General features: G+C 44.8%; 2 long non-coding RNA genes across 2 annotated transcripts; one reads left to right on the top strand and one right to left on the bottom strand.

Moving 5' to 3' along the window:
* Positions 1-52,389: 52,389 nt before the first annotated feature.
* Positions 52,390-71,499, bottom strand: LOC121832400 (uncharacterized). Its single transcript, XR_006076060.2, has 3 exons — positions 70,516-71,499; positions 64,047-64,138; positions 52,390-52,745 (listed from the first exon to the last, which is right to left on the bottom strand). It is a non-coding gene; the product is annotated as an uncharacterized LOC121832400 (long non-coding RNA).
* On the top strand, positions 70,999-81,330 carry LOC102909112 (uncharacterized). The gene is made up of 2 exons (XR_013045732.1): positions 70,999-71,503; positions 77,810-81,330. It is a non-coding gene; the product is annotated as an uncharacterized LOC102909112 (long non-coding RNA).
* Positions 81,331-144,179: the final 62,849 nt, after the last annotated feature.

Genomic DNA, 144,179 nt, shown 5'->3' on the forward strand with positions numbered 1-144,179 from the left:
GACAGCATGGTCTGGAAGGCTGCCCCAGTACCACTTTTCTGAGTTATAACCTTCCCCCAAAGACCTTGGTCCTTCTCCTTGGCAAGTTAAGCTAAAGACCACGTGTATCTCCATTGTTACTATTTCCTTCAGAATAACTTTTGCGAAGTTGTACTCTTCAAGTTAAAAGGCATGCTGCATACTTGTGGACACTGTTCACATCCAGCTCAGATCATTTTTGGAGCCTGAATGGGGGAAGGAGGGAAGAACAAGGAGGGAGGGGGAGAATGATGCTGGCTTCCATTGTTCTGGGTTGCTTTAAGAAGAGAAAGTAAGCAGCTGCCCACTGATGTACTAACCAAGTCACCTAGCAATGCCAGGCAGAAAATCAGGTGAGCTCAGAACATTGAGCACAGGGAAACCGGGCAGAAACGGACCCAGGGTCTCAGAACCCTGTGAGTTCTGCGAAGCCTCTGGTGAATTGACTGCCCTGAAATTAAATCCTTCACTCTCACTCCATTCCCCTGTAGCAGGAGAGTATTCTTAAGGGCTTTCAAACTTTTTTTCTGGCACGAACTGTGTAATTCTTCTCCTACTTTTTTTTTTAAATTAAAAAAAAAATGGAGGAGAGTGAAGACTGAGCAATACGATCTTCCCAGAGATAGGAAGCCAGGACACAAGGGCTCTTTGTTCCCACCCCTGAAGCCCCAGGACTTATGTCAAAGCCAGAAGCCACGCTGAAATGAAATCGGTGCAGGCATTATTCTGCCTCATTTACATCTGGCCTGTTTGCCTTCTGACCTGCGCGGAGGAGAGCGCCATTATGTACAAAATGCAAATGCAAGAAATAGAAATAATAGGGAAATAGAAATAATAGGTCCGATTAGAGAACAGGACCAGACGATTTCCTTAATTCCATGTTCATGATTTTGAGCAGTGTTCCAGCAAATTCTGAGCCTCTGCTCATTGTCTCTTACAATTTGAATCACGGCTTCTGTTGGCTTCTCTTTTTCCCAGTTTTCAGTTCAACCTACACATCCCCCAAGTATTAACTTCCGCCGATGCTGAGTTGCTCTGATTGCAGGAAGAGGGGTCTCAGAAATCCACAAGAGATGTGCAGCCCTCTTGGGCACAGGTAGAGCTATTTTTGTGAGCCCCTGCAGCGTCTGGGCTGATGAAGAGAGTTTTACAAATAAATAAGGAGCCTTTCCGGTACCTCTAGGTTGCTAACTGCTGACCTCCACCTTCCCCACACTGTCTTTGGGGCTGTGTATTTCTCAACTCCAATTTGTAACTCACAATGCTTTTTGCATAAAAGTTCACCAGCTCTTTTTTCTCATGCTTAATTTACTTTTATGTCAACCCTCCCCTTGAGTGGAACTTTTTTTTTTGTCTACATTGTATCTACTTTTCTTAATTTGTAGTCCCCACCTCTTGAGAACACAACACTCAACCTCTGGGCAAAGCTATAGAACAGACAACCTATGCAGAAACGAAAGCTACACAAAATCTCAGCAATGAACTGGTGTCTTACCATCCCAGGACCTGACCCCAGGCAAACAATGGATCACCTGGTTGGAGACACAAGTGAAATTAGATTTGAGGGAAATTTAAAAGGGCCTCTTGGAATTCTTGTTTTTTCTGGATATTTACCAGGAATGATGTAACCTTGGGGAGCCCCCCAGCTCCATCCAGGCTGCCCATGGACCCTGCATGAAACATCACACTCCTGGAACTGTTAGCAAGGTCTCCAGAAAGAAGAGGGGACTCAAAAAATCGGGCCAATAATCTTCTGCTCCACACTGTCTTAAATATGAGCTCCCAGCCATTCTGAGCTTTTGAGATGAAAAAAAAAATTGCAGAATAAAATTAAAAAGCAAACAACAAAGCTAGTGCCTTGGAGAACCCACAATCTAGACTGCTCAACACCCCCACTTCATGCCCCTGGGGAAGGCGTCGGTCTTGAACTCGTTGTGAAATCTTCAAACACATAATAAGAATTAATCACCATCCCCTCTCTATTTTAACAGCTGCCGACTACCTCCCTGGCCCACCGCAGCTGCGCTGCGGTCCTCTCTCCCTTTGCTGACATCATAATCCCATTACAGCTGGGAACTTGCACACATAAAATGCAGATTTAAGCTTATTTTGAAATAACTTATACTTGTTAATTGTTTCAATCTATATCACAAGCAGGAACTTGCAGCTCTCATCTGGCGGTTGGGGCCTTCATGCCAGCAAGCGGGAGAGCTCGCTGCTTCCTTGCCTGGGTTATCAATGGACCCCCAATTGCACAGCCAGACCAGGCAGCTTCCAAGCTGCGGACACACTTGTGGACCGAACTCATCCAGAAGTGGCATCTGTCCATCTGCTCCCTGCTCATCTCTCTCCCCAGATGGGCCCCCCTGCTGGGTGGCAGGCAGCGAGCATGCCCGGAAATCAGGTGAGCTGCGAAAGGCACTGCACAGATGCAGAGGTCACTCTGGACCTGGCTGGCTCCAGTTCCCCGAGAGGACCTCCCAGCACTGTTTTCTTGGCTTGCAAGTCAAGTGGGAGAAATTGATTTCCTGGTTTGGTGGGTGTGCTCTTTCAGCGAGACACTCCTCTGACCGACCCCACTCTGTCCTCTGTTTGACCATCATTTTCACATAAGTTCATGCGTGGCCCGAAGCTCGACACAGGAATTTCCTCAGACTGCAGGGATGGAAATTAATAAACCCAAGGACAACCAATTTTCATGCCTGAATGTGTGTGTCAAGCTCACTTTCGAAGGGTGCTGTAGCTTGTTGCTTCTCAGCTCTGTACTATCCAGTGGGCGGGGCTCCTGCGGTTAAGTCAATAACAGATAATTATTTTGTCTTTCTGGAAATTACTGTAACATGCGTAGAAGAACCAGGACGAGATGTCCCTAATCTACTGCATTTCATGTTAGAAAGTGACTTAGCTTTTTTCTTTTTATTAGCCCATGATTACAGTCAGGACCCTCTCCAATAATTTCCAGTAGAAACCAGACCCACTGACACCTTAAATTACAAAGAAGAGACCTGCTTATATTTTGAAATGGTTCTAAATGGATTGGATTTTTTTTTTTTTTTTTTTTTTTTTTTTTTTTTAGGTTGAAAGGCTGTCTTCCTCCGGTGTTTTTAATCTAATGGTTTTGGCGGCCCCATCTGCTGTTCGTTAGTGGAAGTGTCTAGTTAAGAAATAGGAAAGATCTGTGCTGTTCGCCCCCATGCCGGCCCTCTGCCCCCTTACTCTCTGTAGCCTTATGGGCTTTACAGCACAGTCCTTCTTCGGAGGTGAGTTGTCCTGAGGATGACTAAAACCACAGGAAGCTCTGGCAAGGCTCTGGAGACCAAGGAACTCTGGAGTTTCGGGCCTGCCAAGTCAGTAGTGTCAATCATCAAAACTTGAAGGGTGCCAAGGAGTAGGCGGTTGGTTCACTCTTTGCTGGCTCAGCAGAATGAGCTCCTGAGCCCAGGAGGATGTCTTTGTCTGGGTTTAAGGAGTGAAAGTTGATGCTCACCCACCCCCACCAGTCACAGGAAGGTAGACATTAACAAACCTTCCTGGGCTGCCCCCCCCCCAAAGAGGCAATCAGACCCTCAGATTGATGTTTCCATCCCTCCCTAGGGTGAAGACTCTTGAAGGGTGAGCCCCATAAGCCCTCAGGTTTCCCTCTATTGGCACCATTCATCACCACCTGCTGCTGCCCTGTAGATTTTCCAGTGGCACAATGCAGTGCCAGGCCCATCATGCCTCTGGTCAAAGAATATAGTGTCCCAGTTTGGCCAGCAACGGAGTCAGGATCATTCAACCTAAAGGCCAAGTGTCACGTTCATTGGCAATATTTTAATGGACCTGGTTTGGGTAGACATCCCTCGGACGGTCTGCATCTGGCTGTCCTGTTCCCAGCCTCTCTTGTCCGGTTCTTAGGACAGAGCTGCCATTTACCAAGCAGTGGACATTCCTGGCCATGATAGACTCTGGACATGTTGTGTGCTTCATGCAGAGCTGCAATCCTGCTTCTAAAGTCAACCAGCAGGGCAATTGCAGCTCCTGAGCTGGAAGCCAGTTGATACACTAGAAGTATAAATATTGAGGATCCCGAATGAAAGGGCACCCCTTCCCCTCCCAGAACCCAGCATGAGGTTTGCTGTCCCAACACCTTAGCTCAGATCTGCCTTCCCTAAGCCTGGTGGTTAAAGGCAGGGGACTCTTGAGTTCACACTATCCGTGCTTAGAGTGGGAATGTACTTTGGACACACCGAGGGCTGAAGGAATCAGGACTAAGAAGGCTCACTGCTGAGACTTGTCTAGAAGGAAGCCCTGCGTGCTGAAGAAGGCTAGTAAACTTGGTCTGCACACATGCAAGTGCACACTCACATCCACACATATCAACTTACAAATATACACTCAGCTGGATGAGCCTTAATGAAATAAGCTGCTGTTTTCTTGGGACTACAGAAACACTTCAGGGTCTTGTATTTGAAGTAGAGTGAACCTCGAATTTGCTATGGTCTGTACTTCGCTCGTGGGCAGTGGATTTCCCAGGCCCCTCAGGCCCAAGTTCCTACCCCGGCAGCATGTTCCTTCATCCAGTCAGTAAACAAGCAGTCCCTGCGGCACCTGCACAAATGCCAGTGCATGCATCTGCCATTAAGGGAGCCTGTTAGGGGAGGAGGCATGTCCCTATCCCAGTGTCCTCTGCCTCCCTATCTGGGACTGGGGACTCACGTGGCCACAGAAGCAGGTCTTGGATTCTCCTGGTGTGCATTCTGCTTGCATCCATCTGTGTTTGGTGTCTTGCCTTGAGGTCTCCATTGATGTCACTGATTTCATTTCCCACTTAAGCAAACTATAATCCTTAGTAAGTCCCACAGAAGGTACAGGGCACACTTTTGGGCTGTCACAGCCTGGTGACTGGAGCAGCCTCAGGGGTAAGACCAGGCAGACAGTGAGCACGTGGGGCCCCACAGCCAGCTGGTACTGTCATTGGGAAATGGCTAACTCAGAAGTCTTCTGTGACATGTGGACTGTCCATCCATACAGGGACCCTTGTGACCACTATCTAATACTAAAGTTTCCAGACACACTTTTCTGGACATGGGAACCATCAAAGCAGTTTAAGAGACACCTGGTTCTCTTTGCTTAAGTGAAACTTCTTTTTGAGACCTTCATTTAATACAGAAATTAATTATCCCGAATATCATAACCTGAGTCACATTTTCCAAAAGAACGAAGTGACATTCTACTTAATAATGACACCTGAACTTCACATCTGGGGTTGAGAATTAGAAAAAAAGGAGGAAATTAAGAAAGGGAGGCATAAAGTGGGAAAGGAGAAAAGAAGGACAAGTGAGCCAAGGCGATGCACGGCAAATAAATTAATGATTTTATATTTCATTTCTTCTGTGTGTAGCATTTTTAGCCACAGTTATCGGTTCTCAACGGTGGAACGCACCTTACTGAAATCTATTATAAGGTCGTGGAATAACTACCATGCCTAAATTGTTGCCCATATGTTCTTCATGCTACAGCTAAGGATGTTGATGCACAGTTGGTAAGACAAGGTGGTTAAAAATTCTGATGAAACCAGACTGTTCAGCAGTCCCTGTTTTGGGGCCTGGAGTCAGGATCCCAAATATGTGTTATTAACCTGCATTCGCACTGAGAACCCTTAGCTGCTGGTCCACCTGCAGCATCCCCAGGAAGGCTTCAGGATAGTGGTTCTCTTATCCTCTGGTACCTTCTTAGTTTGTGCCACAAGCTGTCTCTTCTTTTAGAGGGTTCATACCCTTAGGTACATTCCTGGGGATCTCTGAACCAATTTCCTCACTCACAAATGATATTGGTAAACATCTTCCATAAATAAAGCCTTCATGGATGCCCATTAGGCTATTTTGAGAATCTATATTTTGAGATATTCTTCATGGGTGTAATAACTTTATTTTAATTTGATGAGAAGTATAATTACAGAGACCATTTTAATAAGTGTTACTTCCCACTAATGATCTAAAAAGTTCAGGTTTAGTGAGATTTTATATAAAAAATATAAATAGAAGTGTGTATTCATTTTGGCATAATTCTTTTTGAAACTGTGAATATAATTGAAGTGAGCACTGGATCAGTCAGTGACCTGTCACTTTAGTGTGTTTCTCCAACGAAAATAGACTAATATAGCAACAGGAAAAAAAATCACCTGCTATAGAGTGGGGGAAGTCTATGATACTGGCCATGATTCATGGTGTTAAGTAGACTTAATTACCAACCATGCAGGACATCTTAGAATGAACTCCAGAAACAGACCCAGAGGTGAGGGCCTAGGGTCCACTCTGAGGGAATTATAAACCTAGATATGGGCCAGTGACACAGTGCCAGGGATGAAGATGGTTGTCACTAAGTCTGCTAACCTGAGTGTGAACCCCAGAACCCACATGGTGGAAGGGGAGAACCAGTTCCTGCAAGTTGTCCTCTGACCTCTACACACACGCTGTGGCACATGCATACTCCCCATGCAAGTAAATTAATTAATTAATTTAAAATGGAACACAGGCATCTACATGGCAAAGACCTTTAAAGATGTTCTTCCTACTCTTTCCTTCCCCGACAAGTGGTTGGATTTTTGGTAGCCTTATGTGCTGAGTTTCACAAACTTCCAGGTAGTTGGTGAAAGAGGGGGGAAGTGAGACATGATAATTCCAGTTGGTGTCAGAAAACCACCAAGATATCGAGTTGGATCCAAGGTGGTGCTGAGGTCCTTCCCACATGGGTAAACCAAGACACCCTTCATTCTTTCCTTCTTCTGAGCATGTGCTCAGAACAGCGTCCTAAGCTTGAGAATGAGATCCCAAAGGGACCTAGAAATCCAGCACCTCACCCCAACCCCATCTCTGTTTAATGTGAAAAGACCTTACCCTGCTCTCAAAGAGCCTGTAGTTGAAATTTTGTTCAACTGGATTTTAAGGAAGGATGAAAATGGGTTCTTTCTTTGAATCTCCTTTTCTTCTAACACAGCATTTCTCAAACCTGTGGGTTGTAACCCCCTTGGGGGACTAATGACCCTTTCACAGGGGTCACCTAAGACCATTGGAAAAACACAGATATTTATATTACGATTCATAACAGTAGTAAAATTATAGTTATGAAGTAGCAATGGAAATGATTTTATGGTTGGGGGGTCACCACAGCATGAGGGACTATATTGAAGGGCCGCAGCATTAGAGAGGTTGAGAACCACTGGTCTATCAAGATAAAGTGATTGATAGCAGGTAAAACTGTTTACAGGGAAGACAGCTAAAAGATCAACTCTTTTTTAAAATACAGTTTCTAAGTTTTCTTTAAGAAACTGCAATCTCTATTGGAGAAGGAATAAAAGCCTCTGCATAAGAAGGGCAAATAAACAAGGACAGTTTTGTGCAGATTTGGATTAAGTCAGGCTCCTTGTCAGCAATGGGGGCAGGCCTGGCCATCAGTGAGCTCGTTCCCACAGCCGCAGACAACAGCCAGGCCTCTGGACTCGAGTTGGTCTTGACCAGGTGAAGAGAGCAAGCAAGGAGTGCTCCACCGAGTGTTAGTCAGCCCTGCCTGAGGAAGAGCCCATGAAGCTGCTGTCTTCTTTCTCCTTGAGTAAAATAAAGAGGAGACTTTGGAGGCCCCACGAAGATCAGGAACGTAGGTTCCATGGCCAACACTGTAGGGTTTCTCAGCTGCTGTCTGATCTACAGCCCCAGGATAGTTCCTAAGATATAGGTCATGGGCTTCCAGCCTCCTATAGACTTCTAGAGCTTCTCCAAGACACAACAGACAGCCTGCTCACAGCCCGGCCTCCTAGGAAGAGAGATGTTCATAACTTTCTTGGGTATCATCCCAGGTTGTACATCATGTCACCTTTTCCATGATTATTGAATCGAAAGAGACCATCATGTGGGACTTAACTGACCCAAAGCAGAAGGGAAGTCCTGATTTGCCCTACCGACAATCTGCATATTGATGAGCTAAGAAATCTGTTTCCTGCTTATTGCTGGTGACTTCAACGAAGGGATCCAGCATTGTCAATCTCTTCTGGAGACTTGAACATTCATTCACCAGAAGATAATGCAATAACAGTTGATTTGAACCTCTTATCCAATGATGACTTTTCATTTGATGAGTTGATCAAATACTTTGGGGACTATCTTCTATCTTTTGCCAAACTGAAGTATTCAAGAATTCCCAACACCAATTCTCTGGAGAGCCCAAGTGGTGAGAGTACCCTCCAGTGGTTCTAACCACCACATACATCTGAGCTAGCCTGTGGAAATCTCACATACTGCATCTGTCAATCTATGCAGCCTTTCTATACAGGCATCAATCTACATGTGTTTACACACACACACACACACACACACTTGCTCATACCAGTCATACAACACTCTTGCCTACACAGGAACAAGTGTGTGTACATGGCACTTAAAGAGACCATCTGACAGAATTTACTTTCTTTTTAATATTTTTGAAGTCTGCTTTATGATCCTGTTGACCTGCTATTAGTGGAAGCTTAGCTTTCAGCAAAGGTAATTAAATTATAAAATCACCACTGCAATCATCAAACCACTCATAAAGTAAGAAATGAAAAAAAAAAACTGAAATAAAAATCTTGCAGGCTTCTCTTGTAATATTGCTCCCTGATGTTAATTACATTTAAATGGGCAAGTACTATTTTGGTATCATTCATACGCCTCCAAAAGTACTTTCCAGTTTATCATACCTGTCAACCTCAGCGCATCACAGGCTAATACTTTATTAAGAAAAAAATCATTAGGGAGCCGCTGATCCCATTTAAGTACATTGGGCAGAATGTAAGACTAATTAAAAAGCATATTTTTACATTATTAATTTCTGAGTTTCACACTTAATGAATGTGAGATGACAGGGCTACTATTTTTACATTCTGGCACTCTGGGCTTTCCAGTCTGGGGAATTAAATTCGGGGGTTTTTGCAAAGATGTTGCTTGGGAGAATTGTTTTCAAGGAAATCTAAGTTTTTGTAGCTGTGCCTTTTCCTGGGAAATTACACTAAAGCGCATAACAGCCACTTAAAAAGACTAGTTAAATAGATGTTATTTTTTTCATCATACAGCTATAAAAGTATTTTAGATGAGGTGTAAAATATGGTTTTTAAATGATATTATGATTTGCAAACACTAAAAAATAATTGCAGTGCAGTTGAGAGAGAGAAAACATCTAATCTTTATTGTGTAAGACAATGTGATAAAATATTTTACAGCCAAAAGCTCATTTTACATCTGGAAAATTGTGTAAACTGATGAAGGAAAAAAAAATCTCATTAAAACTAAAGGTTATTTTTTTTAATATTCTCAGAACAAAGCGACACATTACAACTGCATTTTTCTTCTCTCTCATATTTATTAAATCAGACAAGTGCCTAACATTTGATATAAATAAGAGCATAAAATGACAAGACGGTGTAGACCGACAGAGATGGATTGTGTCAGGATGCAGAAGAGTCACGTTAAGAACAACCGTGGGTGTTCTGTGGGCTTGTTAGCTATATTCAGTTGCACGGATACGTTATTAAGTATTAGGTGTTACATTACTTAAAACTTCGCTCGGTGTACACTGGGCTGTCCATTCCTGCCAGTCCCCTGCATACACAGCCTGTTTTTATAGGGCTATGCAAGGGGGAGGAGAGGGAGGGCAAAAAAAAATCCTTTCTTTTTTTTTTTCCATTTCTTTTTCAAATGTTCTTACAATTACCTCTCTGTATTTTTATTGTCTTTTTACAAACCACAAAACTCACACTGGAGGCGAAGCTTAACCGCTGAGGCTTTCCTCCTGTAAATATTAGGAAATTACATTTGTACAAACTGCGGGGCTTTGTAAATGGGGGCTGGAGAGCCTCCAACACAAATTAATCAGGATAAAGTTGCCCTGTGTTGAACATGACCATAGTTTATTTTCTTAAAGTATTAATTTGTCAACAGCTTTCCTGCCTCGGCGTGGCTCATTTGGCGGGCAGAGAAGGAAGACACAGATGTGGCCGGCAAGAACTGCGTTTTTCACCTTGCGGTTTTTAGGAACTGACCACAGTTAATCAAAACAAAAGTGTGCTTAATTTTTCAGTATGATTGTCCATATAAACTCTGAATATCACATGACAAAAATTCGAATAGCCACATAGGTAGATGCCCCCTTTTAAGGGAAAAGAAACCCATTGAATTTCATGTTGAATAATTGATGTTTCCTTGCATTTTTAAAAAAAGGATTTCCAAAAGAAATGCTTTCAGATTCTGAGTCTCTAATTTTCTGTTTCTTTACCCCCTACCCCAGTCCTCAGAGTGGCGTGCACAGCCCTGTGTCTTTTGGGTCCCCAACACATTGTGGTATGTTTAATTATAACCGCAATCTCCTTAAAATATTTGTTCCTTGCTCGGCTTTTGGAATGCAGAAGTGTGTGTAACGACCTCCATTTTTCAGATTTGCCAAAACAAATTAAGGAAAATGCTTGGCTCGCCCCTTGCCAAATGTTTACTGCCTTTCCAGGAAAGCAAATCTTATTTGTAACGTATATTAAACCTGAAGTAAATAATGCATCCTGTCGGAGGCAAGAACACATTTTGCCACTACCAACAGTGACCAGTTTTGCTTTTGATAAAAATAGATCGGATAAAGGGTTTCTTCGCTTAAGGAGTTCATCTCTGTGTGGCTAGGCTTCTCATGAACCTGAGGTGCTTATCTGAAAGAACAGCCAAGCACAATAAACTAAGCCCCGCTGAACCACTTAGAAAAGTATTTCTCCAAACAAAACAAAACAAAAACAAAAATCAAACAAACAAAAAATCCAAGCCCCCCACCACCAAAAATAACAACAAAAAACACCCCAAGCAGCCTATCACCAGGTCTCAAAGCTAATACAAATGAAGTCTTTAAAATCCCACTTTCATTTTTTTCTCACCCAGGCATTATAATAATGGACCCATTTTAGGAGGCTCTCTCCGCTCCTCCCTCTGCTCTAAGCACAAGGGCAGAAGCAACAGGGCCTCCTCTGGAGCCAGCCTGGTAAGAGTGAGGGGCAGAGGTCTCCTTCTGCCCCTTCACCTAGCCAGTGCAAATCATTTTTTTTCCACACGTCACCACACCTCCTGAGCGCAGATCAACTTTAAGGCGGTTTAATAAGAGCCAATTCTGAGCACCCGTATTAGCCGGCTTTCCCAGCCTCTCAGGCCTTTCTGGGTTGTTTACATTAACATACATCTTCAAATATTATTGACACTCACCTTGTTTTATTAGTTTGCATTTACCTCCTTCACCATCCTATTATTCAAGATTTCCGTTGTTGCCAAGTATTAATCAATGTATGATGCTGTGCAGTTGGGCAAACTGTAGGCAGCCGAGCGCCCCTAGGGTTACCACAGCCAAGAAGGAGAAAAGTGTTTTAGACATGCACACAACATGTGGTTTACTGTTATCATTAAATGAGGTGAACTGGGACCCTATACATATGGATTCTGAATTGCATAAATTTTGATTGATATCATTTGAAGACCAAGGCTCTGAAAGGCAAGATTTTGTGAAAGACGATACACAGACCAGCTATTACCACATACATTCATACCAGGAGAAGTATCTGAAATGAACGAGGCAGCTGGCTTTTAAATAGCTAAAACATAACATCAGTACTTATTTTGAATAATGAAAAAAGAGGTAAAACATGTTGACCCCTGCCTGACAGGAACATGGCCCAAGAGTCGGGCTGGCCCCTGGGGGCAGGCTCTACTATCCAGTAGCTGCCAAACCTTGCTTTCTCGCTCTCCTGCCCCCTCACCACCCCCTTCCTTCCTTCGCCCTCTTCTCTTTTTCTCAAAAGTAAAAGAAAAAAAAGTAAATATTTTTTTGAACATTAAGCCACTATGGACAAGGCAGCCAGAGAAAGAATTTTCGAAAATTCAGGAAACACTTGAGAGGTAAAGCCAACATCCTGAGACAGAAGACAGGCCAGCTTTTGACACCAGGTCGGACCTGAGAGAGGCCTAAAACCTCCAGCCAGGAAGTGCGTGCCCGGGGTCAGGGCCCCTGAGAGAGTACAGCTCACCAGTTTCCACGCACCACCGACACCAACAGGCCTCGTCATGGGAAATTGGTTGAAAATGTGCTGACCCACATAAAACTTTTATTAGAATCCGACAGCAGGAGGTACTTCCAGGGACTCACAGACTGGGAGAGTTGGGGAGCAAGTGAGTAGCCGGGCCCAGGGGTCCCTCTTGGTGGCCCTGTTGTCCCTTTGCGACTGGGTGCACCTGGGGCCTAGGAACTGCCAGGCGCTCTTGGAAGCTGCAAGCCACAGTCCCCAGCGCCCTCATGCTGTGCCACTGTGCCAGGACTGGGGTGCTAAGCCCGGAACCCCAATACCACTGGGCCTGAGGGCAGCAGTACAAGCCCGGATTCCTGCTGAGCTCCTGAGCCGGCAGACTTTCTGAAAGGGAAAAGGGACATAAATCAGGAAATTAAAAAAAAAAAGTTTCTGCACATTTTCAAAACCCACGTTGCGTTCTCTGAGGTCCTTTTCATTTTAACCAAATCAGGGGGAACTTGTCCTCACAGCGGCGAGGCAGATGGAACGATAAATCACAGGCGCCGTTGACTGCCTGCAGTGAAGTCTCCGCAGCTGTCACTTTTTGTCTCTTTGGTTTTAGCTGACATGGTTTGAGGTCCACTGTGAACCGATCTGGACTTTTTTTTTTTTAATATTTTTTTTATAATCATATCCATCAAAACGACCAGTGGCCACCAGCCCTCCGCAGCCATCTATCCAGTGGCACCTGCCCCCGCCCAGCCCAGTGCCACCCTGCTCTTAGGTGAGGCTGGGGGGGGAGGGGTGCACCTCGTTCTCGTGGATTTTCTTCTTCTTCTTTTGGCCTCCAGCTACAGCTGTGATTTTTCTGAGCAGTCTTGGCTCCTGTTATTAAAGTTGCATCGGGATAGAAGCGAGCAAAGCAGCTAACAGCCGCTGCGCACCCGAGCTGGGAAGCCCGGCAGCCTGGTTCGTGTTGTTGTGTTTTTAAGTGCGCGCGGAGGCGCGGGCAGAAGCTCGGAGTTTCCAACTCGTTGCTTATTTTGCAGAGTAAACAAGCAAATGTTATGTGCATAACCTTAGCTGTCTCGCTAAAGGTCAGAGCGCCCCTGCTCATTTTCCCGGCTGCCTTTTGGGGGCACTCTGATGCCGGGGATTTCCTTGGGTGTTGGGGAAACAACGCGAGCCAGCTCGGCTAACAAAGACTCATTTTACAAAGCTGCAAAACAAAAACATTGATTACATTTGAACCCGAGTGAGCAAGTTTGCTTCCGTGTACGAAACACACACCCACGCAGGAGCGCAAAACGGCCGGTGGCTGGAGCCCAAGGGCCAAGGGGCAGCCGGAAGATCCCCTTGGAGAATATTCCCTTGGGCCAGCCTCTAAGACTGTGGTCCTGAACCAATCAGGGTATCCTGGCTGTGCAAGTTGCCTTTCAGAAGCCGGTTTCAAGTTTCCCTGAACGTTGCATTTTCTTCCAAGGCCCACTTCACTTCAAAGTCTGTGAGAGTGCTCTCATTTAAGCCTTGATAATTTCACAATTGTACACTGGCAATACCAAACCAAACTGAACAAAAACAACCAGTATGTGGGCACAGGGAGTTTAGCTCAGAGATACACAATTAATAACAACAACAACAACAACAAAAAGACTGCTTTAAAAAAAAATCCCCAGTTAGGTCAGGTTAAATTTATTATATTCTTTTATAGCTGAACTCTATGGTTTTGACGTGAGGTGACGGCTGAAATGTACCAGAGACCTTTGGAATTTCAATACTATATATTACCAAGAGGAAGGAACTACGGTTCTGCAATCAGAAGCTAGGTGCTGGCCTTAATATGTTCAAGGAAAAATAATGTTAATTTTTGTGGAATTATTATTCTACTTTTTTTTTTTTAAAGCATGGAGTGAGTTCCCGGAAGGGCAGGGTCTGTAGCATACCTGCCAGACATGGACACTGGCTCTGTCAGAAAATTTCAGATCGCTACAATAAGATGACAGAAGCATGGGGCTCCTGTTCTCAAGTGAAACCATTTAGGTGGGCTAATGCGCTGCTCGGGATGTCTGAAGACTGTTTTCTTTGTGTAACTTTTCAGCTGGGTGTGTTTGGGCATACAGGTCTCATGTCCACCAGAAGTGAACCTGAAATTTAGGCCAGGGTGTCAAGGGCCATCTCTCTGCTCAAAGGTTCAGTTCCAAATGGGGAGACTTTTTTTTTCCTCAGTAACATTGTTCCATGTTGAGAGGCACAGGTTTGTCTTTCAGGATCTCCTATTCAGCTCAGACATTGGAAAGAAAACAGATTGAATACAGAATCCATCTGGGAAACAGTGTCCAGCTGCAAGTGCCTTGTGCTACATCAGGTGTCTGCAGAGGGTTCTGGAAGCCTCTACCTTCCGAACCATCAGAATTAAGAGTGTCCCTAAGGTCTGCTCGGGGTCCAGCCTCGAGCTCGGCGTTGCTTTCCGAAGCCGTGTGACCATGGTACTGACCCAGAAACGTACCACCAGGCTGCTGCTGTCACTCAGCAGGGCACGGGTACCACTCTCTATAACATTGTGGGTGTGCTGCCTTCCAAAGGTTCTGCTAGCTCCTGGCTAAACAAGCTGCGTGATTTCAGGAGACTGCAGTTGTGTTTGGACACCAGTGGAGAAAAGGCAACAGCAAAACCTGGGGGAAAAGAAAACACACACACACACACACACACACACACACACACACACACACACACACACACATACACACACACACCACAAAAAAGCCAAACAGAAAAAGGAGATGCGAACCTTTATCAGTGAAGACTGCAGTTCTCTGTGTTTGCTAGTTTGGAATGAATGGAAATCTGGCAGAAGTGGCTAGTTACCAAAATACAGCAAAACTCTTGAAAGGCAGGTGTTTGGAGCCCCAGAATGTGTGTGTATATGACTACAAGAAATTAATTTCCTATTCCTGGGGAAAGGCAAAACATCCTTTCCTTTTTCTCCCCTTTGTGTGTGTGTGTGTGTGTTATTTTTTTTCTCTCAGAGTAGAATATTATTTGGCACACAGAGTTGATGAAAGGAGAGCAGGTCTCAAATTCTGCCCTAACCATGGAGCCACAGAACCTTCCAGCTGCGTCCCCAGCAGACCCTGCGAACTCAGTGGCAATTAAGGAGTCTGCTCCTTGGTTTGCATGACATATTTTTCAAATCATGCAAACTGCTAAGAGAGAAACCAAATACCTTTGTAAGCCAGTGTTCCTGGTGCTGGTCTCTCTTCCACCCCCAAGTCTTCATCCTAGGAGGGGAGAGGCTGGTGTTAGGCAGGGATGACCTGAGCAGAGTCCTGGATGGCATCATTGAGGAATCAATCTATTGCACCGTTGGGGTATTCCTATTTTTAGGTTGATTCCGTCTCCTCCTGTAAGAGTCCTGGTGCAGCCTAAATATCTCTAGGCTTGACTTTTGCTGCATATGCCACCTTGCTGGTGGGACTCTTACCTGATCCTTTTGGCCAGCATGTGGAGGGCTATAGCAGGCTGGCCTGGTATGGGCACCATACTCAGATATTCAAATGGACTTGCAAAAATGCCTTGATGTTGTTGGTAACTTGTTTTTATTTTAAGTGCTAAATTAACAAGAGGAAAAAGGAAGCATTATTTAAATGTTTACACTTATGTTAACCAAGACAGAAAAGGGACACATTTTTCGTATTTTGGGTTTTTGAAGGAACAAAAGGGGGCAAAAATCCTGGTACTGTGTTTCGTTGGGCTTCTCATATCACGTAAATCACTCACCATTTACTAAGCGTCACCCCCCCCCCCCGAGGCATGCTTCCAGAAGCAGTACCCAGAAATGGAAAGGAGCTTAATAAATAAGCCAGGATGAGAAACTAAGATACGCAGGCAGGATCAGCCTGCCATGTTGCAGGTGACAGGCAAGAGGGCTATCTGTCCCCATCCTGGAGCCACAGCCCGGCTCCGTGGATGCTTTGGGTGCCTTCTGGTGGCCTTTTGAGAGTCTCTCACAGTGTGTCCTCTGTTTCTGCTGTCAGTAGTCAAGTCCTTGTCAATGGAGTTTGCTAAAGAGAGTATCCACAGAAGAAAGGTGGGTCTGCACAGTCGTCTTTCTTTAGACGGAGCAAGTGAGTCCATCCTCAGACCTGCCCCCTTGTCTGAACACTCTTCTTCTCATGAAGTTCAAGGTCTGTCATGAAGAAGAGAAATAACCGGACATGGAGGCAGCTGGACTTTCTCTTAGCAACATTTGACTATCTTAAAATAGTGTGGCTGTGAGCAAAATAAAAACATGTCATGTGCCCAGGTGACATTTTGTAGCAAACAAGCAAACCACAACCCAGGAAGGGTTGTATTTTATGCCCACAAAAACCTGACAGTTTTCTCTGTAAAGAAAACATGACACTTTTCCAAATATCAGAGGAGGCAGCCGCTGCTCTTGGGATTCCTGTCCTGTCACTGAACTGGAAGGTCGCAGTGCAGCTTCATGCTTTCCATGGCTTCAGGATGTGGTGGTGGAGGGTTTGCTCATAAATGCTGCAGGCTAAGGGAAATCTTTCCCTTCATCTCTGAAGGAAAGTGACAGGAGGAAAAAGGTCCTATGCCGACAGCAGTAACCTCTAGGTTTAAAGACTTGACCCCAAGCAATGGCCAGGAAAGCCCTCCACGGTAATGTGTACATTAGGCTGCCCCTAATGTACAAGGGAAATGCAAGCATTCCCACCCACCCAGACTCTGTGGTGGCAGGAGGGATGATTACTATGTTTCAAAAAAATCATAATCATGTCTGGGCAACCATTGGACCCCATGTATGTCTGTCCCTGCTCCGTGCTAGGGTGCTCAAATGCTGTTTCTTGACTGCATCCTTCAGATAGGAATTGAACCCCAATCTTCTACACGTTGTTGTGCGAAAGACCTTGCTGTTTAAAAAACAACAAAACAAAACAAAACAACAAAAGCAAAACTCTGTAGAAATGCTTTGAGCTATCTTAAGGTGTTTGTGGTTATACTGTCATTTGAGAAATTTGCATGCCAGGAGGGGACCGCCACGGTCCTGTGTGAGTGGCGGATGTTGTTGGACCAGGTGGCTGTGGCTGGTGCAGGTGGCCGGTGTACATCCTGGGAGGGGAGGGGGAGGGGAGGAAATGAGGCAGAGTTACTAAGAATCCACGCCTGACAATGAAGGCACAGTTTGCGTTCCTTTCACAGTGAGCAGACATGACTTTGAACCCTGGTAAATGTGGATGCCCTGTTTTTATCTGGTCTCAGCTGTGTTGCTGAAATTAAAAAAAAAAAAATTCTTTCAACCAGTGTCTTTTAAGAGTGGGGTTCCATTTTAATTAGGAGAAAGGCAAAAATGTCACTTGCCATGCCAGTACGTAATTCTTTGAACTAAAGTAAAACAACCTGCTGCCTACGACTAGGAACAAAATAAAATATAATAATAATAAAAAAAACCCAGGCTTGAAAGAGAACAGGGTTGAAACTGACTTGCTCTCCGCACCCCCCCCATACACCCCTGCCTGGGCTCCCGAGTCCTCCCCAGCCCTCCCCACACCATGGACTGTAGGTTAGACACTTCCTGTTGCCCCTTTTATAAGCAATAAGAATTTAATAACTGAAGGCAACTCCATAGCAATATTTATATGGGTCAAGTGGCTTAAAAGTATGCAATAAATGTAAAGTTACGAACCACATTGCCCCTTTTTAAATAATGCAACGAGCGTGGAGATATTGTGTTTCATATTCTGGAAAAAAGGTGTTTCGGACTAGGCTCTCAGCATACAGCAGGCATGAAAAGTTATACCGAGCCCATAACAAAGTCACTGCCTGCTTAATACAGTGTGTTATGTCGAACTCCTCATCCTAATCTCAGCCCACAGCAAGACGGTCCCAGATGGCACCAACAAAACCTTAGCTTTCTCATTAGCAATCAGCAAATTCTCCTGGTGTCTGCGAGTTTCAAATCAAGGCAAGTGCCTCGACTCCTCGTGTGAAGCCCAGTAGGATAATAGAAATAATGTTGTCTAATCAGTGGCGAACACTTGAGAGCCCCCATTCATAATGGGCTGGAGGGAACTTGGTGAGTTTGCAGCTTTCACAAGTACCAGGAGCCCTGGGAATCCCAGGGGTACACCGGTGGTAGGAGGAGGAAGCTGAGGCCACACAGCCCCCAACACAGGAGGTCCCCAGTCCCCCCGACACCCTCCGGGGAGCTCACGGGAGGCTGGCTTCTTGGTTGTTGGAAATTAGGAAGTTAGATTGCCCGAGATTTGCTTGGCAAGTCTGAGCAAGGCAAGGAACCTTGGGCGGTGCTCCACTGTGGGCTTGGCTTGCAGGGCTGGTTGCAGGGCTGACTTTGTTTCAATGTGGTTGGTGGCTCACCGTGGAAGGTACCACCGCACAAGCTCTGCGAGGAAACAGATGAAGTCAGAGGAGTCCTGCAGGACAGCTGTGGGTGGTACCTGCTCCCGGTCTGGATTCCAGGGTTGTAGCTCAGTGTCAGCATGCCTCAGTCCTCTTCTGCTATGCACGTCTTTGGGGTCAACAGGAAGCCAGGAATTATAATAGTCACTGATAGAGGCCACTCTCCCAAGTTCAAGACCCTTCCAGATGCGTGCCTGAGGGTCCCTGTGTCTGAGATGTGAGCATTCATCTTCCCCCTTGTGTGCTGTTGCTCCTCACCTGGCCCACACCTGTGCTGTGCCTGAGCCTACTCCTGCATACTTCTATACAGGATATGCATATATCCCTCCGACTGTGTGCCACATACCTAACCTCAATGATCTTCCATCTTTGCCAAAGAAGAGGAGGCCCGGCTTGGAAGACATTTCCTTTCAATGAAACAATAAAAACAACCACATCCAAGTTTTGCTATAACAAGCAACATCAGTGGGAACACACTTCTCTAGAACCGGGTGCTGTGTTTTCTCCAGCAGGCCCTATGCAGAGGAGCCCCCCCCCCCCCCCCGCCCCTCAGGACCTAACCACAGATAGCAGCTTGGGAAATGGAGCAGAGAAATCCAGGGGGGGGTTAGGAGGTTTTCTGAGGGAAGCCCCCTCCACTTACCCCTCTTCAGGCCCAGAAGGTGGCTAACCAACCATACACATATGTTTACCTAGTGTGACCTGGGCACCCTTGCTGTGTTTGCCACGAGGGGCTAACCTGGGGTCTCTGGCTTAGGTTTTGAAATAGGATATCATTCCCAGGCCCCTATGTTCGTGCTTTGGGTCTTCTTCTCCAGGTCAGCATGAGGGTTATCTCTGCGTGGACTAGACACTTGCTAGGCTGCACTGCCAGTTCTCTTGGTGACTTGTCCTCAGTGAGCCATCTTTCCCTGGGAAGAGGGAGAGAGACAGAGAGACAGAGAGACAGAGACAGAGAGAGACAGAGACAGAGAGAGACAGGGAGACAGAGAGAGAGAGAGAGAGAGAGAGAGAGAGAGAGAGAGAGAGAGAGAGAGAGAGAGAGCGCATGCTAAGCATGCTAGGTGGAGAAGCAGCATGAGCCTGATGTAATTAAGAGGGTGTCAGTGTTGACAAAGGTGTCACTTGCTCAGTGTCCATGTCCTTCTAACACGTCACTATTCTGTGTCTGTGGATCATCTGGGGACAGTCTCAGACAGTGGATTGTCTCCATCTGTGCCCAGTGTGTGTACATATTGCCAACTTCTTCACAGTCACAGGACGAAGGAGAGAGGGAAGGAGGGAGGGAGGGAGGCAGGGAGTAGGTTCTTCATCAAGGTCTTCATTTAAAGCCAGACCTGATGGTTCAGGTTTGTAACCCCAGCTACTGGGGAATCAGGAGGATGGCAAGTTCAAGGCCTTCCTAGCTACAGAGTGAGTTCAACAACACCCTAGAAAATTTATTTTATTTGAGCCTGTCTTAAGAGCAAAAGATAAAAAGAGGGCTTGGGGTGCAGCTCAGTTGTGGGGCATTTACCTACTAGCATGTCTGAGGCCCTGGATTCAATCCCCAGCAACAAACACATAAACACACACACACACACACACACACACACACACACACACACGCACGCACGCACGCACGCACGCACGCACGCACTCACGCACACGCACATGCACACGCACACTATATGCAATCCTTTTTCTTAACTGCTTTGGAATAATTTCCATTTGTTCTTAAACAACCGCTCTGCACTTGGCCACTTTTTTAAATAGGAGTCTGTGAAACAGAATAAAAACCCTGCATTTAGTTTTAAACTGCCACCCCCTTTTTTAGGTGTGCGCATGCAGGGGATACTTGAACTTGACATGTTTCTCTAGGCAGAAATGTTCTCTGAGCTGCAGGGGGATGGAAGGATCAGTGAGGCAGGAACTAGAAGCTTCTCTGGTCGTAGTGCCTCTCCCTTCCCATCACCTCACTGGCTAATCAAGACCCACGAGGTCTGCAATGGAGCAAAGAGGTCCTCTTAAGTTATCTGGTTTTTTTTTTTTTTTTTTTTTTTTTTTTTTTTTTTTTTTTTTCAGAGAAAAGCCCTCTGGAGCCCTCTGCTCATGACCTGCCATCGTGTGTGTGTGTGTGTGTGTGTGTGTGTGTGTGTGTGTGTGAGCACTCTGCTGTTGGATGCATCACATGCTTTCCCATGCACCCCGAACTGCTCTAGGCAGGACAAGGTAGTTGTCTAAGGGTAGGAAGTGAATGGTGCAGACGACATCATTGGAAGCTCCTCATACCGGTTAGGGTGCTAGAGGCATAGCTTTTTCTGGGCTTTGGGAGTGACACTCTCAGCCTTGCTTTTGTCTCACAGAAACCGTAGTGTGTCTCTCTTGTTTGTATTTGGCTGAACGACAACATGGGACCCACGTGGGATTAGGAAGGCAGCTTGCTGGGTGGCAGCTGGGAGCATCTCGGAGCTGCCCGTCTGCAGATGTTGCTGAGAGGATAGGGCCTACAGAAGGGGGACATCTGTCCTCAGCACTCCCCGCCCACCTGGAACAAGAGCTTAAATAGGGCAGAGTGCCCTTGCCTGCCCCGTCGTGTCCCCCCCCCTCCCCGCCGCGCCCAGTTCTTCTGCCTTCTCCTCGTCAGATCCTGAGTAGGGCACACCTTTTTTTCTGAGAACCAGTGTCCTCCCAGGGAAAATGTAGACAGTGATGAGTCTCATCTGATGGGTTAGTAGAAAGATGAAATGGGCTAAGGCATGCAGAGGACTCCAACAGACCCTATGCATGGGTAACCTCTGATAAATGCTTGCTCTTAGGCCAGGGTTGGCAAGGCTTTCTGTAGAGGGTTAAGTGGTGTTTTCAGCTTTGTAGGCACTTGATCTCTGCTCTTAACTACTCAGTGCTGCCACTTTAATGATATGAGAGTGAGTGAGTGTGGTGTGTTTCAATAAAACTTTATTTATACAAACAAGAAGGGAGCCAGAGTTCCTAAAGACTTACCTGCTGACTCCCGGTTGAGTAACTTGTTCCTGTTGAACACTCTAACTGCCTTAACACAGACTTATCAACTGCTTTGTCCATGGACCGCCCTGACCTCACATAAATCCTGCTGCCAAGGAGATTTTAATTACCCCCCAAGAAAACAGCATTCCATTGATCTTAAAACAGGTTCATGTCATGGATTCAGTATTTTTGTTTGTTTTTGTTTTTGAGATGAGGGCTTGCCATGTGTAGCCCTTATGTAGACTAAGCTGGCTTTGAACTCATTGAGGTCCACCTTCCTTTGCCTCCCAAGTGCTGGGACTGATTCCACCATGCCCCCATCCATTCAGCACTATATCACATTGTGAACACAGAGTCCTGTTACTGCAGATAAAACAAGTTTGCATGAGGGCAGCTATCACATATACACTTTTGTCCAGTGAATACAGGCTGTGCTGGTTCTCCATTGAGGTTTGCATTCATGTATTCATTCATTCATTCATTCATTCACTCATTCAACAATCGTTTATGAATCAGGCACAAAGGACACAGAACTAGTTTCTTGCCCTGGCCAGTGGGACTCAGCCTGGTAAGGAAGAAAGTGCAGCTCCTGGCTTAGTAAACAAAGGTTTTCACTGAGTACCCACTGTGTACCAGGCACTTGGTATACATCAGAGCCAACCATGAAAAACACAAGCCCTATATCTGTCCTCAACACCTGCTATTGTTTGATGAGAAATGCCTTCCCTCCTCACAGGCTGGTGTGTTTGAGTCCCTAGCCGGGTGCTGGCTTAGAAGACTGTAGACCATTTAGAGGATGCAGCTTCCAGGGAGGAAGTAAATAAATGACTGTGCACAGAACATGAGGTTTTACCACCCAGCCCTACTTCCTGTCTATTCTCTATTTCCTGTCTATGAACACATGACCAGATGCCTCAAGTTCCTGCCACCATGATTTCCTAGCCATAATGAACTGTGTCATCCAGAACTTGGAGCCAAAAGAGACCTCCCCTTGGGCACCCTGGCAGGGGGATCGGGATCTGTCCCTGGTCTACGGGCAGGCTTCTGGGAATCCGGTGCCTGAGGTGTGATGCCTTGCACAGCCTTGGTACAGTGGGAAGGGGCTTGGACCTGCCTAGGCTCAATGTGCTGGGCTCTGCTGACTCCCCATGGGAGACCTCGATTTGGGGGATGTGGGGATATGGGGTGGCTTTGGAAAGAGGGCTGGGGGTGGGAGGAGGGAGGAGAGGGGATCTGTGGATGGTATGTGGAGTGAGTAGAAAATTTCTTAATAAAGAAAAATGAAAAAAAAAAAAGAGAGAGAGAGATCTCCCCTTCCTTAAGTTGCTTCTTTGTCCTGTGTTTGGTTACGATGGTGGGAAGAGTAGCGAAGACATCCGGCCTTTCCCCTGGGACAGTGGCGCTATGGTGAGCAGTTCTCTCTGACTCCTGCATCCGTCCGCCCCTGTGAGGCTCGGAGCCCCCTTTCCCCTTCCCCATGGGGACATGGTGGGCTCTTTCTTGCTCCTGTGCTTCATATGGACTGTGCTGTCTTTGTTCTCACTGCCACACTTGGTTCCGGGAGCGTTCATGGGTGAGGACCTCCACTGCTCCTCTGCTTCTTAGGGTTCCAGGATGCCTCGGGTCGTCCACTTTCCCAAGAGGTCCTCACAGAAAGCTGTCGTAGGCAGAAGCCCATTGCGGAAGATGTTTAGTGCAGGAAGGAAGGTGTGGGGCAAGCCCAGCGCAGCTAGTTCTGCTTACACGCCTCTCCTCACTGCCCCTCCCTGAGGCCCTGGTAGAACTCTGGTGGAATTAGCTTGGCTTTTCCCAGTCCCTCTCATAGATGGATCGCAGTCAGAAGGACGGACACATAGGCCTTTTATCCTGTGGTGGAGGTTGAATGGGACATCAGTCAGCAGTCACACCTGGCTTCACTCACGCTCCGCAATCATGGCTATCAAGCTGGGGTCTGGCATGCCACTCAAGATGACTGAATGCAATGGCCGTGTTTCATCTCCCTGGGCCTTGGTCCTGTCTCCCGAAACGTAGAAAGCTCTACCTGTCTGAGGGCAGGGAATTGGAGCAATGTGTCCCTGTGCACTTTTCCAGCCAGTGAGTCTATAAAAAGACACATGCACAGTATCTCCTCAGACATTCCCTTAATCCAATCTACAGAATGCTTTCAACTTTCTCCTTTCAACATGACTGTTATCATCCTGACACAAAACAGGCATGGAAGGAAAATGCTGTGTTCAGTCCTGAGCAGAGAACTCTATTGATGCAGGGGAGGATGGTGGTGGTAGTGGGGGTGAATCTTAGGAAGAAAATTTGGTCTGTTGAAGGTCTGCGCCTGGACAAGATGGGAGAGATTAACGACCAAGAGCAAAGTTGCTGCTTGGGACACAAGAGGGAAGCCGCTGTGAGTGTGGCAGGTGGAGCCTCGGGCTGGTATTCAGGCCACAGGGCTGCTGGAGCCAGGCCTGGTCTGCCTGGCTGGAGGACCTGAACTGCCGCAGTGTGTCAGCTAAAAGAGGAGAGAGAGCCGAAGCAGAGAGGGCCTGAAGCAGAGGGGAGCGGAGACCCTGTTCTTTGAAGGGAGACACACACAGAAGCGAGAGCAGAGGAAAGCAGTGGGAGTAGGGAGGGGACCTTTGCTGTTCAGGTGCATAGAGAAGTTTAAGGAGAAGGAAAACAGCCTCACAAGGGGGCAAAGATCAAGTTCAAAAGCCCATTAATGACTCACGTTTGTCAACTTCTCAGCTCAAGGGTTTAAAGACAAGTTGACAGAGCGACATGCCATCAGAGCTTTCAAAATATTATAGTAGAGTGAGTGCAGGCAGAGCTCAGTCACTAATGTACTTGCCATGCTAAGCTGAGAATCTGTGTTCCTTCCTCAGAACCCACGTAACAAAGCCAGGTGTGGTGGCATGACCCTGTAATCCCAGTGGGGGGGGGGGGGACACAGCCTTGCTTACTTGGCAAATGCCAGGCCAGTAAGAGACCCTACCTGATGAAATGAAGTGGATGGTGCCTAAGGAATGGCAAGGCTGACCTCTAATCTTCACATGCACACGCACGTGCACAAGACATGTATTCATGTGTATCCGCTATGCATACCCAGGCACCTCCATCCTTCCAGGCTCCCATCTCCCAGCTTCTCAGTGTCTTCATCGTTTCAAGACAGTTTGACACACTAGTGTGTGCAGTTCAGGGCTTTCAAGGTACCAAATGCCTTCTCTTCTTGCCTAGGACACCAGTTTGAAAAAAGTATGTCTATGAGCTAAGCCTGGGAAGCCTGGTAGTGTGTAACTAGCTAGCTGTGAGTTCAAACAAGATGTATAGCCTTTGAGGCTGTAGCCTTTTGAGTTATACCTTTATATTTTAGGTTTTTTAATTTTTTTTTTCACTAGGACCAAAGTAAGATCGCTAGCAGCACACTGCAATGTGGGGACATTTGTTCTTGACTTCATAAAATGTCCCTTTGGGGGCTAAAAGAGTTTTCAAAACCTTGACCCAGAAGACCTTGCCTATTGACCCTGGCTTCTCACTGAGTGAATGGTGGAATGAGACTGTACCCAAGACCGAAAGCAGCTGAGGAAGCCCTGGGAATGTGGCTGCTCTTTGCTTCTCTTCTTCCTTATCCTCTTCTCATCTGTGAGTCAGAACCTCAGTTAGGGTAGACAGTGGTAGTTCTGGGACATCAAGAAATGTCACTGTAGCAAAAGGTCCCACCACAGAGTCTCAGACTAGGGGGCTCTGTTGCCTCTGACTTCAGAACAGCTACAGCAGAGAGAGGAAATGTCACTCAGTGGGGGCAGGGGGCATTTCTGAGAATGCTTTTGAGCTGGTCTGGGGTGGCTGTAATTGTTTATGGCAGAAGGGGTAGCCTGGTGGATGCTCTCTATGTCCCGATAATGTAGGGCTGAAATATGACAGGTAAGGTTTGTAACACCTAAGAAACTAATGTTTCAATCCTTCTAACCCCATAAAAACTGGAGTCGAAAGAGCTCTCTCCATGAGGAGTTGTAAAAGCAGCCAATGCATGGGATGTACCTGTCCTGTATCTTGTGAAACGGTGTGATCAGAACTCCAGACATCAGTTATGTCCCTCTCTGTTTAAGAGCATCACCAGGCCCTCATGGTTACAGAAGGTCCTGGGAGGAGGAAACCTGTCCACACTGGAGAAATGGTGGCTTCACCAAGGGGACACACCGCCCTCAGCCCAGCTTCCTCTTGTCTGGGGCCCTTATTCATATTTGGGCAATGAGTTTGGTACGGCAAACAGGACAGGGCTCAGCGCACGGGCCTGCTCACGGAAGTCCCCACATAAAAACACACAGGCCCCTCATTACCTGGGTGGGGAAGTCCCAGCTGTCACTCTCCACCAGGCCTGCAGTCTTAAAACTAACCTTCCTGTCACCTCGGCTTGTCTCCCTCACTTGTCCTATTATGCAGAACCAAGCTGAGTCATTGTTTCAAGCAGGGGTGACATGTTAATGGCTTAATAATAGTATAATCTCAAATAATAATATGCTGTCACCCTGTGTGAAGCGCAATGTTTACAGGAGACGTGGTAATGTATGATGACAGTAATTTGAATAAAAATGAATTTACTGCTCTTGTCTCATTTGCAGTAAATTTTCACATCTTTCATGCACAACTGGTGCTCTCTGACCTCTCTCTTCCCTGCTCGGAGGAGGGGAGGCGACTGGCAGCAGCGTTAAAGTGAAAGGCAGGCAGAGAAATCAGAGGCCTGCAGCTAACAACCTGTCTCTAGAAAGGAGCTTCGAGAAGCTTCTAGAAGAATCTCTCTTGGCTTGCTGGAAGTGCCAGGTGGGGAGCAGAAGGTGGAACTGTAGATTGGCAGTTAAAGAATGTGTGGGGCTGTCTGCAGTAGGCCCGGCTGGTTTCTTGGAAGGTTCCTCTCTACAGGATTGTTCCAGGAACTTTGGATCTTGCAGCTTCTAAGGGAATCCTTCACCTGAAACTACAGCTTCATCCATGCCCCACCGCCCAGGAGGCTCCTTTCACCTCCACCCCAGGCAGAGCCAAACTGTAGAGGGGTCTAAAGATCTTGGGCAGTCTGTGAATACCTGGGGTCTGAGCTCCTGGACAACATTTGCAGAGGCTTACCATGGGTCTCCTGGGCTGCTCAGGATTGCCGCATTCTTCGTGGTGAAAAATTAATATGTGAGTAATTGGTCTCAAATGAAGCTGGGAGTAAATGATGTTGAGTGGAGAGAGGAGAAAGTTATGACATCCAGCTGACATGCTGGAACTGGATGTAATTTGATGGAATGAGGACAACAAATTGGAATTTGCTGGGCCTTTCACGGTGACAAGGATAATGTTCCAAGCTTTAGACATGCACCGGGGACAGGCTGACAAGGATGAGCTTTGTGGTCCTGGTGGTTAAAGCTGGGCGGGGCTGAGTACACAAGGGATCCTGGTCTCCCTGCTTCTCCAGCATGAGGCACACAGAGGAACCCTACACAAGGCCCTCCAGGAGCTGAATAAAAAGCAAGAAGAATTCCGCTGCCACACACTCAAAAGGGACATCAAAGGTTGGTGCTCTGTAGGGGAGCTGGGTTAATTTGTTAGCTCTGAGATCACATGAGGACATTAACGTGTCACTTAAGATCCTTACAGTGAGCTAGCAGCAAGCACTAAGAACCATTCTGTGAACAGAAGAAAGGAAGTTTCTTGACCTCTAAGATGGACAAGTGGAGAGACAATGTATTGATCTGAAAGGAGCTAGGAAGCCTTCTCAAAGTTGTCCAGACAAGCAGTATAGCCATTTCCTGTTCCTGGATTACCGCAAGATGACCCAACTAGCAGAGACCAGTCTGCCAATGTACCCTCAAAGAAGTCCACTAGTCCACTTCTGCCTCCCACTGCCCACCCCCCAGATCCTGTGGTTCTTTTACAGACAAAGCCGTGGACCATCAGACATGCAGAAACACAACTTTGAATCCCAATGGTACCCTCTGCCCTGGCCCAGTTGCCAAAGAAGGATAACTTCTGTGTTTACACGGACAGGAAACATCTGTAAGAAACCCCACTTGAGTGTTGCTGAACATGCCACTGTTGAAATCACAGTTGGTTCCGACCACCACCTGGGGATCAGAAATAGTTCAAGTCTTTGTCTTCTGTTACCTTTCTTCTGGAAACTCCATAGAAGAGGGCAAGGTTCTACCCCCTATAATAAATTAGTTGAGCATAAGTAACTATTTTTATTTTTTAATAATAGTATTTATTAATTCCTTGAGAATTTCATACAGTGTAACTTGATCATATTCAGCTGCTCATACAACTCTCAGATCCATCCTCACTTGCCCATAAAATTTCATGTTCCCTTTAAAAAATGTAAAACTCACAAGTCTAATTTGTGTTTCCCAAATACTCTTGGGTGTGGGGCTTGCACTAAGAAATGGTTTACCCACTAAAGGTCTCAAACTTAAATATAACCTATTCTCCCTCTCCCTGTAACCATCAAATGTCTACAACTTCTCACTAGGGGTGGGATTTCATGTCCACTTCCTATGTTCTATGCTGGGATTCTTTCTAGGTTGGTCTTGCACAGGACTTATGCATGCTGTCAAAATCACTGTGGGTTCACACGTACAACTGCCCTGTTGTGTCTGGGAAACACTTTGTTTGTAGTTATCCACTACCTCCAGCTCTTACAACCTTTCTGCCCCTTTTTCCTTGAAGCTCCCTGAGCCTTGGTGGGAAGGGTGTGATATAGATGTCCTATTTAGGGCTGAGCATCCCTCAGTCTCTGACTCTCTGCAGATTGACTAGCAATGGTCATAGCATTCAATGAAACAGCATTGAAACTACTGATGAGTTGTTGCTATACCTATTGTTAGTGTAGCTCTCAACCCTCATCAGAAAAGCTCCCTCTTGACATAACTATTTTTGAATAAAAGGTAAAAATAAAGTTTACCAAGAACATGTCTGTCCCCTCATGGAAGCAGGCAAGGTTTAGACTTTTCTGTTCATCAGTAGTCATTGCTGTGAAAACATACTTGAAACCACCAACTTAAAGGAGGGGAGGTTGGCATTGGTTCATGGTCTCAGAGGATTCAGTCCATGGTCAGCTGACTCCATTGCTTTGGGAAGAATACTGTGATGGCAGAAGTGTAGGATGTAGACAAGTGACTCATCTCATGGTAGCTAGGAAGCAGAGAGAACAGGAATCAAGAGAAGACCATTGAGCTATGAGATCATCAATGTACTGATCTATTGATGAAGTTTTCCTACTGGTGATCCAATCATATCTTCAGATAGCTCTGCTAGCTGGGGACCAAGCCTTGGACACATGAACTGGTACACAGGGAATTTCATATTCAAGCCTTACCAGGTACTTTGCACATGACTTTGTTAGCCTGGTGCTACAGCCAGCTTTGTATGTTGAAGTATGTCTGGAGTGGTTTCATCCAAGCCTACCAAGTCCTCCCCCTTATTCAGAGTCCTAATGGTGAATTTCTCCTTAATTCTGGAGTGCTGTCCTCTCTTGTCCTCTCGGGATCATTTCTCTTTCTTGTCTGACTCCTCTTATCCCTGTGGACAACCATTCCCCACGTTCTCTCCCTGCTTTCAGAGTTCATCCAGTCCTGCCATCTGGGTGGCCTGAGTGTGACGGTGTCTGTCTCTGTCTCTCCTCTGTAAAGTGACTCTCCTCTTGTGGATGAGCATGCTAAAAGGAAAGAGTATGTGACAATGGAAGGTCACACCCCTTTCTCTTAGTGTTCCAGGTGGCATCTCTAGCTTGCCAGCATTCATCTCACTGCCACTCAATTCTTGGGGTGGCTTCAGGGACTCCACTTAAGGAATTGCTTCTCTTTCATTTTACTCGAATGGAATGGGGTAGATGAGGACCTTACTGGGTATTGAGGAGATCTCTGGGATTAGCTGATCCTGGGGACCTGGAAGACTCCCCATCTTCAGCTCTCCACCCAGTAACTCTTGAAAAGCACTACCCTTCCTTTCTACCTCATACACTTTTCTTAGTCTGACTCGCAATGTCAATACCCATATCTCAGAACACAGAAGATGGATGTATTTCCAGAATAAGCTCTCTGCTCCATGCAAAATTATGAAAAGGGAGAGCTGGTGGGGACACAGTTAAGTCCTATGCTCCTGTGGATGGGAGCCTTGTCAACCATGGGACCTTTCTGCAGAGTGGAAAGGCATGGGCATGTCTATAGGGCAGGATTGGGGAACTCATCTGAGTGTTTCCTCAAGGTAACTACAATTAGGCCTTCTGCTCTTTGCTTCCTGACATTTAGAAAAAGCTAATAGCTCAATTCCTTTACAAAAATGGGAGCTGCCTTTTCTCTATTGGGATGATCATGCAGCTCCTGTCTTGGTGTTCATTCATGGTAAGAAGCCTACATATTGGTTTGGGTATGTTGAACCACTGCTACATGTTAGGAATGAAGCCAATTTGATCTTGATGAATTTTGTTTTGAAATCTGATTTTGTATTTGGTTTGCAGGTATTTTATTGGGCATGTCCCTGTCTGTGTTCAACGGGGGATTTGGTCTGTATTTTTCTTTTTTGGCTGTTGTGTTTTTCATCTAATGTTGGTATCAGCAATACTGCTTCAATCCCATTGTTCGCTATAGATCTTTTAAAATTACTTATCCAATCTTGGTTTAATTTTGGTAGGTAGCTTCTAGAAATTTATTGGTTCCTTCAAGGTTTGGGGGTTTATTAAAATATGTATTTTAAAGATATGACATTATGATTTTAGGAATTCCATTTGTATCTGTCCTTATGCCTTCCTTTTCATCTCTAATTTTAATAATTTGTATCTTTTTTCTCTATTGTTTAATTTGGCTAAGTATTTGTCAGTTTGGGTCATCTTTTCATAGAACCAACTCTTTATTTCATTGATTCTTTGTATTGCTGTTGTTTCTAATTTCATTAATTTGTGCTCTGATCTTAATGATTTCCCCCTATCTATTGAGCTGGGGTTTGTTTTGTTTTTGTCTTTTCAGTCTTGAGATAAATCCTGTCCATCTTCACTTCTGGCTCTGTTAGTGTAGGTAGAAGAATCAACTCTTCTGTTAGGACTAACTTCATTTTCTCTTATAGATTGGGGTTTGTTGTGTTTTCATCAACATTCAATCCTAGGAATTTAAACTATTTCTTTTTCAGCTTCTTTGGTGACCCATTCATCCCTCACTAGTGTGTTCTTTAATCTCCATTATTCTGTGTAGTTTCTCTTGGTGTTATTTCTAGATTTATCCCATCATGGTCACATGGAATGGAGAAAGTTGCTTTAGTTTTTCAGTATTTGTTGAGACTTCTTTGTATCCTCTTCAGTCTATTGGAGAGAAACATCATGGGCTGCTAAGAAGAATGTATATTCTGTTCTTTTGTAGAGAATGTTCTGTAGATGACTGTTAGGTCCATTTGACTTATGATGTCCCCTAAGTCCAATATTTTACTGTTTCAGTCCACGAGACTTGTCTACTCGTAAGAGTGGGGTATTAAATTCATCTACTTTGAATATGTTGGGGTCATCTCTGTCTTTGTATCTAGCACTATTTATGAAATTGAATGTCCTTGTGCCTGATGCATATATGCTTAGGCTTATGATGTCCTGTCGATGGGTTATTCCCCCTAGTTATTATGTAGTGACAACTTTATACCTTCTGACTAGCTTTTGGTTTGAGGTCCATTTGATCAGATACTAGAATATCAGTACCTGCTTGCCTCCTGGTTCCATTTGCTTGAAATATTCTTTTCCATCCTTCCAAGCTAAGGTGCTGTCTCTCTTTCGAAGATGGGGTGTGTTTCTTAGAAGCCGTAAAAAGATGGATAAGCTTTTCTTAGCCAGTCTGCTAGTCTATGTCTTTTGATTGTGGAGTTGAGACCATTAATGTTCAGAATTATTAATGAAAAGTATGAATTGACCACTGTTACTTTGTTGGTTTTGTAGTGTTTCCATAGGCCTCATTTGCTTAGCACCCTGAGTACTGACTGTTTCTTCCTTAAAGTGCCAGTTGTAGCTCTGACCCCAAGTGACTCTGTATTTGGAGACATGAGGTAACTAACTTTGTTAAATGAGTTCAGCAGAGTGGGTCTTTCATGGTATGATTAATATTCTCATAAGAGGAGGCGGTGAGAGGGGTGGATGAGATGGCTCAATTGGTAAAGGGCTTTCTGTACATACATGAGGCCCAGAGTTCAGATCCCCAAAAGCCAGGCTTAGGTGGTGTGTTCCGTAATTCCAGAATGAGGAAGGAAGAGATGGGCAGATTCTGGAGCTTGATGGCAACTCAGTTTTGCCAAATAAGAGAGCTTCAGGTTCAGGGAGAGACCCTGTCTCAAAAAAAAAAAATGTGAAGAGGGATGAAGGAAGATACCATATGTCAATCTCCGGTCTCTGAATGCATGTACACAACACACACCCATGCACACACACATGCACACACACACACACACACACACACACACACACACACACACGCACACACACCTCTAACACATATGCATCAATACACTTGCAAATACAGAAAAGAAAGAGGAACTGAGGCACAGACACATGGAGGGACAGTCCCATGAAGACCTAGAGAGATGAGACCTTCTGTTCACTAGCCGTAGAGAGGTTTCTGAAGAAGTTGTGTCAAAGCCTTGATTTGGAGTGCTTGACTCTAGAATCAGAAAGAAGTTTGGTTGGTCAGGCAAGCTGCTCTGTTCAGGTGCCTTTTTGTGGCCACTCGAGCAGACCCACCTGCTTGTGTGGTCTTGAGTACTGTGCTAGGCATCTCTGAGCATCAGAGAATTTATCTGTACAACTGGAGTTTAGATCCTTCTGTCCCTTGTATCTTATGCATCTGAAACTACTCTGCAAAACACTCAGCCACTTTTCAGTAGATTCTTAAGAAAATAGCAGAGTCACCCTGCCCGGAGGAGGGAGGCAGTCAGGGATCACAGCCTCCCTTCACAGGCTCTGAGTCACTGACAGGAGGTCTCCAGTGGCCTCCAGCAGAACAGAAAAATGTAGCTTCTCTCTAGAAGAGTTGTAACTTATTTTTCCACATCCTACTTCTAAACCCATGTATCACCAGGGTTTCCAGCTAACACCTGCACAGATATGTATTGTTTGTGTTTAGCATAGATAGCAGTTTTTATAGCATAGATGCATTGAATACTGAATCATGATGGGGTACTGGCTTGGGGTTATTTAACGCTCATTCTGAATTTCTTATTTTCTAAAGGACATAGACACTGAACAGGATCCCTCTGCTAATGCATTCTGGACTTCTTCATTACAATGTTTTGAGTGGCACCTAAATAAATTTCATTTGCACTCACATGACTGCTTGTCAAAACTCTGTTGATAATTTTATTATTGTAATATACTTTCTTCCTTAATTATTTAGTTCCAGTAAAGTAGAGAATATTAATTTTTATGGAAATTACCTGCCCTAGCAAACCTAAGCCACAAGCCTGCTCTTATTTCCATATGTGTACTTTGAGAAGTATTTTAATAAATCAACCCAGAAACCTGTCATCATGGATTCTTCTGGGACATTCAATACTCCTGCTCATCTCGACTTTTTACATGTGAGATAGAATGGAGAAGAGTACAGCCTAATGATTTGGGAATTTGCCAGGAAATATCTGGAAGTAGAGCCATGCAGAATCAGCGACACACTCCTATCACACACACATGTGCGTGCACACACACACACACCTTGGTGGATCCACTCTGAGGGACAGAATAAGTTGTGCAGTGGAGCTTCTAAATGCTAAAGTTCTGATGCCATTAGTGAAAGTGACCTTGAACTTGGGCCTGCCGGCTGGCTGATCCATTTCAGCCAGCGCTTTGGTAAATTAGCTGCACCAGCTCTTCACCTCTGCCCATTCCTGCTTATGTACTCTATTTGATCATAAACAAATGTGAGCACTGCGGTTGGAGCCTGGTCTTGGGGGAATATTGACCCAGGCTATAAAATACCACAAAATTAATACAGCTGCTCACTGGTGAGGAACCCGGTCTAAGATGCCCTGGGCAGGGCAGAGTAGGATCTCTCTCCCTCTACCTGCGGCCAAGCGAGGCCATCTCGTTCCTTCACTGGGGAGATTTCTTACCCTTTTGTGGTAGCTCTGTGTTGTAGAAGCCTGGTGGAATGGGGCTCACATGCAAGCGAAGCAGGATGTGTCTCTAGGACCCCACTAGGAGCCAGGAATCGGAACACGTGCATGTGTGCCTCAAAAGCACATGCATCCCAACCCTTCTTCTACCTGAGCAGACAAGTAGAGGAGGGGAAAAGTCTCAGAGCCCAAGGCTTCCCTCGCCTCTCCTTCGGCCCCTGAAGTCATGAAAAACGAGGGGTACAAATGACCCACACAGTGATGGTAATGGACCAGGCAAGAAAAGTCACCTGGGAGCTCCCTGTGCCTCCTCCTTTGGTGGCAGGGGTGCTACCACCTGTCCCTCTCCTGGCCCTTGCTTGCCTTTTCATGTTCTGCTTTCCACTGCAATCCCAGGGGCTCAGAGGACGGTGTTCAGGGCTGGACAAGGTGTTACCCACTGGGAGCTTGTGTGAAATTGTGCTGGGAGGCTGGGCAGCTGCATGAGTCTAGGGGTCCCAAGTCCATCAGAATGGCTCTTGGGGTTCACTCTGCAACGGTGTCCAGGCACGACAGGCCTGAGATGGCAGAGCAGTCAGAGCCTCCATCTCCCCCACAGGCGAGACACACTCACCCAGGGCTGGGCTTTCGCCTGCAAGATTAAAGGCAAATTCCTACTTTAAAAATAAAGCCAAGCTGTGTTTTGCACCTTTTGACACTTATTAACTTAGGTCATTAAAAAGGAGGCTAATTAAAAATGAAGTAAAACAAAAGAGTCATTTGTCTAGTGTGAAGCCGGCCGGCTCTTCCTGTGCAGGCTCCCAGCCCTGGGGATGGAGCACCCCTCCCCTTCTCCCCTCCCTCTCCTGACTGCTCCCTACTCAGCTGAGGCCGTGGGCTGCCTCATTATGCACCTCGTAAAGGAGAGAAATCATTGTTCTCAAAATTAGCCGAAGCCAGAATTTACATTCCCTGGAAATTTTGGTTTCTTCATTGTCCTTGGAGATTTTTTTTTTCCCCGGCTGCAGTTAAAGTAAGCGGAGTTCGATAACCGCTTAGTACTTCATTAGGGCCTATCTGAGCACGCCGGTCCCCTCTAAGTGATATTCTACAGGCACTGGCAGAGGTCACTTCTGCTTTGAGAGGACAGTCTGGCCCTTCGTGGCCAAATGGCCGAAGAGGAAGACACAGTAGCAAAGTCAATACTTGAGAACTGAGAAGGTTGTGGGTAGAGATAGCCCCTCTTCCAGACACAGGCTGACTTCACTAAAGGCAAGAGTCTTTCTCTAACTAAGCTAGAGACAGGGAGAGATGTACTCATGGACCTGAAAGCCTGCTCATTTGCCACCCCAAGAAGTTACATGACCTGTCCTGATTCAGTGGGAGGTCCGGGGCTTCTCTAGCTCTTGTCTCAGCTTGGAACCCCCCCCCCCCCCCCCCCCCCCCGGCAAGGACTCCAATCTGGCCTTTCTCGAGCATTCCTGGCGCTTTTGTAGCAAGCAGTGCCAGGTCTGGGAGGGTTCCAGGTCTGGCTGGTAGCTGGTAACTCCCCATTCTCCAGTTTGGAGGTGTGTCTGATGGCAATGTTGAGGCTCTGGGGAAGTTACCCAGTGGATGCTCTCTGCACCTTTCTCTGTATGCTTTTATCTAGCAGGGCAGGCACGTTGATTTTTTGATCAAGTCACCCTGAGAAATCCAGTAGTGAACACATTAGAAAAGCCATTCAAAGCCTGTGTTGCTCCATTAAAACCCATGGCACCGGGCCGTGCCAGGGGAAGCGGGACACAGTGCACCTAGGGCCATCCAGAGAAGGCTGTGGCTCTTGGTCAGGAGACAGAAGTGTTGGACTGAGGAGCAGATGGAGAGGGGCAGACAGATAGGGTAGTCATGATGTCCGCCAGATTTCTGTAGACTACTCCAGGAACACTCTGTGCTTTTGAAGGGAAGTGTTAATGTTGGCTATGAGCTTAGCTTCTGTGGATAGTGACTTCGGTTTGTGCTGGAATCTGGCTGCCACCGCACTGTCCTGCAGGAAGCAACCCTGTCCAACGAATCACTTCTTGGTTAAGGAATATAATAAACACACCAGGTCAGGCTCCAGCTTGCCAAGGGCATGGGTATAACACTCTCCCTTCCCCAGTGCTTTAGGGCCACCTAGGACACCAAGAGCAACTACTTTCTTATAGTAGCCCATTTAAACAGCGACCCTTCATATCTGTCGGAACACTCACGTTGACTACAGATAATAACATGTTACTGTCATTGACATCTTTGGAGACAGGCACCGCCAACCGGTGGGGATTCAGCAAAGGCGCCACATCCACTCCTCCTCGGTAGAACTCTGGGAGTAATTCCACAGATGTAGAGGCCACCGTTTGTTTTCTCTGCATGTGGGTTTTCTCCAGCGCCATAAACACGCTACAATTCAGTCCTGCTCACAGAGATCCCCCCATTCTGCGTTGGTCCCCCCGAAGCTGCCGAGATGGCGCCACCTTTTACAGGTGGCAGAGAGGATGCGGAGAGACCCTGAAGTGTCAAGTCGCAGCAATCATCTTCAACTCCCAAATTGTCCTGAAAGGAGAGAGCCTATGGATTTGTCTTCGGCTGTTTGGCCAAACTGGGGCACAGATGGGATAATGACTTTTACAAACAGCATTTTGATGAGAGGAGGGGAGAAAGAATCATATGTAAAATGCACAAAGGCTGCATAAACACACTGATGCCTGCAGCTGGAACAAACTAAAAAGATGTTTAATAATTTAGAACCAAGCAGGCAGGGCCTGTGCAGCTGTTGTGTGCAGGGGACCATGAAAGTCTTCCATTTGACAGCTGGCCCCATCTTTCCCCAGTTGCTACGTGAAGAAGAGAATGCAGATCTGGGATTAGCCAATCCCCGTTACCCTTGCCCATCTGCCACCAAGACCCCCAGCTCTGCCTCCCTCGCAGAGAGGCATACACATAAAGAAGGCCAGCCTTTGCAAGCATATGCAGGCGTCGCTATTAGCCGTCAGGGCCGCCGATCCCAGGATCTGTTGACAAGCCGCCAGTACATGGCTGCTGTCGTTTTTGCTGGAGGGCACATTTTGCATTTCACACATTTGCAGAAATACAAAATGCTGTTGGGTGCAAACAATTCAGGGCCTAATTGGCTGAATTACTTCAATGTTACCTCGTGTCCCCCACCTGATTAACATAGCTCAGCTGGGAGGGCCCGGGAAGGAGGCGGAGAAGGATTTGGAGGGCAGGTGAAGCTGTGTTTGCCCAGGAAAGCGAGATCCTTAGCGAAGTCCCAGCTGAGCTTGGCCTGTGCCAAGCAGATAGTGGAGCTCAGGAGGGCTGCCCGGCTGCATTCTTCCACAGCAAGCCGGTGGGAGTGAGGCTGGGGAGAGGAACAAAACTGTTTGGGGGCACAGAGGAGGCAGGCTGTCATGAAGGAGTAGCAGGAGCACGGTCCTTTTTGTGAGATGTCCAGGGTTGAGTCACCTCATGGCTCCCCAGGTGGGCACATCACAGGGCAGTCAGCCCGGGCCTGCTGGCTCCAGTGCCAGGATCGTGTTGCCAGCACAAAGACCAGCCTGAGAACACTGCAGCCCACTTCGTTCCTTGCTGTCTCCCCCTCCCCTACCAGGCTCACACACCTGATTAGGCTAAAAAAGGAAAACTTCCCCCAATTTGTTTGACTTACTTAAAAATCGAAGACCCTGCTAATTATACCAAAATGTCATAGTGACATAAACTACAGCGGAGATAGCGATCATTATTAGGGGATATTCTGCAATTGTATCCTATTATTAATAAGGACAATTATAATTTTTTTTGTATGCAAAATAATTTGGGGAGCTTGGAAAGAATGTAAAAAAAAAACAATGAAGCTGAAATAGGTGATACTTTTCCCAAAGAAAAACTTTCGACAGTAATTGTACTTTGGGTCTTTTCAATAAATTATATTATATCTTGGAGTGTTTCCTCCACCCAGTGATTGTAGGGAAACAGAGCCATTGATCCACCAGGTTGATCAAATTAAGTATATAGAGGAGAGGGAGGCCTCCATCGAGATGGCCCCACTCATTCTTATCTGTCCAGACATACTGTATCTGCCTTCTAATCCCAAGCTGCCCTGCTGTGGGGAATTATTGTGGTGAGGGCTCTTTTCCTTGATCTGGGAAAGGGCCTGGCCACCTCCAGCCAGAAAAGACTCTCAGCCACTGATGAGCTGCCTCCTTGCCAATTTGTGTGCCTTTATCTGCAGTCTTGACAGACCCATGGATTTCTCACCTGCCAACACCTAGTACTGACTCCTGACTCAAATGCTTTTCTACTCTTTATGGAGGAATTCCTTCTTCGTGTCTTACCTTTGGAGGCAAATGGCTCAAGCAGAGCTGAATTGCAGGCTTCAGCCTGTGCCATTAGGATGACATGTGGGAACCTCATGCAGAACAGTCAGCTTGCTCCTAGAAGCTGCACACTTGGAGCCTGGAAGCAACAGTGTGATATCTGAATGTGGGACTTGGCAGTTCACTGGGCCGGTGTTCAACCAAGTATTTGTTAAGCAATGTGCTGTGCAGGTGGGATTCAGAGTGGGAGCCAGGGACACAAGGATGTGGGGTACCTGGAACACATAGGCACAGTGCCAATGCAGCCACTGTCCACAAAGGGCGGGCACTGCAAGGGTTGCTGTAGGAAGATGGCTTACAAGTGAGGGTCTGAGGGCTGGGATTTCGCACATACTGGGATGACTGGCAAAGAATAATCCTGGAGGTTGGCATCCAGCTCAGTCTGCTCCTGGGCACATGGCAACACAATTGCATTTCTTCTAGATGGTTCTGGCTCCAATTTTGCACTCTTTTCATCTGTGTCTCTGTCTACCTCCTAGCTACTTCTCTGTTGGACTGAATTCATCTTATTTATGTATGGAATTCATCTTCTTCATGTAATGAGTGTCAGGAAACCCCTTCTTCTTCTCTCTGAGTGCTGGCTCAGGCAGGTCATGACTGCCGTGAGTGAATCTGTCACTTGATCATGGGCGTCATCTGCTTCTAGGAGCACACAGGACTATCTATGATGCTGGTTTTGGAGAAGTTAAAGGATGGAAATACTGTGTAGCCTCCATGAAGTACATCTAGGTTCACACTGACCCATGTGGCCACGACCATCAGGGTCTGGACAGCTAACACCAAAGAACTGTAGACTACGTTTGCACAAGCCGATTTCCTGAACAGGATTCCCCACCCCCACTTCCTTGCCCCCTGTCTCCTGATCTTGCTATGGTTTTGGTTCTGCTTGGATTTACAATTATATTTCAGATATGATGTTCACCTAAGCAGTGGCTCGGACAGAAGAAATGATCTGAAGTTAGGAGTGGAACTCCTTCTGGAGCTCTTGCTGCCTCTTCCTCCCCAAGGTACATACAGGAAGGGACATCGCTCTCCCTAGTAGGGGGACCTGCAGCAAGGTGCGGTACAGGCTGCTGCAGCTGCTCCTCTGGGCCTCCGTGGCTCTGGGAAGAACCTCACCCGGCTCTGCTTTCATTCTGTGGAAACGTCATTCATGCAGGAAAGGACATCTAAGTCAGTTGCAAAGGGAAGCTCAAGGGGAGAGAAGAAAGAAAAAGGGTTGTGTTTGTCCAACAAGGAGAGAAATGAACACAGAGCGGAGAAAGCAATGGCATCAGTCGCCTCTTCACACAGTCTTCTGCTTATTCACCCAGCAAACACATACTCAGGGGCAGAAGAGAGGCTTCAGTGGTTAAGAGCTCTTCCAAAGGACCCGAGTTCAGTTCCCAGCGACCACGTCAGGAGGTTCACAACCATCTGTAACACCAGTTCCACCCCCACATAGACATGGCATGCAGACACACATTCATCCTCAAAAGGAGTATCTTCTTTCAAAAAAGAAATACCATTTAGCATCGTGTGTGTGTGTGTGTGTGTGTGTGTGAATATCTGCCAATGCACAGGCTGAGGCTTTTGCATATTGGGCTTCTCAATTAGCATGTGCCATGTTTACATGCAGACATGCTTTGTTTCCTCAGGCCTGTCACCGTCTCCTCCCTGCCCTTGCAGGGGAGCAGCCATGAGCATGCTGATCTGTTCTTCTTCAGCAGCCTGGTGAGTGCCGCTCAGCACATCACATGTTCGTAGTGACTGCATCTGCACTGCTTTTTAGTCAGGCACAAAGTGGGCGGGTGTTCAGAGAGGCCCAGGTCAGGGTCAGGCTCTCTGTGGCCCACTCCGGTCCTTCACCCGGCCTCCTCTGTCTGGCTTATCTTACCCTTCTGAATAGAATTGGGGCATATAGACAAAGAGCCAGGCTGGTGCTGAGGTGACCTTTGACCTCAGGAACTTTCTCTGAGCATGTCCCCAAGATCTTCTTCTGTCTCTTTAATGGAGCAATGAGTAGGGACTCGGGTGAACTGGTCTAATGTGGAGTTCTCTTCTGTGATCCTAATTAGCACCCTACCTGCCCGGTTAACCTGAGGCCTGGGCCAACCCTGAGCAGAGAAGATAGGTAGTGGATGCCTAGTCCTCCATGATCAGAAAGGCCTGGTTCTGGATCCCTGGCTCTCCTAGACCTCTAAGATCTCATTCATTATCCCAAAAATGAACCCATGCGAAGGGAAACAGGTGTGTTTTAGGTTGTAGAAAAGGAAGAAACAGAGAAAAAGATGTCGAGGAGAGGGCAGTTTCTAAAGAAATAGGAAATGTAAAGGGGGAAAAGTGAGGTAGAGTCATTGGAAGGCCCTGTCAGGTGGCTGGAGAGGCCCCGTGCCTTGGCAATGGGGTTGTGAAGCAGTGTGGAGACAGTAGGCTGGCAGGCATCTGCTGCAGCCAGAGAGGTAGTCTTTGAGGTCTCCAAGAGAAGGGCCCGAGGACAGGAAACCAGGATCACCACTGGCATGCTGCTTAGTATGTTTTGACCTAGAGGGAAAACCCTCCAGTCAAGCAGTGCACACGATGTCAGCCTGGCTCCACATGGTAGCCAGCATAGTGGGAGCGAGCATACTTGAAGTTTCAAGAAATGGCTGCAAGTCCCATGAAAGCTTGGCATGGCCCCCCACCTTTTCCCATCACAGTATTTACAGCTGGGCATAGTGAATTGCTGCTGTATCGATTGGAGCAGCCCTCCGAGATGTCCTCACTGTGATAGAGGACAGTGTTACTGCCTGGCTGGGTCATCTCTCCATTTGGGTTGAAATATAAACTGTGAGGATTTCTGAGTGGTGGCAGGTCTGAGCACTGATGACACTCATGGTCTCAGCTGGACTGGGTTGCTGTGAGCCCATCTTGAAGTGGGTGGCAGGCCGAAGGGATGTGGATGAGAGGCACAGTCCTGTCTTGTCTTGATGCGAGTGGAATTCCCGGGGCTCAGCTGCAACTTGGTTTAAGTTGGGCTACTTCCCCTTGCAGAAAGTGGTCTCCAGAATGTTGGGATATGGTTATTTGATAAGACCCTGGGTCTGATTTTCTGGGCAAAGGCTTATTCACCATCTTCCTACTTATAGATTGTAGGGTTGCGGACGAAGTCCGAGAAACACACATGGGCTTGTCAGCTTCACCTGGATAACCACCTCTTCCATTGTTCATGCTTGCTAATCAGTCACCTACAACAGGCGCTCCTGGGCCTCTGGCATCTGCACGAAGCAGTTTATGTTTTAGATATCCAAGTGAGCTGAACAATGACTGTTTCTTGGGCTATAAGATTAAAATGAGAAAGAAAGAACAAGGAAAGATGGGTTTCTTACGCCCATGCAACTGTGCTTTCACTAATAAATGATATAACATAGTTGTGACTGTACATGTATCTATAGACTATATGTAAACATACCTTGCGTGCATGTGCGTAAATGTGTGTGGGATGGGGGCTCATGCAAGTGCTAGGGGTGTATTAAAAAATTCCCAAATGCTTCCTGAATCTCATATATAACAGTTACATTTTTTTTCCTCAGGCTTTGGAGGAGGGAAAAAAATGTGAGAGAAAATGAAATCCAGATCTGTAATTCCTAACAGGAGAAATGTGATCCTTTTCAATGTTTAAGTAATATTTCCTGTAAAACATAGGAGGCCATCTGCAAAGCTGTTTCCATACACATTTCCAAGTGGTGAGGGCGATGGTGGGAGACAGAGGCAGCGCCAAGCCCACCCTGGGAAGCGGATAGCTGAGGCTTCAGGAAGCTGTGTGGTGATTTGGCAAAATGTCGGAGCTTCTGCTCAGTTTTAATTTGTTTAATTTACTCCCATTTTGCATACCAGGAGAGGGACCAAGGTAGCCAGAGAAGAAGCCTAAAAAGTCTCTCTGCATTAACCTCTTTTCAGAATGAGACACTGGAGGGAAACCCACAAGGAGCCCATTTGGTCTTTGGGAGACTGTGACAAGGACCATGCCTGAGAGTCTCTGGGGCTGTGCAGCCAGGGGGCAGCCATCCGGGTTGGCATCACCAATGTGGGTCCTTCATGGCTCTTTAAAACTGGGACAAAATTTTATCTTATTGTTCATCTCCAGGGTCACTGTATGTATGAATCAGTTTCAATAAATGTTAGAGCCCCTGTGAAAGGTCTTCGTTTCTCCCAGATTGCTAATCTGAATAATTGCGTTACACACATCATTCCTCTGGAAATTTGTTCAGTTTTGCTTATTTTAAGAATAGTAATCTATAGCTCCTAGACCCTGTTTCCATTTTAATTCCAGCCTTGATCGATTCCTTTCTTAGAGAGTTAAATTTTCATGTTGATACAGGATCGCTTTAAAGGACTGTCGTGTATTCCACAGAGTTATACTAACACATACCTATGGTTTGGTTTTGTTTTTTCCTCTCAAGATCTTAGGTAAAGTTTTGACAGATCTGATATGGGGACCAATCCACAGCTGGCTGTAATTTGTTTTTTAATGAGCAGCAGGAAGTTATTTGGATTGCACATTTAAAATAGAACCTTAGACATGGTGCATGGTGCTTGAAAACGTCTCCCAAGTGGACACAGCCACAAATGTGTCTTTGATGCTCATATCGGACTTCTCATTCGAAAACCATGTTTATGTAAAGCACCACAACACACAGTCCCTTCCCGGGGGTGCCAGCTCCCCTTACTTAGGTATTTTTTTCCCCATTTACTTCTCCACCCGCCTTTTAGCCTTTTATCTCCCCTGAATTTTTATTATGTTTTCTCCCCTGCACACATAGTCAGGACTAGGATGAGTCACAAGGTTTAGGATAATTCACTCCGGGATTAGAAAGGCTCCTCATCTCCAACAGACCCTTTCGGCCACCCTCTGATAGACACAGAATGCCATCTTTGCCTGATGCTATGCTATGAGTGTCCATATCAGAGCTTAACTTCTTCCCCACAGCATACCCTTAGCAGCTGAGAAGTGTGAAAATCAAGAGGGTGTTGAGCTGGTAGAAACTCAAGTGTAAATTTACTGGAGGGCTCATGCATGCTGGAGAGAGAGCTGTTTAACACTTTCTGGCAATAAAAATGGTGACACTTCACTGCTCAAAGAAGTACCCTCTGACATTTGTTTTTAGAAGCAGACACCCTGATTTCCAACACCTAGACGAACAGCCTTCTCCCTCAGGGTCTGTCTCCGGCAAACTGTGTGGGAGGGCATCCACTGGACAGAGCTTTGTCGAGCTCTCCCTTAGAGATCCATGCACAGAGCAGGAGGGATGCAGGGAGCACGTAGAGAGGGACAGGAGGTGCTACTTAGCTTTCTGCATCATCTCCAAACAAGTTCGTACGGAAGAGCCGTTCTGCACAGGTCAGCTGTGATGAAGGGGGCTGGAGGGAGGGCAGGGAGCTTTGAACACAACTATCATTGTGGAGCAGGCAGATGTAATTCCAAAGGAGGTATAATTTTAAAAGATTACAATTCAGCTGATAACAGACAAAAGGTGTGTCTTTACCTGAGAGGGTCTCCACTCTATTACCTGCCTTCCCCAACTGTAGGGCCCCTTTACTGTGGCCTGTGCCCTCCATCCACTGGATCTCTGCCTGTATGACATCCCATTTCCCCTCCTTAGAACAGCACCCAAAACCTAACCCTTCACATGAGATGCCTGAAACACCCAATAAAAAGAGTTCCTCTGACCCAGAAAGATGCAATCCAGACATCATTTTGTTGTTGTTTTTTTTTAAAGAGCCTTTTATGACATGAGAAAAAGACACTGAAGTGTGTCTGTGAGTTTTTCTTACATTGGCTGATGACCTGAACTTAGGAGACACTCAGTGAGTGTTTCTGATGTGGTCATGACTAAATCCAGTGATCCCCCTGTGCCTCACTGAATCTTTCTCCTACTATAATCCTCCAGGGATAGGCTGCAGAACAACCATCAGGAAAAATTAATTCACAGGTTCCCTTTTTTTTTTTTCTCTCTCTCTTTAAAAATACATGCAGAAAAGGCTAGAAATAAAATGATAATCTGAACTCTACTCCTTGGACTTCATTCTGTGGGCCCTTAAGGAAAAGAGCCAGATGTGGCACTCGCTGGAAGGGTGCATTCTTGCTCCCCAGTAAGTATGGAGTGAGTTTAATTGGCTGGCACCCTAAGTGTCACCAAGTGAGCCCAGGCCGTCTCAACCACGTGTCAGACAGGGTCAATCAGCAGTCTTAAGACAGGTGACGAGTAAACAAATGTAAATGTGAAATACCATGATTTATGGCTGACTCTCATTAAGTTCTTCCTTGGTAGGTGAGCACTTTATGGAACACTGGAGACCCTTGCAATGAGTCAGATGTAGTTTTAAAATAAAACACATTATAGCCATATTGTAGCCATTTTCTCACACACCAGCCTCACAAATCCAGAGCCCAGTAGAAAAGACTACCTTTCCTGGAAAGTGTCACCCAATTACATAAGGGGCACTTCCCAGGCAGGCAGGGTCAGGAGCTTTAGGTGCTTCTCAAAGTTCAAGGTCATGCAGGTGCTGGGCTGGACATGGACCCGGGTGGCCTTTGTTATGTGCCTGCCTGGATTCCAAGTGGGATCTTAACGGAAATTAATTCATTTATTCCGTCTTTATTTGGCACCTTTCCTCATTTGCTTTCAGGACTGGTAGTCTGCTAAGCAGAACCACGTCGAATCTCACTGGCGCCAGCTGCAATGCTCAGGCCACAGAACTGTGGTCAGAAAGGCCAGGGAATGACTCTTTCAGCCTTGACCCCGGAGTCCAGCGCCTGGGAGGCCTTGCTGGGAGCGCCTCTTACCTATGCCAAGGGCAGGCTTTGCCACCCCACCTGCAAGGAGGGTCCAGTGACTCATGCCTGGAAGCTTTTACCTCTGTGGACTTTCTGGTAGACACATCGAAGCTCAGCTGCCATCGACATCTCCTTGAAGCCCTTAGCCCCTTTCCCGCCTTCCTTGGCATTCTTGCTGGGAAGTGGAAAGTGTCTCCCTGTCCCATGTCAACTATGGAGGCCCCTTCTTCGAGGGCCCTTGGGTAGTCCTCATGTGTGTCCCTGCTTCATTTTCCACGTGGGAAGAGTCTCAGCTCTTTTGCTCCCTCCCCTTGACAGCCAGACTCCAGGAGGGGAAATGTGAGAGGTTAACCAGGACCCAAAGAAGGGGTTCAGAGTTATTCCCTAATGGTTTCAGTGCTGACTTTGGTCTTTGAAAGTTTTGAAAGTAGATAAGGCAATGACTGTGCACCATTGTGAGGTACAGAGGGAGCTAGAGAGATGGCTTGGTAGGTAAGAACACCGGCTGTTCTTGCAGAAGACTCGGGTTCAATTCCCAGCACCCATATAGTGGCTACAACCATCTGTAACTACAGTCCCAGAGGATCTGATCTCCTCTTCTGGCCTCTGTGAGCACCAGGCACAGGTACACATGGTGCACAGACATACAACTGGTGGGGCGACCCATGTGCATAAAATAAAAATCATAAACATTTAAAAAGAAACAATGAAATACACACTTAAAATTGGGAATTATATTCATACATATGTGGGGGGTATGCATGGTCATGTGTGTGTGCACAAATATCCTAACAAAACAAAAATTTAAAAGATGATGTCTAGAGTGAGTTCCGAGGTCCTGGATCCTATAGTCCCTGGCTTTATGGAAAAGTCCCAACCTGAGAGAGATATGGAAACTCCCCACCCTATATTCCTGATGAATTTGTACTTCTTTCTCTCCAGACTTCAGGGCAAACAGAGCCCCCCATCCTCACCCACTCCATCCACAGTAAGCACTCTACCAGCTAGCTAGGTCCCTCTGGAGCTCTTGGGGAATCACATGCTGGAATCCAGTCTTCCAGTTGGCCTGCAGGGTACGGATGCCCTTGGGCACTAGGGATCTTGTTCACAGAGGATGTCACTTTAAAAACTAAGACAAGAAGAGGAGTACTGGTCCCAATCAGGGATGGGCTGCCTGAGGTGCTAAAATTCCCAACTGTAGAGTCACTGTTTTCTTCTAGTTTGGTCTCATTATTCCTAGCAGGTAAAGTGGTGTGACTCAGCAAAGCCCTGGAAAAGCTTCCTCTGTGGCCTCAGGAAAGGCACTTGTAGTACAACCATAGCTCAGTGAGGAAGAACAGGCCCCCAGTAGCCACGCTTGGGCCACTTACATTTCCTTATTTTGTTCTCTCCTTTCTCCCAGCCTTGTTCCTTATAGATACCCAACTGGAAACTAAAGGCCACCTTTGTGGGACTGGGCCTGAATCTTTCCCAGGTAGGCCTCTTGGTAGCAGACTATACAATCCTGAAATGCATATTTTCATTCCCATTCCCAAGTTTATAGAAAAGTGCGAAAGGAAAAGGGAAGAAGGTAAAAGGAGACTCCAGATAATTTGAATAAAGAAATTGGCCATAGCTACTAGCCAAAGAGACTCCGAATATGTGGCAGGAGATTAGATCTCCTTAATTAGATCCACTAACAGGTGCTCAAACAGCTTAAATGTAGTAACACTTGAAGAAAAAAATAGTTTGCCTTCCAGAGTCCTGGTGCAGAAGCTAGGGCTTAAAAATTGTTTCTGGTCCCACAAGTCAGCTAACCACTCAAATGGGATTAAAATCTTTGGATTTGGTAAAGTTTGCATAAATATTTTACACGGATCCATCTTTAATTAGGTTATAACACTGGAAATTGCCATGCACATTCTCTTTCTGCAAATGAGACTCTGAGCCCCATAAACAAATTAATTTGTGTCTCAGGGTTTTGGTGGGGGGCCCCCTCAGCTCCCCCAGTCTTCTCACAAGAACTACTGACCCTCTGGATTTCAAATGCCTGAGGGGAAAAAGCAATTATAGAAACACGACTCTCCCAGATCAGCTTTCGCCCCTGCCTTGTCTCTGTTTTATTGATGGGAGATTGAAGGAAGATTCAAATCAGCCAATCAGCCATCCTTCAATTCTTCACCAGCAGCAAAATGCAGAAATCATTAGCTTTTCCCGTGTAAAAGACTTTGCCGTGCCTTATTATTTCAAGCTGCCTTGCTTGTATGAGTCAAAAGGGCATGTTGAATATTTATTTCTAATTTTCAGCACTGGTAAATATTATATCGCTTTGTTCCCAGTGTTCTTTTTATTTTGCAAATTTTATAGCAATTAATTAATGCAGCCCTGTTATTAGCAATATCTCCCCGGTTTCCACCGCCTGCATTTAAGATGATGTAGCTCGTAAGGGCTTCGCTGAAGAGATTTCACAGCTAGGCTGTGTTTGAATTACAAGATCAGTTCTAGGTGAATAGGAGCCCTTGTTCTCAGCGGAGAAAGCTTTTATTGCAATTAGAATAAGTATTGCAAACCTTGCCTCATGTCATCTGCTAATTTTATTTAATGGCAGCACTCTTATCAAAAGAAGAAAAGAGACTTTTTTTTTTTATGAAAATCGCCAGTGCTCTGATTTCAGATGAAGTGAGAACTAGGGGTCAGCAGTGTAACACTTTGAAAACTGATGTCATTCAGTTTCTGGAGCCTGCCTCAGCGCAGGGAGAAGAGTTGGTACTGTAACAGTCGGCAACATAATTCTGCATAACTCTGTTTACTTACAAAGTTCATTTTAAATGCTGCTGTTTGGATTTTTTTATTGGTGGTATAATTGTTTATCTCATAGGGTTCTGAATTCTGTTGATCAATAAAAAAAAAAAGACTATATTGTGAGTAGGAACACGGTATGTTCACTTGGCCAATGCATTTGATCAATATCTGTAGCTAAACTCAGTACTCCAGGCAAAAACAATACACCCTGTTTTAAGAGTAAATCTTAAAAGGGTCATTTCCTCCCCTATCCATCCCCAGAAGCAATTGCTAAAGGCTTTGGGGAGAGCAGGGCAGAGGATTTGGGGGAATTTAGAGGTGGTGGGTGATGGGCAGGCCACAGGCCAATGGTCCCTTCAGGGAGTTTGATCTTGGAGGCAGGACAGGGGCTCAGCTGGTGGCCGAGGGTTTACCTTGGCTGTGGGCGAGTGTTGGAAGATAGAGGAGTATTAGGTAGGCTTTGTGGCTATGATCAGATACCCACCAAAAGCCACTTAAGGAAGGAAGGACTTACTTTGGATCAGTTTAGGAAGTGACATGGGTCGTCACTGTGGGAAAGGCAGGGCACAAGAGCGTGAGGCTTCGGCTCCCATTGCTTCCCCAGAGAGCACACTGGAAGTGGGCAGGGCTGTAAAACCTCAAAGCCCTTCCTAGTCACCCATTTCATCCATCCAGGGTCTACCATCTGAAGGTTCCCTAATCTTCCCCAACAGCAGCACCACTGGTGACCAAGTGTGCAAGCAGGTGAGCCTGTGGGGGCGCTTCACATTCAAGTCACAGCAGGAAGGAAAACAGCAGGGTTTATTGGGGAGGGGGACACACAGACACAGAGACAGACAGACAGACAGAGGAAGGACTTATCTTCCTCTTTAGAAGGCAGGGCAGCTTGTTACAACTGTACTTACTGTGTGGTGCTCTCATGTGAGGGCCAGGACCTATGCTCTGAGACAGAACCCCTCCCAGTAGGCCATGCTATGTGGATTGCTTCAATGCCTCCTTTGTGGAGGTGATGTGGCCCAGCGAGGGCAACACATTGCCCACAGGACCCTGCATTCCAGCCACCTCTGCAGTCCACAAGGACCCGCCACATGGCAGATCTGTCAATGTCAATCTGCAAGAAGATGCCTTGGATATGGTGACCAGCACACCACCAGCCAGGCCACAGAGGTCAACAAGCCGGGGGTGGGGGGTGGGGTGGGGGACTTAGGGACTGCCAGAGAAAGCTCTCGGAATGAGCTGGGCCGTCTCTGCTGGGCGAACGGGCGCTGCTGCTGACATCTGTATTCTGGAGTGAAGTGTGAGAAGAGAGACCTTCCTTGGTCCATCCCAGGCCAGCACTGTGGAGAGACAAGGACAGCCCTGCGTGTGCTGCTCCCCCCACCCCTGCCGCCACCCCCGTCCCCAGTCTCCTGGGTTTCATCTGCAGCAATCTCGTCAAGCTGCAATTTGAAATAGCCAATGCTTTATTTTTGGAATCCCAGAATGTGAGCTGGGTTTAATGAACCTAAAGCTATAACGTTTTACTTCTCCTTTGATAAAAATTTGTATTTCATATTTTAAAAATTGCACTCATTCTGCCAGTTGGTGTGACCAGCCAAGCATAATCCATCCGTGCAACATTCACAAACTACTTCTTCTTGGTCACAATGTCTTTGTAATAGTTTAGCCATATGCTAAGGAATTCAGATGTGCTTGGAATCCTGTCTAGGTGCCACTCATGAGACAGGCACAGGATACCTGGAGCTTCTGAGACACCAGGCTCTCTGACTTCTTACAAATTTATTCACATGTTCAGAGTGTAGAATCTGAAAGAGGGTGGTGCTCGCCATAGACAGGAAGTTCTGAACTCACGTCACTGTTCCACAGGAAAAAAAGTGGGGGAGGCTTTCTGTAGTCCTCAAAGCTACTCTCTTTAGCCCATTTTTGAGCCTTAGCTCTCAGGAGCCACGTTCAAAAGAGAATATCTGATGACCAAGCACATGGCATTTTCCCCATGAAGATATAAGTTTTGATTTTACAATGATGAAATATAGCCAGGTAATGCTCCCAGCACTCAGGAGGCAGAGGCAGGCAGATCTCTGTGAGTTCAAGGCCAGCCTGGTCTACAGAGTGAGTTCGAGGACAGCAAATCTACACAAAGAAATGCTGTCTCGAAACAAAACAAAACAAACAAAATGAAATATAGCTCAAGTTGTCTGACAAGGTTTGTTTATTAATAAACTGGCAACTTCTTCTCGATGCCATCAGGCTCCCCCTTTGCCACTGGTACCATCATGCCAGCCACTTCCTGCCATACCTTCCCCCCACTGTGAAAGATCTTACTCCTTTGGAACTGTGACCCAAAATAAACTCTCTTCCTGGATTTGTCTTTGGTCATGGGTTTTTATCACAGCAGCAGAAAAGTAACTGATAGTGTGTGTGTGTGTGTGTGTGTGTGTGTGTGTGTGTGTGTGTGTGTGTGTGCTTGCTTTGTGGACTACACTGCCAGAATTAAGATGGTATTTGATCTTTATTGCCAAAATGCAAAGATGTATCATTCTACTCTAAAAATGTCAACATACTAGAATGTTCTTTCTCTTTACCTTCATCCTCCCCAACTCCTGTCATCCTACCTATCTATATCTATCTATCTATCATCTATCTATCTATCTATCTATCTATCTATCTATCTATCTATCTATCTATCTATCTACCTATCCTAATCTATGTCTATATAAATCCATCTATCTGTCTATCTCTCAATCTAATCATGTCTATCCATCTGTCCTTGTAACATCCATCCATCCATCCATCCATCCATCTTAAATATTCCCTATTCTAATAGACAGTGGTGATGGGTGCTTTGCTGTGTTTAATTTTGCATCTTTGAACATTATGGTCTCTGTGTGTCTGTGCATATATGTGTGTGAGTACAATGTGTGTGAATGTGTGCATGTATGCACAGAGACCAGAGGAAGAGGTCAAGTGTCAATCTCTACCACTCTTAGTCTTTGAGACAGGAAATCTCACTGAACTGAGAATGAGGCTTGCAGTCAGCGAGTCCCACAGACCTTCCTGCCCCATGGATTCTGCCCCCACAGAGTTGGGGGTCACAAGGCACACATGCGTCAATGCCCAGCTTGTTACTTGGGAACTGGGATCCCAACTTAGGTTCCCATGCTTGTGCAACAAGCACACTTTCAAAATGAGCCATCTCTTCTCACCCCGATTGCGGGCTTTAGATAATATTCGTCTATCTGGGCAAATTCCCTGGACTTCCGTCTCCATGGTGGCTTTTGTTTCTCACCCATCTGGGACAGTTCTACCCTTGCACTTTAGCACCCATGTTTTTCTCAAGGGAGTCTCTGCACTTTTCTCTTCACCACCACACTGTGATGTCTTTATATGACCCACGGTGCTGATCCCTTCCATCGTAGACTTTGCTTTATGTATCTTCTTTGTTCTTTTGGGCTTATGATAAATTGGAATCCCACTGGTACTATCTGAGGTATGGTGAACTAATTGAAACTTTTCCCGACCACGTGGCTGCCTCCCTCAGCCGTCCTCCTTCCACTGGCTTGAATGTCACGGCCGTCTCCTTGGCTCTGTCGCAGAATGCTGTGTTCTGCTTTCTCTATCTGCCGATCTTGGAGCTGGCGAGAGGATGCCTTTTGCTATGCACTGGCTTCTGCTTGCACAAACCCCCATCGTTTCTGGTTTTTATCCAAAGATGCTGACATTTTCCCAATGAATGTAGGGTTATTCTACCATAGAAAAATACTCCATTGGGAATTCTATTGTAATTACCCTGAATTTATAAATTATTTCTAAGAAGAGATGGAACTCTCTGGAATTTCTGGCCTTTCCTAGAAATACCTTGTTTGTATAGGTTTTAAGCATTTCATACTGGTTCTTGGTAACAGTGTATGGTAAGGCTATCCTACAACCCACCCAAAGTGGTATTTTCCACACTTGAGTTTTGTATCATCATTTTTTAAAATTTTATTATCAAATTATTTTGCACCACCTCTCTACCTGCAATGTGGTTTGAGGTCTTTAATCAGCTATGTGATCTGGGACATTTTGCTCTAACACTCACTATGGAATGTTTTTCATTTTCTACACTTTATTCCTTACTTCATCATGTGGTCATTCCGATTCACCTTTCACAGGTACTTAAGTCAGTCTTGGAGTCATGTTCCTTTAAAATGAGAGCAGTGTGGTACTGTTTGTAGATCACACACACACACACACACACACACACACACACACAGAGAGAGAGAGAGAGAGAGAGAGAGAGAGAGAGAGAGAGAGAGAGAGAGAGAGAGAGAGAGATGTAATGGCTCAAGCCTGTAATCCCAGTTCTTGGAAAACTGAGGCAGGAGGATTACGAGTCTGGGCTAAACTGTGGGGCTTGGGCCAATCTAATTCACAGTGTGAGATTCCACCTCAAAAACCTAAAATGTACTGAAGAAAAAAAAGAATGGAAGAAAGGAAAGGAGGAAGGAAGGAAGGAAGGAAGGGAGAGAAGGAAGGAGGGTGGGAGATGGCATGGGTCCCATAAAGGTTATTGTTAATTGTCAACTTGACAGAATTCCGAACTCCCTGGGAGCTGAATCTCTCAGCATGCCTGCGAGGGAGGGAGCTGAGCAAGGGCAACCCTCGCCCCTCTCTGCTTCTTGACTGGGGGTTCAGTGCCAGCTGAACCTTCGAGTTCCTGCTGCATTGACTTCCTCACTGTGATGACGATGATGACGACAGGCTGTACTCTTCAACTGCGAGCCAGAGCGAGCCAGAGCGAGCCAGAGCGAGCCAGAGCGAGCCTTCTCCACTGAGCTGCTTCCCCCGGGGGGTTTATCACAGCAGCAAGAAAGGAAAGTGGGACACAACTTCCCCCAACCTTTGTAGATAACGTTCTGGAATTTAGTACATTTGAAGAAAAATTGGACTTCTTAGTGATAGTGCATTTTTCCCTCCTCTAAGACTAGAAGACACAGGGAGAGTTGACGTTTTCACTGCAGGATGTTTAGTAGGTCGTTCATCGTTGTTGTTTTTATTATTACTTTGGCACCAGGAGTTCAGTCTCTCTAAAACCACTTGAAGGGAAGAACAATTCTTACTTAGCGACTGCACTTGTACCAATGCACTCTGGTGTTCTCGAAGTCCTGGGATATTATGACCTTCCCCAAATCCAACCACAGGTAGCTTCTGTTCTTTTGTCCCATTTATCTCATTATGTCTTTATCAGCTTCAGACTCTAGGAAAGAAAAAAACAATGAAAAGTCATAGGCTGTTTTCTGGATTCTTCAATATGGTGTGTTTGTCTTTCACTGGAAAACAGAACTCACACCATGGATGCCATGCTTTTTATTCTTATAAATGCCCTCCATGGCGCTGTCAGTAGCTAGACACTTTAGGGTGAGCAGATCCAATAGTGGCCTCTGGCTCATGCCTTCAAATCCCCTCCCTTTGAGGGCTAACAGGAACTATGGCATGTGTGTAGGTGGGGGTCATCCACTGGAACATTAGCAATCTGCCCCACCACTGAACAAAAGTGACTGTCTTTGGCAGCAACCATCGATTGCCAATAGCTCCTCAGTTAGGGGTGGAGCCTCATGAGACCTTCTCCCATCCTCGCTGGTTGATCTTGTACAGGTCTAGTGCAGCTGACGACACAACTCAACCTTACTTTTTTATATATGGTCTCTCATGAAACTCAATGAGGCCCTGGCATCTGCCTGTCTCCACCACCACCACTGCTAGGGTAACAGATGCTGGCATCCCCATTCAGGTCTCTACACTTGTGAAGCAGACACTTTACTGAGCCATATCCCCAGCCTCCCACTATTTACTGAGCTTTCCAGATTCAGACTGATCCCTTCTTTGAACTACTTAGGTATCTGAGCCAACACACGACTATTCTCAGTGTGCTGTTCTACAAGGCGTTCTGGAGAATGACTGAGACAACAGCCCAGTCTCAGAAAATAAAAAGTTTGCAGATGGGCCAGGCAGTGGGGAAACACACCTTTAATCCCAGCACTCGGGAGGCAGAGCCAGGCGGATCTCTGTGAGTTCAAGGCCAGCCTGGTCTACAGAGCGAGATCCAGGAAAGGCAACAAAACTACACAGAGAAACTCTATCTCGAAAAACTAAACAGAAAACAACAACAACAAAAAAGAAGTTTGCAGATGCAAAATAGTTCAAGCTTGCAGGACTGGCAACAAATCAGTGGCCAGCTGCCAGTGCTTGCTCTAGATTTATCCCTCTCGTCACCCTCCATTCCCAGGGAGCTCCTTTTTCGTGTTTCTTAGACTACTTAAAGTTACAAAAAGACAGGGCTATCCCCCATTGGGAGCCCCATAGCAGAGCCTGCACTGAGGGTTAGTGTCTCCCAGAGCCTGGCTGTGGGCACTCCCTCATCCATTGTCACCTCCAAGAGCAGTGGAGAAACCTGAGATGCATTTGTGGCTAACTCATTCAGGGCCTTGGACCCCAAGCTCAGTGGGAGTATCTGAGTGGAGACCTGAATGTCCATACCTTCCTTAGGTGGTAGAACCCACCTCACTGGAGATCTCAAAGTCTCCAGACTTTCTATTGAGTACAGATCATCTCCTATTTTCATATTACTTTGAACATCTTCGTGTTAAATGCATGAGATCAATCACATTTCTTATTATCCATAACTAGGAAAAGGAATCTGAATATCCATCTTGTGTTTTAATTGTCTAAAATTTTTTTTGGAGATAGCAAATGGACATGACTTCTTTTTGGTTATTGAAAAGGCATATGTAAGTATGAGATGTTTGGTATTATCATATTGTGTTTTTCATTGTGTGTGTGTGTGTGTGTGTGTGCTTGCATTTGTGTGTACGTGTGCAATTGTACATGCTGGTGCATGCATGCATGGGTGTTGATCTGCTTTAGTTTCTGCTGCTGTTATAAACACCATGGCCAAAAGCAATCTGAGGAGGAAAAAGGTTAATTTGGCTTACAGGTTACAGCCCGTCTTCCGGGGAAACCATGGTAGAAGCTCAGGAAGGAACCTGGAGGCACACATGGAAGCATAGTCCGTGGAGGAACACCTTTTCCGTGGCTTGCCTAGTCTTATGTCTTATACAACCCAGGCCCACCTGCCCAGGGGTGGCAGAGCCCACAGTAGACTAGATCTTCCACATCAAAATATCAAGAAAATACTTCACTCACATGTCCACAGGCCCATCTGATAGAGGCAACATCTCAACTGTGGCTCCCTATTCCTAGATGACTCCATTTTGTGGCAAGTGGATAAAACCACCGTGCACACACATACGGGGGCCATGGGTTAGGTTGTGTGTCTTCCTTATTTTTTGAGACAGGGTGTCTCAAAAAGCTAGAGCCCACCAGACTAGACTGCCAGGCCAGTAAGCTCCAGGGAAAAGCCTGTCTCTGGCTCCCTGGAGCTGGGATTACAGACTCCTGCCATATCACCTGACTTTTTAAAATAACCATTCCACGGTCTGGTGGAACACTGGTTGGGTTGAAAAGGACAATGTTGGGGAAGCCATTCATGACAAATCGATGTCCAGGCGGGGACTGTCCACTTCACAGAGGAGCCACAGAAGCCATGTTCTCACCACGACAAATGACACTTCACAGTGAGGTTTTAAAAACGAAACCTGCTCTTACTGAAGCCATAGATGTTGTGTCCTCCCAACACAGTTCTCAGAATCTTTGCGGGGCATTGAGCAGTCAACAAGTATATACTTTATGCCTTGACTAAATTATATTAAAACAAAACAGATTAATCTCCAAAACTTAAGACTCTCCTCTTTTAGTTGATATCCTTTAAAACTTCATTTTGAAAATTATTAATCAAGAAAATTTATTAAAAGTTCTAAGCATGTTAATAGCTTTTAGATTCTTTATATTACTTGGAACTTCTTATTTTCTTTTCTTTTTTTTTTGGTTTTTTTTTCTGTTGTTCTTTTGTTTTGTTTTTCAAGTCAGGGTTTCTCTGTTTAGCTTTGGCTGTTCTGGAACTCACTCTAGAGACCAGGTTGGCCTTGAACTCATAAGGTATCTGCCTGCCTTGCCTCCTGAGTTCTGGGAATTAAAGCCACCACCTCCCAGCTATATTACTAGTAACAAGGGAAGCACTTGAATTATTTTTTTCAAACTTTAACTATTTAACATTTTTTTCTTAAATTGAGCTTTTGGTATGCCAGTTTGGGGCATAAGAACAATTGAGACAATTAGAGATTTATTTTAAAATTTTAAGACTAATTAAAAACATGAATGAGTAGGTGCAAAGACAGTATATAAAAGATAGTGGGCATAATTGACTGATTAAAGACATCAAAATGTCTAAATAGGTATTGAAGGTTTTTATTTTAAGTAACTTTTGACTTGAAAATTATTGATTCCTCAAAATTTGAAAAAATAGATTATTTTCTAAAACTTTTTATTATAAAAATACTTGCAGATAAGTGGAAACATCAAACACCAAAATTAACTCGACTCAAAGCCTACATACCTCAGTGAACTTCTACACAGTCAGAATAGGCATTCAGATTGGAAGATGTGGAACCTCGCATAGAATTGAACACTTTTAGTATTGAATATATTGTATGTACTTCTCTTCCACCAAAATGAATAAATTCATTACAGAATTAGAACTAGAAGAATAGCTTTATGTTTTTTTAAAGTGGGCTTCTTATTCCTTTTTTATGTTATATTGTACCTACATGTACATTTGTTTACATATATACATGTTATTGGATAGATTCCATATACGAGAATGTGCATTTTTTCTTTCTGAGATTTTGTGACCTTGTTTAATATAATACATTTATGTCTATCCATTTTCACTCAAATTTTTTAACTTTATTTTTCTTTAGAGCTGCATAGTATTCCATTTTGTATACGTACCAAATTTTTATTATCCATTCATCTGTTGATGGACAATTAAGTTGATCCCAATTCTTTCTATAATGGATAAAGCAGAAATAAACACGGAGTGCAAAATCTCTATGCTTAGGTATGGACTTCTCTGGGTATTAACTAATACAGCCATTGTAAAATTATTTTGGAGATTTCTCAAAAAAATTAAAAGTATAACTACCATACGATCCAACAATTTCACTCCTGGGCTTATACTCAGAGAATTCCATACCCAGCAATAAATTCTTGTTTATCCTTCCTTCTTCCCACCATACCTCTTGTTTGATCTTTCTCCCACGTGGCACATGACATTTTGCTGCCAGAGGGGAGGGTGTGATGGAGTCTCTCGTCAAAGGATGATCTTGTTTCACTTCGGCACGACCACAGGGGGATTAAACCAGGATGTTTCTCTTGTCTCCCCAGCACAGTAACTGTTTAAAAAATGGGACTTTGTCTCTAGGCCACATCTCCAAAAGCCACTTGAGGAATCCCATTCCTCCCATCAGGGACTCCAGTGGAGTCGCCTCTAGGTCACAGGCTGTCAGTAGAAGGCAGCAAGACTCTCTGGGAGGATTGTGCCTGTGATACTTTGGAGAGAAGGAAAGCGAATTGACTCCAGGCTTCACTGAGACATTTGAAGTCTGCTCAAATATAGCATTTCAGTTCAGAGCTTTCCCTGGGAGGGACAAAGCTTAGCCTGTCATCACAAGACAGAGTGGATAATTCTCAAGTGATTTCCCAAACTTTCAAGATCACCAGGAGTCCATTGATCTACTTTCCTCTCTCCTGCTCCTCAAGAGTGGTTTTCTACATTCTTATTAGTCTTGTCATTGAAAACCAAGGAGAGAAATTCAGTGGGGTCACTGGCTTTTAACCCAGAGGCTAGAGGAGGTCACAGTCACTATCAGCATTTGCTGGTGACATCCTCTCAGTTGTTCAGAGACAGGGGAATAAAGAGGCATTGTCAAGGATATCTGTTATCTAAGAAGTTTCCAGTTAATATTGTTGGCTAATAACTGGCTAAGTCTATCAAATCTACACAACCCTGCTTTTCACACAGAAAGACACATGGACATTTGTTGCCTCTTCTTGGGTTAATCGACCAGCAAGATGTGGCTTCTACCAGACAATCTCTGCTGAGGCTTCATCTTTCGGGTCCCATGGCAAGGTTAATAGTGGGCAATAGTGCAAAGACTCTACCAGCATCTTCATCAGAATGAAGGATTTAACCTTTGGCTGCCAAAGATGACCTTTTTAATAGCATGAAAATTCTGACACATTTACAAAGTCTTGCTGATTTTTGAAACTTGTTTTTTCCTTTCATGTCTGCTAGGGCAGGAGAAACACCAGGAAAAAGAAATCTTATCAGACTGCGAGTTAGTTCCTTTCAGTTCCAATAATTGTAGATTTCAGAGTATCAATTTCTGGTGCTCTAAAGCATGTCCACCTTTTTGCTTCTACAAATTGATTAAGCTTTTTATTTGATATCAGGAGCCTCCAGAGGGTTCTAACCTGTATTTCAACCTTTGAAGAAATTCATACCCAAGATATTGCTGCCGGACAATCTTCAAGGTCATTAATATAATGCTCAGAAATTTTCAGCTGAAAGTGAATTTAATCAGAGCTCTTTTCTATGTATCTCCTCATGGCATGATTCAAAAAGTGTTTTGCCTTTCAAGTGTCTGAGGAAGTCGGCTTTTATTATATTTACTTTGCACCTTTAAATGCAGGCAGAGGATTTGGGGACAAAGCATGATAAAATTGTTATCATAAAATAATAGCAGACTAACTGAAAGGGCTATAAATGTTGATGAGGAAATGTGAAGAATAATTTTTTAAGTTCCTTAGATTGTCCTATCTACAAATATATTCCAGAAACACTGATGGGAATTAAAAACCAGTAGATAGAAAGGTCATGTAGAGTAGAAAGACTTTCTTAAGGGAAAAGGTGATCAGTGGGTTTTCACTGTTGAAATGGCATGTTGTCATGGGTGACTGGGAGAAAACACTGATGAAGACACCAGATGACAATGTCTGCTTACTGGGGTTATGTATGCTCTTTAGTAGCTCAGATACAAAATGAAACAAGCATGTCCACTTTCTTAGGGGTCAATGTTTCCTTAAAAGAGACTCGAGGGGCTGGAGAGATGCATCAGTGATTAGGAGCACTGGTTGCTCTTATAGAGGTTTTGGGTTTGGTTCCCAGAACCCACATGCTGGCTCACAACCACCTGTAACTCCAATCCTAGGAAATCCAACAACCAGTTTTTGTCTTTGACAGGCACCAGGCCCACATAACATACAAGTGGTGCCATACATATAAAATAAAAGTAAAAGCATCTTTGAAAAAGAGACACAAGGAACAATATGGTGATATTTTATTTGTGCTGAAATGTGATTTCATTTGTATGTTAATACAGTTGCCTGGAGATCAGAGGTCATAACCATTAAGCAGAAGTCTGGCAGTGGTAGTACATGCCCTTAATCCGATCACATGGCAGGCAGAGTCAAGGACATAGCCAAGCAAGGTGACCTGAACTTTTAATCCCAGTACCAACCATAGAGACCTGGAGGTCTGTATAGACAGTCAGTGACAAGGAAGTCATGTGGTTGGGTTTAGAGCCAATGAGAAGGCAGAACAGAAAGGCAATAAAAAGACAGGTAACACAGGAGAAGGTCTCTCTCTCTCTCTCAGGGGAAGGACGGCAGCGAGTGGTAAGCTAAAGGCTGTTCACTAGTTAGTGCTCTGATCTCTTGGGCTTTTAACTCTGCTTAGCTCTGTGTTTCTTATTTAATAAGACCATTTAGAATTTCATCTACAGAACAATGAAAGACAGGTCAGTTTGGGGAGCTACAACCTACTCTTAGGATCATTCACACTCCAGAGAGAAGACCCTTGCACAAGAGCCCAGCCACCAACTGCTGGGTGACGATGGTGCCAGCAGAGTATGCTTGAGAAAGGATTGTGCTTGGAGCTGCTTTAAGGACTTCTCTGCCATCATGTTCCTAAGTACGTGCTGCTGACACTGTGGCATTTATCACTTGACTCTCCGACATCTCTAGATGAAAAAGAACAAGGCTTAGAGAAAGTTTGCACACAGACACCACATTGTTGGAAAGAAAATTCAGAGTTTTGTTTCATCCAACCTGCTTCAATAGCAACCCCTTCATGTGATGTATCCTGTACCATGTACTGCCTTCCTTGTCTAGAGTTGCACAATGCAGAGAACTCTCAGGACTGAGCTAGTCAATCAGACTCCCTTCCAGTCCAAGTTGGAGGCTCATGTCTCATGACTAAGCCATTTCTTGAGCCAATATTTCAAAGAATAAACAGGAAAGAAGGTATGTTGGAAGAAAAAAAGTGACTGCTTAAAAATAAAAAGAAGATAATTCATGACTTTGGCACGGACACCTAGTTCGTCGTGGCATGGGAACTTGGATTAAAAGTGGTTTTGTCTGTTTTTGTCTGTGTTACTCATAATTTTGATGTGCTGTTATTAGATACATCATAGTTCAGTTTTATATTTTCCAGATGAAAAACAAGGCATCTTTCCCATTATGAACTGTTCCTCTTTACCTTGAAATGTTCCTTCTACTTTGATAAGTACACCAGCATCCTTGTACCTGCTCTGAGTATGGCATACTTTCCTCCTTTTGTTTGCTTTGTGTTGACATCTTCATATTTAACATGCATCCCTTGTGAGGAACATTTAAATGGTTATTGTTTTCTGCCAAATCTGACAGTTTCAGTCTTTTACTTACAGGTGTTTAGTGCATTTACTTTTAGCGTAATTAGTAGAAGTTGGAATTCTTGAGCATTTCATTTTATGTTATATTTTTATTCTCTAGGTTTTTTTTGCCTTTTTATGTTAATCAAATGTTTTATAAATATATTTATTTGCTTTACTGGTATCTTTAAGCTCTACTTTGAAGGGATGCTCACAATAAGCTTGCTTAATGATAGTGTCTGTTTAGAATCTATACTATTTAGGGAACTTTACATGATACTTTTTATTCTTGATAGCTAGTATTTCTTTCTTTCCATTAGATAGCTAATACTGTATCACTCTAGTGTTTTATAATATTGGAATGTGATAATCACACAACAACACAATTCAAATTCATTCCATACTTTGGGAGATTACTGCTACATCTCTTACTTATGTTACAAATCTATATGCAGTATTTTTAAACTAGATACAAATGTTTAGTTTTTTAAAATAATGTTTTTATTTATTCTTTCAAATTCCCATACATTTGTGCAATGTATTTTGATCCTGTCCATCCATTAATACTTTCTCCCCAATTTCTCCTAGTGCCCCCCACCCCAAATTATTCTTCTTCTATTCTTCTTCTTCTTCTTCTTCTTCTTCTTCTTCTTCTTCTTCTTCTTCTTCTTCTTCTTCTTCTTCTTCTTCTTCTTTCTTCTTCTTCTCTTATTTTTCTGTTATTAATAACCCCTGAGTCCATTCATTGCTGCATGTATGTGAATGGGCATGGGGCCATCTGTGTGGACAGGAACAACCCACCAGTAGTCATGACCTCAAATCCAATGCCAGTGATCTCAGGAATTTCCCCCCATTGATATTGGAATACTGATGTCTGAAGTACTGAAGTCTTATGCAGCTCCTGGGAGTTCATGTATGCAGTACCATGTCATGGATGAAGGACAGCATTCCATAGCACTTCTTCCCATCTTCTTACCCACCCCACCACCTTGATGGTCACTATGCCTCCCATATGGGTAGGGTGATATAGATGATTTAAATACTTGTTTTTTTTTATAATACATTATAATGAGTAAAAAAAAAAAGTGTAACTTAGAACTATTTCCTGCCTGTTAGCCACTTTTGCAATTGTGTTTCCTTTATCCTTCAACCTGGGTCTTTGTCAGGTGAGGGCTTGTTCTGTAAGAGCACAGGAAATTGCTACTAGCAAGCCATCCTCACTTGGTTTGTGGGAAAGCATCCTTACTTCATTTTCAGTAGTGAGAGAGACTGTCAGCACATAGAAGCGAACAGTGTTTTCCATCCAGCTCTTTAAACCATCCTAGCCCATTGTCTTTGGTCCTCCATTGTTTTAATGAGAAACCAGTGATTTTTTTTCTAAGTTTTGCTTGCCTGTCAACCACCCATTTTCCCCCCATGGTGCTTCTGCATTTCTTTACTTCATTTGGAGGAATACAAGTGTAATCTGTCTTGGGGTCGTTCTCTGCTTACACTGCTTCAGTGTTGCTCACTTCCTTGAATCTCTAAAGCAGTTTTCTTATCCAATCTCTGATATTTCCCATCTTTATTTCTTCAAAGTATTTTTCTGCTCCAGCCTTGCTCTCCTCTCTTCTCAGAAGTCTGCCCCATTGAAGATGGCCCTGCAGAATTCTAGAGGTCTGTTTCTTTGTCTTCAATATATGCATCAGCTACTTTTCTCGTTGTTGTGCCCAAACACCCAAGAAGAAGCAACTTAAGAGAAGAAGAGCCTGTTTGGGTTCGTGTTTGAAGCTATGGCCATCGTGAATGACAGGCTTGAGAGTGCAGGAGGCTCCAGGCATCATGGGCGAAGTGTGAAGCTGTGTGAGCATATCTGAGCGGGTCACATGGTGGCAGGAGCATGAAGCTCCAGAAACAGAGGAGAGAAAGTGGGCGGGACTAGAAACCTCAAGACCTCCCCACAGCGATCCCCTTTTAAAGGTTCCTCAAACTCCCCAAACAGTAAGACCCTTCCTAGAGGACAAGTATTCAGACACATGAGCCTATGGGTAGATGCTACATTCAAGCCACGACAATACTCCTTTTTCTACACCTGAGGCTGGCCTTTTCAATAGATTTGATCATGCATTTTCATCTCTTTACTATCTCCAATCTGCCGTTAGACATAATAGGCAGAGTTTGAACTTTCAGCTATTTTTTTTCAAGTCTAAAATTCCCATTTGGTTTCATCTTAATAGTTTCTAGACTTTTGTTCCTGTTTCTTATCTGTTCATTCGTGAGAAACACATTTTCCTTTAATTATTTGAAAATATTTCTGCCAGTAGTTTTAAAGAACTTGTCTCCTAAGATCAGAATATAGGCTACCTGAAATTAAGTTTAAGTTGCTTGTATTTCTTCCCATGTCTAGTGATTTTGGACTCAACAATGGACACTGTAAATCATTTATTTAGTAACTCCGGATTCTGTTATCTATCTTTGAAGAGAATTGACTGGTTCTAGCAGGAAGTTCAGTTTTCAGATAGCCGCGTTACCTCATTTTCATGCCCTCTTTGTCTGGAACTGTGGAAAGCATGTGGTGCTCCCTAGGCCTGGTAGCTTGTCATAATTTATATACGTTTTGTTAGCAATACTGCAGATCCAGCCCAAGATCTTGTATACACAGGCTAGGCAAATTATACATCACCCAGCTACATTTCTAGCTAACTTACTGGAATTTTATTTATTTATTTATTTATTTATTTATTTATTTATTTATTTATTTATTTATTTATCTTTTTGTTTTGTTTTGTTTTTTCGAGACAGGGTTTCTCTGGGTAGTTTTGGTGCCTGTCCTGGATCTTGATCTGTAGACAATGCTGGCTTTGAACTCACAGAGATCTGCCTGTCTCTGCCTCCCGAGTGCTGGGATTAAAGGCGTGTGCCACCACTGCCTGGCTGGAATTTTATATCTAAATTAAAAGTTAATGTGTGCCTTTGGTTTTATAGTTTTACTTGCATGTTCTAAAACAGCTCTTATTCCAGGATGGTAAAACTCTTGCTCAGAAATTCAGCCTCTGTGAAATCTCAGAGGCTGTCCACACTGTTAGAGCGTGTTCATGTGGAACCTTCAGTGGGTCAAGGTTGTGACTCTAGCATGCTCAGGTCAGTATTCTCCCCTTCCTACGAGGCCACTGATGCTCCCATGCTGTGTCTGGTTGTGTTTCATTTGCTGTAAATGAGCCTCATTTGTTCTGATCTTGAACATGCTCAGCCCAGCCCTCAGACACAGACTGATGGGGTTAACCATATCAATTCTGGGGGGCCCTCTTTGCACATCTTTCTCCCACCTGATGCCATCCTTGACCCGGAAGGAAAAAAGTCACAACAGTAAGGTCAATTGCTAATTTTGCACAGCAGGGCAGCAGATACAGTATGTACAAGGAGAAAAATCTAGAACAAGAGAATAACAGCTTTGCTTACAGTGGTGCCTTCAAAGGACCAACAGTGAAACTCTTCCACACGGCCCCTGCTGGGGAGGGAGGGCAGAGGGCTTTGTTTTCACTTAGACATTCTTTACGATTGGGAATGACACAATGTAGTGGTGATTTCCTTATTACTCAATAGACATCATACACACTTAGTCCTTTCAGTCATTATGCCTTCCCACATCATCGCATGTGGGCATTATTTTATTTAAAGATATTAAGTAGGCTACCATCTAAGTCTGGCTGTGTTCAGTTCTCCATGTACATGAGAGGAGCCCCACTCAGAGCTGAGTCCCACCACGTCTCCCAGGGTATTTCCCTGTATTTCAGTTTGCTGCCATGTCAGCACAGCCTGATTTATCTTAAGCAAGCTCTGCAAGCTGGCTAGGCACCTAGACAAGCATGCGAATTTCAGTAAATAATAGGAAATGTTAAGAGAACTCATCATGTCTGAACTGGGAGACAGACCAGACTGGGTGTGAATCCCTAATTCCACCATCTTGGCTCCTTCTTTTTCTTCTTTCTTGCATGTCACCTGGTTTCTTGCTATCCTGCAGCTCCTGCAATAATAATAAAAAAAAGGGTGAAGAATCAATTAGAAATGCCTTTTACTGTGTTCCCGTCCTTGGCAGGGGCAATGTGGCGCCTTCTGCTCTCAGCAAAGACTCTGGGAGGGTTGTGTGGGTTTAGAGGCTCAATTAAATGCTCAGAATGGTTTCTTCTCTAACCATGTGCTCAGCGACTTGGTCTTTAAGATGGCATCAACATTTACGGTTTGAAACTTTGGGAGGAGTGTGGGTTGTCACTGAAATAAAAACAGAGCCTTCCCTGGCTTTATTGGGGAGTTTTTGTTAGGGTTTGCTGTACTTTTCACCTTGACATTTATGCTAAAATTTAGAGTGTTTGATCTCCCCTCCTCTGCTCCCTTCCTCACTCGATGAGGAGAATAATAAGATCTTTGCAATAGTTGTGAAAGGAGGAAAAAGAGACAACCGTGGAGATGTTTCCCTGTAGCTCATTGCAAGGCAAATGCAATTTTAAGCAGTAGGAAAAAATCCTTCTGGGGTAGATAGGAAATAACTCTGGAGAGGCCAATGCCTGTAATTTTGATCACGAAATTAAAAATGCAATCATTCTGCACACATTTCAATCCAAGCCTGTGTCTTTAGTTATTCTTTATTCTGATAAGATAGTACAAAATTCTGTAGCTTTCTCTGGGAAGAAAATAACTGTACTCACACAGTCACACATCCGGCACTGTTCTGCTTTCTGGAGGCTGGGCTACATTTGGCTCTGGGTGACTAGCAGCGTGTTTCCCCTTGAACACGCTGGGGATGTGGGTTAGGGAAGCGCTGGGTTATTTGTAAGCTTGTTGCAGGGAGAGGTCTGACAGGGAAAGCAGGGGAAACTGCCTTAGCAGAAGCTGCAGTGTCCTTTTCAAAGACACAAAACACAGACTTTGAGAGTGTTTGCCTTAAAGGACATGGGACAAAAGGAATCACCCAGGGCCACACAGTTTTGACAGAAGATTGCCCCTCACATGGCATGGACAGACCTGGGTAAAACCTTTGAGTTCAATGTGATGATGGTGAAGTGTAGACTTGAAAACACACACACACACACACACACACACACACACACACACACACACACACACACACACACACTGTGTACTCTAAATCATAACATGCAAAGCTATCTACTTCCTGATATGGATGTCATTTCTTTTCTAGTTGTAAAGTCTCTAGCGCTGTTCATTAAGGGTCTTGGTCCTCCTGTCCTGTCTCCCTTCACATACTTGTCTGAGTTTGGGGTAAGCCAGCAGCTACTGCAGGTTGCTGTCAATAAACCGGAGACAGGAATGGAAAGGCGAGAGCAGACATTGTGCAGACACACCGTATCTGGAGACACTGATAAGCATCCGGCCCCAGAGAGGATGCTGTGCAGGTGAGAGTCCCGGCTGAGGCCTTGTTGCTTGCTTTGGCCTTCTGGGGACAGGACAGAGTCTGCTTAAAGGGGGAATCAGGAAATGGTACCTAATCTATCCCAGGGTTCTGAGAGGGAAGCATGCAGAATGTCGGCTTCAGGAGACAGATAGATAAGGAAGGACATTTGGAAATAAGAATCAAAGCTGAACAGGAAATGCTAAGAGGTTAGGAGCCAAAGTGCACTTGAAATTAGAGAAAGGGCATCTGCAAGACGACATTTACCAGCTTTAATAAATCTACCTCTTTTTTATGCTAAATCTTCGAGTTTCAGAATTACTTTAACACTAATTCATATTGTAAAAGTAACATGTGGGGTGTAGTTCAAAAGTCAACCCACAGACAAAACAAAGCCACCACCCCAAGGTAAAGCTTGCTGCCCACACAGCCGTACCCCCACTCAGCACATTGAATTGCTATGTATTTGTAGCTGTGTTTCTTGTGTAAACACCTGGGAAGTTTATTTTCTTACAAACACATGCACACAAGTGACATGTGCATGCTGATTCTCTTTAGCGTTTGGAGGTAAATAAAGGCACATGTTGGTAGGTAATCCTCGCATTCTGCTTTGCACAGGACCCCATCTCTTAATGGCATTATAGATGATAATGTGTGCATTAGCCACAGTGCCTTCAGCAGCCTCTTTGTGTATTTTTTTTTCTCGCCCTTTTCAACATTGAGAACATCCATATATGTGTCTTTGTGGACTTTTAACTGTAGAATAAATTCCTGAAAGTGGAACTGATGGGCTAATTTCATTTGAGAATAGTAATCCTATTTTTATAATCCTTTTAATCCTCTCTGCCGGGCCCATTTGAGAGGGCCTCTTTCTCAAGCCCCCTGGCCTTGATAGTTAATGATTGTTTTTTAAAGACTGTTTCAATTGGCATTTACTTAATTGTATATTAAGTTGAAAGTCTTAGGCTTTATTCAGTGTGTGTTGTTTTTCCCCCGTTACCGCTGCTCATTTTTTTTCCCTCTTCATTATTTTCTTTTCCCTACTGATTTACAGTTTGGGGCCATATGTGCTACAAAAGTTTTTCCTTAACGAAATACCTTTTGCTTACATGTCTTTTTTCTTTTACTTTTGATGAACTACTGTTCCTACATCATATACATTTGGAGATAATATTAAGAATAGAGATACTATCCTTATACTTTTAATATTTCTCTACTTTGATATTTTACATTTCCATGTTTGATCTATCTGGAAATAATTTGGGTGAGAAAAGAAAAGGTAGAAATGCCAGTGTCTGCCCTTTGATCTTTTCCTTGTGTATCTGAAAGGCCACCTTTATCACATTTAAAATTCCCAGGCGTATTTTATGCTCGGCCTTTGGGCGCCTCTGCCCCGTGTCTGCGCTCCCTTCCGGGTCCCATCTGAAGGACGTGGATCTCTGTGGCTCTCATGCTCGCTTTCACATCTGTTATTTCATTGAGCGGGCTGGATCCCTGGGTTTTCTTGTTCTTTGACCACTCGCTAGACTCTCCAGAAGGTTCATCTTCTTTTTCTCAAGCCCCTCATTGGTTCTGATTGGGGTTGTAAGGCTTTTAGACTGAGTCCGAGGGAACTCACATTTCACTGCACCAAACCCTTCTAGACAATTGCAAAATGTGTTTAAATGTTCTCCGTATTTCTTTGATGCCCCAGTATTTTGGGTTCCTTTTGTTGTTGTTAATTTTTTTGCTAACATTTACAAGTATTATTTTCCTCGTTGTCTTATTAGGTGTTTATTTAATTTACAGGAAAGCTGTCGATTTTTACATATAAATTTTCAGGCCAGTGTATTAAATTTTCTTACTGAAGTTACACTGAGTTTGAAAACTCCTTTGTGTATGTGTATGTGTGTGTAATTTTTTCACTTATTTAAGATTTATCAACAATTATTTAACAGGTTTATCAACAAATCTGCTATTTTTCTGATTCTTTTCCTAAACTCTATTCCACAGAAATGCATGTGCGTGCGCGCGCGCGCGCGCGCACACACACACACACACACACACACACACACACACACACATACACGCACATTCACAAATCCTTTACTTTGTTCTCAGTGGCAAGTGGGGTCATGAAGAATTGAAATGTTCCAGCTCGTCATACACTGGCTGGCCCAGAGGTGGCACTCAACCAGTCACAGTGAATGAGTCAGTGCCAGGATCTGGGCATCCAGAGGAGCTGGGAAGGCTCCAGTAACACCTTGATGCTGATGCCGCCTCCTGGCAGCCATGTTCTTCTTCCTTGCCTGGCTCCAGCAGCCTGGGACTCACTGTACAGCAGCAGGAGCAGCAGCAGCGAGGAAACCGTATGGTGACTCTGAAGAGGCAGTTTCTAATTTCCTGAGAAAACTGGACAAAGTGCGGACCCTCTCCTGGTGTAGAATGGAAACAGAAGGCATGCTCCTTACAGAGTCGGGGCCAAGGCCAGCTACAAAACGTCACCCCTCATATGCTAATGTATTTATTTCATTGTAGGACTTTGTGGCTTGTTAAGCATTCTGTTTTCAGGTTATTAACAACTTACATTTTTAAAGGCCATAGAGTTTGTTGGATTTTATTTTCTATTCCCTGTAAGATAATCATATGGATGTGATTTTTTTCTCCTCAATAATTTGTGTGTGAGCTAAATAACATTAACAAATTTGATAAGAAGTAAATAAATTATCCTTGTGTCTCTAAGATAAATCCTACATTCAAAGGTAACTTTGGATAGTGTAACTTTTATTTGCAACTATTATGCTTAAATTTCTTTTTCCTTCTTCCTTTCTACTCATTTATATTATTACTTTGTTACCTTTTTGACAGTGTCTGGTACTGGGGCCAAGGCAGGCTTCCATCGCTAAGCAATCCTGAGGATTGGCATTGCAAACAGAGCTGACACACCCAGATTATACCTAGGAATCTTGAATCTGTGTTAATAAAGAAGACAGTTTAATTTCCTTCTTTTACAATGTAGTTTTCAACATTGTAGTTTATAAGATATTTTACTTTTATTTGTAATTTTGTATATGTATGCCTGTGTATGTTTGTGTGCATGAGTACTGTGCCTACAACAACCAGAGAAGAACATCAGATCCCCTCAAGCTTGTGTTACAGGTTGTTGTGAGCCACCAGACCTGGGTACTGGGAGCTGAGCTGCAGGAATAGCAAACATTCTTGACCAGTGAGCTCTCTGGAGCCCTACCAGGTGGGGTTTTAGAGCTTTCCCAAGCATGCATAGCTTAGAGGCTTTCCCCTGTTTCTGTTTGCTGGAAATGTTCACATAAAATATGAAATAAGCGTTTCTGCAAACTATGGGTGTAAACAGGATAGTTGTTTTGAAGATTTTTATGTTATTAAAACTTTTGATGTTTGTATGCATTTATTATCTTTTATGCGTGTGAGTATTTTGCATATATATATATATATATATATATATATATATATATATATATATATATATGTCTTCGCATCATTTCACCTGATACCTGTGGAAGCCAGAAGAGGGCATCAGATCCCCTGGGACTTGGGTGCTGGCTGCTGGCTGCTAGGAATTGGACTCTTCTCTGTGGGAGTATCCAGTGCTTTTAACTGTTGAGCCACCTTCCAGTTCCCAATTTATGTTTTTTTTTTTTTTCAAGACAGGGTTTCTCTGTGTAGCTTTGCGCCCCAATTTATGTTTTTGTTTGTTTGTTTGTTTTTGTTGGTGGTGGTGGTGGTGTTTTTTGTTTGTTTGATTTTTGGACTATTTGTGGCTCTTTATTTCTATTTTAATGTCTGTTGGCCAGTGTTCCTATGATACCTAGATCACAAAATCTTTCTAAATGCAACAGAAAAACCCTAGTGATGAAAGCATATTAATAAACATGAATGAATTAAAATAAAATGTTTATGACAAAAGGTTCCATAAAGCAAGCTTAAAAGGGAAGCCGCAGTTGTGTGGATGAGACATACAGTTCTCATGAATTAACTGAAGTCCCTTTCACACAGATTTGAGGTCCTGAGTCCAGCTCCCCTAGCGTGGATTCATGCGGAGAAGGATCGGTTGCAGATATAGCTTGTCGTTGTGTGGTCCCACGTTGGAGTGCTAACGTAATAGAACTGGTGTTCTGATTAGACAAGGAGGTTGAAAGCAGACACATCCTGACAAACAGGGGCCATGGACACAAAGGTAAGGCAGAGACTGGAGTGACACTGCCACCAGCCAAGGAAAATGTGGTTAGCTGGAAGCTAGAGGAGGCAAGGACTGTTCATCCGGGTCTCTGGGGAGACGAGGGCTCTGCTTACACCGTGGGTTAGAACTTCTGAACATCCGGGATGCTGTAAAAGGCATGGGCTACCACATCCGGTTAAATTTCTGCTTTTTTTTTTTTTTTTTTTTTTTTTTTTTTGGTTTTTCGAGACAGGGTTTCTCTGTGTAGCTTTGCGCCTTTCCTGGAACTCACTTGGTAGCCCAGGCTGGCCTCGAACTCACAGAGATCCGCCTGGCTCTGCCTCCCGAGTGCTGGGATTAAAGGCGTGTGCCACCACCGCCCGGCTAAATTTCTGCTTTTTAACACATCTAGTTTGTGGTACTTTGTTATAGTTGCTCTGGAAAGCTAATATAAGGAATTACATAATTTCCAAAGAATGAACATCCAGAATATGCTAAGAGTCCTGCAAGTCAGTAAGAAAGGGACAAAGTACACCTCGTGAAAATGGGCGAAGCATGTGCATTGGAAAGTAGTTGATGCACATGTCTTTCTAGATATAGGTTTTACAATCCATTCATCTTTTAAATTGCATACCATATTGCTTGAGACAGTCAAAGATTTCCCATAGTGGTGTGATGATGATATCTTGCCGGCTAATAATTTAATTCTATTAATAAATTAAAAGTAATTTGGTTATCCATGTTGATTAAACATGAGACGGGCTAGAAGGGCAAGGGTAATCTGTCAACTGTGATAATCAAAATCAGAACCTTTACTCACTCATCCACTGTCAGCAGAAAGCTGGGTGGGCATTTGATATGCTGGGCACTGGTGATGTCACATCCAGACTCCTGTATGCTCCTTCCATATCCATTACATTTGGAGCTGGCTCAAGGTGACGTAGATGTTCTCCTGCAGATCTGTGTGGAAGTGGAGGAGTTTTCCCCCACGGGGTGAAGGGATCCTTATCTTCTCCCAGTCCATGTCTCTATGCTGTGTGGCCTGCAGTAATTCAAGTGTATGGCCCACAGATAACAGAAACCATTTCTAACGTCCCGTAGGCTTGAGGATCAGTCATGTGCACAGAAACCTATAGCTCCTACGCATACTCCTTGGAAATGCTCGAGCTTGTTCCCTTTTCAGAGAATATTGCCAAGACCACTGTGTCCTGATTCTGAGCTTCTCACTTCATCCACAGCTCTCTATGGTCTATGAGGTCACAAACACCTCCCCAAAGAGGCGCCAGCTTGGAGAACTGTCCAGGCAACAGAGCCTGTCAGCCTCACAGGAAATTGGTGGGACAGAAGCCAATTTCCTTTGGCTGTTCTCATCCAACTGCTATCCCAGAGCAAGAGAGAATTAATCTGCCAATGAGAACTTGGTCTCTGCCTGAGAGATCAGCTTCCGGGATAAGCCACAGGGCAACATCAATTCTGTGCCTATGTGCTGTGAGCAGTGTGGGGCCAGCTCACCTGGGACAGCTTCCTTTTGCACTGTGCAGACAGCAGGGGGTTCCCACCATTGGTTGGAACAGAGTGGAAGATCCAGCAAAAATATTCAATTGCTGCTGTTTAGAGACGTGTACTGGATACCTGGAGGACCCGGCAGGAGGTTTTTGGATGCATCTGTATCTCATGTTCACAAAACAGTCCCTCCGCTCATCTGTGTGAGGCGAGCTCCATCTAAGTACGCAATTTCATGATTAAGTGCACAGCATCTAGCGGAGCAGAGATGTAGACCGAGTTCCACCAGCCTTGCTTGGTCTTAGGTAATTTCCCACTTTTTCTGGGCATTCCAAATTCTGTTTGATATATCTAATGGGCCAATGTTCAAAGGGTACTTCGATAATTTATGTCAAGCTTTGGGGGTGGGGAGTGATAAGACCTGAATCAAGATGCCTGCTCACAGTTAGTTCATTGAGACATTCTCTACTGGTAAAAGGAGTTCCTGACATGTACCCAGGATAAGAAGACACTGGGTGGGGGAAGGGGCATGGCACTCTCCTGACTCTGACTTTCTAGTGCGACATTTCTGCTATAAAGGAGGACAAATAGAGAAGGACACATTTTCAATCCCTACCCCTTGGTTTAGTGGCAAGTTTTCTTCTTCAGGAAACAAACAAACAAAAAACTTTCTGGAAAATGTAAGCTCTGGTACTGCCATCTATCTGATAAGTTTGCATGAGATTTTTTTTTCTTCTTTTTTATCAATTACGCTCATACTTTAACTGTGGATTTTTACCCTAGGCGGCCCTTTTGATTCTTCCCGCCAAGTGCAAATTTAGCAGAGTGCCTGTTCATTTTCTTTGCTGGTAATTACTTGGTTTATGTGTTCCTTTCTCTTCCCTTCTGGACCTGGCTGGTGAGGTTTCTGCTCTCTTGGGCTTCAAGGTGACTGGCACAAAAAGTGAGCTGTTCAGCTGTTGTTTAAGACAATGTCTTTGGGGCTGTGGGTTTGTCAGATCTCTTTGGATTCTTTCTTCATGTTGGTCAGACTCAGATGCCTCATTCTGGATTCCTGAGCTGTCATATCTCTTTGGAGGCTGTCCAGGTTCTCAGGACAGGGACCACAGTATGGTGGCTTCTTTCCTCATTAGGCAATGGGCTGAGAGAACATGCACCGGGCTGCAATTCATACCTTGGAGTCTTTCTTGGTGTGTATTTAAAGGTGTAGGTTAGAGTCTGGGAGAGAGGGGCACTTACAGGTGGAAACTCTTCCTGGATTAGGAATAGGCATCTTCTAAGTGTGAATCTTGGGTTTGGCCAGCTCTGGACCCAGATCTGGCTGCGTGGTTCCTCCATGTACCCCCTGTAGACACTGGGACCACACGGAGCATGCTGTACAGGCTCCCCTCATCTGTCTAAGAATGTGGCAGAAGCCTCCAGGATTCCTTCCCATCCTCTCTACCCTTTCTCATCCCAGCATCATCTATACCACTAATCACCCTTGGCACTGCTGGCCTTTGTTGCAGGAGGAGAAGGCTCTTTGGATTTCATTGCTATCTCTCCCAACCCCCCTGTGTTTCCAAGGCTTCAGTTTCTGACCTCAATTTTGATGGAGCCGTTTCAGGTGCCAAGTCTGCATGGATGGGCTTAGCATAGCGCACAGGATGGTGTTCCATTCCTCTTTGAAATGCCTTGAGGAAGACTCCAGGCCTGAGGGCTGGAGTGAAAACCTCTTTTGAGAGCTGTCTAGCCAGTAAGACACTGCTCAGTTCCCCACACATCACCCCATCTATCGAGGTCTTTGAAGCTCTGCTCTATGAAGAAAGAAACTGAGTCACAGAAGGTTCAAACCATGGACTGAAACCTCAAAAATCAAGAGCTGAAATAAACATTTCTTCTTTGAAAGCTGATTGTCTGGGGTATTACGTCACAGTGATGGAGAACTGACTGACACATAGGGCCTACAATACTCTGTCTACATGGGTACTCAGAAGGCCACTGCCCCCATTGTTGTTGACAGAACTCTTTCTGCATCCATCCCCTATCCTTGGTCTAAGTTCCTCAAAAATGACAAAGATTGTTCTGTGTCATATCTGAGTGCTACATGAGTGGCCCAAGATGGGCAGGTACTTACAGAAGATGAGGTTCACCTGAGTCCCTACAGGGACTAGTTTCTAGGCAGGGAGGTCAAATCTCTACCAGTGCTTCCTCTTTTCCATTACTTGAAACTCACCAGTGGCCATGCTTCATAGATGCACAGTGACCTTTGACATCGCCAGTCTGTCTTTCCAGGGACAGGGCCCTGAGCAGATGTTTGATCTGTGAGGACATAGCTGAAGTCTCCAGGGGAGCCTGAGCACAGCAAGGGGGACAGAGTGGGTGGTGCACCTACATGTGTGCACCCACTCAAGCTCCATTGCTCAAGCACACACTCATGCAAAAACACACACGCTGTAGTGTCCACATGTGGGGAAGAGCAGGAAGTCTTCCCAGACTGTTTCATATGTCCAGATGGGTCCGGGAGGTGTGAACAGGGGTTAGAAGACCCCACACCTCTGAGATTTTAAGCAGATTCTCACAGAGGTAGGAGCATGGTTAGTTTTAGATCCAAATATTTGGTTGTTGCCATAGAGACAGAGGCCCTTGCTCATAATCCATCCTTCTCATTCTACCATGATTGGGATCTGGACCCTCGCTTTAAAAGCAATCCATCTGAGGCCCAAATGGGGACAAAGGAGACTTGACAGTGGTGTCCATGGAGCTTTTACTGGATGCTGTGGGATGCTCAGTCAAAGGCTGACCTCAGTGGGGTCATAGCTCTGTTCTATAAATGGCTTTTTTCAGGCTCCAAGTGGGTGCCCTTGCCACCAAGGATTGACCATTTGGGCAAGAAGGTACCATTTTCCTGCCCTGACATTGTTGTGTCCAGAATGTGGGAGCCTGTGGGTCATTCTTCTATTTCTCTGTCTCTGTCTCTGTCTCTCTGTGTCTGTCTGTCTGTCTGTCTGTCTGTCTGTGTGTGTGTGTGTGTGTGTGGTGTAGAGGTCCTCTGCTGTCCCACTGCTGGTGTGAGGAATGGGATCTCCTGTAGTTATGACTATGCTGTGGATAAGACCAGGACAGGATCGAGACAAAAATCACTGTAATTCCTTTGTATGGACACCACTGCCCCCCCCCCCCTCCCGGAGCTGCCTGCCTGTTCCTTCTGCACTCCTCTCTTCCCCATCTTTTCTCAATGGTCTAGGGCTGGCTTATAGATCTGAGCTTGCATAAGCCAGGAATCCATCCTACCTGGCTTCTCCAATAGGTCCCTAGCTGACCCAACAAATCTAGACTAACGGCTGATCTTTGGGCCAAAGAGCTAGATGGCACTGTTAGACTTGCCTTTATCAGAAAAACCATGATAAGAGGAAGTATAAGTGAGGTGGAGCCAGGCGTGAGGGAAAGCCACATAGGGGCATGTGTGAAGCCTGTTCACAGGAGGCTTTCTCACGCGAAGTCTCTGAGCCTTGGCTCCTGACTGTGCCCTGGATGCTCTGAGGAAGTTCGTTCTCTCGTTCTTCCCACAACTCTTCATTCTGCCAAGAGACCTGGATGTCAGGAGGCCACTGCTTCGCCTTTATTCTGCCCTCTCAACAGGGCTGTCCTTTCTCTGAAGTTATGCTCAGACAGATCTGGAGAACATATTTGGTCCTGGTCAAAGAAGCCCCTGGGTTGATCCTGGAACCCAGCCCAGGCCTGGACAGTTGGAATCTCTTGGGGGCTGAGAGCTTTGTCTCTGGTGCTGCCATTTGTGAGTCTTGTGACTGAGTGGGGGATGGACGGACATGTACAGAAGCAGCAGTAGGATCACCCTCTGTGAGTCAGTTGGAAGGCAGGGACGGTTCCAGGGAAGGTCATGTCCAGTCAAGATGGCTGCCCTCAGCTAGAACAAGATGGTGACCTTCTACAAATGCTGAGCCAGTGCCTGAGCCATGTCCAGGGTGCATGACCCTGGGATCAGCTGTGGGACTATGGGACCCCACACTAACATGTCCGGTGTGTGGGACACAGGACTTGCAGATGCACCCTGGTCTCTTATAAGGTATTGCCCTCTTGACTGATGTCCTGTGTGCATTGTGAGACCTTTCTCTATTTTTCCAAGGATTGTAGACCCTTAAAGGTGGATGTCCTAACCTTTTAATCTAGAGTCTTAATTATTAAGGTGACGAAGCTGAGGATATTGGTGTGGAGATAATTCTGGGTCGATTGGGGACCAAATATCATCACACGTAGTCCTTATAAGGACACTTCTGATATGGTGAACACAAGGATGACCAAGCTAACTCCTGGTTTCAGGAACTTAGAATCCTACCCCCAGCCCAGACTGTGTCCTTTCCTGGTTACCACACCTCAGAGCTGGTCTCTCACACCTGATGCCTGGCTCAGCCCTGGTTGCCTCAAGGCTGTGACTCAGAGCAGGGGGCACAGGCAACTGTTTGCTGACCTCACAAGTACAGTAGCTGAGGAACTTGCACATTGTCAACTTCCGGTTCTGAGGGAAAGTCTAGAACTTCTCTTCCTGTCAAGTGTCAGGAGGGCTCTGCTTCTTCTCCAGGCTCTGGAGAGAATCCTCCCCTTGCCTTGGCCAGCTCCTGGAAGGTGCCTGCACCCCTCTGCTCCATGACCTGCCTCAGTCTTTCCTGTGTTTCTTTCGCTTGGCCCCCTGTACTTATAAGGACCCTTGTGATGACATTGGGTCCCTAGACCACTCAGAATTGTCTTCCACCCCAGTGTCCTCAACTTAGTCACCTTAGCAAGTAAGTCAGTAGATTCAGAGGTTAGGACACCTACCTTTGAGGGTCTGCCTATGACAAAGATACAGAAAACATGAAGGTAAAACTCAGGAGAATCAAACGTTTTCAAAGAAGATAAGACGTCTCCTTCCCTGGGCATCTGGTTATCATGAAGACCAGGAGGGTGCCTGAATTAGCTCCAGTGCCTTCTGTCTCCTTGCTTTGTTAGTTTCTTTTGTTCTTCACCCCCGAGTTTCAATTCTATAATGCACAGTGCACATGGGCATATGCCCATACACGTGCTCGCGCGCATACACACACACACACACACACACACACACACACACACACACACACATACACACACACACGAAAGAACATGCTTGCTTGCTTTTTTTTTTCTTTTTAATTTGGCGTTTATTGAAGCTGATGGAGTGAGCTGGATAAGAATACCCAAGAGTAACTGGTGTGCCACTTAAAATATTGAACATCCATTTAGAAAAAAAATGGACTGAACGTTTGGTCCCATCACAGCCCACGTGATTCGGTCCTTGCACTCTGGGGTCTCAGCCAGAGATCAAATCCCCCAACTCCAACCGTGAAGAGCTGGGCCTGATTCTCTGCTGGAGAAACACTAAGTCCCAGAGAACAAGGTCATTAAGCAAAGTTAGAGACCACGAGAGCAAAGAGAAAGTGACAGCAACCACGGGTCCCAGGGAGAGGCAGCCTCTTAGAGCGCAGGACATGGGCCTGTCTCCACTCCCAGATGCCCGAGCAAGGCCCCAGGTAAGCTCAGAATTTTGTAGCTGTGGTGGCCTGCTTTTCCACCAAGACCCAGCAGTATTCGAAGTGTGTTGTGTAACTCGGCGACAGAGGAGGTGGTACAAGAATTCTATTTTTTGAAGCAAGGGACACAGCATTTTAAGAGCTGAAGTCAGCCTTCCAGCACAGCACGGAGGGAGCTTGTGTCTCTAAAATCTTGTTTCACTTTTGATACTGAGAATAAATCCAGTACCTGTTACTTTACGAAAGGGTAGGTGAACAGGGCTATTTAGGAGGAGGGCGACTTTAGGATTGGGCTCTCCTCGAGCATGGGAGCCACTATTGACTCCTGTGCAGCAGGGCTCATATTTAAAGCCCTGCAAGTCTGGCTCTTGACTTGAGTTTTACAGCACATGCAAATAGGTTTCTGGTGAAGAATCTGACACTTCCTCCCCTGGCCTGGCTGGAGGCATTTCAAAGGCAGGCTTCCAGGCCTGGTGTGCTGCTGGTCTCTCTAGATCTAAAGAGAGACTTCACCAGTGACCTGGGCCAGACAGAACAGGAAGACAGGGCAGGCCTTGAAAGAGAGGGACATGGCTGTGATGCCTTGAAAGCTGACAGGGCTCTGGTTTCACTGCGGCTTTTCCTGTAGCTGCAGTAGACGCAAACAGAGCAGATTGCATTGGAGTTTCAGGACCTGGGGGAAACTGAGGCAGCTCACCCTGCCCAGGACATCTCTAGCTCTTGGGAAGTCTGCTCTGCAGAGGACAGGAGAGATGTCCTTGCTCATCTGATAGAAATAATCCAGCCTCCTCCATCTGACCTGCCTGCCTTGGCTAGGGCTTGATGATTGCTTAGCTTCTAAGGAACTCAACACTGAGGACTCAGGCTCCCTGTCTGGAATTATTGCCACATCAGAGACTTTATGCTTCCATGTGCAATTGGAACTCAATAACTCCTCATCATTTTGTTGCTTGGTATAGGGCTGAACCCAGTATAATGAGGTTGTCCTAGATGATTTTAATCGTTATTAGTAAAATATTAATGCATTCGTTTATTCAGAAACTCAATCAATGACACCTTTCATCTTAGATGCCTCCCTTAATGAGTCCAGCAAGGAAACTCTGGGGAATAACAAGTGACTAGTGGAAAGTTCCAGAAGATGTAAGGTAATTCTGTCGATGCAGCTTCTCTCTGTACCTGCTTAAGTCATGGAATGGGCATCCCAGGGAGCTGTCTTTTGACCTTTTGGGTCATCTTTACTTGTTTCCATGGCTTCCCTAAAACCTTGTCTGCTTTCTCAGAGAGCTTGCAATAGTCTGCGCTCCCCTGGCCGCCCCCTAAGCCCAGCTCCCTGCCCAGCCTCCACCTCCTGGAGAGTTTTAATTCAGGAATTTAGAAGGCTTAGCCTGGAACATTCTGTTCACCCAGTTCTGTTTCTCTTTCTTTAAAATTCTTTATTTCCCTAACCTGAGTTACAATTCCTGCTGTTGGGCACAGAGCTGTGTCTTGGATTCTGCTTGCCCTCTGAAGCTGGATTTGTTAGTATTCCATGCTGGGACCAGGCCAAGTCCCTAATAAAGTCTCTCTGGGGGACTCTGCAATGAAGGTCAATGGCCAACCTCCACTCTTTGTCTCTGTAGCTTCTTTAACCTGTCTTAAAATGGGGTGAAGGAAAGCCAAAGCCGATAAAGGCTGAAGTTTGGTGAGCTAGATCAGTGTGTGGAAAAGGAAGCTACTGTCCCACCCAGTCTTGCCTACTGTCAGAGTGAACCCCCAGGCTGCTCTTGTGATCTCTGATGTATGTCTGAGGCTAGAAGGGTCATATAGAAAACATTCATCTGACCCTTGAGGTCAGTTAAATCTTAAAATATTAGTTTAGAATTTTAAAATTGTTTTATTAGCCTTTACTAATTACAAGTAAGAATTCATTTTATTATTATATTTGCATGCATGAATGTAATGCACTTCGACAGAATTGGTCACCCATTATCCTCTCCCTTTCTCTTACCAGTTAGTTCCCCGTCTGTTTTCATCTTGTTTGGGGTGAGGGTAGGGGGAGCGCAGTGAATTTTATTAGGGTTGCACAGTGGGTGAGAGGTTATTGACAAGAGGGGAGGCAACTGACTAGAGGCTGCACAACTGAAGACAACGTTTCTTCTAAATAACCGTTACTGCCCATATAACTTTAAAAGTTATTCAAGTTAATGAATTAATTTGTCTATGTTTGTGTGAGTGTACCCATGTGTGTATGCACAGATTGATACCTGTGTGTGTGTGTGTGTGTGTGTGTGTGTGTGTGTGTGTGTATGTGTGTGTGTGATAAATGCATGTTTGACACACTTCTCCAAGATCAGAGGAGCGTGTCAGGGGTCTCCTTTTTTTTTTAATCACTCTCTATGTATTCCTTTGAGGCAAGGTCTCTCTCTGAACTTGTGGCTCCTGTACTGGAAAGGCCGGAATCCAGAAAGCCCCAACAATCCTCTTACCCCCACCTTGCTGTGGGATGTTCTGTATGTAAATTGCTCTGATTGGTCAATAAATAAAACACTGATTGGCCAGTGGCTAGGCAGGAAGTATAGGTGGGACTAACAGAGAGGAGAAAAGAAAAGAACAGGAAGGCAGAAAGAGACACTGCCAGCTGCCGCCATGACAAGCAGCATGTGAAGATGCTGGTAAACTACGAGCCACGTGGCAAGGTATAGATTTATAGAAATGGGTTAATTTAAGCTATAAGAACAGTTAGCAAGAAGCCTGCCAGGGCCATACAGTTTGTAAGCAATATAAGTCTCTGTGTTTACTTGTTTGGGGCTGAGCAGCTGTGGGACTGGAGGGTGAGAGAGATTTGTCCTGACTGTGGGTCAGGCAGGAAAACTCTAGCTACACCACCTCCCATCAAATCTGGGGTTGCAGGCATTTGTGGGGATGCCTGGTTTGTTACATGGGTCCTGAGCTCTGAACTCCAGTCCTCATGTGTGTGGCCCAAGTTTGCTTATCTGTTGAGCCATCATCTCTACAGTCCCAGGGATCAGAGATGACCCATTTTCAAACATTATTCTAAGTGTCTGTCTGAGAGTGCTCCAGTCACTCTACTTAGGGCTTGGATAGGAAGTGTATTCCAGAAGGTTCGTATGTAGTTAGTTTAGTTCCCAGCTGGTAGTGCTATTGAGAGGTTATTGGGTCATGAGAGTGGCATGTTATGAACAGTTTAATCCATTTGTGGATTCATACTTTGATGGCATTAGCAGGAGGAGGTGAAAACTAGGAGGTAGGGCCTGACTGGAGGAAGCAGGTCATTGGTGGTATGTCTCTGGAAGACATACCTTGGTTTTGGTCCCTCTCTGCTTGCTTACTTCTTGGAGGTGAGCAGCTTTCTTTTACTATGGAACATGATATTTCTTTCTCATGATGGGCCTAAGGCAATGGAGCCAGACATCATGGGTTGAACTCTCTGAAACCCTGAGCCCAAAACTTTCCTCTTTTCATTTGACTGTCTTAGGAGTTTTGTCACAGTGTGGAAACAGACCAACATATCCAGTCACAAAAGCTTGTGATTTGTGTGTGTGTGTGTGTGTGTGTGTGTGTGTGTGTGTGTGTTTTGCTGGCTTGGCTATCATCCTTTACAGGAATGTTGAAGGAGAACTCCAAACCACAACAGATGGAGTGAGCATGGACCCGGAAGAAGCCAGCACAGCAGGAGTCTTCATGGTGACCATAGCCTTCCATTTCCTGATTCTCCAGGATGTGGTATCTGCGTAGCCACTTTCCTGCTGGGCATCTCAGCCAATGATTTTATCTGCCCAATCTCAGTCCACTAATCCCTAACATGGATGTTAGTCATGAGGATAAAATGTCCCAACATGAAAACTGCCTGGCACAATGCATGTTCAGTTCCTGATATGCCCTTCTGTCTCCTTTGGTGAGTCACATTTGTGACCCAGAGTTCTTTCACTGCTGCTAAAACTTGGAACAAAAGGCTCAGCTTGGATCTGTCCACACCAGGGTGATGACCTTTGAGCTCTGGCTGCTCCTGCCTTTTCCTTCCTGCTATTTATGATGTCAGCAGTCAGGTGGCAGAAAGATGCTCAGAGACGAGGATACCATGACAGAGATGGGCTCTCTGTGGAGCTGGTCTCCCAGTCTGGACTCTGATACTGAAGCATTCCCAGTGATCAGGGATCATTGGTGTGGTCATTTCTCATGAGTGCATAACATGTCACTGATATCTTAGTGACTTAAAAAAAGATTTATAATCTCTGTGTTCTGGAAGGCGGAGGTCCAAAGTCCAGGCATTCACAATGCGAGTTCTTCCTGGAGGCACTGAGAAGAAATTCATGTGCTCTGTGCTGTGCTCCTAGATTCTGGTGGATTCTGGCAATCCATGTGTTCCTGGGCTCCTAGGCAACAAATCCCAGTCTGTATCTCCATCATCTCATGGCCTTCCCTTTTGGGTGTCTTCAATGTTGTCTACCTACACTACTCATCCAAACATGTCTGCCGGGATCCCACACCAAGTTGACTGCCCTACCACCACTGGTAGGTAGCTGCCGGACACCCTTGTCTAGTGCTTTATCAAAGGAGACCTTTCAGAATAAAATCCTTCTAAAATCTCATGGACAGAGGGGCTCTTCATTTTTGCAGCAAGCAGAAACAAGCCCTTTTTAGGAAGGTGGCCTCTCCCTCATCTTGATTTTATTATCACTGCTGAGAAGTCACATTAATTTGTCTTTATAAAACACAGAAATTCTATCATTTCCATTCTAACTGGGATAAAAGACTTTCTAGAAAATGTCTGAAGCCATTTAACTCACAGTGTGTTACATGGATATTCAACCTATACTATATTATAGATTTCTGTCTCCTATATCTCATATATGCCTTATAATTTGAAGATTGCTTCATTGGGCCTTTTTTGATTATATAGTTCTTGTTTGTTGGGTTCTTTTTTATTAATATTTATTTATTGAGACAATATCTAAGTAGGCCAGGCTGGCCTTGAACTCATGATCTTCCTGACTCAGCTTTCCCAATGCTAATACTACCTGAGCCACCAGAGACTGATGTACATGGACTAGGACACTGTCTTGTTCTTACGATGGGGGTGGCATCCCAGCATCTCCCGTGATGGGAGAAACATTCAGGGGACTCAGGCATATTTTCCTCTTAAGATTTTCAACTGGCTTCATAGATTTGAAACTGCATTTTCTACTTTTAAAGCAGCTTGGCATTGCAGCTGGTCCTTGATGGGCATTTCTTTAAAGCCCTTTGAACGTGTTCACTGTGGCACAGAGAGACTTCTCTTCTTTCTAGCATTCTCCCCAGAAATAAGATTGGACTTAGGTTTCTAGTCTTTGGAAGCTCCTAGCAGGGCCTTGTCTGTGCAGGTCTTTTCAGAAATTTGGTCACTGTACCGATTTAGCAAAAATTCAAGGTGGGGTTAGTGGGTCTACCTGAGGGAAAAATTTAAGAATACTGTTTATTTAGATAACTAAATAAATAATAACTAAAAAGGGGGAACAATTTTCCAATCCACCAACTAATTAATAAACAAACACAGGCAAGAAGCTGGCATTGTGAGTGGCCCCAAGAGATCCGTCCTAAGATAATCAGAAGGACTCTTTCTGTGGCAGATGTGTGGTGCGTCCAGAGCCCCGGGTCTGAGAGTCCCTGAGAGCCCAGGGTGCTTACAGAAGACTCACAAAAAAGGCTTTGCTTCTAGAGCAGGGGGCTGACCTTACAAATGAAAATGAATGGTAAATAGGGTGCATGACACAGCCCGAGTTTAAAAACGAGAGGGTCCTGCATAACATGTTCCCCGAGGCTGTGCTTGCGGATTGCCTGTGGAGTCCCCAAGGCGTTTCATCCTTTGTCTTCCCTAGAGCCCAAAGGTGGAGCCACCACCAGGCTGAACCCAAGCCTCCCAGCTGTGGCTGTGTCTTAGGACTCTGTCCTCTGCTCCTTTCCGGTCCTAAGACTTGACACCACCTGCCACACAGAATTGGCTAGGCTTTATCAGAAAGAGGCCGTGTCATTGAGATTGCTTTCTTCAGATGACTAAGACGTCAAAAAAAGCTAACCACATCCAGAATCAGTGCAAATGGCGTCCAGACTGAAGTGAGCCAAATCCAGAAAGACCGCTCCGCAGCAACACATGGATGGACTGTAAAAATGCTGTGCTGGGGAAAGGGAGCCAGACACACAGCTCTACACAGGGTGGTTCTGCTAGATAAAACTCAAATCGAGACAGAGTCAGCCCAGTGCACCAGAGTCGGAATGATACTTCTTTGAGGTGCAGAATTAATTAGAACAGCAGGGAACTTTCTCAAAGAGTTGGCAAGCTACTTTGGTCACGGCTGTGGTTACAGACGTGTATAGAAACACAGAAGCCCACCACAGTTTACATATAGTCTTGCTTACATCCTGCGTTACAAATTATACGTGTGTGTGTGTGTGTGTGTGTGTGTGTGTGTGTGTGTGTGTGTGTAATACCATCAGGGTGAGCAGAGCATGGGCATGGCACCAAAACTATTATTTCTCAAATTTTAAATGTTTCCATTGTGCAGCCAATCAAATGTGCATAGGAGGTATGCTTTATTTTTTTGTCACAAAATTTATTTTTATGTGTTTTATTTTATATTTTTATGTTCCTATATTTAATTGCATGTGTATGTGTGCGTGCGTGCGTGCGTGCGTGCGTATGTGTGTGTGTGTGTATCTTCCCACCTGCACGTGTATACAGGTATATGTGCCACTGTCCATGTGTGGAGGTCAGAGGACAACCTGTGGGAGTCAGCTTTCCCTCCATCATGTGAGCCTCAGGGAGTAAACTCCATGACAGATCCCTTCACCTGATGAGCACTTTGCAGACCCCAACATGTATCTTTCCCCTCTCCCATGTTTTATTTTTCATGGGCTTGAGAGTTTTGTTTTGTTGGTTTTTTTTAAAAAAATTATTCTTTGGTGGGGGTAGATATGATCCTACTTCCTCATATACATTATACATGTATGGAGTTCTCCAAGTATGCTTTTATACACACACACACACACACACACACACACACACACACACACACACATACACACACACACACACACACACCCCTACTCCAAGTAACCAGATCTCTGACTGACTGTTAGCTCTGAACTGTGCATTCTGGCTATGTTTAATAGAGCCAGGGGAGTTTCGCACAGAATGGGTGTTCGCTGTAAATAAATCATTCTTCAATTCCTTCAATGAAATTAATTTCACGTTCCTATTATCACCTGCAATTCCATAGCTGCTAATGCGGGTCCAGCAAATAACGTTTTGCTAATGAACACCATCATTAGTGTTGTTTTCATTTTACAGTGAGCCATTATTCTGTGCTTCCATCTGAAAGCTTATAAAGTTGCAATAACTTTGTTTCTCTCCCTATAGAATCCAAACACCAAGATCAGCTTCTGGGGTGCTCAGCCCCCAGGGAACCGTCTGGGCACAGTTCTTAGCTGGGGCCTCTGCATTCCTCTCGAGCTGTTGCCTTTGCAGAAAACGTTTAGGAGAATGTTTTCTTGATACCGTGCAAAAGCACCAAGAACCTACCACATCACACTCTTTACTGCTTCTGTCTGCATGCAATCAGCTCTACCTGACTCTGGCAATTTGGGAAGAAGGGAGGCTGTAGTTTGCTGTAAATAAACTCCAATTAGCCAGCAGTTAGAGCCTGGCTTTTGTGGTGGTGATGGGGCTTCCCATGGCTCTGCATCCTGGCATTCATCAGGGCACACAAGGAGGCTGTGAATGCCTCCTGCCCTAAAATTCCTACACATAACTTCAGTGGGAACAGCTGTGCCCCAAGTATGTTCAGACAAAGCAGTGAGTGGCTTACATGGGACTTGCCAGTGAAGCTGCTTAGCCTGGCAGTGCCTGGGAAGGCTTATCTTTGAATACTGACCCTGAGGTGAGCAGGAAACTTAACCGCACAGGGGCACCTCTGAAACAGTCTATCCAGTGAGCTTCTATTTCATCCCGACTTGCCTATGTATTGTGCCATTTACCTGTCCTGGAAGGCCAGGCCTGCACCAGGTCCTCCCTATCTTTATCATCTCAGGCAGGCCTGAGTAAAGATAGCAGCATCAGTGTTCTTCAGGGAGCATCCAATAGCAGTCCTTGTAGCCAAGTGACTGATTCACCTTGAAGTAAACTACAACCCTCAAAGAGTTTCAACGAAACGAAAGTGTGATTGCCCGTAGGTCAGAACGTGCCCATCAAGAAGAACAGAAAGCACAGAGGCCTGGCAGGTTGATACCGTGTTTCAAAGGGCACCCACAAGGCACAGGAAAGACATGACAAGTGGGGACATGAGGAGTGCAGTGTGGACCCAAGGAAAGGTTCTGTCACCTGTCATGCCCACTGCATCCCGTGGCCTGTGATTTTTCAATCACACATGGTCACAGGAGCAGAAGACAAGACCCAGGCTAAGGGAGGGAGCTTGCTGTTTGCCACTAATTGGTGATCTAATTAATTTGGCCTCCTGGCACAAACAGAGCTGTTGTTGATGGTTGGCCTGCACCATGCCGAGATGGGGCCTGGTGTGAGGAAGAATGGGATGAGGGCCAAGTGGGTCCGAAGGGTGTCACAGAACTGCAAGCTGGCACCCTAAGGCAAGGCGTGCCGTCCTTCAGACACAGCAAGAGTTGTAGCTGTGCGGGGCTCTGGGGGCATCTGGTAAACCTGGCTGGCGGTCAGAGCACGAGAGTCAGGGTGGCATCGACAGGTACCTCAGGTGGTTGTTTGTGCCACTTAAGGAGCCCCTGAATGTGGAAGGGCTTTTCATATGGGAAGGACACAGCAGAGGGGGACATATGAGAGGGACCACGCTGGAGCCACATGGCAGCAGCAGCCACACCTACCAGCTTTCACGCTGTTGAAGGCTGCAGAGCAGTCTACAGTAGGCCATTAGAGTGGCACTGAGGACTCAAAACAGAGGTTGGCAGGTACATCTGCAGGTTGGGGACAGCACAGGTAGATTAGGGCACTGGCCACCTCCGAGGCCCCGTTCTCAGGAACCAGAGCAGAACCCCTCATCTCTGCAGCCACACCGCCCTTGCTGCAAATGCCTGCTGTTCCTGGCCATAAGCTGGCGTCCCTATCCCACCAGGCTGGCGAAAAATTTGCAGAATGAAACACAACGGTGATTTTCCTTTTCAGTCCCAGCTAACTCCCATGACAATAAGAACAAAACAAAAAAAGGGCAAATGAAGGAAAGTAAAAAGAAGGGGGTGGCAAAAATAGAGGCAACCTAGGGATATTTAGCAGATGAAGAATAGCTTGGGTTTTAGCTTTCTGAATTCAGAGAATCAAAGAACCCGGCTGGCCACACTCAGTGTGAAGCTGCGCTGCTTGCAGTCAGTCATGTTGGCCGGACTGGAGGCTGCGGATTACAGCTTCAGACCTCCTGGGCTTTGGTTTTGTTGAAAGGGACAACTAACTTTGTCTAGTTTAACCCCCTCTGGCTTAGAACTTCACAAGTGCCAAGTCCTTTATGGAAGACACTGCATTTCAACGGAAGCACCGCCACCAGACCTTGGTAACAGTTTAGAGCAACGAGAACCCTTGCTCAAAGGAGTCATGGCACAGCTCGCTGTTGCAAAACGCTATTCTAGGGGCCAAACAGAATAGAAATAGCATTATCATCAAAGCAAATCCATCAGGCTCTCCCATCCCATGAAGTGTTTAGAAAACCAGAGAACTTCATTTAGTAAGAAGAAAATGAATGTTATTTCAATAATTAAAACTCTTAGTAGCTGATGGGTACAAAAATCATTTAGACAGCTGAAGATATAACGCTTTAGATGCTGTTTGCTGTTTTCACGTGTTCTATACGTGAGGGCTGCTGTGTGTTCGTGTGGATGAGTGTGTGTTAGATGGATTTTCTAAATTATCTTCTTTCTGACTCTCAAATGTATTTCTCAAGCTGAAAAGTTGGGTTTTCCTGTGAACCTCATTGATAACAATTTTGCTCTGTGTCCCCGACTCCTTCCCTGAGGACCAGGCTCACCACAGAGATTCACAGCTCACCTGTGTCTGCCAAGGCTCTGCCCCTGGGGCCTGCTGTTAGGACTCCCCAGCAGGCTTTGTAGCCCTGAAAACACGAGGTGGCCCCTTCAGCTTGGCTTCCAGGGGCAGAGACGCAGAGCAGGAACCAGCTAGCTCTGGTCATCTGGAGTTATAAACCACAGCCTGCATGTTTCTGCATAGTCATAAATGTCAGGGTCTTAGGGATTCCTTTCTCCCCCACCACTTCCTTCCAATATTTCTTAGGCTTATTCATGCAAGAGCATCGTTGAGCTGCCCAGTGGCTAGGTAGCTCCCCGTAAACTGTCAGCTTAGACCAAGAAAACCAAACAACCCAGGAACAGAGGGACCAGTACCACTCACCAACACCTACACCCTAGTTACACAACAGGGACCATATTTTAAAAGTGTGTTTTCAGATGTATTTTCATAACCTGTAAATCCTGGAGTCTCTGGCTCCTTCCTTTTTAAAGCAAGGGTTTTAGGGCTCTGGGGGATGCGCACACGGAGAGACCAGAAGGAACAGAAAGTCATTTTTCAGTTTTGACTGGCAAATAGGATTTGTGATTCCCTGGTGTCTTAGCGGGCTTTCTATTGCTGTGATAAACACCATTACCTAAAGCAACTGGAGGAGGAAAGGGTTTATTTCAGCTTCTACTTCCATATCACTGTTCATCACTATGGGAAGTCAGGGTAGAAACTCAAGGCAGGAACTTAGAGGCTGAAGCTGATACAGAAGCCATGGGAAGTGCTACTTAGTGGTTTGCTCCACATTCTGGAGTTGACTAGTGTCCTGGAGCAACTTCTCCCCAGGATGCTGAAATCTTTGAGTCTGTAACTCCAAACAGGTACCTTCTCTGGGCTGGGGTGTTAGGGAGGCAGATAGAGGAAGGAGAAGCACCTGGCTTCTTCCCCTGCGTGACCTAGCATGCAGTTGTGGCAGTATGGTGCCTGTGGGAATGGGGTGACATTCTAGAGAGTTCTCTCATGGCCCACAGTGCTGGTCCTCCCTGGGAAAGGCTTCACGCTGTTAAGAGGCTGGCAACATGGTGAATGAGGGAACTATGGAGGAATGCAGTATCCATGCAGAGGGTATTCAGGACCCTGAAGTGCCCACAAGCCTACCTCGTAATGCTCAGGAGACACAGGGAGTGTGACCAGTGGATGGCAAGGGAGTTGAGGGTCGAGAAAGACTCTGGTGTGGGACTCCAGCAAAGCCCAGATGCATGCCTGCCACCAGCAGAAAGACGAGGTTTCTCTGGACCAAAGAGTAGGGAGGGTCACATGTCACTTTAACACTCGCAGGCTGGCCTCCAGCCAGCCACATACATAACACATACAACGTACATTCATATACACACAGCATACACCACTACAACACATACACTGGTGCTCTTACAAACACATACATACACACAGCACATACATATGCACAAATATTCACATGCCCTCACACACCCACAACACACACACACACACACACACACACACACACACACACACACACACACCAATACAAGGAGAGGCAAGAGTTTAAAAACTCTAAATCTTCTCCAGAAGTTCCCTAGCCACTCTGCTAGGGATGATCTCTAATAGTAAACTTAAGCTCTCCAGCTGTCCCCACTGAACTCTCAAGACAGGGAAAGAAAAGCAGGAGACATGTTTTCTTATATTTTTGGTTGTGAGCCTAGCCTTTAACGGCTGAGCCATCTCTCCAGCCCGAGACATGTCTTCTTTCTGCTTCTGCTCCTCTTCAGGCAGACTCTGATTCAATGTCATGACCACCGACAGGCTGGTAGGGAGACCTGGCCATCTCCTTCAACTTCAAAGTGTAGACTTGCTTATTGGGACAGTTTCCATCCTGTGGGGTGGGCTGCTGACCAATGGAATGTTCTGAGGGTCCTTGACTTCCCCCCATCTTGAGGCCCTCTGGTGAGTGAGCGGCCACTGACTCCTCTCAGCCGAGACTAGTCTGATAGCCCCATTCCTCAAGATGAACACTTAAGCAAGAATGATCAAGGCCCCCCCAACCCCCCACCTGCTCCATGTCTGCCGTTGCCACCCTCCTTTTCACATGGCTGACTGGGTGCCTCTGTGAAGGTCAATGACCACACATGACTCAAGGTCTTTCATATTCTGGCTCCTCTAGGATCGAGGGCTTACAATGACGGCTTTGATCTCACTCGGGAAATGAAAGATGTGGAAATGGAGATATTTCTTCTCTTATGACAAAGTTGCGCTTTTCCTGTGGTAATCCAGGATAACCTGCACAGCCCAGGGAAGGGTGAGTCAGGAGAACTTGCTAGAACATGACTGGATTAGAGTTCCCAGCCACCCCTGCTCCCTGCTGGGCCAGCTAGTCTCCTCCTGCAGACACTAGGCAAGCCTCCTGAAAGGGATGACGGTCTAGATTTAACTGGAAGAGGAGAAAGGTTTCCAGCTGTTTATTTTCAGTCAGTTGGGTTTGTCAGAGCCATTGTGTGACCGTCTTGTCTGCTGTGGTGTCCCTGCACTGGTCTCGACCCTAGTGAGAAGCAACCAGGCAGTAAGCGCCTGGGCGGAGGCTAAGCAGCCCACACAGACTGCCTGGAAATCCGCGCACCATGACAGCACCAACACACCAAAGTAGCCTAGACAGAGTGCCTGCCCTTAACAAAGCTTTTCACCAAACAGGAATAACGCAGAAGTAAGGGCACAGCACCCTGGTTAAAATAAGTTTAGTCTGGCTTGGAGAACCTGACTCCAGGGCCAAGGCTGTTGAGGAATTCACAACGTTGTCCCACCAGCACAGCCTTTGGCCACAGTCCTAACTGTCCTAGCAAGCTCTCTCAAGCAGCAGAATGGTTATGAGGAAAAAACAAAAACAAAAACAAAAAACAAAAAACAAAACAAACAAAAAAAACCCAGAGGGGAAGGGCTCTGGGCTCAGGATGTAGAAGAGGCAGATTAAAGCAGCTCCACGAGACTGCATGGTCACCATCACCAGACAGGATGTTCTTATTCAAGGTGGTTATTTATGTAGCTGTCAAATGGAGTGAGGTCAGTGTTGGAATTTTGCACTGAAAATAGTCTGTAGTTCAATGAATGGAGATACATGGATGACATCTATAGTTGTGAGTTTTCAGGGAGATGAATAAAACAACGCGATCTGGGGAGATGGTTCAGTAGGGAAGAGTGTTTGTTCTACAAGCAACAAGACCTGAGTGTGAATCTCTGCATCCACGAAAAACCCAGGCACAGTAAGTGCACATACCTGTAACCTCAGCACTGGGGGACAGAGGTGGGGGATCTTGGGAGCTCATTAGCCAGCCAGCCAGCCTACTCAAAACGGAGAGCTTCAGGTTTAGTGAGAGACCCCATTGAACAAAATAAGATGGGAGTAATAGAAGAGAACACCCCATGTCTTCCTCTACCCTTTGCATATAGGAGCATGGTACACACAACTACACACAAAACAAAAGACAAAGAAATTAGACAGTGATCAAATAAACAAATGAAGGAAAGCCTGAACAGTGTGCAATACAGATTAAAATCAATTTCTGAGGAACTGCCAAGATGGTCTGGTGATTAAGAGCACTGGCTACTTTTTCCAGAGGACACAGGTTTGGTTCCCAGCATCCACATGGTGGCTCACGACTGCCCATAACTCCAATTGCAGTAGATTTGATGCCCCCTTCTGGCCCCCATGGGTACTGCACACACATGGTTCACAGACACGTTAGAACAGTTACATACATACAAATAAAAATAACTACAATTCCAGGGGGTCTGACAATCTTTTCTGGCCTCCATAGGCACTGTATGCAAGTGGTACACAGACATACAAACAGACAAAACAGCCATACACATAAAATATCCCCATGTATGTAATGAAAGAAGCTGGCAATGGTGATGGTCCAAAGACATGGTCAAGTCCACAAACTCGCTATGTGAGACAGATTTTCATAAATATTGAGAGAGAAGGAGAGGGAGAAGGGGAGATAGGGAGGAGGAGAAAGAAGAGGTTGCATTTGGGGAATTTGTTTTCCAACAAAGGAAGCAACAACAACTGTCTCTACACACAAAAGAACAGGGTTGCCCTGGGGTGTCTCATCGCAATTAGACACCAGCCCACAATGGAGAGAACACTCAATATTTCCAGAAAAATGGCATCTGGGCCCCAAATGTTAATCCCAGACATACTGTTTATGTATGAAAAATGCTTAAATATGTATGAACTCTTGAGGTGGATAAATTAATTATTGATTCAATAAATATTTACAGAGTAAACAATTCTGGAAATTTGACTCCAAGAGGTAATCTCATTTAATAAGTAATGTTAAAAACAAAACAACTCTCCTAAACAGAGTGAGTCACCGCAGAAAGGGATGGGCAATAAGAACCAAGGCTTTAAAAATATAAAATCAAATATTAAGAGCTCCTGTGGGGTTATAAACTCAGTTTAAATGCTGTGGTCCTCAAGAGGAAAATGACATAACAGGTAAACATGATGATGTCATTGCAAACCTTGGGGGCAGTGGCTTGACAGCAGAGCAGGGCGATGTGAGTGAAGCGTGGGTGGGCAGTGCCTCAGCTCTGCAGATGGAGTAAGTATTTATTGTTGATGTTGATAAGTAGAAATAGGTATCAACACACGTCATCTCAAGTCTCAAACTGATCATTAACAAAATGTAGAAGTCATATATGTTGGCATAAAGAAAGGTACTGAAAAACTAGAAGATATACTTAGACCACGTGAAAACAATAAAACAGCACCAATACTGGAGGCAATGGAAATGGTCTCAAAAAGGGAGGAGAAATCCTGATTTCTGGAAGATGCCTCAGTGGTTAAGAGCACTTGCTTCTTAAAGCCCCCAGCACCTGTAATGGGGTCACTACCTTCTGTGACTCTGGTTTCAGGGGATCCAATACCCCCTTCTAGCACCAGCCACACATGTAGCATTTTTACATACACACAGCAGAAATTCATACACATGGGATTTTAAAATTAAATGAACAGATAGATAAGAAAAATAAATGCAAAACAGTTAAGCACCTGTTAGGAAAAACAATACTCTCAATTTATGGGCAGAAAACCCAGGTATAGTCTAAAGACAAACTACAAATAAACAATCTGTTCTTTATTTTGAATCTATCTGAGACAAATATTGAATAGTTAGATATGCACAAACAACGTAGATTATGAATTCAAATCTAGCATTAAACATTTGCTCTCCTGGCCATATAAATAGATCTAAAATGGTAAAAAAAATAAATACTATAATTAGCAAAAATACAAATCAGTAAACCTAGGCACCAAACTCTGTACTCTAGGAGAGAACTCAGTGCAGTGGGAAGGCTGGGAGAGTGAACTTGATGGTTAGAAGGTGCCATTTTCTAGTCATAGTTCCAGCTCTAAATGAGAAAAATAGACATAAGCAAAGAAAGAAAACACTCATTGGAAAATTAAAACGAAAGAATGAATGATCTCTTAAGTGTCTCACTGGTCCATGAAGAAAGATGAACTACAGTCGTGTGCATGCATAAGAAGAATACAGCATCCTGAAATCACCAGGCACACCCTGAGCTCTATTCAGGGATGTGCGGTACTTTTGATTCTTTTACTTGTACCAGTCTAAAAATAATTAAAAGTAACTGAGTGATAGTGAAGTCAAGAAACTGTTACTTATTATTTAAAGAAAGCAGCAGGATAAAATTAATGATGGAAAAAAAGAGAAATTAAGGAATTAGAAAATCAGAAAAATGACGGAATTGGGATAAAGCTGGCAAAGAAAGCATATCTAACTAATCCTGAAACGAGGAAATTGACAAATAGGTAAACCATTTACTAAAGCAATTAGGAAAGACAAAGTACAAGTATATACACGTAGGAGTGATAAATTAGTTATAATTAGAAAGAGAGGGACTGGTCGACACCTAGGAAAGAATGCTTCATGTAGCACCACACTCATTATCCATCTGCCTGACAGTGCCATTTATTAATAGGGGAACTCGGAAAAGTTACTAGATGTGTTTTTGTTGTGTTAGAAAACTACAGTACGCTGTGTGGACTTTTGTGTTCACTAATATCGATGGACAGATATTATACACACATACATGTATGCATGCACACACATGCAGGCATACACATGCATATAGACCTGCATGTGCACACACACATAGGCACACATGCACACACTTAACACATGCACACATCCATGTCGCCACCAAGGCTCTTAACTTCCCCAGAGCTTTCTAGAATTGCTCCTAGAGATTCAGTTAATGCACTTAGACAAGTCTTCCTATTTGTAATGTCAGCCCAGAACCCGAAGAACCACTCAATACTTTAAGTTTTGGCTGCCACTGTTGCTGATGTTTCTTGGATAGGTGGGATGTTTTGTACCTTTTCGCTTCCTGGTGGCCACTGAGCACTTTCCTAACTCTGGTCCAGGCACTCTGAGAGCATGCAAGGTGTGTGTGTGTGTGTGTAGGCGGCGGGGGATTTTCCCAGAGCTCATCTCCTCCCCAAGCAGTGGTTTTGGGAAAGTTGAATTCCCAGGTCCCAGGCATCATTCTGGAGCCTCCTCCACCCTCCCCAATCCACCTCCTCACCATCACCTGTCCTCCAACCCTTGAGCTTGGCTCTTGAATCTTTTTTTCTTTTTATGTTTGCTTTGAAGAATGCGTCTATTTCTTCCATCATATCTTCAGCACTTGAGATTCTCTCTTCCATCTCTTGTACTCTGATGTTGATACTTGCCTCTGTATCTGTTCTCTTACCTAGATTTTCCATTCCCAGAATTCCCTCACTTTGTGTTTTCTTTATTTCTTCTATTTCTATTTTCAGGTCTTAAACAGTTTTATTCATTTCCTTCACCTGTTTGTTTTTTCTTGGCTTTCTTTAAGGGATTTATTAATTTCCTCCAATTTTTGCTCTTGAATCTTAACAGCATGTCTGCAAATGCAGGTTCTTTCCTCAGCACATGCACGGGGCTGTGTGAAAACAACACTGTCCTTACCCAGGGACAAAGGAAGTAAAGTAAGTTAGTACATGGAAGCTGAAAGAGCTTCTCTGCGGGAAGAGCTGCTTCAGGAGGGGTCAAGGTACTGAAAAAGCCCTTGAAAAAGATACATGTGAGAATGTAAAATCTGTCAGGCAAGCAAATGGGGGTGGGTTGGGGTGGAAGGTAGAGATTGTGGGTGTGTTTGGAGGTCCATGCAAGGTTGAGCATGGGGAAGAGATGGTGTGTAAGACAAAGCCTGTCTGTGGATGGACTGCAAGACCTGGAGACGTTTAGCCAAAGAGTGTGCGTGATGTGATTTTTACTAGTTTCTCATCCCTGTAACAAATGCCTACGAGAACTTACTTAGCTCACAGCTTCAGAGATGTCAGTCCGCGGTCAGCTGGCTCCATTGTTTCTGGGCTGGTGGTGTCCCGAGGATAGCAGGAAGGAAGGGCGTAGGGGAATCTAGCCCTTCACCTCATAGTGGTGAGGAAACAAAGAGACAAGGTGTAGTCCCCCAGAACATGATTCCAGTGACCCAACATTCTTTTCGTCCCAAACTGAACCTGTTTGTGTCTCTCGATTGTTCTCCCCTGGCCCTGCTCTGCTCTCTGCTTCTGTGAATTTGCTCTTTTGAGTTCTCCACATAAGTGGAATCATAGAAATAGTTGTCATTTCATATCAAGTTTATTTCATTTAACATGTTATGTTCAAACTTCATCCACATTGTGATAAATTCCAGAAACTCAACTTTTTAAATGGCTGAATTATATCATGGACATACATTAATATACATATACATTATATATATCTGTTATATATATAACAGATACATACACACACACACACACACACACACACACACACACACACACACACACACATATATATATATATATCTGTTAATGGATGTTCATTTGCTTCCTTCTTCTGGCTGCCAGGAATAATGCTGAGTTAAATGTGTAATTATTCTTTTTGAATCTTTACTTTTTAATTCTTGGAGGGGTATACACCTAGGAGTAGAATTTTGGGAAATTCCTTATTTAGAATAGTAACACTTTTTGAGGACCTGGCCTTCTCTTTCTGCACACCAGCACCTTTTATCTTTAACCAGCCGTCTACGTGGGCACAGCTCAGCACAGAGAAGGCAGGCAGAGGAAGGTGCTGGGGCTGCCCCTCCTCCCTACATCAATCATATCTCAGTGGAACAACGTGAGGCAGAGAGCGGCAGATCCCCTTTCTCTTTTTCTCCCTTTTCTATTCACTTCCTTTTCCTTCATTCCATGGGGCGATGCCACCCACATTTAGGGTGGTACAATCTTTCCTCCCCAGCTAACCTCTCTGGAAACATCCTCACAAACACACCTCTTTGGTGACTCCACATGCAGTCAGGTTGACAGTGAGGATAGGCCATCCCAGTGGCCATCCCGGTGGAGGTGAAGTGATATCTTATTCTTTTTTTTTTCTATTAATATTTTAGTAAGTGTACTAAGGGGTTTCTTTTTGACATTTTTTATTACAAATTTTACTTTTAAAATTAGTTTACAGAATAATTAGTCTCATTGCTTTTTTTTAAACTTTTTTATTCTTTTTAGAGTTTGGCTATTAGGTAATGTCTGTTTGTGATCTTCATTTTCTTTTCCTTAGTAAGTCAATGCTAAGTATCTTTGTATGTGCTTGCTGGATGCATCTTGATGTTTCATTTACATTGCAAATGAATGAGAATAGACCGCCATTGAATCATTCATCTTATTCTGTCCAAGTGAACCCTTCCTTCAATGTGGCGTGGCCTCCTCTATTTTGTTTGGGAGCAGAGGGACACTGGGGAGGTGTGCCTGTGTCCTCCTGAGGCAGGAGGCTCTGAACAGCTCAGAAGAAGCCCTGGCCTCTCTTTCCCACAACTGCATGGTGAGGAGGGCTGCTGCCTCTCAGCTCCTTCCTTCTTAGCTCCTTTGCTCTTAGTCCAGTGATCAGATTCTGGCTCTGTTGCTACGAACCTTGGTCCAGGTGACTCTGCCCCAGGGTCTTAGCTCCTGGGACTATGTTGTTGGCTCTCTATGCTCGTTTTCCTTGCCTTTCTGGCTGGTGAGGAGGAGTGTGGTGTCTAATATACCTGATCTTGTCGGTCATGACACTAGTGTTCTACAGGTTTCCCATCTGATGTCCTTGCTGATGCTGTCCCCTCTCCACACGGGGCCACCAGCCTCTGAAATCTGCTCCTTAGGGACAGTCCTAACTCACAGTGCTGAGCGGCAGCCAGAGTGCTTGTTTCAGCTTGCTGGACCTTACCTTGCACATTGACCCGGTTCTGGTGCCATCCTGAAGTTAATTAAAAAATGTTTGCTTTTAGGGGCTGGGGAATAGCTGTGCAAGCATAAAAAAAACCTCATTCCAGCCCTAGTATCCATGTAAACAACTGGATAGTGATACATGCCTTTAATCTCAAATCCTTGCACCTGGGAAGTAGAGGCAAGTGAATCCAAGGGGCTTGCCATCTAGCCAGACAGTCTAGCTCCAGGGGTGAGCCCCTAGTCCCAGAGAGTCACCCTGTATCAGAAAACAAGTATCTGATACCCTGTATCAGAAAACAAGGCTCTTGAGGAATGACACCCAAAGTTGACTCTGCACACAGGCACATCTGTGCGCGCGCGCACACACACACACATGTGAACAATGAAAAGTGTTGACTGTTAGTGTTGAACAGCCTAAACCTTAGTGCCAGTTGGGGAACACTGCCTCTGAACTTGAGTGCTCATAACACTGAGTCTGGAGATGAAGATGTCCAGCAGGCTAGACGGACAAAAGACAAAATACGAGCCATGCCATATGGAAGGCAAGTGGATGAGCCCCTGGGCGCTGGTCCAAGGGCCTTATTAACTGAAAACCTCAAGCTCTGCCACCCAGTATTTTCCAAGGAGCAGACATGCTCACTGAGACCTGCATGTGTACAGAAGTTCTGGGCTGACAATCTGGTAGCCCAGGCCCAGTGACATCTCTCAGGACTAGTGTGCGGCCCCTGGCTTGTGCAGAACTAAGACTCATGTAGGAATGAATTATGTGGAACTGTCTTTCACACTGGTTCATCTGGAGAGGCACAAACCCCTAATTTCTTAAGCTGAGTAGCCCATGTGTTTATGTATTTAACACCTCAAAACAGCAGGGAATAATTAGTGGTTTGAAAACACGTTAACAAAACCGAGAGCCTTTTCAACCTTCAGACTCATAATATATGTAACTGCACAGTAACCAGCCTGAAGGGGGAACAATGCTCTTTTGTGAGAGAGATACCCCTTCCCCCGCCTCTCCCCTGGGATGACCATAGCCTGGACTTCCTGTCCCATTCAAGCCCTAACTGGACAGGCAAATATTTAGAACTAAGGGTGTTCAAGAGGACTAGAGGTTTTTGCCTGGTTGCAACTGGGCCAGGTCCTCATAATGCATGATTATATTTAATTACATGTGATTCTCTAGCAAGTCTTCTTTCTCATTTGGAGCCAAATATTTAAACAAATTTTGCTTCAGGCCTTAAAATACAAGTAGGTGTAAGCAAGATTAGGGCAGCTTTGTGGGGGTTGGGAGTGGGGTAAGGCAAATAAGATGTTGAGTTCTGGATCCCAGCCAGGCGGCTCTCTTTTACGCATTTATCGATCCTGTGTTTGTCCCCAAGGTCAGCCAGGGCTTGGTGACAACTGATTTTTACGAATTTCGTGTGCTTTCCCACTCCCCACCTGTGAGTTGGGAGGAATTAACTATTCCTCTATTAAAACGTGTTCTTTTGCTGGTGAATTTATGATGTTTTCAGCTCTTTGCAAAAAAAAAAAAAAAAAAAAAAAAAAAAAAAAAAAAGTCCCTTTAGCACTGCTGTTGAACTTGAGGCAGCTGTGGCCTGAGGGACTGGGGGAAGGAGGGAAGTTCTGTCTGCATTATTTATTTCCCTAGGGGGAAAAGGGTGCTGGATGCCAGGAGGAAGTAGGTTTGTTTTTAAGTCAAAGGAAACACTGGATGGGCCCGATGAATCAGCAAAGAGTTTGCTAGGCTTTTCCTCTGTTTACTTTGCAGTAATCATGAAACGCCTGCAGGGGGAGTTTTCATATTACTGTTTTCAGAACCCGTCTACAGAAAACTATTTGTGGATTCCCTCCCTTTCCTAACTCTCCGAATCTGTTTTCACTACTTGACGTGAAATATATTTGCACCAAAGCACCTCTCTTAGCTCCTGCGTCTAAAGGCTGGCTGTGGGGCAGAGAAGGTAGATAAGAAGGACACCACTGGGTGGCAAGGGTTGGGGAGGGGGTGGGGGAAATGTGTGGAGGAATGGAGGGTATTTTTTTTTTTTAATGTCTTGCACATCAGCAAGGCCGGGACTGGGAGGCAGCCAGTGATGGGGTGAAGGTGAAGATGCAGACTTCAGAGGGTTGTGAGGTCAAGACTGCTTACACATTAGAGATGATCCCTCCCTGCCCCGCCCCCTTCCCTCTCAGTGGTCCCTGTAAGTCCAGCTGCAGAACTAAGAGAAGCCACAGCAGTGGGCATGACAGGGGGCAAGAGGTGTGTGTGTGTGTGTGTGTGTGTGTGTGTGTGTGTGTGTGTGTGTGTGTGTGTGTGTGTGTGACAGACAGACAGACAGGCAGACAGACAGAGACAGAGATAGAGACAGAGGTTCTGGTCCCCTCCTGAGAATGGCCAGGAGGAAGAAAAGGAACAGAGAGAAGGTATGGATCCAGACTCCAGCTAGAACATCTATTCTTAGTAATAAACCAGGCCCTGTGGTCTCGTGGGCATCTGAACTGTCGAGCTAGGGAACTCCTGCTGGACAGCAGCGGTGAGGAAAAGAGAAGATGGTCTGATGCATCCACTCAAGCAGGAAGAATGAAAAGAAGAGGAGGCCTGATGTTTGCCAAGTGGCTGAGAGAAAGTGGGAGAGACCCAGGGTCTCAGCTCTCTGCTTGCAGAGGGATTACCAGGGGCAGCTGCCCGAGAGGAACCAGAGTTTCTGGTTCTCCCAGGAGGTCTGTGCAGCTGGTTCAGCAGCCTGACCAGAGGCATGGTGATCCCACTGGGAACCTGGGGCCACTTTGGTCCTGCCCCAGTGTGATGGGTTCTAAGCAGACAACTTCAGTTCCTCCCTCTTCTTGGTGATTCAAGTCACATGACAGAGGACTTGGCCTGCAATTGAAGAATGGGGCAAGGCAGGTAACCTAGCATTCTAGAGGTGGCAGGCCTGCACACCAGGAGAGGGGTGTTGAGCACCCTCAGGGTAGGAATATAACAGAAAAGGTGGATTTTTTTTGGGGGGGGGGGAATTTGATGACACCTGTCAATATTTTTTAAATGTGTATTTACTACAAAGAATTTATGTTATAGAGCTCTCTAGCAAGGGAAGTTTAAAATAATGTTAAGTATTGGAAGGGTTGTTAGAAATAAATTAAAATGCAAAAGCTAAGTGATTGATAGGGGACTGTTTAAACGAAAATAAAACAAATGCATAACACAGAACACGAGCAGCCTTTCTGGGAAAGAATGAAACACATCTACCCAGGATGATCTAGAATGATCCCACAGTATTTTATTAAGGGAAAGCAACCAGAAAAGAATGTGTTTAATTTTATTTGTGGAAAAGTAAAGGATCTGCTTGTAGCTACAAAGTCACCTGTGGATTGACGACCTCTGGGAAACAAGAAAGGTGGGGGGGCAGATCATGTTCGCTCACTGGAGTTTGGGGTCTTCATAATTCTTTAAAAAACCTGTATTAATTTTGTAATTAAACACGAATTCTGTGATAGTGTGAGGTTTGTCTTCAAGTCTCAGAAATGGAGAGATGAATCATTTCCTTGGGCCCTGGCATTTTCGTCTCAGAAATCCATATTCACCTAAGTTCAGTCATGCTCTATGAAAGAGAAACTTGGGGTAACGGGTGAGCCTGGAGGCAGCTGCACCTTCTCCCTTCTTCGTCTAAACCCCTCACTATGTGCTTACCCAGTCAGCAGGCATAATATCACCTCCCTGGGCTCGCACTGGCCATCTCGTGGTCCTCCCTGTGCTGGCACTGGCCATCTTGAGGTCCTCCCTGTGCTCGCACTGGCCATCTCGTGGTCCTCCCTGTGCTCGCACTGGCCATCTCACCCTTGGCTGTCTTCTTGGTTCCCCCAGCAGTAACCTCTTGGGTTTTCCTGAAAGTCACTCACTGTTTTTCTAATAGTCGTTGGCCTTCAGTCTCTTCTGTTTCCTTTTCTATCAACCTTCTGCACAGGGCTCTTCAGGATCTGTCCCAGCTCGCCTCCTATGCCCTTTCCTCTACTTAGTCTTGCCTAGCCCAGTGGCTTTGAGTACCCACTATGAATAATGCCACTTCCCGTTCTCTCTTAATGTCTCCCTTTCTCCTCACCCTCCTCTCCGCTTCCTATTTCGTCCTTCCTCCCCTCCCCTTCCCCTTTCTCTACCACCTCTTTCCTCCCCCGTTTTTTTCTCTCTCTCTCTTCTCTTCTTTTCTTCTCCACCCTCAGTCTCCCCATTAGTTCAGCTTGCTTTCTTCAGTTTTCCCCCATTCCACAGAGTCATGGAAATTCACATTAAGACAGAGCTGAAAGGCTGATGAGATGACTCAGTGGAGAGAGGCACCTGTCACCAACCCTGATGACATAAACAAAGCAAGCAAACCTGATTTAGTGAATGTCACACGAAATAATGTGTCGATGGGGTAACTTACCAGAAACAAAAACACTGTAGAATGATCGTGGGGCCAATTCTCAAATAAGATACAACAATCTTGAAATGCACATACCGAACATGAAAGGAAACTGAGGCATTTTTAAAGATACACAGGTCCTCGGTGACAGCTGGGACATCAGCACTCCATGCTAGTAATCAATAGCCCAAGAAGACAGAGAATCAGTAACAGCAGAGGCACAGAGGAGCCATCAATCAACCTGACCAAATTAACACACAACACATCTCACCCACAAGTGCCAGCACACACTCACTACAAGGACACAGGAGCATTTACCAAGAGGACATGCTGTGTGTCACAAACAAACACAAATCAGAGAGAATTGACAAAAGACAAAATCTATTCTCCAGCCAAAAAAGAATAGTATAAATTAACGACAGGAGAGTATTTGGAAGTTGTTCAAATGCTTGGAAACTAGACAACAGGTTTCTCAAATGCCATGGCTCATTGAGGAAATCTCAAGGATAATTTGGAAGTATTTTTAATTGAACAAAAGTTAAAACACAACTTATGAGACTATGGAATATAGATAAACAGAAGTTACAAGGAAGTACATAGTATTGACTCTAGTAAAGTAGAAAAACATTCTCAAATCTATAATAAAATTTGTTTTGTATATGTGTGTGTATGGTGTGAATGTACATGTGTATCCATGCTCATGCTTACATATGTATGAGTGTGTGTGTGTGTGTGTGTGTGTGTGTGTGTGTGTGTGTGTGTATGGTGTGAATGTACATGTGTATCCATACTCATGCTAACGTGCATGGAAGTCCAAAGTTGACAGATAATGTCTTTCTGAATCGCACTCCATTTTCTTTACTGACACAAGGTCTCTTGCTACAACAGATCTCCCCAGTTCCAGCTCATTTAGCTAGCCGTCTTGGCTTGGGGTTCCCCTGTTTCTGCCTCCTAAGTATGCCCACCACAATGGCCCTGCTCTTAAATAGGTGCTGGGGATTCGAACTCAAAGTGTCGTGATACTCCATCCAGTGCTTTACCTACGGAGTCATCTCCCCAGCTCAACAATAATAATGTTAATACTAATCAGTAATCAAATGTTCTACCTTATAAACTTAAAAAGAGACAATCTGAAGCCACAGCAAGCATCAGGAAGCAAAGGAAAATAGCATATTTGAGCCGAGTGTTTTCTGAAACAGATCCACTTCTAGGCTGCAGCGTTACTCTCCAAGAGAGTCACAGTGCTGTTCCTGAGCAGACAGCAGGCTTGGACACACTTTACGCATATTTGATGAAAAACACAACAACAACAACAACAACAACAACAACAACAAAAAACCAACAAATAACCACTCCTGGAAAACTCATATTTTGAGTATTATTATCTTGTCTTTAAATAGTGCACAAAGAAAAATTAAAAAGAAAATTAGAAGATATTTAAAATTAAATACACAGTGACCATAATACTCATATAAAAACTTATGAGGTATATCAAAAGCAGTAAATCTGAAGAAATTTAAAGCCTTTGATGCGTATTAGGAACAATGAAGGACTCAGTATCAAAGAGCAAAGTCCTTATTCAATGGTTATAGGAAAAGAACAGCAGAATTAATAGAAAGTAATAAAGACTCAGAAGATAAGATTAATATTAGGAGTGAATGGAACACAGGTTTAGACATTGTAGAGATTAACTAAATGATTAAAAGAATCTTATTAAAACTTCATAGGAACATTAGATAAACTAGATAAAATGCCAGAAAAATAAAACATAAAAAATAGCTAACCTAAATTGTGCCTCAGTCATAAGGGAAATTCAGATTCCCCTGGAGGGAAAAGTCAGACCCACCTATGGGTCCCATTTTCTAAAGGCAAGGAAGAGAGGACTTCAACCTAAGCTTCAAAGGATACCTGGACAGAACCCACATCTGCTTCAAAGAATCGGCACAGAAACCAAGTTTTCTAAATGCCTCAATAGGGGCTGATGGTGCCATGGCCCTAAAAGTAGGACCGAGTGTAGAAAGAAAGATCATGCCCACATCTCTCCTATGAACAAAGAGACAAAAACCTTAAAAACACCAATGAAGAGGATTCAGCAAGAGAGTAAAACTATATTTCATCTTAAATAACTCCCAATTTCTGCTAGGAAAGCTGTTATGGTTTGAGAGTTGGAAACCAAATGCAGTCACCCCAAACTTACAGGTGATTAATGAAGGTTGATCTTGCCGTAAGATAATGAAAATCAACTTGAATATTAATAAATTCTCTGAGCAAACTAGGGAAAGAACACATTTTACTCATTAGAGGCAGAAAACATTACAGCACACACTGGGTAATGAATATTCAAAAATATCCTTAGTACCAATCATAGGGAGAAGGAGCTGTTGTTAACAAGTTGTGGCCATTTTTCTGTAAACACCAGCCACTACACATGACAAGAGAGAGAAAGAAGAGAGAGATGGGGAGTGAGAGAGAGAGAGACAGCTAGAGAGACAGGGGGAGGGAGAGAGGAGGGGAAAAAGAAAGAAAAAAGAAAAGAGAAAGACCGACAGACAGACAGGAAGGGGACAGCATTGCCAAGAAGGAGCAATACCACAGTTATTTTCCAATACAGTTGCTCAAGTGGAGAATCGAAACCAAAATTTGACTGTGACCAAAATAGTCACATAGAAAATATAGATTCTTAAATATATATATTAGCAACAAAGTGATCCTTTATTCACAAAGTATCCTTTTTGGAAATACCTACAAACTTAAAACAGGACATGAAAAGCTGTAAGTGGAAAGAACATCAGGGTAAGCATTTGGATGGAAAGACTCAGAAGGGTAAGAATGGATATAAAATATTCATAATTGATTTCTTACTTCAGTGGTGTTTTCCTAAAAGTTAACAATTTGCTTTAAGGCAGAAGTTGATGATTTTGCCATTTCTCAGTTATTGCTTAGTTTCTAATAAGGTGTGGCATCAAAAAATTAGACTGAACAGATCATTTCAAAAGAACATCTATATACTACAGTAGTCATTGCTTGGGTAAATGTTTATAAATTACCTTGTTTTATGACTAAATCACGAACCACCCTAAAATTACTATTATCACTTAATTTGTATAAAGATTTTTACTATGATCTATGCATTATATAACTGATGATATTTCTGAAGAGCATAGCGGGGTTTGTAACTTGCTCTAACAGATTTCCATTTCATGAGAAAGTGTTATAATGAAGGCTTTTTTTCTTGTTTGGCTGAGGGTCTAGAAAAACAGTGTGAAATAGCCTACACAGTGATATGGAGATCAGAAACTGACACCCTGAAATACATTGCTTGACTTATGACAGGGTGGGCACTGGAGATCAGCCTGGAAAGGAGGGATCATTTAATCCACCAACTATGGGCCAATTGTTGTTTTATGCAAAACAATGAAACTTAATTCCTGCCTTACTATCTCAGGACCAGCTCAGAAAATCAACTCCAGGTGGTTCACAGAGTGACTCGGCGTGTCCCCTGAATGCTGTTTCAGTGTGCCCTTTCACATGCAGGACCACATGGCAGCAAAGGCATTTTTTTAAAGCACAAAATCTACCCACCATAAAGGGAGAGATGGATAGTACTTTCCCGTTTGCAATAGGAACTTCTGTTCATGAAAATACATGGACAGGCTGTGAAAGGCCAGACCACAATGTAGAGAGTCACAGTGGGCAGAGCTAAGTGGGAAGAATCAGATCTGGAGTACAGAAGGATTCCCACATGTTAAGAAGAAAAATGTGCAGAAATTATGAAGACATATTTTCCTGGAAAGGAAACATGAACAGTAACTAAATATGCAAAGTAGTCTTTGGCCGCATCAGAAGTCAGAGAAATTCAGGTGCACAATTCCACAGTGCAAGACGATTTTCTGTTTACTATTTGGACAAACATTGGAAAGTTTACGGTTCGTGGTTTCATGAGGCACAATTGATAGGCTTTCTCTATATGCAGGGTCTTGTGTAATTAGAAACAAGCACTTTGCAAAATGACTTGGTACTGTTTTATAAACATGAACACTTGATTAAATAGTGTCACTCTTCCTAATTAACAGACCCCTTTGCATATGTGTGCCAGAAGACAAACATGTGAGTGTACACAAAAATATTAACCATGATAGCAAAACCAGAAAGCAGCCTTAATTCATCAACTAGAAAATCAATAAAGCCCTTTTTAAAAATAGTCTTTAAATGGATAATTATAAGCAATGGGAGTGTAGCTGTATAGAAGCCTCAGGTGAATTCTAGAAGTGTAATATAAAAACTCCGTCAACAGTTCATAGAATATAGTGCTGTGGCTATCAGACAGGAAGAAATAGAATTGAATAATAGCACATACAGAAATACACACATACACAGATACACTGTAACTGAAATAAAACCTGAGAGTATTAGATGTAAAATTCAGAAAGGAAATTAGTTTCTGCCGTGAGGACATGGGTTACAGGAAGAGTATTGTAGGACAATGACTTTGGTTTGATTTGATGGGCTTATATTCTGCTTCTTATTCACAAATATTTTTTTGAGTGGTACATGTGGAATTGCAAAAAGAACACTTGCCATGTAGTTCTAGTTGACTGTTAAAAATATACCACAGGAGCTGGAGAGATGGCTCAGCGGTTAAGAGAGCATGCTCCAAGTTCAGTTGCCAACACCCATTTCACAGGGCTCACAGCTGCTTATAATCCCAGCTGCAGAGGGATTCCATGCCTTTGGTCTCGATAGGCACCTGCACTCACATGCACATGCACATAATTGAAAATAATAAAAATAAAATCTTAAAACGTGTATTGCAATTGAATATGGAGTTTTCTGCCTGCCTAAGAGAAGGAATAAACCAACTCAGTTCCTAAGGTACCGCCTGAAGCCACACATACCAGTTGTTCAGGTAAGCAATGTTGCCAATGAGGCATCGCTCCCTCCTCACTAGTGACAACAGCTTCCCGTGAAGACCTGTGGCAGAAGCTCTGCTCCCAGCTCCTCTCCAACACATGACTTTGACAAAATGTCTTTGTGAGTTTCTTTTCCTAGAGGCTTGTCCCAGCACGTGCCGTCCACCAGTCACTAGCAGCTGGTCATGGATCATCTCATGTCTATGAGTTCTATAATGCTCTCAGGTCTATGACATGGTCATAAACACAAGAGGCACCTTCAGCCACTGGTCACCAGAAGCCACCTCCTATTCATGGCTCGTTTTCTGCCAATATTGACCACAGAACCTATTTGTAGCATGGGTTAGTTGCTGTTTGTTTAAAGCTTTGTGCACATCAGTTTGAGACATTCACAGAAAAAACTTCAAGTCCCTATGATTATTTAATTTGTATAAAGATATTTACTGTATTTTAACAGGGTAATTAAGATCCATGTAGATTCCAGTGCTGTAAGGCCAAGAAAGCAGGAGTGGGTTGACGTGCTCACGGAGGGGTTTCGACCCTCAGACCCTTGACTTTGGCTCTTTGACCTTGCGAAGTTGCTGAAGGTCAGTCTCTAACTGTCCGATCAGAACAAGACCACAGTGCTGAGGTGAGTGGTGGTGGTGGCTGCTGCCTCGACTTTCAGAGTTGGAGAGCTGCCAGTGTTGATAGTCAGGGAAAGGTGACAGGGAGCCTGGAGGGTCCCTCCCTAGGTGGAAATTATAGCTACTAAGAAGGAAGCCAGCGCTGGATGGCCAGAGACTTGCTGGTTGGACCAGTTCTCAGTGGCCTGCCTTGATGCTTCATAGAACTCTAGCCTCCTTCCCTCCCCCACCTCCTTCCCTCCCCCACCTCCTTCCCTCCCCATCTCCTTCCCTCTCCCACCTCCTTCCCTCCCCCACCTCCTTCCCTCCCTCCCCTCCTCCCCTCCCCCACCTCCTTCCCTCCCCCACCTCAGGGCACTTTCTGCTGCCACCAGCCACAGTGTCTGCCTTTCCTTCCCAGCCAGTCATTTTTGGTGGACTTCCTCGCTGTTTCGGTGAAACTGGATGGAACCTTCATTCTTATGTGAACTAAATAGGCCTTCCAGCCTGGGTAAACAGCTGTCTCCAAACCATGGGTCTGCACCAAAAATCCCTGGGAAGCTGACCTGGCCTCTAAAACTATATCTGAGTGAGGATCTGAAGGTAAGGTTGCCCCGGGTTGTGGGATTATGTCCCAAATGCCATCTCAGAAAGCAAGAAGTGACGCATGAGAGGCGGTGGGGAGAAGGGAAGGCAGAGATGGGGGGCTAGGCAGCTCCAAGCCAGGGGCTCCCCATCTGGAAGAGCCCTTGGGGGCAGTGTTGCTTGACACCCTGCTGTTTCAGGCGTTGAGTCTTCAGTGAGACAGTGGCTCTCTTTGAGATCCTTTGGCTTGTGGTGATTTCTCACAGCAACTGTGGCAAATATTAGACTTTGGAAATACACTATTTTTAAATTTGGGGCTCTATTATAGCTAATTTTAGAAATGGAAACCATGAACTCTATATCTGAGCTACAGTGGGTCTTGGCAATGCCAAGCGCTATCCCTTCATGGGAGCCTGGTGCCGGCCTGGTCAATTGTTTTTCTGAAGCTGGTCAGCACCCTCCCTGTGCCCTCCTGCTTTCTCCAACAGCTCTCCTTTTCTAGCTCCATACTGCTGCAGGCGACACGAGAGGCCCCCTTCCTCTGGTTCTACTGATCGGTGATGCTGTCCAGTCCTGAGAGTAGGAAGCTCAGGGTGGTCTCCAGCAGATGTCCCAGCATCTCACCTGATATGCAGGAAAGATCTGCTGTGCTGTGTTGTTGAGAGTGAGGGGAGGAGATGTCCTTTGTCCTCAGCAATGCTCAAAGTGGAGCTTCCTGTCTTGACTGTGTGTCCTGTCTACCACCAAGTCTAACTCTCCTGAGCCTCTTTGGGTGTGACTACTGAACTCCCTAAATGGGCTAGTGCAATAAGAAGCTGGAGGTTTGTTTGAGGGTTATGTTTGATTTTCATTCATTTAAATACCCAGATAAGGGGAGGACTGTTAGAGCAAGCATCAGAGACTAGCCTGAGTCCTGCATGGAGATGTCAAAGTGCTCCAGGGCCCTGTGGCTACTATGGGAAAGTCCCACAAACACCCTGATATATAGCCCACAGTCTGCAGGCTAAGAAGTCCAAAATCAAGGCAGAGGCAGATTCCATATGTCCTAGTTAGTTTCATCTTTTAATTTGACACAGTCTAGGGTCATCTGAGGAAGCCTCAACTGAAAAGCTCCCTCCATCAGATTGGCCTGTGGTAATCCGTGAGGAGTTGTACTGATTGATGATTAGCGTGAGAAGGCTCAGCCCGTGTTAGTTAGCACCATCTGTAGGCAGGTGGGCCAGGGCTTTGTAAGAAATCTAGCTCAGGGACACAGGGAGGGGGCCAGTAAACAGGGTTCCTCCATGGTTCCTGCCTCAAAGTTCCTGCTGTGACTTTCTCCAGTGATGGACTGTGACCTGGAAGTGAGCATTGAAATAAACCCTCTCCTTCTCCAAGTTGGTTTTGGTCAGTGTTTTAGCACACATAGCAACACACAAGAAACTGGAACACTGTGTCTGTGGAGATTCCCCTTCTGGTTCACAGCCAGTGCCTTTTCACTCTGTCTTCATGGAAGGGGGAGGTGCCACCCCAGCCTCTTATTGGACTGTTAATTTCTCAGTGAGGTTTACGATCTCATGGCATGATCAACTCTCAAAAGCTCATCCTAGATGTCATCACATTAAGCACTAGAGTGCCAACATGGATTTAGGGAATGAGGAACACTGAGATTATAGCAACGGGTGTTGGATCTGTAGTTCACGGATCTGATGATACTTAAACGGGAAAGGAAGAGGCCACACTGAATCTTCCCGGAGGTCTCAGAATGAATCTAGAGAGGTTAATGATACTCCTTCATCAAGAAGGCATCTAGTCTTGCAGTCATCCCATATTCCAAAGTCACCAAAATAAAACAGACAAGAAGGTCACAGTCAAGTCTCCTTTTCTGGAGATGGTCCATGGTGGGATACTGGACTAGAGCCTGGATCAGCCATGGTGCACAGCCTTCAGAACGGCCAGGCTCCAAGCATCATTTAGCTGGTACAGCCGGAGCCAGCAGGGGATCTCACTTTATCTTATCTATGAGAGACCAGGTACACGATCTGTACAATGCAGAGGTCCAGGGAGTAGAAAGAAAATGGGCGACAGTTCCCCAAACCCTGGGAGACTCTGGTGCTTCCATGGGGAGGCAGAATGAGGACAAGTTGTAACACAATCAATAAAGGCTTTGGTGGTGTTTTATATAATGAAACCACAGCGAACAGAAAATCCCTATTCTCAAGTAATTTATATGAGGTGTTTTTAAGTCACCAGGGGGTCAATTCAATTTAGAATTTACACATGGATTCATGGACTTAGCAGCTTGAATATGACTCTCTACACCTCCTGTTCTCTCTAGCCTACCTGGTTTTCCCCAGGAACATGCAACCTCAGGGCTTCTGGGAGGCTGTGGGCTGCTTGGAGGGTGGTATGTTGCCTTTCTCCTGGCAAAAGAGTTTGGGTTTCCTATTAGAAGTAGAATGTGAGTGAGAGAATTTTTCAAAGAGCTTGGCCTATATTGTCATGTGGTCCTGAATGACAAACAATGCCTAGCCCTTACCTCTTCATCCACTGTACTTGGTCGTCCAGGATGGCGCAGCTGGGCTGCTTCTCCATCTGGCTCTGGAGAGGAGGGAGAGGGGCAGGAGGATCCTCCTGCTTCTCTCACAGAAGAATGGGCTTGAGGTACTTGTTCTCAGCTTGGTGGCTTGCAAAGGTTGAGAAGATCTGCTTCATCCCTTAAGTGAGGGTGGGTGTCACTGTGCTTGCAGGGGCAATGGGCCACAGTGAGACAGAGAGGAGAAACTGCAGCCCGTCCCGCTGAGGGTGGGAAGGCTGCCCACCGGCGCTGGCACAGCACACTCTCAGCTCAGCCCAAGAGGCTAGAGAGCTGTGGCAGGGTCTCTTGGTGGAACCTAAGGACCTGTGGGCCTTCATCTCCCTTTGTGTCTCTCCTTTCTGCGTCTTACTCTGCTCCCTCAGTCTTTAGATGCTGTGATCCTCCTCAGAACTGCCCACCAGGCTCTTGGGAGACCTGGATGCTGAGCCAGCTTCCACTGTTCTCTTCTTTCTTTCTTGAAATGATGTGCGTTCAGCCTTTTCCTGGGGATCAATCCTCCCTTAGCCTTCTTAAAGAGGGCTCTTCCTGACCCAGTCTCCCACTCCATAAGAATGTGGGGTGAAATTCTCAGACATGGGAATGAACACTAAGTAGTCCATACTTAGTAAGCACTTAGTAGTCCATACTTAGTAAGCACTTAGTAGTCTAAACTTTGTAAGCACTGTGTAGTAATTAACCAAGTGAGTCAGTTAGAGTGCCATGTGTGATTAATTACTATATTAAGATAGCATTTCTAATTTTGTTGGAAATAAATGCATTAATTAATAACAGGGCAGTTTCACCTCCTTGTACTTTAGAAGTACAATTAGGCTGCTTATACCTTTCCATTTTGCAAACTGAAAAGCCAAAATAATCTCCCACAAAGGAAGTATGGAGATTAAATGCCTTAGTATTAAGGGGTCATTTCTGTTATAAGACACTGCAGTTTTAAAAGAAGGACTCATTTCACTGTACAAATTCTACAAATACTTGATGAAATTTAACAAAAATTATATAGTTAACAAACTGTAGATTTGGTTAAAAAATGCAAAGCAGTGTGACTAGCTGAACATTTATATATGATAAATGTACCTCATATCTATCTATATCCCATAGAGTTTGTCAAATGGACGGTGAGCCATCAGTCAGAAGTCAGGGTAAAACAGTTCAAGCTTGCTATGACAAAATCTGTCCTCCTACTTCTCTGACTGGCAGAGTGAACAAGCTGCCCATTGCTGATGGAAATAACAGAGAAGGGAAGATTCAAAAGAAAAGTCTCCCTCGTGGTAGGCTGGTTGGAGTGTATATTTTAATATTGGAAATGAGCATTCCCTCCAAGTCAACAGTCAAGACTTTTGGGACACATGTGTCTGTCTACTTCTGTCTCCTCTTCCTCCCTCCACCTCAGGAACAGGCACCCCCTCCTCCTGCTATTCAGAGTGATTCCCCCCATTGAGACCAGTTGTTGGAGAAAGAGGCAAATCGTAAAAACAAACAAAAGAATAATAAGAATAGTAGCAGCAGAAACAGATGGTTTCAAGGATTTAGCATTTTAATATTTATTTTAAAATAAAAAGAACTTATGCTATTTGCAAGTAATTCTAACATGAAACTGAGTAAAAAAAAAAAGTTACAGGCCCTTGTCCCCACAACCCACTCACAGCAATAAATAAAAAGGAGACACAGACTTTCAAGTTTGTATCCCCCACGCGAGTTTATGTTGCAAATCCATGTGTATGTCTACATGTACACAGCATATCTTATGCTGTAAATAAAAGCAAAGTGATGGAGCTGGAGAGATGGCTGTGATGCTAAGAACACTGGCTGCTCATGCAGAGGACACAGATTCAGTTCCCAGTACCCACATGATTGTTTATAACCATATGTAATTCCAGTTCAATGGCATCTGATGCCCTATTCTTAACTTCTTGAGCACTGCACACATGTTGTGTATACACACATGCAAGCAAACACCCATACACATGAAAATACCCTTTAAAAAGGTGATGATAGCACATACCGTTATGAAACTTTGAATATTTCCAAAACTTTAGCAAACATGGGCAGCTCTTAGAGTCAGCATACATAGAACTGTTTCATACTATCATGAGGTGCCTCATTGGTATTTCGATGACTGTATCCAGGTGAGGAGGAAGCTATGTTTAGGTTCATAGAGCTTTTGTGCATCTTTACCTGATTGCATGCTGGCCTAGTGCGTGGACAAGAATGGCCTCATGCTAATAATATGTCTGTGAGGTAGAGATTCCTAAACATGCTCCTCACGTGTGCTCATTCATGAATTTGCCTTCCCTGTGGCAGGCACAGACTGTGCATGCCATCTAATATTCTAAGAACCACCATTTCCCACTCTTCTTGCACCAGCTCACATTTCCAGGTAAGAGGCAAAGGCCAGTGGCTCAGAACATTGCAAATTCCATTTTTTCTGTTCATTTTTTTTTTCTGCAAAATGGGAGGGAAAACTTCCTGTGAAGTGGCTACAAGATTAGGCAACTAATAGGCAAGGAATATCTCTGGCAAACCTGGCCAGTCCAATACTGACCCTCAGCATAAAAGACTGGGTGTAGCTGGGTTGTAACCCCCGAAACACTCACTAGTGGAAGATAAATCCCAGCTGCTATGGTGAGAGCTATGGGGACCGCGAAAATAATGTTTTCTGATCAGTGAATTAGAGGCCCAGAGTCTGAGAAGGAGCCTCTGTTCTGCTCACCCTTCTAACCTGCAGAGACATGGCGGTCTGTGTTGCTCAGGCACATATCACTGAGGCACTATCCAGCCCTCCATCCTTCTTAGAGTCAGAATATTTGTCTTAGTTAGGTTTCTTTTTTTTTAATTATTAAGAAATTTTCTATTCATTTTATATACCAACCACAGATTCCCCTCTCCTCCCTCCTCCTGCCCCCAGCCTCACCCCCTGAACCCACCCCTATTCCCACCTCCTCCAAGGCAAGGTCTTCCATGGGGAGTCAGCAGAGCCTAGTACATTCAGTTGAGGCAGGTCTAAGCCCCTCCTCCCTGCACCAAGGCAGCACAGTGTCCCACCATAGGCACTAGGCTCCAAAAAGCCAGCTCATGTACCAAGGATGGGTCCTGATCCCACTGTCTGGGGGTCCCCTACACAGTTCAAGCTAAACAACTGTCTCACTTATCCAGAGGGCCTAGTCCAGTACCATGGGGGCTCCTCAGCTATCTGTCCACAGCTATCTTTCCACTAGTTTGGCTGGTTGTCCATGTACCTTTTCCCATCATGGTCTTGGTGTCTCTTGCTCATAGAATCCCTCCTCTCTCTTGTAGATTGGACTCCTGGAGCTCTTCCTGGGACCCAGCTGTGGATCACTGCATCTGCTTCCATCAGTTACTGGATGAGAGTTCTATGATGACAGTTAGGGTATTCAGCCACCTGATCACCGGAGTAGGCCAGTTCAGGCACCCTCTTGACTATTGCCAGTAGTCTAAGGTGGGGTCATCCTTGTGGATTCCTGGGAACTCCCCTAGCACTCTGTTTCTCCCTATTCCCATGATGTCTTCATTTATCATGGTATCTCTTTCCTTCCTCTCCCACTCTGTCCCTGTTCCAGCTCAAACCTCCTGTTCCTCTATGTTCTCATAACCTATCCCTTGCCCTCCATTACCCCCCTAACCCCTAGTTTGCTCATGTAGATCTCATATATTTCTCCTTCGCTGGGTGATCCTTGTATCCTTTCTAGGGTCCTCCCTGCTAGCTAACCTTCCTGGAGCTGTGGGTTGCAGTCTGGTTATCCTTTGCTTTACATCTAGTATCCATTTATGAGTGAGTACGTACCATGTTTGTCCTTCTGAGTCTGGGTTACCTCACTCAGGATGATATTTTCTAGTTCCATCCATCTGCCTGCAAACCTCATGATGTCATTGTTTTGCTCTGCTGAGTAGTACTCCGTTTTTTATATGTACCACATTTTCTTAATCCATTCTTCAGTTAAAGGCATCTAGGTTGTTTCCAGGCTCTAGCTATTATGAATAATGCTATGAACAATTTTCTGAGGAACTGCCATACTGATTTCCAAAGTGGCTGTACAAGTTTGCACTCCCACCAACAGTGTAGGAATGTTCCCCTTGCTCCACATCTTTTCCAACAGAAGCTGTCTTCAGTATTTTTTATCTTAGCCATTCTGACAGGTATAAGATATCTCAGAGTCATTTTGATTTGCATTTCCCTGATGACTAAGGATGTTGAGCAATTCCTTAAATGTCTTTTGGCCATTTGAGATTCTTCCATTGAGAATTCTCTGTTTAGCTCTATAGTTCATTTTTTAAATTGGATTGTTAGGTATTTTGATGTCTATTTTCTTGAGTTCTTTATTTAGTTTGGAGATCAGCCCCCTGTCAGATAAGGGGTTGGTGAAGATCTTTTCCCATTTGGAAGGCTGTCATTTTGTCTTATTGCTGTGAAAAACACCACGACCAAAAGAAACTAGGAGAGGAAAAGGTTTATTTCAGTTTACATCTTGTAGTCCATCATCCAGGGAAGTCAGGGCAAGAACTCAAGGCAGGAACCTGGAGGCAGAAGCTGATGCAGAGGCCATGGAGGGGAGCTGCTTACTGCCTTGCTCAGTCTGCTTTTCTCTCGTACCCAGGACAATCAACCTAGGGGAGGCACTGCCCACAATGAACCAGGCCCTCCCATATTAATAACCAATCAAGAGACTGCCCCATGGTCCAATCTTGTGGGGACATTTTCTCAGTTGAAATTCCCTCTTCCTAGATAGCTCTAGCTTATGTCAAGTTGACATAAAATGGTCTCAATGTCCCTCTGACACTCCACTGCACCATCCCTGCTGATAGGAATTACTGCTGTACCTTGAGTCACACAGTGCTCAAGTGCCTCTGGCTGACTCTACACACATTCTGCTCTGAGATGTTCTGCCTTGCAGCTCTGCCTTCAGGGTCAGCAGTAACTTTGGGATCTAGAGGGTCCCCTCCTGTAGTAGTCCTGGCCAGAACCAAGCAAGTCCAGTGCTGGAGCTTAGCCATCCTTGTTTGCTGTTCTACCCTTATTCCAGAGTCTCCTCTTGTCTGACAGTGTTGGAGGCCAGTTCACAGTGATGGCCTCGTGGCTGCCTATTTCCCATCCAGAGTCCTCCTTTCTCATTTTGTTGAATCTCTGTGCTCCTGATTCAGTCTCCACTGACCAAAGATTGTGATATCCATGGAGGTCAAAGTGCCGCACACAGCTTCAAATGCTGTTGATGTTATCTGGCAAGGCCAAATATGTTGCCCACAGCCTCAAGTCCTCCACACATCCTTGCCTGTGCAGATAGCCTGGTTGCCTCCCACCACTTGTGGCCTTCTCTGCTCAGCTGGCCTGGTTCTAAAGAAGGGTAACACTGCAGGATCTCCAGTGCATGTCAGGGTCCGCTAAGGACATGTGATGGTTGCTGTCTCCTTAGAAGTCCCATTTTAGACACCCTGGGGACCCTAAAATAGAGAAGATGTCAGGGAAGAGGGAGTGCTGGACTGTAGGGACTGCCACGGCAATGTTTGCATTGTAACCAAATCACAGAGGTGCCCTGGTAAAATAGCTGTTTTATTGCAGCCACTGGAGTGAGCCTTTTCTTTTGGCACCTTACAAACACCTCAGGTGCCACAGAAGTTGTGACAGAGAGGCTGGGGCTTTTCAGTGGGAATGAATAGATGCTTTCACACAGCCCTGCCCCAGAGCACACTGGCAGACCTTCCCTGGCTGACCTTCCCCATTTCAAGCCGGGTCACTTCCGATCTTACTCCGAAGTCCTGCGGCCTATCAATAAAGCCCTTACAAGTGCTGGCTTTATGGAGACTGGAATGAACTGAGGCATTGAAACAGTTTGGTTGTTCTCATAGAGACCTCAACAAAGTCAAGGCAGCTTTAATGGGGAAAAAAGAATACCAGTGTTCAACTAAAAAAGGGCCCTTAACTTCACAATGAAAACATCGGTGTGCCTTGTAGTGCGTGGGCTGACAAACTCCAGGCAGATGTGTTTGTGACTCCAACGATGTGGGGCCAGGCACCTGGGGATTTTCCCTGGATGGGTTCTGGGTGATTTTAACAACTGCAAAGTCTTCTTTGGAATAAATTACTCTAGGAAACCTTAAAGGCACAAAAAGAAAACAAGGAAAACCTCTCACAATCCACTGCTCAGCTTCAAAAGTCATTGTCCTTTTTCATAATACCTTGCCTTCCTCTTGTCATTCTGGAGTGTGCCAAAGCAAAGCACAGTCTCATAGAATCTCCAGATAAACGGGTTTTAAAAGACGTCTTTAAGTTCTATCTATCTATCTATCTATCTATCTATCTATCTATCTATCTATCTATCTATCTATCATCTATCTGTTTGTATTTACCTATATCTATTTATCATCTATCATCATCATCTATCTCTATCTATCTATCTATCTATCTATCTATCTATCTATCTATCTATCTATCTATCATCATCATCATCATCTTCTTCTATCTAATCAGAATTTCCATTTATGGTCTCAACAACTGAGCCCATGAGGAAGGCAAATCTCTTCTCAGGGAACTCTGTGCCCTGCATGAAGTCCTGCTACCTCTGACTCAGTATTATTTCAAATAGACCCAATCCCAGGGATCATTTACCCTTCATATGACAATGGAGAGGCAGCTTAAACACAGTGTGCTCCAACCTGATTGCCAATAGTAGGCTTCTGGGCTGAGATTTTTCTCTCCTTTCTTCCCTATAGGGTACCTCACTGGAGGCTTTGTAGGGATCTGGGCTCCATCAGGAGCATTGCCCTAAGTCCTGGGTTTATCTATATTTGGGGAGATCAGGAGAAGAGAGTCACTATCCAAGAGTACCTTCTGGTATTCTGATTCATTAAGTGTAGATTCTGGCATTAAAGACACACTATCAATCTGCTATTTTCCAGGTCATTGTTCTAAAGAAGATCAATTTCTGAATGAATTCTTTTAGGGAGAAAAAATATATAAAGTGTCTGACTTGATTCATAAAATGTTCATTCCTCTCTGCATCAGATGACAAATTTTTGACTTTTCTCTGTGTGTTATATTATCAGAATTTAAACGAGGAAAGCTATGCACATTTCAGGTGAATTTGTTTTTTCTTTGCTAGTTATTCTATGCATTATTAAAACATTTAGCATGCTCATTAGTATTCCAAAAGGTAATTAGCATATTTAATCAAAAACAATTAAGGGCAAACACTGCCTTCCTTTTTAAGTAATAAAATATTTACTACTATAAAAACAAATGGAAGCCAATCTTTACCTCAAGATGCTGACTTCTGAGAAGAACGGAGGGAGGAGAAAGGAGGCAGTAAGGAGAGAATGGAAGGGTGGAGACAGGCAAAGAATGAGACAGGATGAAAAAGTTCCAGGACTGCTTGGCAATTTCAAGCTACCTCTGGAGGATTATTTTTTGTTTTAAACAGGGCTCCCTCTCTGTCCCCGCCCCCATCCCCAAGGATTTTGATGTGTATAAGCCAAATGCAAAGAAATAAAATTTCGTTAGTTCTCTTCAAAACTTATAATAAAAGACAATATGTGAATGAAGAAAGTCAAACAATTCCCTGCCCAGGAACCTAACAATTTCTGAGCTAGCAATTTCTTTCTGTAAACATAAGTTTGAATACTAAGGTGTCGAGTGAGGCCTGGAGGTGCCGGGAATAACAGTGGCAAGACGATGATGGGAATAGTGGGGTCTGCACTTGGAGAAGGCTCTGAAGGGTCACCCTAACAGTTCCCTGTCATTGAGCTAGCCTGTCTTGGGGGTTTGCTGTGGTTTTAGAGACAGAAACGACACTTCCCATGCCTGCAATTTCGCAGGTCTGTACCCATGCCCATGGTTCACAATGCCCTGGGAATCTGAACTCTGTCCCTCCTATCTAGACTTCCGGAGTGCCTTGTGCTTGTACTGCCTGGCCTTATGTCTTCAGTTCCTCCTCTCAGCCACACAGACTTTCTGTCTTTCCCAAAACACCAAGGCCACTGCTATATTTGTTTTGATATCTGGTTTCTTGAGTTCTTTGTTGGTGACTCTGCACTCTTCCAGGTGCTCAGTCTCTGAGTAGCTGTGGTCAGTGTTTCCTTGAAGCTGGGGTGTGTGTATTCACTGAGTAGTGAGGTGGTTTGTGCTTCCCGGTCAGCATTCTGTATACAATATGATGGAAAACAATGAGCCATTTTCTGGAAGTTCCAACTCCTTTTCTTGTCTTGGGCTGAGTTTCTTCCAAAGTAAAGCCTAAGACAAGAGCTTGGACTCAAATCATTATTTGGGGGATTTGATTCTGAGAACCAGGAGTGTCAGTTAGGAAGGAGAAAGTAGGAATGGGGGAAGACAGTACAGGATGAGTTATCAAGTTAAATAGTCACAAGATTAAACACATACTCACTAAAAAATCAAAGTATAATCATCACACACACAGGCACACACACACACACACACACACACACACACACACACACACACATACACACACACCACATCCCGTTTTTCAAAATCACCGTTTTTCCACGAGGCTATCCTTCCTCTAGCGTGCAGACACTTTTGTAAAATACCATCCAGCTGTCACTAGGTAAGCCATTCTCCCTTGCCAATGGACTGTTTTATGCTATTGTCTTGTTGTTTTCCTTACTATAGGTTTGTAGTAGATTTTCAAACCATATTACACAAGCCTTTCCACCATTGGGAATCTTGCGTGGCTCTACATGTGAGCTTTACTTTTTCATTTCTGTGAGGCATTACATCAGAGTTTCGACAGGGATAGTACTGAATCTGTAGATTTCCTTGTCGATGGGGCATATTTAGCAGTATTAGGAAGAATCCAGCCCATGAACGTGGGGTGTTTGTCCATTTGTTTTTGTCTTCAAAGTTTTCTACCTACATTTGTTAGTTTTCAGTGTTCTGGACCATTCTTAGTTCAGTTTACTAGTAAGTATTTTTTTTTCCTTATGACTCTATTATAAAAGGGTCCTCCCTCCCCTGGCCCTGTGTGTGTGTGTGTGTGTGTGTGTGTGTGTGTGTGTGTGTGTGTGTGTGTGTGAATCATGCAGGTGCCTATAGAGATTTTCTGGAGCTGGAGTTACAGGCAGTTTTGAGTCCCCCAACATGGATGCTGGGAATCATACCTAGGTCCTCTGGGAAAACCAGTGTCTTATCCCCTGAGTCACCTCTCAAGCCTCAGGTTTGCTTTCTTAATTTCTTTTTTAGCAAGTTGACTACTGATTTGTAGAAACACTACTGATTCTGGTATGCTGATTTTGTAACCTGAAACATCACTAAATTCATCATTGGTAATCCTCTTTGGTGAAACTTTTAGGCTTCACTAAGATACAGTGACACTTAATATGGGAGCAACTGGGGTTGTTCCCAGTTAACACGTCTCTTTTTCACTACCTGAGAAAGCATAGAGACACTGGCAAATTTCAGTTTTCAAGGTCAATGTCAGTTACATTTATCAAATTTTTATTCAAATAACTAAAATAGCAGCAAATAAATACACTTTATAGATTCGGGGCGTTAATGAAGAGGAGAAGGGGGTAAAGAAAATGGAAAAGCAACACAGAATAAGAAAAGAGGAATATAACACATATATAATATAACACACAAACACATATACACACACATATATATATATATATATATATATATGAACACAAAACATGCAGAAATGATCCAACTATGTGGGGGATGGATGGTAGCTAGTAAATGTGGCTTGGGGGAGGTCCAATAGAACCTTCTTTATGAAGTCAAGGCACTGGGAGGGGCATTCACCTCTACTGTATGGAAGAAAATCAAGGTTGCTGCTAATGGTAGGATTTTGTAGAATAGAATGCAGAGATCAAGTTGTTATTTTAAGAAACTTATCTCAAGTATGACATACAAGAAGCTCAAACGTAAGAGGATGGGCATAGACATACCCCGAAACCACTTAAAGCAGGACACAGGCCACTACAACCTAGCAGCTTCGGGGAAAAAAACAAAACAAAACAAAAACCAAAACCAAAACCAAACAAACAAAAAAAAACCACCACTGCTACTTAATAACACGTGCTATAAATAATGATACAAAAAGTTACCAAAGTTAAATAATAATCATATATACACTCCACCTGGCCAGGGATTGTGTTGCATTAAGACAGGGGCATCTGGAGAGGACTGGTTTAAGGTAGGAATGCAGTAAGTTCAGGGGTAAGAAAAGCAAATGACAGATGCATATTCCTGTGTTGTTCTCCAGACAAACCTTCGGAAAATTAACAAAGTAAAAATTAAAATTAACAAAGAAACAAGAGGAACCCGAGACTCTCAAGAACACAGATCTCTGTTAGACAGTGAAAACACAAAAGAAGGGTGACACTTCAACGTGTAGGGAATGTGAACATACACTTTCTAAACTTATCCAGGAACCTGACTCGGGCGCCTTCTTGCAAGTCGACAAAAAGCTATGTATTACTTTAAAGACATATAGGGCATTCACTAAAACTGCTCTCACAGCAAGGCCCAAATTAAATCTAAATAGGAGTGATGAGTACCACATTGCACTGTTGTTCTGACAAAAATCCGTCAAGCTTAGCACTGAAGAGCCACAGGGAACCTGCCCTCCAAACACTGCAAAGCATTCATCCGCAAAACTCCTGTGTCAGTGACAAAGTCACAATGGCCACTACAAAATGTTTGCCACTGAAATATGGCACAACTCATGCATATGGAAACTTGTGAGAATGAGGATGAGGAACATAGAAGCTTTTGTGGCTCTTACAAATCTAGCACTAATACAACACTCTGCCTCTTTGTGTCCTGCAGGGCAGGCTATTCCAATGTATGCGAACTATGTGTCAATGATAATAATAAAGCCTAGACTGAGGTGTGGCGAAAAAAATACATGAAATCTGCTAAGTCCATGTTGGATAACTAAGAAACAACACAAGAAGTAAAAAAAGAAAAAAAAAATGGGAAAGAAAAGCTTGAAGTAATGGAGGAGAGCAGAAATTATCAGGATAAAACCTACTGAAAATCAACAGAATCAAAACAGAAAAGGGAAAAACAGCTCATGAGAAAGAGGTGGAGGTTCCCACAGACAGAGCTCAGAGGATCTCAGATGTTGCTGCTACTGCTGCTGTTCTTGAATTGTGACAGTCCCCAGACCTTATCACAAATGACACCATGTTGGAGGCACCATTCTGACTTTAAAACCCAGCACGTAGGCACTAACACTTGCCAAAATGGGAACAGAGACCTAGCCCATAGTTCCAGGATCTGGAAAAGTTCCTAAATGTGCTAACCCTGCTTTTTGGCTTTTGTAGTTCCATTTCTCGCTAACTGTTCTTGTTAAATGAAATGCACCAACCAGGATGTGGTTTTTGCATCTAAAAGAGAAAGAATGATTTGGGCATGTTCTCCCTGCAGCAACCAGCAAGCTACAGACTTTCTATGAGGCTTTAAACGTGTCCATGTGCATTCCTTGGTGGACTTAATGTCACAACATTCTGGAGGCCCCAGCAAGATCACCAGAGACTGAGACACTGGGACACTGGGGGCCTTGGACCCCCTCTGGGGCAATAGCTTGAAGAACTGACAGTTCCTGGGGAGTGCACACCCTGAGACATTCCAGGGTCCCAGGAACTTTCCTGCCTCTACTGCTACTGCCCCAGCCCTAGAGGCTCCCCATGCCTGAATCTGTTTCTTCTGGAGACAAGCCTGTTTATGGACCTGTCTGAAAAAGACAGAACACAACTCAAATTCCAGTGTCTGGGATATGTGTGTGACATCACTGGATCCCCTGGCTTAACTGTGTGTCTTTTTGTGTCCTATTGTCTTTATTGTTGCCTGTTTGTATGTCTCTCTGTGTGTATTTTTGTCAATTCTGTTGGTTAGAAGAAAGGAAGCTGCGATGGGAGGGGGAATGAGCAGTCCCAAGATGTTCTGGAAGTGTATATTAAAACACATCAAGGAAGCTTTTGCCTCTGAGGACAAATATGGCGTTTGTCTCTTCTCCCAGGAAACTCTGGGCCTTCTGTGAAACAGAATGGCCTTCCTTTGGAGTTAGGTAGCTCAGTGATGGATCTGAACCTCCAGGTTCAGATTTCTTGTGACATGGTGACTGGAAACCAGAGCCACTCCAACCAATTTCCCTACATTGACTATGGCTTTCTCTGGTGCAAGACTCCCTCCCTGGCTTAAGATCTGTGTCATCTTGCTGGGGACTTGAATCCTCTTGGTTTGGCCAGGTGGCTCAGAGAAATCCAAACCTCTATCTGTTCTTTCCACCCTGCTGGAGGAAGCAGACTTTCCCCTCCATATGTCCCAGCATAGCCCTGGGCCATGCCCAGGGACCGGGGGGGGGGGGGGGGGGGCGATAGTTTTCCTGACTGCACTTAGAGGCATATTGGGGGTAGTCTCTTCTGCCTATGGTCCCCTCTCCCCTCCTCACTTGTGAAGTGGCTTCGACTATAGGAGGTCCAGGAGCAATTCCTCTAGGGCAGAAGCTGCCCCCATCCTCCAATTTACAAAGGCACTCCTGAAGGCTTAAGACCTGAACAGTCCTCTTCTCTCCCTTTCATGATTTATGTCTCTTTCTCAACTAGTGATCTGTGTACTTGGAAAACTCAGAACCAACATTCTCTGAAAAACCTCAGGCTTTCATTAGCCTTTTCTAGATAGTCATCTATGTCTACCAGCTGACCTGGGATGGCTGCCTATAGCTCCTGGGATGACTGACTACCTACAGCTCCTGGGATGACTGACTTCCTATAGCTCCTGGGATGACTGACTTTCTACAGCTCCCCAGATGACTGACTGCCTACAGCTCCTGGGATGACTGACTGACTACAGCTCCTGGGATGACTGACTGACTACAGCTCCCAGGATGACTGACTGGCTACAGCTCCTGGGATGACTGCCTTTAGCTCCTGGGATGACTGACTGCCTATATCTCCTGGGATGACTGCCTATATCTCCTGGGATGACTGACTGCCTACAGCTCCCAGGATGACTGACTACCTAAATCTCCCGGGATGACTGACTACCTATAGCTCCCGGGATGACTGACTGTCTACAGCTCCTGGGATGACTGACTGGCTACAGCTCCTGGGATGACTTCCTGTATCTCCTGGAATGACAGACTGCCTACAGCTCCTGGGATGACTGACTGCCTACAGCTCCTGGGATGACTGACTGCCTACAGCTCCCAGGATGACTGACTACCTACAGCTCCTGGCAGTGCTAGAAGTCTTACCAATCTGCCTAAAATGAGCAAGGTGATACAAAAGCCCCAAGAATCACCCACTAGGTCCTGGAGTGCCTCTGAGAGGTTTCACTAGGTGCTCACCACCATATACCCCGACATAACCATCAAGCAACCAATATTGCTTTTGTATGGCTCCAGATAATAGAGAAAAAAAAAACTTCAGAAGTTAGGAGGGTATGAGAGTCCTAATTAATGGAGATTGCTCAGAGGTTTACAATAATTGTGACTCTGTAGGAGAAAAGCAGAATAAAACATTGACCTGAGCAGTAGTGGCGGTGCTTAGAGAGACCAGAAAGAGACCCCAGAGTGGGAAGCCAGAAACACCAGGAAAAGAGAAGGCTAGAGAAAGACCAAAGTGCTTATTGTAAGCAAAAGGGACACTAGAGAAATGAATGCCCAAATCAGAAAGGGACGAAGGATGCCTTTCCCTTCGTTTGGGAGGGGACTGATGGGAACTGACAGGACGGCTCCATTCCATTCCCTTGAGCCCTCAGGAGACCAGGACAACATTGAAGGGAGGGGGCATGTCTGTTAAATTCCTGGTTGACACAGGAGCAGCCCACTCAGTCCTGACAGAGCCACTCCAACCAGGAACAACCAGAAAAAAGTCTCCCCTGGACAACCTTCCCGGTGGTGGATTTGAGACAAGACACTGTGACCCACTCCTTCTTAGTCACACTAGGCTGCCCCAGCCCCTATTGAAACAGACTTATTACAAAAACTATGGGCAACTGTACCCTTTAGGGAGGCCACTGCCCATCTTACACTGAATCCTACTCAGTCTCCAATCTGTATTCTTGTGACTTTCTCCCTCCTGAAGGAATAACTCCTCCAACCAAGTCTGGCACCTGAAATGTCACTCACACTTTGGGATACCTGCAGGATTTGTAACAGTGGTCCCATGGGTTCTGGGCTGAGAATAACCCATCAGGATTGGCCATCCACTGAGCACAACTTGTCACTATAACAGATCCAGAGGACCATTCCTCAGATGTTTTGAGAGGTCATGCCCTTGCTTATGTCTGACACTGCCCAGTTACAGCCCAGTGGCCTTATATATATAACGAAGATCCCAGACTAGAACCTGGGGCCAACATTGAAAGGTCCATACCCTGTGGTCTTCACCACCCCCATATCAGTGAAGGTCACAAGTGTCACCCCATGAAGGAGGCTATAGAATCCAATGAGAGAAGGGTTGTCACCCAGTCTTCTGACTCCCTAAAATAAGACTGACATGAGCCATATGATCATGATTATTCTATTTTTTCTACTTCGTCTCCCCATTGGGAAAGACCCCCAAACCCCATGAGCCAGGACCTTGGGTCGGTCTGGCAATTAAGAAAAACCAGAACCAAGGAGCTCAAAGTGAGTCTATTTACTACCTTCCAGATAGATTTCTATAAAATATTACATCCAGAGGCAAAGGGGGATGGTTCACTCTCACCTGGACGGGGGGAGCTCACCTCTGGGGTTGCAGGTCCACCAATAAAAAGAAGGGGTCTCCTCTCTATCCAGTACCATACCTGCCCTGTGACAGCTCCCAAGTCTGCCAGGAGCCAGGCAAATACTGCTGTGCCCCTCCATAGGGTTACAAACAAGTCGTCCTTCATAGTCCTAGAAAGGGGCCCATCATAGCCTACCTGCAGCCATGAGCAATGCAATCTATATCCATAAAGAGGTTTAGGACCTGACAGGAAATTGAAGGTCATTATTGGGAAACCAGCAGGAACTGGGGAGTCATGTTATATGTATCAATGGTCCAAATCCAGGTAGCAAATTTACTATCCAAACTAAACCAGCACCAAGGGTCATCTGGCCTGAAATAGCCCAACATGATACCCCTGGGATATAAGCCCCCTGAGGTGGTAAGCCCTGAACATCCAAATTTCCCAGGACCCCCTTCACTAACCCAAGGGGTAAAAATCAAGGAGGCTGCAGAAACTACAGCCCCTCAGGGTTTAGGATGTTAGAAGGAGCACCAGATCCTTAACTATTTTCAATCAGACATAGGTCAAGACTCCTATCTATGCCTGGACCCCAAGACTCCTTATTATATTGTGATTGGAAATAATCAAACAATAAGCTCTATTTCTAACCCTAACCACTGTAAATGGGACCAATGTAAACTCACTCTAGGGGGACCTCCAGGGGAAGGGTGCCTGCTTAATGTCACCAAAATTCCCCTAGGTAGCTCACCTTATGCAGATTCCTGTAGCCATACACAGCATATTAAGCCAAGAAATGGCTGTTGGATACATTTCCAGGCCCCAGAGACTGCCTGGTTTGCTTGCACTAACAGCTTAACCAAGTGTGCTTTCTCCAAATTATTTGCATTGAAGGAGAGCCCACTACTTGGAGTCCCCATGTATGTTACACCTCAGGTGATCGTCTAAGATGGAGAAGAGGACAGGGCCCACTCAAATCTAGATTCTGGGCTTCTGTGTGAGTGGCGAGCAATCCCTATTCTTATTCTTCTATTGGGGGTGGCAGGTACAGTAGGATCCCCCTGCATCCCGCCCCCTGCAGTGAATATAAAAACTCCAAGGGACTTAGTGTTCAAGTAGAATAGACCTGGGCCATCTTGAAAATTCTGTTTCCTTTCTGGGAGCCCTGATAGACTCCCCAGCTGAGGTTTTTCATCCTAATAGAAGATGATTGGACAGTCCTCTTTGTAAAGCAAGGAGGTCTCTGTATGGTATTGGGAGAAACGTATTGTTTCTATGCCAACCAGTCAGGGATAATTAGAGAGAGTTTAACACAGTCAGAAATAACCTTCAGAAGAGAGAAAGGAGATGTCAAGAATCTAACCACTGGTACCAATCATTCTTCTCCTGGTCCCCCTGGTTGACTACTCAACTTAAAGCCATGGCTGGGTCATTAATCCTTTTGCTCTAGCCCTCATTATATGACCATGCCTGTTCAACTGCTTACTTAACTATGAAAAACAGTGCAAACTGTTAATATGCTGAGGGGTAATATAACCCCCTGCCCCATGATGACTCCATGGTTTGACTCATGCCCGTAGAACCAGTGGGGAATGTGACCCCCAACCTTAGCACAACTGACACCATGCTGGACGTACCATTCTAACCTTAAGACTTGGTACATAGGCCCCAACACCTGCCAAAGACCCAGTGCATCAAGAATCTAATCCATAATTCCAGCATCTGGGAAAGTCCCCCAATATACTAACCTTGATTTTTTGGCTTCTGTGCTTTTGCCTCTTCTAATCGTTCTTACTGACTGAACTGTGCCAATCAGGATGCGAATTTGCACATAAGAAACAAAGAATGATAAGGCTCGGGGCTCTACGGATTGGGCAAGTTCCCTGCGCAGCTGCTGTCCAGCGATACAGACTTTCTATTTGGCTTTAAGAGTGTCCGTGTGTTCCCCATTCTCTGGTGGGCTTTACTCACAACAGAACGCTGGTGCCTCGTGTCCATATGGACCCTCAGGGTCCTGCTGGTTCTGCTTCCTCCATGTCACCCAACGGGACAAGCTCCTCCAGACAACTTCTACCGCTGCCACAGCATCTGACCCATGACCATCTCTCCCCAGAACAAGCTGGATTCCCCTGTGACTCACTTTTTCCATCCATCCCCACGGCACTGCAAAGGTCTATATATGGTGCAGCTCCCATCTCTGATTAAAAGTCTCCAGTTTCCCCAGTCACCCAGGGGAAAGTAAAAGAAGTTCTCACCATGGTTAAGATGTCCCCTGACCTGTTCCCATTTCCTGCCTGGGACCACTTCCTGTCTCTTTCCTTGGAAGCTTAAAATTCCCCCAGGCCTCAGAGCCTGCAGGGTCTTCCTGAGACTTCCACTTCCCTGGGTCTTTCTCTGAGAACTTTCCCAGGATGCTAAACTTCCCAATGGCATCCTCCAGATGCTACCTGCCTCCATGGGATTTTCCTTTGCCATGCTTTCCACTGCCGGATGTAGGGTAACCACAGATGAGGACAGAAGATACATCTGCCCAAGTGTGAGGGAACTCTGGGGGAGACGAGCAGACTGAGGACCAGGCTGGATCGTCAGCAGGCATCTGCCAAATGAAATGAAGTTGTTCCACCTCACTGGGGACCAGGGAGATAGGAACTGGTGAAACACCCTCCCTCCCTTAGATGGACAAAGTGTAAGCATCTGACAGTGGTGTTTGTGTAGATGAGTTGAGTGGGAGCCCAGGGTCAGTGCCTGCAACCTCCTGCTGCTGGGCCTGACCTGCTTAAGCCAGCGTACCTTCCAGCCACGACAGACTCTGTCTCTTGAACCACTGGGCCAAAATAAACCTTCTAGAAGTTGTTTCTACCAGTCATTCTATCACAGCAAAAAGAAGAAGAGTCGCTCATGCAATAACCAAGAGAGATACAGTCAGTCTTTAGGATCTGTGACCTCGGGGTTGAAGTTTGCAGAATTCATAGCCTAGGTGGCTCTACCCCCGGAAAGGTTGCTTCAGGAAAAGGTCACAGTTGGGGTGGGTGTGCCTGGAAGCTAATACTCTTCACACTTTGTGCACATCCATGTGCCCCTGAGAGAGCACAGTCAAAAGCACAAAACAGTGAAGAAAATAAGGATAGAGATTAATAAACCTGAAGACAAACGGCAAAAACATGCCGCAAGGCAAATCCTACGTGGGGCACCGAAGACTAAGGAGAGAAGCTGAAAAGGCGCTGTGCGGGTTAAATGAAGTACAAAGGCTGTCCCCACAGACGCCACCTGAGATCCTGCCCCACTCCTGAAATACCTGGAGTTTTGACAAAACAGGTGACAAAATAGTGAGACACCCATGGTCACCACCATCCCCCTCCTATGCTTGGACCAGGACAATGACACAGGATTGTGTCAACACCCCAGGGTTCAGGCTCAGAATGGGACAACTCTCATCAGTTAGTAAAACCATGTCTTACCTCCTCACTGTAGAAGTCTCAGCCTTTCCTGAAGCCCTTGCCATGCTCCCCGCATCTCCCATCTCCTCACAGGAGAAGCCTGGCCTTTCCTGAAGTCCCTGACATGCTCCCCACAATAAAGTGAGTCTAGTCTACAGGGCCCTCTTCTGCTCTCTCAGTTCCCAGAACTATTAGGCCTGGGCATGGCCTGGGCCAGATGTTGGATTCCATGGAGGTAGCCACCTCTACTGATGCTACATGAAATATTTCACATCTTAGGTAACTTCTAGATCTTCTTTATAGGACAATACACCATAATATCCAAATCCTAAAATGTACACACACATGCATACACACCTGGACACCCCCACACCCCCACAGTATCACAGATACACACACTTCACACATACATCTGACCCCACACACATGTACACACACAAATCGTAACACAACCATTCATAATACACACACAAATGCACCCCACATGTATAGACACACATGCACACACAAGTTCACCCCAACACACACACACACACACACACACACACACACACACACACTGAGAACTGTACTGCCCACTTTTACCTTTGATTCTAGCTATCAAAATTCTAAGACAAAGAATTAAGTTAAACTAATAAGATGGTAGGATACTAAAAAAGAGGACTGAAGCCCCACAACCCATATAAATAGACCAGTATTAATATCCTAGTGAGTTTTATTTTTGTTACAGAATTTCTCAGTGTAACTTGTCAGATGAACAGGTCAAAGGAGAATGAAATTCATTCATTTATTTTGTAATCTAGATGTCTAAAAATTATCATAAGAACATTCCCACCTGATTTCCATCTAATCCTAGTGCCACCTCTGAAGCATGACTGAACATTACTCAACACTTGAAACAACCTTAAAGCCGTCAGCTGGGCAAGAATATTAGAGATTCGAGGCATTCCTATCAGCTATGTGAATGGGACTGTGACATTCATCTTCAATGAAATCTAAAACTTCAGGAAGTTCTAGAGTTTGTTATAGGCCAGGATTCAGGAGGTAGGTATAGACCCTTGAGAGAGGAGACATGAAAGACACCCCAAGTCCATGCACAGTTGCTCATATGCAAATATTTGGTTGCTTTGGAACTAGTAAAACCACATGAATGATGGTAACATGTTAATCCCAGTACCAGAGAGAGACAGGAAGATCCTTGAGGCTCTCTGGCCAGTCATTCTTGCCTGGTTGGTGGGTTCCAGCCTAATGAGAGACTGTCTCAAAAACCAAGGTCAGTGGCTTCTAAAACCCTGGTATATACATCTGAGGTATCAAACCAAGCAAAGATTTCTTCTGTTACCATGAACTGAAGCTCAGGTAAGAAGTCATGTGCTGTGGGATGTTAATGTATGTCCTGTGGGAGCCCTTCTTGGGTTCCTTGTGGCGTTACCCAGCAGGTTTGTATAGAGGATGATTAGGACCATGGGCCTGAGTGCAGGTGTCTGAGATGGTCTGCACTTGGCTGTACTGGGGGATGGTCTGTATGTCAAGTTGCTCTGATTGGTCAATAAATAAAACCTGATTGGTCGTGGCTAGGCAGGAAGTATAGGCGGGACTAACAGAGGAGAAATAAAAGAACAGGAAGGCAGAAGGAGACGCTGCCAGCCACTGCCAGGACAAGCAGCATGTGAAGATGCTGGTAAGCCACGAGCCACGTGGCAAGGTATAGATTTGTAGAAATGCGTTACTTTAAGATATAAGAACAGTTAACAAGAAGCCTGCCACGGCCATACAGTTTGTAAGCAATATAAGTCTCTGTGTTTACTTGGTTGGGTCTGAGCGGCTGTGGGACTGGCGGGTGACAGAGATTTGTCCTGACTGTGGGCAAGGCCGGAAAACTCTAGCTACAGTCATGCCTACATGGAGCATCCTACGGAGTATAAGTGGCTGATGAGAAGTCCTGTGATTATGGAGAGGTTGGAATGTTGCCAGTTCAGAGCTAAATTATCGTCAGTCATCTTGGTCTCCTTTGAATAGTCATCTGTTGCCCATCCTGTGTTTATGAGATGCATCCTTTTGAAATATATGAACACACCTCTAGCTTCCACCAACTCCAAAGCTAAAAATACCAGCAATAGCATGTAGCTGGTGTTTCCTAGTTTTGCAGGAACCTGTCTGATGTTCCTGTCAATGTGCGTGTTTCAATTTATGACTTGATTCGTCCTGTTACTTAAAAAAAATCATTAAATTGTTACTTTTGGGGGACATGTAATTGGGGGAGGTGTAACTTGAAACTATGTTTCCAGGCTATAATCACTCATATATGGCTCCAGAAGAAACTATCACTTATTCTCTTTAAGGTGAGAGCTGCGTGTTTTATGCTGATATTATGTTTGTTTGTTTTTAACAAGGAGCAAGTGTATCCCATGGGTAAGTGTGAAGGGTGAAACAAGCTAGCTTCTGCATGAGCCATGAATGAGAGGCGAGGATGAGAAAAGCAACATACTTGCAGACACACGTGGTGTTATCCTGTGGATCGGAGACAGCGGGGCAGGCTCAGGGTGTTTTGTGTTAAATAGTACAGAAGTGACCATGGGCCTGCCTGATGATTGAGTCTAAAGTTGAAGATGAAAGCTTAGCCTGGGGACACAGTGAAGCCCAGCTCTACCTATGTGATGTCCTTATTTCCTAGAAAATAGATTTTTTTTAGGCTCTGATGATTAGAGACTTTATAAATTGCTCTGTCCCTGGTGGCGTTTGCAAAACTTTCTGTCTCAATGGCACTGTCAAGGTAATGTATATATGTACCACTCCCTCAGTTTCAGGTGCCTCTAAAGATCTCTCTGTGTCCCTACTGGCCCTATCTGCAGACAGTGTGCCTTCTGCTCTATGAATCAGTCTCCATGTCCCAGACCAGAGGAATCACAGTGTTCCTCTGCCGTCCTTCACTCAGAGCAATGATTCTGAGATTTAGCCTTACTGAGTAGATGTTCTTGTGTCCCTGGACAACAGGAACCTCTTAAATGAAAGCTTTCTGGGGGAAGTTCCCCAAAAATTCATATTGCAGAGGGGAAAAGAACAGACTTACAAGAGTCAGAGAATGTTGAAGAGTAATTGAATGAGAAAGGTAGGATTGACTAAGGAGCCATCATTATCCAGATGTGAAATAAGTGGGAGGTAAAGGAGAAAACACACAGGAACTCTAAGGAAAGAGGCACAATTTAAAAAGAAGACCAAGGCGTTTTCAACCCCCAAATCTTCAAGGATAGTTCATTTAATAGATCTATCTTTTAGATCTAGTTACTAATGTTGACGCACGTATACACATATACAGTATCAAACTATGAAAACTTTATATAGGACAATCTTCCTATGCCTAAGCATTTGAGGATGTTCTAAATACTTAGCCAATCACAAAAGCCCAATGCAAAAAGAATAAAAGATACAACTTCACAAAATATTTAAAAAGCCCAAACCTCTTGTGGTTTAGTCACTGAGAGGTGACCAAGGAGTGTTCACCTAAATATCAATCAAATCCCACACAGGTCCCTTGTGTCTGGGAGGCTGGTAAGGGCTCTACCAGTGAGTTGGTTATATCTGGGGAGAGACCTTTCAAATCACATCCTATAGTCCACAAAACTACAGGTAGACAGATGTGCCTCATGAAGGCAGAGACAGCCACATTAGAATAGATACAGGCACCCACATTAGAATAGACACGAATGCATCACGAGAAGGATGTTCAGACTGGCTGATGACCAAAGGGCATTGGGAACCAGAGTGAGGTATCTTAACCAAGAGCCACTCGGGGAGCAAAGCAGGAGAGGGGGGGCTTCTCAGTGAGGTGGATCGTTGTTCAGGGAGCAGGCTGGAGATTCTTGCTGGGACTCAGTGTAGATGAGCAGGACTGTATTCAGCGGCAGCAGCCCTAGGGCACCGCTTAGAGGCAAAATTTGGAGGAGAGATTAAAGGGCTGTGTGGTAGAAGTGGTCATCTTTGGTGCCCTACCCCAGTCCCTCATTCTTTGCCTGATGAGGGATGATGACCTTATCCTCTCCTACAGAAAGGAAGCTCAACTCATATTCACTACCTGTAGTACTGAAGGAGAACCCAAATCTGACCCTCGGTTCTCATGGGCTTGGATTTTCCTGAGAGCAAATGTTCTTACAACATTGAGACCTCATGTGAAGAAGACATCTGTCAGACATTTGATTATTTCTTCAAGTTTAAGGCTTAGGAATGTCAAGAACTGTATCTTTTATTCACTCATTTTCCTTAAGAGCAATCTTATATAGCATTAACTAGGTGCCTGGCACTGCTAATACTATAAAGATTAAATGTACATGTAGCAAAGTCCCGTTCTGCAGAAGGCATCCAGCAAAGAGGTGCACAGGAGAGCTCTGCATTGTTTCTCATAGAATGGGGGTGCATACCTACCTGCTGCCTGGGAGGGTCTGGAGAAGAACAGGGTGTCCAGCTCCAGTAACACTGATGAGAAGCCACCCGACAGTGAGCCCTGGATGTGGTTTTGTTAATCTCAGGTTGATCTTGTAGGTAAGCATGGAGCATATGCTGACATAAAGAGAAGGAGCCACAGGGAGATTAAATAAAAAGCCAGTGAATTTTGAGGTGGGAGACACACACAGGCTGACACTAGAACCGATTTCTTTGCCCACAACTCTGCGCATTGATGTCTTCTTGAATTAAAGTTCAGTTCTCAGGAGAGAACAGAAAAAAATCCCATGCGATGTGTGAAGATTGTTCAGGGGGGATATGGCCAGCTACCCAGTGAGAATGTCAGGGAGCAGGAGCCAGTGAGCCTCTTTTTGAGGAGCATTGTAATGCTGGGGCTCCCTTGGTAAATAAAGATCTATCGAGGCTGATGAGGACAGGTGTGGTATTATCAAAGTCTCCATATGAAGAAGGGCTGAACTCAGACTTGGAGTGAGGTGCTCAAATTGCCCAGAACTGACTAAGAACACAAAAGGGGACATGTTCTGGGGCTCAGGGGCTCTCTGTACCCTCTGCTGGAGGGGGACCAGAAGCAGCCATGTGTGTAGGACAGGAAGCAGAGGAAGGTGGTAGCCAGGGAAACTTCTGGAATGAAGCAAACATTTGTTCAACCATCAATGAGGGACAACTAAGTCAAAGAAAATGGCCATATAGTATTGACAAATGCCTCTCAGGCAAAAGTCACACCTAAGCCCATATGCTTTTAACAAATTAAGAGGTAAATAGTTTGCTGAAGGGAGCAGGGAGCCACATCTAACACCTCTTTGTCCCTCAGCCATTGATTTCCCAGCATGTTCATGTTCTGCTTTCTGTTTTTTTTTTTTTTTTTCCTCGCAAAGAAAGAGCTCCTGGCCTGGCTGTGTGGTGCTAGCCATACAAAGCCTTCTGAAAGGATGAACAGGTATCAGCATGCACAGCCATTGGTTTCAGATCCATCATTGTCCTCGGGGGCTGGTAAGACAGGGCTTTCTCAGTAGGAAAAGAAGCGAGGAGGATTGTCTTTTGCGTAAAAAGAGACATGCAGAGGTTACATCTCGAATTCGAAGGGCTTGTTCATATCCCTGCCAAGAAAACATTAATTTATGTAAAGAAGTCTGTCTCAGCTCCCCCCACCCCTGAGTTTCCCCTTGTAGCGCTTCCATCCTTCAGTTGTGAGTCTATTTCCATGTGCAGAGGCCATCAAATCTGGCCACCTGAGACCTCCTCAACTGCTTACCTAGGGGTCCCGGGATTGTTCCTGTTCTTATGGAAAATATCCCAGCAATCCCCGAGCTAAGCATTGTGATCTCCTGTGTGAGAGCGAGGCTGGGAAGGGCTGAAGTGGGAGAGAACACTTCCCCCGCATAATTTCATTTGTCAGGAGAATCTTGCGGCTGACATTGGAAGAGTGATTTAATTGATTTTAATCATACACCTGAGAGCAGGAAATTGAGCCCTCTGTCCTGAAAAATAATTCTAGGCTTCCACCTGAATATCTAATTTGCTGCTAATAGTTTTTTCTTGAAGTTTTGTTGTGAAGTTTGGAAAACAGATCAAGGGTGAATGTCAAGAGGGTGCCTCCTGCAGCTGGCTGCTCTTTGGGGTTCCGTGGAATGAGGGCACATGGCTGCCAGCAGTGGGAGGTGCACCTGCAATGCATAAGCTCATTCACAGAGCATCCTCAGTCCTGCAAGGGAGCTGAGGAATAGGTGCTGAGAAGACAGACCTGCCCTGTTTTCTGTCTTCTCACTGGACTTGCCATGTGAGTATCCATAGCTCAGAGTCTTGCGGTGTCTTGGTCTCAACTGAGACCCAGGAGGGAACACATTTCATAAATTTCTCTTCCAATGAAAGCTTTCCATTACAAATGGGCACACACACACACACAACACACACACACACACACACACACACACACACACACACACACACACTGAGCATTGCTTTCACTTTCTCAAATTTAGTCTACTGTAAGGAAATGCCACTGCACAAAAAGAGCTTGAGGGGCATTTGAAATATGTTTATCCCACCCCACAAGTCCGATATTCATTTTACATGGCAAAGAGCCAGGGAATTTTGTGTCTGTTTCCAAAGAAAACCTCTGTAACCTTCCGGTGCTATTAATAGCTATTATCCAGATGGGACCACAGGCAGGAAAAGAAAAGGATATATTCATTTTCAAAAAAACATGAACGTTGAACAGCCTGTGGTCATCAAAGCAGAAAGGGGCTCTTTCAGTGTGAACCCTACTTGGAACTCATGGTGATTAGGCTACAGCATGCCCAGCTTTAGGGGCTTGAGATAGCTCATGGGTTTCCACTAGCTTTGAAGATGCCCTTCTCTGCCCAGGGCTGTGTTTCCTTTCGTGAAACTAAGATACACCCATTAGCTCTTCACACACTGTGATATCTGCGTCACATCCCACCTGAGTGTGTGGCAGAATCTCTCCTTGCACACCTGCGTTCCCTTTTCCTTCCTCCATGACCAGTGTGTCACCAGATTCATTTATGACATACCGGTGAGTTCTACCGTGACGTCATTTTGAGGCAGGATAGAAAGACAGGGGAAATCTTGGGAACATAAGAGGGGAGAGAAGCCCCTGGCCTAGGAATCTGGTTGATGTCTCTGCCACCAAAGCAATGAGGGCTCCAGTACTGTGAACTACTATCTGCTTATGGCTCTTTCTCCCTTGCCAGCTTTAAATCTGCAATTTTTTTAGAAATCTCACCAGAGACCCCATTTATAGAGAAAGAACATCCCTTGTGACCTTGATTTTATTTGATAAGATTATAATTTCATCCAAGTCACTTCTGGATTCACCCTATAATTTCATTTACCAAAGGTGTGTGGTAGGGAGAGTTTCCTATTAACCTTTTGAGACATAACTTGAAAGCCATCAAAAAGGTCTAAATCAGTGGTTCACAACCTGTGGGCCTCGACCCCCTTTGCTAAACCTCTATCTTCAAAAATACTTACATTATGATTCATAACAGTATCAAAAATACAGTTATGAGGTAGCAATGCAAACAATTTTGTGGTTGGGGTCACCATAACATAAGGAACTTTATTAAAGGATCACAGCATTAGGAAGGTTGAAAAGTACGAGTCTATATGGTTATTACTAAGACAATGAATTGCTACTGTCCCTTGAAGAGCCAGTCCCCATACTTGGATATGTCTTACTCTCTGTGACTCTCTCCGAGAGAAGCCAACACTCATGCTTTCTCTTGAATGTATCTGGCTTTCTTTCCCTAAGTACCTGCCTTGGTCCTATCTCTCATGCTTAGAGTCTATATTAAAATATCTTTAATAAAATTCTAATTCTGCTTCATACTGGCTAGTCCTGAAATTCTTTTGTATGTCAAAGCCATAAATTCTGGTTTGGCCTGAGCTGAGGACCCTAAACTCCTTGGGTTGACAGGGATGTGGAAATGAACCTTACTTCCAGCAATGGAAGGTATGGGAAGCAAGAGAGGCAGCAGAGGCCTCCTTATGCTGGTACAGAAGCCCAAGGCACAGCATTTATGTGGAAAGTACTTGCTGAGACTGTTTTGGACAGTTTTATGTTCTCAAGAATGTGCTCATTATGCTCAGTGGAGGAGTGAACTCCAGCCTAGCTGCAACTCTGCTGAAGACCTGTCTCTGGGCTGCTTTGGCTTGGCTTGGAGGGCGTAGTGGCTGCTGTTGGCTTTGTGTTCACTGGTCCTGGCATGGAGAGGCTGGACTCCTAAGAGCCTCTGCCTGGAATCTGAGGGGAACCCATCTCCCTGACCTGCTATGATACAGTCTATACTTCAGATATCTGCCCTTGGCTGGCAGTCTGCACTTGACCTTGGCTCCCTCTGGACTAGTGGACACTACACATGCAGTGCACTATTGACTGTAACTCTCTATAAACAAACTCAACAAGGCTGATGTCTGTGGTATGGGCTCAGCATATGCCCTAAGCAGTCCAGAAGCTGTGACTCTACCTGGAGTTGACAACAAGGTCGGACATCAGAGTCTAGAGAGAACACCAGCTGGTGACTGAGCCCAGAGTTCTGATGTGCCCTGCCAGAGACTCAGAACTGGGCCATCAGCCGATCCCCAGGACACCTGTCTTCCCAGACCTAAAACTGGCAAAGCTCAGAGGCAGCTGAAAATGCTGCCCTTTAGAACCTTCTCGGCTTTCCAGGAGTGGCTGTGGCAGAATCCCTCACATCTGGACTTGCAGGCTTTAGGGTTTACAAAGTACTTTTATAAACAGCACATTTGACTTCCAGGAGAATCTTCAGACTCAATATTTAATATGCTAACACGAGCATATTGGGTCTTGGGAAATTCAAATTCAGAGTAGAATTGAGTAAATTAAAAACAAAAGAGGTCAATAATCTGCTTATTTAAACACGCTAGTGTATTCTGATTTTGTGTGTGTGTGTGTGTGTGTGTGTGTGTGTGTGTGTGTGTGTGTGAGAGAGAGACAGTCTTGTGTAACTCTCACTGACCTCAAACTTTTTATGTAGTCAAGGATGACTTTGAATCCGACCCTCCTGCCTCTACCTCCCAAGTGCTGGGATTGTAGACCTGTGCCACCACACCCAGCATCTACAGTGTGCTCTTTATAATTAGTTTTGATTTTGTAGACATCACCAACTGAAGTGGACACAGGTTCACACAGAGGCATCTACTTTGCTCCAAGGTAATCAAGGTTTTCTAGTGTTGTGGCTTGTAATATGCAGCTTTCAGTCCTTTTAAATTTGTTTCATATTTACTTGTCTGTCACCTATCTGTCTGTATGTCTGTCTATATGTATCTATCTATCTATCTATCTATCTATCTATCTATCTATCTATCTACCTATCAACCTACCTACCTATATATGTTTCTTGTATGTGTATATGCATGGCACATACCTCAAGATCAGAGGACAACTTGTGACAATCTGTTTTCTCCTGCCACCATCTTCTAGGGATTCAACTTAAGTTGTCAGTTGGCCCCAAGCTCCTTTCTCCACTAAGCCATCTCACCAGGCCAGAGTTTGCTGTTCTTGAGATTGAGTTCAGGACACAAGTAGTTCCAGTGAGCAAGCAGATCAGGACCTTTTTCCTCCTAACTTTTACAGTTTTCACATCTCTGCCACCAACTGGCAGGTATTTGCTCCCGAGCTCTAACTAGCAGTGAAGCACGGGTGGCAGGTGGCAGACACCTCACACATTGTGTTTCCAGCCTCCTTTCAGCTCCTGAAACACATGGCAGAGGGCGTTCGAGCTGGGACAGTGGCCTCCATTGCTGACTGGGCAAATACACACTGGTTATAAATGCCCTGCTTTGGTGATTATACAAATGCTTTTTGATAATTATTACACAGCGCACAGAGAGATGTATTAGGTGAGGTCATTGCTGTATTGTAAACAAAGAGACCTCAGTATTCATGGTTTATTCCATCTGATAGGGCTGGACATCTCCCAGCTTGACTTCTGCTATACCTTATTTCTTCCCTTCCCTTCCCTCTCCTCCCTTCCCTTCCCTTCCTCTCCCTCCCCTTCCCTTCTCTTCCTCTTTTCCTATCTTCTTCCTCTTCACCGTCTTCCCCCCATTCCCCTTTCTCTCTTCCTCTCAATCTATCCTTCTCTCTTCTTCCCTCTCCTTTCATATTCATGGTCCATTCATGCTGGTTGTAGCTAAGGGTGGATTCATAGGTAATTGCATGATGTCCAGGGATCTCACATGAGGTTGTCTCCTATCTCCCCTTAGAGGAGGTAAGTCTTTACCTGTGGCTTCCTCAGACATAGGCTTGATTTTGATTTTTTTTTTCAAGAGGAGTTGTACCTCATTAGTACATATTAATTATAAAAGGTAAAGTTTCATTGTGACATTCTGATGCACGTATTTGATGTGTTTTGATCATGTCTGTCCTCCCATTACATTTTCCTGTCCTCTGCCCCTTCCTGCTGGATTTCTTCCTCTTTCCAAACATCACCTCTCCACTTTCATGTCTAGATCCCACATGTGAAAGAAAGAGGCACATGGCACTTGCCTCTCTGCATTTGGCTTTCTTCACTTACCATGGTGATCTCCAGTTCCATCCATTTTCCCACAACTGACAGTAGCCCTGTAAGAAAAAGAAGACTCCAAGGAGAAGTCAAACCTGAGGTCTTGGCTGTGTGGCAGTGGCACACACCTTTAATCCCAGCACTTGGGAGGCAGAGCCAGGCGGATCTCTGTGAGTTCAAGGCCAGTCTGGTTTATAGAGAGCCAGGACAGGTACCAAAACTACATAGAGAAACCCTGTCTCAAAAAAAAAAACAAAAAAAAACCAGACAAACAAACAAACAAAACAAAAACAACAACAGCAAAAAAAAAAAAAAACAACTGAGGTCTTTATCATCAGCTTGAACAAAGAGAGGTGACTATGGAAAGTTGTCAAGTCAGGAGGAAAGTCATAAGTCTAATGAGAATTATATGAGTTTATTCATTAATTCATTACTTTGTGGTGCCGGAGATAGTGCTCAGGTCCTCATGCGAGTTAGGCTGTTGCTTAGGACTGAGCTACATGCTCAGGTGCAGAAAATAAATTTTATTTATTTATTTATTTATTTATTTATTTATTTATTTATTTATTTATTTATTTATTTATTTATTTATTTATTATTTGTCTTGCTTTACAGTTCTGGAATGGAACCCAGGGCCTTATGCATGCTAGGCAAGTGTTCTACCACTGAATCATGGCACCATGCTGTGAAGGTCAGAATTATTGTCACCAAGGCACAGAAATCTCCCTACAAGGACACTGACTGATGTCTCTTTTCTCATGCTCCATGGAAGGCACTTTCACAAGAGAGTTTTTATCTCTTCTCTCCCAGGAGAAAAGTGCATTTGGGAAAGCCATTCTTGCATCTGTTACCCACGAAACTCAGTGTCCTGCATGCATCTGAAGGTCTAAGAAATCACACCAGAGGTTGCGGATTCACCTGACCACTACCCCAGTGATACCTCAGGAGTGTAGCACGAATCTTAAAGTCTTATTAATAGAATCAAACCTGAAACCGGGTATTGGAGTGAATGCTAGAAGATCAGAGAAGCAGAACAAGCCACAGCTTCCTCACTTTGCCAGTTCCTCAGCTGATCCTGTTTCCTCAGACTGGAAGCCTCTGAGTCCTCATCCAAATGGATCTCAGCTGAACTGCTGCTCAAAAGCCTAAAAGCTTAACCAGGCCAAAAAGCTTCTAATTTCTGGTCCTCACACATTATATACTTTTCTGCTTCCTGCCATCACTTCCTGGGATTAAAGATGTGTGTTACCATGCCTGGCTGTTTCCAGTGTGGCTTTGAACTCACAGAAATCCATCCGGTTCTCTGCCTCCAGAATGCTAGGATTAAAGGTGTGTGTGCCACCATTTTCTGGTCTCTATGTCTGTCTAGTGGTTGTTCTGTCCTCTGATCCCAGATAAGTTTATTAGGATGCAAAATATATTGGGGAGCACAATCTCACCACACAGGAGGGTTCTGGACCATCACTCTCCATCTCTAACCCCTTCCAAGTATTACTCTCTTTATCTCTATAGCTTCGTTATTTCTAGAATGTTATAGAAATAAAGCCACTCAGATATAACTTACTGAGTTTTTTTCCCCACATTTAGCACAAGTTCCTTGAGATCCATCCAAATTGTTTTTTTTCTGTGTTAATAATTTGTTCCTTTTTTTCTGAATGGTATTTCCTGCCCCACACTTTGTTTACTCATTTAACCACTCACTTGTTGAAGGATATCTCAGGTTCTTGTGCACACATTTTTTTTTTTGTTTTGTTTTTCGCAAATCCAACTCTCTGCCTCCTTGGAGGAAATGACCATCAGTGGAGTTGCTGGGTGGTAAAGCATCAGCCCATTTGGTTTTGAAAAAACTCGGACACTGTTTACCCAAGTGTCTGAGTCTGTGAGGATGAGTGGGTTGGTTACTGGACAGCTGTCTAGCATTTGGTGCCGTTACCACTTGTCTATGGGAGCCACCCTGGTACCCATGGAGCAGCATGTCATTGTTCTTTTAATTTGCATTCCCCAGATGCCTGGTGGTGCTGCCCACCCAGAGATTACAACGTCATCACATCATTGATCTTGTTTATAAATCAAGGTGCTCTCAGTTGCCCCTTCCCCCATGCTCTGTTACTTCCCTTCCCCCAAATCCTTGGTCTGTCTAGGAGTGAGAGGAGCAGACACTTCCTGAAGTCTTTCTCTGAGTTAGGGGAGCCCAGTGAGGGAGGGAGGATCAGGTTGCTGAGGCAAGCTAGCGAGCGTTCATGTGCCAGTCCTGAACACTGGTGAGCTGAGGGAGCTGAGCCTGGATAGGAGGCAAACACTGGTGTGGTGTTGCCCGAGCCTGGGACCTTAGCCCTCTCCTGCTCCTCTTTCAGGATCTTTACGTCGCTGCCCCTCTCCCTTCACTCTCTCATCATGTCACAATCTCACCCTTTCCTTCTATTCTTGGTACATGGCAAACATTTACCACCCAACTAAAACGCCACCACATAAACCCTGTGTTTGCTCTTTGGACGATATTCAATAAATTACACTGAGCTGCAAATGCCACGGGTGGGAACTGTAAGTGCTTTGCTGTAAGTCTTTAAGCAAAGACCCGTGGTGGATGCGGTGGCAGGTAAGCCCCCTGGATAAGCTCCTTTTAATGTAGAGCAAGGAGGCTTTCATCAGGTACCTCCGCATCAACCTGATGGGGGAAACCTGCTGCCCTTGTCTCTTCAGTGGATCTGTCTCCTTCTCTAGAAGAGAATTCCTTTAAGTCTATTATCAACAAAAACCTGCCAAAGGTTGAACTTCAGTAACTACCGTGCTTGCCCTGGAGACTGAACTTGGACCATTAAATTCTCTTCATCTGTAATTTGGGAACCCTGAATGTTCTTTAATGTAAAATGGGAGGCTAGGAATCCATGGTGCCCCACCTGCTCCTAGAAGTTCATGGTCAAGACATATTGGGGCTGGCCTCCTCTCATGTCATTAGTTCATCAGTGCCCTCCTTGTCCATGTAGCTGAGCCCCCCTCTTCTACAAAACCTCAATACAATGTGGAAATCAGAAATTTCCTTTTCACTTGTTACTTTCAGTGGAAGAGTTCCTATTAGCTTCCACCCTCCTTCTGGCATAAAAAAAAAAATTGTGAACTTCCCACAAAAGAAGTGAGATCTGCAACAGATCAGGAGGGCTTGGAGGTGGTGAAGGGACATCCTTCATGTCTCAGAAGGGACTTATAGGACTCTGGGAAGCCCCTAACTCTCCAAGAGATCCCACTCCTGGGAAAGGTTCTAAGGAGAATAGAGCTGCCTAAGGAACATGCCTAGGTGAGCTGAATGTGCTCTTAGGTTTTTCATTTTTTGGGGGCAGGTATCTATAGCCAAATATCCAGTTCCTCCAGGAGATAGATGCTGTTGTCAACCAAGAAATAGAGTGACTTCCTTCTCCTTCTTCCTTCTGCTGCAGAAGTCTGGCAACCAGAACCAGATTACCTTGCAGCCCTGCTCATCCTGGTGATCTCAGTTGTGAAAAGTGTGGATGGTGTCCTCCAGGGGAAGGACCCAGCAGTAAACAGGACAGAGCTTTGCAAATGAAAAATACATCCATAAGACAGCATTGTAGTCACTCCAGGCTTCAGGAACCAGAGTTTTCTAGAAGAAAATATCCATTGTAAATGCAGTTCCCTTTCAGGCCAGCTCTTGAAATGGTCTTGGACTTCCTTGGGAAGGGGAAGAGTCTGGGCTTCTCTCAGCAATGATGTGAGGTATAAAAGTGACATGCTACTACTTTAAGTACAGTGCAGTAAAGGGTCTCTACTCCTCTTGCCCACAAGTGGTAATTTGGGCATGGCTGCTTGTGAAGTCAGAGATGGAAAGTATGGTTGCAATCAAGCAACAGCCCAGACTTCTGCCCAGAGTGGGCAAGTTCAATGTTGGCAAGAAGTCAGGTTGGGAATTTTATGGGCTTCCCTTCACTGCTAGGGGCAGGTTGTGGGCTACATTTCACAGTGGATAGCTTTCAAATCCATGTGAAGAGAAATCATTATTGGGCAAAAGATGTCCCAGTAAAAACACTCAGCTGCTGGATATGGGTGTGTGACTACAAAGTGTGGAGGCCACTGGCAATGCCATTCACTCATAATTCCTGGGCACCTAATAAGTGCAGGTGAGGAAAGACCAGGAGAGCAGCAAAAAAGCCTTCCTGGTGAGGTCAGGAAGTATAAGACAAATTGCTAATTGGTCTTAATAATAAAGAACCCAGAGCCAGATATTGGGGAGAAACTGAGAGATCAGAGAAGTAGAAAGAAGCCAGCCATGTCTTTACCACTTAAAAATCCTCAGCCAAGAGACCTACTTCCTGTATTCCCCCAATCTCTAGGCAAATTTTATCTATTAATGCACAAATAAAATATCACCACATTTCAGCACAAATTAAATATCACATTTCCCCTTTTTGTCTAATAAAATAAAAAATATAACTAATATAAGAAAACTATATACAATAAATACAATAACTATATATAATACATACAAGCAATAAATACATCAACAATGTCTAGTCCATTTGTATTTCACAAATTCAGAGAAAATAATCCATTATCTATCCTAGTTTGGTGAGTCCAAGATGTACCTAATTCACTTTCTATCCTAACTTATATTACCAACAGAAAACTATCTTATTATGTCTTTCAAACTTATACACTTAACATTTCTTAGTGAGTTTCTTTTCTGAATTTCTTAACAAGGAAAACTGTAATTATACCTATCTAGTCTTCAACTACATCAAATACCTCAGAAGGATATATTACCTCAGTAAACAGGAAGTGTATTGTAAGCAACTTCCAAAAATCTAGAATGACAGAGACAGCTGGCTGCCTGGACAGTCACCTGAAGTTGGGGCATCCATTTTTAGCCCATAGGCCTAGAGTCTCTCAGTAATTTTTCTCTGTTCCTTCCTCTATCTCTAGTTAGAATATCCTGCCTAACCCTATTCTCCTCACCATTGGCCAAACAGCTTTATTCATCAACCAATCAGAGCAACACATATTCACAGCATACAGGACAACATCCCATCTTTGTGTGGAGCTGGTAAGGTGAGGTTAGCTCATGGCTTTCTGTATTTCCCTGGTCTCTCTAAGGCTTTAACCCAAATTTCTGGCCCCATGTTTCTTATTTAATAAGACCATTTAGAAATTCTTCTACCCCATTGTTGTAATAAAATACCCCAACAAAGGATCAACTTAGGGAAAACAGGCTTATGTGGCTTACACTTCTAGGGAAAACAGGTTTATTTGGCTTATACTTCTAGGCTAAAGTCAATCATAGCAGGGAAGTCATAATGGCAGGAGCTCAGAGGAGGTCTAATGACAGTATGCGTGGTCCAGAGCACAAATAAATGAATGTGTACAACAGTCCTGTTAGCTTACCTGTTATTAGCTTTATTTCTACTCTCATACAGTTCAGGACTCCTTGCCTAAGGAATGGTGCCACCCACAATGGGCTGTGTCTTCCCACATCAATGAACTTAATTAAGACAGTGCCCCATAGACATGCCCACAGACCAACCCAATACAGAAAATCTCGCTATGAGACTCTTTTCCCAGGTGATTCTCAATTGTGTCAAGCTGACAATGAAAGCTACCCGTAGCAGGAAGCTAACTCACATAAACTTACATGGACCTCTGTTATTGAATTAATTACTCAATAGGTTAGCATTGGTAGACACTGTTCTAGGTGCGATGGTGCCTGCTGGAAACTTTTGCTTTGCTTTTGAACCCCAGCTGTAGTTCTTTCATCAGTGATAGCAAGCTTGGAGGTTCAACATGGCTGCAAGGGAAGACGAGATCCAGTGTGGAGAAAGTCTTTCTGTAAACAATGGAGCAGCTTCTATAAGCAGTGACTATAGTCTGCATAGGACATGTCATTCTGAGACATACTTTTCATTAATGCCATCCTCGGTGGGGGGGCAGGAAGCAGAAAATATTTTTTCTTACAATCAGATAGATAGTCAGGCTAGTGGCCTGTTCCGGCAGCCATTTCCAACAGTCCTACCTCTGGCAGCTTCCAGCTACCTTCCCTTCCTCCCCTCCCCTCCCCTCCCCTCCTTCGTTTCCTCCCCTCCTCTTCCCTTCTTTTCCTTCCCTTCCCTCCCCTTCCCTTCCCTTCTCTTCCCTCTCCACTTTTCTTTCTTTTCTTCTTTAAAATTTGTCTTTGCGGCTTAAAACAATGCCCATCTCTGCTGCTCCTGGCCAAACATACTACCTGATCCATGAACTTAATTATTAATACACAGCTTATTGACCCATTGGTCACACACCAAAATGATTGTCCTTAAACATTGTCACTGTTTTAGTTTCTAAAATTCAAGGACTGTAAATATTTGGAAACAAATACAAAAGTATAAACAATGAATAAGACTCTGGCTTGGAAAGAAGAGAAATAAGCGTAAAAATAGTGAAAAGCTAAGTCT

This window comes from Peromyscus maniculatus, chromosome 1 (genome assembly GCF_049852395.1).
Source record: "Peromyscus maniculatus bairdii isolate BWxNUB_F1_BW_parent chromosome 1, HU_Pman_BW_mat_3.1, whole genome shotgun sequence".
Lineage (NCBI taxonomy): Eukaryota > Metazoa > Chordata > Mammalia > Rodentia > Cricetidae > Peromyscus > Peromyscus maniculatus.